General features: G+C 34.9%; 2 pseudogenes; one reads left to right on the top strand and one right to left on the bottom strand.

The window, feature by feature from the left end:
* The first annotated feature begins 25,737 nt into the window (after window positions 1–25,737).
* LOC134473661 (ZZ-type zinc finger-containing protein 3-like) lies at window positions 25,738–113,203 on the top strand (annotated as a pseudogene).
* LOC134473658 (rab GDP dissociation inhibitor beta-like) lies at window positions 50,743–67,371 on the bottom strand (annotated as a pseudogene).
* Window positions 113,204–144,179: the final 30,976 nt, after the last annotated feature.

Genomic DNA, 144,179 nt, shown 5'->3' with positions numbered 1-144,179 from the left:
CTGATGTGCTAAAATCTATAAAATCATAGACTTCAAAAGTCTTTATACTTATTAAATCAAGTTCTGAAACATTTATTTATAAATGTCCATAATATAATGTCCCCAAATTTTAGTTGTTGTTTTAAAAAGTAAAAACAGAGTAATTATTGATGCCATTTGTTGTTATTCCAAAGAGTTGATTACTTTTACTGTTCCACTTTCATAAAATTTATGAGCATATGATTACAAAAGTCAAGTTGGGAAAATTCTGTATTCCATGACATTATTAGGCAGAAAAAGTAGTCAAGTTTTAGTTCAGTAAAGGAACATTTAAGTGCATAGCGATTTGACAGTATAGTATTATAAAGAGATTTTTGTCATTAAATACTGAAACCTGTTCTAAGACATCATGAACAGTAACTTGGTCATCAGTAAGAGGAAATAAAGGAGAAATTTCAACTGCATTGCTGAGATTGCCGTTTATGAAAAGCAAATTTCACAAACTACCCTACCTGGGTCCATTCAATAGGCTACAATATACCTTTTGGATGCAAAGCTAGCATTGTATTTTTGTCAAGATTTGCTATTAACAATAGTTAAATCTTAGGAATAATTACTTTCTTTTCTCAGATTAAAGAGCATAGGATCTAAATAAGAATTAAACTATGATGTGGCAATGAGAATAAAGTAAAATGATTTTAACTGTGGGTTCGATTGGGGTAGATTATCATGAATTTAAAATTCAAATCATAAAACTAAATTTGCCAAGAAGCAGTATTTCACACAAGCAAGCAATTTATGCATTTGTATAAAGTGCAATATTCGAAATTATTATTGGACAGAAAAGACCCAAGAGAAGTAAAAATGAGGTTTTGCATCAAATAGCCTCAGATTCTTCCATGATGATAAATCCTGAAGAAAAACCTACAGAGGTTTTTGAAAACAACAATGTAACACAATTAAATATCTAGCTAGGTGGTAGTTCAGTTATGAAAAATATCAGATATATTAATATTTATAAACATACAGAAGTATATCACAAACTTACTTTTTCTAAAGATCTTAATGAAAAATATTAAGTCTAAGTGAGGCACGAATAAAATGATTAGCTCACAGAAAGGAATGTCAGAGAAACTTTAAAAGGCAATAGTCTTAACAACTATTGAATATTAAAATACAAATGTGAAAATAATTTATAAAGTCAAAATATATAACATTAAAATAAAATTGCTTATCTAGGTCTAAATTCCAACTTGCAAGAGTGACATAAGAAAATTGGTGTAAGAAAAAAAGAAGAAAAACAGTTAAACTTTTGGTCTGTGCCTTATTTTACAAACGAAATATGAAATAATCACTTTCTCCCTTCCTATTTCTTACATAATTTATTTTTAGATCAAGTTCAGTAACTAGTAATAATAACTAAGACACTGTGTTTGTGGCTTCACAGTATGTGTTAAAAGTCCATAAAATATACTTCTCATTAATTAAAAGAGTAAAATAGAAAACTTTAAGTAGCAGATACTCAAATAATACATATGGCAATGATTCCAAGTGGCTGAAATTTCCCATTAAAATTCAGATTGTCTTTATGGACTGAAAATACAATTCCACTTCATGCCTTTTTACAAGTGATAAAGTAAAAGCTATATGAACAAAAATGACATGTTCAAATGCATGTAAATTTTATATCGTATAGAAACTATGGCTTTTCAAGCTCCTGCTGTATATATGTGTATATACAGTCTGTGCATTCCAACCACAATGAAAAAACCCATAAGTATTTATTCATGAAAGACCAAAATATTGAGCCTGCACTTAAATCTGTTGTTCTATTCTACCTAATAAATAACAACTAAAATTTTAGTTATAAATGATCAGATTTTCCCTAAGGTTATTACAGAATAAAACATTTTACTGGCACTTTATAACATTTAAATAAAATAAAAAGTTCATTGAAAAATTAAAAATACAACACTTTTAATATAATTTTGGAAATAAGATTGAGAATTTTCCTAAGGGGTAGATTAAAAGTGAAAGATAAAGAACAATAATAAATCTGTAATGTACTATATCAAACTAACTGAAACTTTGAGAAACAGAAAAAAAATGATAGGAAGGAAAATTATGAAAAATTTCCAAAAATATTTGAAAATTCATTCTGATATTTCTCCCAACATGTCATGATATTGCAACTTCATCTCAAGAAAGCAAAATGAGAGAAATAAAATTAATTACTTTTCTTGCAAGAGAGAAAATTACCACACAGAAATCAGGGAAGCAAGTCCCATGCAGCAGGAGGGGCCAAGACCTCTGGACAAGTCGCTGGCATCAAACCAGCAGGAAAACATACATGCAATATCTGTCAAATATTGAAAGGCTAAACATAGACTGGTATTAGTGTGAAAAGTTTTCTAGAGGTAGTCATTGGAGAAACTCAGACTTTTTAATAGGATTTATGCCAGAAATGCCAGAAGTCTAACAAGAACCATGATCCTGTTAACTCTCTAGCAGTGGGAAGGTGATTACAAAACTAAGCAATATCTTTGCATTGGATCCATCCATCTTGCCCTTAGGTTTTTATTCAACTACCTTAAAAAATTTACATACAAAAAACTGCATTTGGACATTAGTAGTTTTACTAATAATCATGAAAAAACTTGAAACAGGCAAGATATTCTTAACTGGATTAACAGTCTCTGCTATACCCATGGAACGCTATACCCTGCAGGATAAAACGACAGTGCTATCCACTTTGCAAACACATAGCTGAGTTACACATGCATAATGTTCAAATTCAGGAAGCAAGTTCAAAATTACTGTATATGGAATGATACAATTATATGACATTTTAAAAAGATAAAAAATATAGACATTAGATGAGAATGGCACATTATAGTGGCAAGCCATAAGGACTAAAGACAACATGCCGCAATAATATACGTGCACCCATGTTTATAACAAAACAATTTGTAGTAGCTAAGTGTTAAAACAAACCAAATGCCCATAAATCTGAGTAATGAATAAAAACATGTATTTTTATGGAGTACTACTCAGTCATAAAGAATAAGCTTGATATTTTTGTAGGTAAATAGATATAACGAGACTGTACTTATAAGTGAAATAAGTCAGATTCATATGTGTAAATATCCTACTATTCCCCTGGTATGAGAAACTGAACATATAAATAAGTTCAAAAAATGTACAGTAGATATTGTGAAATGGGAAGAAAGTGTTCAAAAGGAAAAAGAAGCTAGGATGGAGAAAGGAAAAAGGACAGAAGGAGAAGAGGGGAAAATGCAAACCAGTTACACTATGAGTGTCTCTTAGTTAATTGAAAATCAAGGTTTGTGCTGATATTAATAAGAGAAATGTGAATGCCCACATTTTGATTTCTGAATAAATAACTTTAAAGATAACAACATGCAATGTATTAAATATTGTTGTTATGGATTAAGAACTGGTGGTCAGCTTAAGCCAGTTGGATTACATAAGCATGACACTGAGCAAAGATGCTCCACCTGAGGAAAGTTGCCAGTATAAATAGGTGGAGAAGGAGAAGGAGGGTATTAAGGCATTGAGGCATTAATGCATTGTTGCATTGAGGCATTGTGGGTTCTCCTACAAGTTGCTGTTTGAGCTGTTGGTTCTCCTGGAGAAGCTTTGGTACTCACATTGAGCATTGTTTACTGGCTCTGGAGGGGAAGACATGTGCTGCTTGGTCTCCAGGATGAACTTGTCACGCTGGCTTCCTGGCGTGTACCCCATTGTGCTTGTCATTGGAAGAGCTCAGGGCCTCTGTGTCGCTGAAGATGGCTGTGGTGCCTTTCAGAACAGCCTGTGGTCTTTTTTGTGAGTGTAACTTCTTGGCTCCAGCATAGAACCCTCATCCCATCAGCATAGCTCCTTCACCCTGCTTGCATAGACTTCCTACTTTTCCCAGCTGTCCTTTGGGCCTTTCTGGCATGGATCCATATAAGAGACTGGTGTGAGTCCTTCTTGTGGGCTCTGGACCTCCAGTTGGACTCATGGGAGGCATTTTCATGAACTCTGGATTTTCATCTGGGCCCATACAGGGCATTGCTGTGGGATTCAGACTCTTGACTAAATATTCTATGACTTTGGTGTTGCAGATAGTTTTCCTGCATTTTCTTGTGTTAACTCCTGATGATCATTATAAAAAAAAAATTATAAAATCTATGTCCTCATTCTGATTGTTCTCTGCACAACCCCTGACTACAACAATGTTATTCTCCTATTATTTTGTATTGAGATTTTGTTTTTCTTTTTTTCCATAAAATAAAAAAGTTGGGGAGGCACAGTGGGTCCTGCAGTTCTGACTATGCCACGCCTAGCCACCCACACATATAATATCCAACATCCCAGAAATCCAACATAAAAACAGAATATTAAAAGCTGTTAGAAAATAGACAGATCAACTATAAAGGAAAACCTATCAGAAACACAGCAGACTTCTCAACACAAACAATGTAATCAAGAAGAACATGGAGTGAAGTATTTCAGATCTAAAAGGAAAATGACTTCCAACCCAGACTAATGTACCCTGAAAAACTGTCCTTCAAAATAGATGGAGAAATAAGATATTTCCATGAAAAGAACAGCTGAAGAATTTCATGATGACCAAACCAATCCTGCAAAGAATACTGAAAGACATTCTAGATAGACATAGGAAAAAACCAGGAAGCAAGGCAGACAATTAAACAGAGTGGAAAGCTAAAGAAGCAACATCAGAAAGATGATATGTCAAAAATAAACCAATATATATCAGTTATAATCATTAATGTAAATTGCCTCAATTCACCAATTAAAAAAAAAAAAAACAGACCAGCAGAATGGATCAAGAAACAACACTCAACTGTATGCTCTCTACAAGAAACCCATCTAACCCAAAGTTAGAAATATACTGAAAGTCAAAGGATGGAAAACAATACTTCATGCAACAGGAATCCCCCCCCCCAAAAAAAACAGGGATAGCGATTCTATTTGTAGGCTATGTGAACTTCAACCTAAGAATGATCCAAAGAGATAAAGAAGGTCACTACATACTAAATAGGGGAAAACTTCAAGAGGAAGAACAATCATATATATATATATATATATATATATATATATATATACCTACAATCATACGTACATATACATACAATCATATATATATATACCAAATTATGGAGCTATACAAAACATGTATTGACAGATATAAAAAATCAAATAAACAATAACAATTATAACAGGAGACCTCAGAATGCCATTGACACAAAGGGGCAGATCAACCAGACAGAAAATCAGCAAAGAAACAACAGAACTGAATCACATCTGTGAATAAATGGACTTGATAGATGTATACAGAGCATTCCACCCAACAATATCAGACTATACATTATTCTCAGCAGTACATGGGACATTCTCTAAAATAGATCATAAAATAGCCCACAGAACATACTTAAGTAAGTGCAAAAGAATTGAAATTATCCCAAGCATGTTACTGGATTATAGCACCATGAAACTAGAAATTAATGATAAAAGAAACTGCAAAAACCCCACAAATACATGGAAATTGAATATACACTCCTAGCATCAGTGGGTCACAGAGGAAATTACAGAAGAAATTAAACAATATCTACAAGCAAACCAAAATGCAAATACAACTTATTGGAATCTGTGGGATGCAATGAAAGCAGTCCTCAAAGGAAAATTTATTGCAGTGAATTCCCACATCAGCAAACCAGAATGAACACAAATAAACAACCTGATGTTATACCTCAAGCATCTAGAAAAAGAAGACCAAATCAAGCCCAAAGCCAAAAGAAGGGAGGAAATTATAAAGATCTCAATGCAATAGAGACTAAGTAAACTATACAAAGAATCAGTGAATCCAACAGTTGGTTCTTTGAAAGAATAAACAAAATTGATAAGCCCCTAGTCAACCTTATTTTTAAAAAGGAAAGAAAAACTCAAATTCATGCAATAAGGAATGAAAAGGGTGAAACCACTACAGACTCTGTGAAATACAGAAGATTATCAACACCTATTTCAAAAAGTTCTACTCCTGTAGGTTTGATAACACAGAATAAATGGATAGATTCCTAAAAAATATGAAATATCAAAGCTGGGTAAAGAAGAGGTAAAACTGCTGCATAACACAATTTCTGTTAATAAAATTAAAATTTAATTAAATCCTTACCAACAAAGAAGATTCCAGGCCCAGACAGATTCACTGTGGAATTCTACAAGAAATTCAAAGAAGACTTAATGCCAACACTCCTCAAACTCTTCAATGAAATTGAAAGGGAAGCAATTCCTCTTAACTCATTCCTGGAAGAAAATATTTCTCTAATACCAAAACCTGAGCAAGACCCAACTAAAAGAGGGAACTACAGGCCAATTTCCTTAATGAACACAGATGCAAAAATTATCAATAAAAAAATTGGCAAACAGAATGCAGCAAATAAGTAAGAAGATTATGCCAAGTGGGATTCATCCCAGGAATGCAAGGATGGTTCAATATATGTAAATCAATGAATGTAATCCAACATATTACTAGAGCCAAAAATAAGAATCACATGATCATTTCTATAGATGCAGAAAAAGCTTCTGATAAGGTCCAACACTTATTCATGATAAGAACCTTACAGAAAATTGGAATGGATGGTCTTTACTGAAATCTGATAAAGGCCATCTATGACAACCCAACATCCAGAATCATATTAAATGGTCAAAAACTGAAAGCATTTACCCTGAAATCAGACACAAGACAAGGATGCCCATTATCACCAATCCTGTTCAATATAGTGCTGAAAATACTAACCAGAGTAATTAGACAAGAGAGAAAATAAAAGGGGTAAGGATAGGAAAAGAAGTTAAATTATTATTTGCAGATGGCATGATATTATACATAGAATATCCCCTAAACTCCATTGAAAGATACCTAAATATAATAAATAAACTTAGTAATGTAGCTGGATACAAATTCAACACTCAAAAATCAATAGCATTCCTATGCATTAACAATAAAAACACTTATAGAGAAATAAAAGAAGCTGTATCCTTCACAATAGCACCTAAAAAATGAAATAGTTAGGAATCAATCTAATGAAAGAAGTAAAAGATCTGTTCAGGGAAAATTATAATACCCTGAAAAAGAAATTGAAGAGGACCTCAGAAAATGGAAAGACATCCCTTGTTCATAAATAGGAAGAACAAACATTGTGAAAATGGCCATTCTTCCAAATTTGTTATATGGATTTAATGTAATCCCAATCAAAATACCACTAGCATACCTCATAGATCTAGAAAAACCACTCCTAAAATTCATCTGGAATCAGAAGAGACCTTGAATAGCAAATGCAAATCTAAGTAACAAAGGTAAGGCAGGAGGCATCACAATCCTTGACTTGAAATTATACTAGAAAGCTACTGTAATAAAATCAACATGGTACTGGAATAAAAACAGACGAGATCAGTGGGATAGACTAGAAGACACAACCACAGCTACAAACACACTCAACCACCTTATCTTTGATTAAGGGCCAAACATGTCCACTAGAAGAACGATAGTCTCTTTAATAAATGGTGCAGGAAGAAATTAAGGTGACTTGCCCACCATCCAAGGTCCTGCTGAAACTGACCAACACCATGACTTGCCAGGGTACCATGACTTGCTAAGGTCCTGCCACAACTGGCAAGGTCCCACCGCAATTGACCAAGGTCCCGCTGGACTGGCCAAGGTCGTGCCGTGACTTGCCAGGGTCCCACCACTACTGCCCAGGGTCCCGCCATGACTTGGCGAGCCATCCGAGGTCCCACTGCTTCGACTCATTGGAGGCGCAGTCACATTGAGTTTGGGGGTCAGCAAGCCAAATGGAGAGCTGAGTGAGCAGGGTGCCTACATCAACCTGTGGTGAGTAACAGGAGTCCATTCATAAGGGGGCTCCAGCGGATGACATTCTGGGACCAGGCAGGTACCGGCAAGTACAAGGGGCAGCAGTGACTTTAGTCAATTGTTCCCTTCCCGAACTGGATTGGTGGAGTGAGCTATGCCTGGGATACATGACTTGGCTGAGACCCAATAGGTTATCCGAGATCAAGTCCCTGCAGCAGTGGTGAACACTAACTACATTGGCCCAGTAGGGCCTCAGAGGTTTGGCTGGTCCAGAGGGGAGGCGGCATAAAATAATACAGTAGTGCTGGCCACAGTAGCTTAACTGATCTGGAGGGGAGGGGTTGACATACACTGTGCGTGTCTGCAACACACTAGCACACTGCAGTGTGAAGGGTCATCTAGCCAGTGCACTTCAGAAGAATTGTAGCCAACAAAGAAAGAAACTGGGGCCTTGTGGAAGAAGCAAAAAAGATGGGAAGAGGAAGCAACAACAAAAAGTCCCCAGGTCCCAACCCTGAGCACATTGAACCAGGACAGGTAAATGCAAAGGAAAATGAGAACAGCAAACATGCAATATCAGACACAGCGCCAGTGGACATAGAGAGATATATTTGGGACCCCATAGGCAAGTTCAAAAGTGAAATATTTAGCCAAATAAAGCAAGATATAAGAAGATTAATAAAAGGGATAGTAAGCACCCCTCAAACAGACACAGATGGAAGAAGGGAGGAATTCAAACAAAGGAAAGAACCATTGGATGGAGAATATAAACAAATTATAGAATTCATGAAGCAGATTCAAAGAGATCACCAGGAAAAAAACTCTATGGAAAGATGGCAAATCAGCTTGAAAGAAACTAAGAATAGTTTATCCAAACTGGAGGACAATTTTGCAGTGTGGGAGTATGAAAGGGAAACCTTTTTAAAAATAACAAGGAAACAAGCAGTAACAATACAAAGGCTAGAAGACAACAAGAGGATCTACAACTTGAGAATAAAGAATGTAAATAAAGAAGCAGGGGTACAAACAAAGGAATTACAAAGGCTATTCACAGAAATAATTAAGGAAAGCTTCCCAAACATAGGAAAAGGAAATGATATTCTGATATATAAGGCATACAGAACTTCAGCCACCTACAACCAAAACAGAGCTACACTGAGGCATATAATAATCAAGATCCCAGAAATTCAATATAAGAACAGAATATTAAAAGCTGTTAGAGACAAGAAGCAGATAACCTATAGAGGAAGGTGCATCAGAATAACGGCAGACTTCTCGACATAAATCATCAAGTCAAGAAGAGCCTGGAGCAAAATATTTCAAGCCCTGAAAGAAAATAACCACCATCCCCGATTGATATACCCTGATAAACTGTCTCTAGAAATCAATGGAGAAACAAGAGGCTTCCAAGACAAAGAGGAACTTGGGAAATTTGCAACCACAAATTCAAATCTATAGAGAATAACCCAGGGCATTCTAGAGAGAGAGAAAAATACTAGGATTCTAGGAACAGTGGCAGAGAGGCTTCAGTGAATGGAGCAGAAAACAGAATGAAGAAGATAAGCAGACAACTGATGACAAAAAGAGCATAACAGAAATTAGGTGGAGAAGATTTTATTCAAAACTGATATGATTGATAGTATCAAGTCTGATAGTATAGGCAACTACACTGAGGATGACAAGACTCAGCAATACACATGCTGGTTTGATAACTGCCAGTTTTTGAAGTTCTATATTACATACAAAGTTCTGTTTTTATTAATGTTATGCACTATGTCTGATGATATAGCCAATTCTATTGGAGATAACAAGGGACAACACAGAAACTATGGTAGAACAATTTGTACAATGGTCTCATATATTTATTTCATTTCATGTGTTTATAGTAATATGTTTTGTTTTGCCATGCTTTTTTTTATTCTCCCTCTAATATAGAAAGGATAGAAATACATGTCAAGACTCATGCATGTGTAGAATCTATAAACAGTTTATGAGAACTTATCATATGACACATAATGAAATGAACAGATACTTTGAAAAGAAAGAGACACTAAAATACCCAGTGCTGATCCTGAAGTGTCATAATGTGAAACCCAGCAATAGTATTATTCTTTGTTCAGAGTGATATTAGTCTGCTTGGGTTTATTCAATCTCAACATAATTGAATAGACGGATAACTGCATGTATGTTTAAGTGTATAGGATTGAAAACCATATTTCTTTTTGTTGCATAGTTGAACAGAACCGGTTGCAATCTCACTGTTTGAATCCCCACTTTATAAGCTCCACTTTAGTAACTTGAATAACTATTTGTAAGAAGACAATCTGTAATCATCAACTAGTGATTTCTTAGTGTTTATTTTTTTCTGTGAAATTATGTATTATTTCTACCCATTTTCTGTTTTGTTTAGTATTTCTTTAAATTAAATTAAATTTTAAAAAAAGACACTGCAGTACCCAGTGCTGATTATGGAGTGTCATGATGTGAAATCCAGCAATACTATTATTCTTTGTTCAGAATGATTTTAACCTGCTTTAATTTGTTTAATCTAAACATAAATGAAGATACAGATAATTGCATATATGTTTAAGGGTATAGGATTGACAATCATGTTACTAAGTTTTTGTTGGACAGTTGAACAGAACTGTTTGCAGTCTCGCTGTCTGAATTCCCACTTTATATGTTCCATTTTTGTATCTTGAACGACAATTTGTAAAACGGTAATATGTAAACACCAACTAGTGATTTCTTACTGTTAATTTTTTTCTCTGAAGATATGTATTATTTCTACCTATTTTCTGTTTTGTTTAGTCTTTCTTTAAATAAAATTTTAAAAAAATAAATGGTGCAGGAAAAACTGGCTCTCCATAATGTGAAAACTAAAACTAGATCCATGCCTATCACCACCTACTAAAGTCTAAATGGATCAAAGACCTAAATATTAAAACAGAAACACAGAGTCTGTTGGAAGACAAAGTAGGTAAAACTATTCAAGATATGGTAGTAGGTAGAAAATTCATGAACAGGAATCAAATTTTATGGGAACTTTCCAAATCAATAACTGGGATCACGTCTTATTAAAGACTTTTTGCATGTCAAAAGAAACCTCCAGCATAGCGAAAAGAAAACCCACAAACTAGGAAAAAATCTTAGTGAACTTTCCCCTAGACAGAGGACTTCTGTCTAGAACATATTAAAAATCAGACCCCAAAATTCAAAGACCCAATCCAAAAATGGGCATTTTGAATGAATACGCAATTCTCAGATGAAGAAATACAAATGGCAAATAAATACATGAAAAAATGTTCACCATCATTAGTCATTAGAGAAATGCAAATTAAAACCACACTGAGATTCCATCTCATTCCAGAAAGAATCGCCAGGATCAAGAAAACTATCAATAAAAAAACGCTAGAGAGGCTGCAGGGGAAAAAGGAACACTTCTGCACTGTTGGTGGGAGTGTAGACTGGTGCAACCACTGTGGAGGTCATTCCGGAGATTCCTCAAAAACCTGGGATTAGAAGATACATTTGACCCAGCTATTCCACTTCTAGATATATTCCCAGAAGAACTGAGAACATCATATCTCAGTGATATATGTGCACTCATGCTTATAGCAGTATAATTTGTAATAACCAGATCTTTGAAATAATCTAAATGCCCATCAACTGAGGAGTGGGTAAAAAAGATATGGTATTTTTATACAATGGAGTACTACTCAGCTATAAAGAATGATCATATTGACATATTTACAAATAAAAGGACATAACTTGAAACCATATTCATAAGTGAAATAAATCAAACTCACATGTATAAATACCATATAGTGTCCCTATAAGATTAAGACTATGCAAAATTTTATGGTAATCATGGGTTCCCATTATATTGCTTTAGTCTTATAATGCTTTCATTCATTGGTTGGATTGGTTTAATTCTGTTTGTTTGATTTTATTATCTGTGATGGTATAAACAGCTAGCTAGTTTGAAGAAAACAGGACATTATGGCAGCCATTGCTGATTTAATATCATCTTGCTTTGAAGTCCTACTATGCTTTTATTCTTCTGTTTCCATTGGTTCTACCATGTTGTGTCTTATTGGATTTTATTTTGTGTAATGGCATAGACAATTTTTTTTAAGGAAAATAAGATATTATAGTAGCCATTGTTCATTTCCTGTTATTTGGTTTTGAATTTCCTATAATACTTTCATTCTCTTGAATGGTTTTATACTATTTTTTAGGTTTGATATTATTGGGTGTGAAGGTATCTTCAACTATGTCAAAGAAAACAGACATTACAATAGCTACTGTTGATATCTGGTTGTCTTGTTGTGAAGTGCTGTGTTGCTTACATTGTTCTGATTTGCTTTGTTCTCTTCTGTTTTATTCTCTTTAAAGTAAAAAAAAATAAATAAAAATAAAATAAAAGGTACAAAAAGCAAAAGAAATATACTCAAGGGAAAAAAATACTGACATTAAATGGATCAGTGGGCACCATGGGCTCAAGGTGGAGTATAGCCCACATGAAAGACAGAGGTTATATATATATATATATTTTTTTTTTTTTAAAGAGAAAGTAGTACAAAACAATGATAGAAAATTTCAAGACAAGCTTGCAGGAGAGTAACAATGATTAATACCCTGTGTACTATTGTCTTCAAAGTAGTTGCTCCCATTACAAGACAAAGCCATGAAAAAACAATCGAACAATACAGGCACAACGCATTCAGAATAATTTTTTTAACTTAGCTTTGTGCCTGTATTGTTCGATCATATATGACACTTTACAGGTTCAAAATCCAAAGACATTAGAGTTCAAAGACTAAAAGTTAATATGTGAATTTTAAAAAGAAATAATACAGGGATTCAGAAATCTTGAAATATTATATAATGTGTGACAAACATAAGAAAGTGTGTTTTGTGTGTGTGTGTGTGTATTTCAGAAATTATATAAAATTTATGAAACTGTCTCAGTGAAAGAGAGAAAGGTTCTGATCTGACTGACGTGAATATATTTCTCAAGGACAAAGGTAACAAACAAAAAAATCCTGGTAAACAAGTAATGTACACTGATCATTTTTTCCCTACAGAAATAAGCGTGAACAGTTTAGGAGCCACTGTGTGTACTACGCACCCTCGGTTAATCAGTTATGTGAATTCAGAGCCAACTTTCTCATTGATGGAGTTGTTACAGTAAATATGATGAGGCAAGGCTACACCGATCCACTTTTTAATGGATGAGAGTTCAAGACATCTGTATGAAGCTCTGCTACTACATATCTAATCTATGTACTGATGGTGACATAGAGAAATAGTCATGTAAAATGCTTCACACAGAGAGAGACTTGCTTCTTGTCAGCTAAGAAGGCCTACAGTGATATTCCGGCACCATGGGAACACTTAGGGTTGAGATCTTCACTTGTCATACTATTAAAAAACAAAAGAAAGAAAGAAAAAGAGGTCCTTGAAGGAGTGGTTGGTCCTAAAACTGAGGCATGAGATACACGAGCAGAGCTTGAAACAACTCATAAGCCTAAAATATAAGGAAGTCTTCAAAAACCTTGACAATCATGAGGCTGGAGCAAAGGGTTCAAAATCCAAATAAAAGACCTTCTAACTGCTAAAAGGTACACTTTGAGTTATGTATTAAATGAGGCATTGCTGGACTAAAACCTTCACTGCAAAATATACATGAGCCCATACTAATACAAATAAAATTCAATTAACGAAGTGGGGAGAGTAGACAAGCTGCCCCTGAAGAAGTTATATAGACACCGTGCTTCTCACAGAGGCGGAACCTCACTCCCACATTTTGTGTGTGGTCTGTTCATACTGATTCTCTTGCAAATGTTTGAAAGAGTGGAAGGGCAAAAAGAGTAACACTCTAGTCAGGCGACAAGAGCCGGCACCAACAGTGTCACAGTGACCCATCATGTTGATAGTGTGTACACTCGAGATAGTGAAATACCTCTGTTTTCTTCTTAAAAAAAAAAAAAGAATCACAGCAACACTGGCCTTGCAGTAATGAAAACAACAGACGCATCCAACTGAAAGGGATTCATCACCCTTGAGTAGTTCTGCTCAAAATTGTCAAGCTCATCAAAAGTAAGAAAAATCTAAGAAACAGTTGCAGCAAGAGAAGTGGAAGGAAGTATAACAAGCAAATAAAAGCTATGAATCCCAGGACAGAAACAGAGTACCAGGTGAGACTAGGGAAAGTTAGACAGTATGGCAGGTACATAGGTAAAATAATGTGTTGGGCTGGTCATAAGACATGGCATAACATGATAACAGAATGACTGACGGTGCAGTGCATGTGAATTCTCTATGGTAATTTTGCAACATTTTTACTAAATTTAAAATTATAAAAGTGAAAAGTTTTCTTAAAATGGAAATATACCAAAAACCTAACCTGTGATAAAGTATGAGCTTAAAGGTTTACATTTGTTTTCCAACATGATTACTAAAATATCAAAATAAACTTGTATTCAAGTGCATTTTGCTGAGATCTCAAGCCAGTAGAGTTAAACAAAGAACAATAAAATTGCTAGGGAAATAAACATAACATAGACACAGATTCTCACACATGCAACAGCAATCAGTGTGATCAGACAGATCTCCAGTATAAGAATACAGATCAGAATTCTACCATTTTATTTAGAGTAATAGTGTGGTATAGAGTAGTATTTTGAAAAATCATTAAAATTTGAATGTAAATTGATTTCCCACCAAGTGTTTTATATCTTACACCTGAGGTTATGATGCCAATATCAATAGATGGATTATTACTCACTTGCATAAAGTCCCCAATAAATTAACACATTCAATTTATTAACAATCAATTAGGTGAAGATTTACAAGAGTAGTTAAAATAATTGCACAACATCAGATTCTGAAGCCAAAAACTTTCAGGACAGCCATCAACCTAACTGCATTTCTGAAACTATTTCATTAAAATACTAATGTTTTTGCCCAATTTTTAAATCTAGTTACAAAATAAAACAATGGTTTCAGTGATTTTGTGAACTATAAATGTTGACTTAATAGAACCAGATTGTTTTAAAGTGGTGATTGTGTGCTGTTATTTGTAATTAACATTGATATCTTCAAAAATAAGGATATATGAATTTACTAAATCATGACAAATTATTTTAAGAAGGGTATGCAAGTGGTTTATGCAAGTATTTTTCAATTGGTTCATTAGGACCATTACAATAAAAGTAGTCATAAATTAAAATGCCATATGTAAATTTGTACCGATTATCAAACTAAAATGAGAACAGCTGTTTGCTACTATGAACCCTTTTAGAAAGATAATTTGAGTATTTTTAAAGCTAATGTTGCACTGACTAAAGATGTGGTTCCTTCTTGGTAACCTCCTCTGGAAGCAAGGCTTCTTCTCCATCCAACCTTGAAGTAATCACATCAATAATCATGAGGACATCCTCCATCTTCTTCTCAAATAAAAATTTATATAGCATTTTTATTTTTCTTTCATTTTCTTCTCTGCAACAGCTGTGCCTTATCTTCAGAATATCCCACAGGACTGATTTCAGGATGATAATAGCTAACATCATGCTGGGTTGTACTGCTTTTACCCAACTAATTACTACACAGGCTGGAATGCCTGTTCTGTCTGAAGCATTACATATGAAAAATAAAAACTAATTTGGAGTCACCGTTTTACATTCTCAACCTACAGAAAAACAGTAGGGACTGAAGCCATAAATTAGCATAAATAGAGAATTTTAAAAGCAGAGTCCTCTGAAACTGTTATCCATTCAAATATGTGGTTCTGTGGAGAAATTTTGAGGAAGGAAAGGAAACTTTTGTGACTAGGCAAAAGGGAAACCTGATCTTAACTCATAAAAATATTTGAGTGAAGAATAGAGATGATGATAATAATATAGTGCCTAAATGATTTTATAATTATATTTCCTAAAGCTCAGTGTGGAATTCTCAAAGTTATTGCATATTTATTTGGTAATATTTTTGAGATCTTTAAATTTAATACAAATGTGATAAATCATATTTTTCCTTGAAACACTTTTCATTATGAAATACTCCTTCAACTTAGTATCATCATTTCATTAAAAAAATACTGGTAAAAGTCCTTCTGTGTTTTGAAGCACAACACAGTACACATTCATACTATTTTGGAGGTATTGCTAGAAGAATGTTTATTACTTCTGACTCTTTCACTTCATTATATTTATTGCAATTAATAATTTCATATTCAAGCTCACCTTCAAATTATATTTCTCTTGAGAGGAAATTTTACTTGGAGTGGTACAGAAATGTTTCTCATTCTCATTACTGAAATACTTTATTTTGTAACAACAGTAATTATGTTTTCATTATTTTGATAAATTGGATGAAGAAGAGGGTGCATTGTCCTAAACAGCCCATGTAAATCATGATTTTTTTAATTAAAAGCAAGGTATGAAGTAACATTTTCAGATTTACCAGTGGAACTTAGGAAGTGGGTCTTAATACATCATTTAAGCAACAATTTGCACAATAATGTGTGAAGGCTCCTGTTGTTAGATTTCTGCTCACATTAGTTAATTAAAATCTGTAAACATGAATTAATGAAGACATACTCTTGCCTGCAACACTTCAAAGTAGTTTTCAGTCTGACTCTGACATTGCCCCTTTGCAGGAGGGTATGTAGGTGAGAATGAGATGCGTAGGGAATCTATCCCTATAAAAATAAAATTTCTTTGTCAAATAATAAATAGAACTCAGGCTTACAGATAAGACTCTTGCTTCTCATCAGAATTCAGAATGAATTGCAATTTACTCTTGACCTCATAATTCTTTTTGTTAGCTAACCTTATCTCCTCAGTAAAAGCCTTCTAGAAAGTTGTGCAAACTTCAACATATTTTCACAAAATCAGGCAGGGGAAAGTGAGGGAGATATGTTTATTCCTGCATAGGCCTGAAAAAAATAAAAAAGGAAGAATTAATGCTAACGCTCAGAGTACAGAGCTGTAAAGATCCTAGTATTTAAAAAATCTTGAATTGGTGGAATCACTGGGACCTGGTGGTGGAATCATTGCTTCACTGTGAACCTTTATCATCTGTTCATGTGGGGTATTTGATGTGCGCATGAGTGGAATACCCATGACTCCTCTTTTCCTCTTGAAGGTTTGGTCAATACACATTGGAGTCTAGTCTTGGCCATTATTACTGAGTATTACTACTTAATAATACTTACTAAGTATTAATAAGCTTGAATTTTTAAAATTTATAATTTCATTGTTACCTCCCAACAAATGCAAACATAGAAGGGGTATAGTCCCCATTTTACATTTAATCAATTTCCTATTTCAAGCCATAAGTAACTCACAGCTAATAAAACATACTTAGACATTAATGTCTTCAAGGAAACCTGATGGTCTATTTCCAGTCATTGCCATTGACTGAAAAATACCCTACAGTTCATATTTGTTTAATTCTCACTGCACTTTTAATCAAGTGTGAAAATGGGTGAATTTTTAGTATCTCCACAATGCCTAGAAATGTAACATTTAATATATGCAATTCAGAATAGCTCTGTATGTACCCTTTAATTAACTGTGAAAATAATTTTAGTTCAAGGATTAAGTTTTGAATGAATGTCAAAATAAATGATCTATTAAAATAAGTGTCACAACTTTTCCAAAATATTAGGTTTCCTGCAGAATTTATTATGTTTTGTAAATAAGTAAAAAGAAATTTGACTCTTCAAATTTCTTATCAATGGCTCCATTTGATAATTTGCTGAATAAATAGTAATTATTCTTATTTTTTATCTAAAATAAATTGTTACCGAGATTGATAATTTTCAAAACATTCAAACATTGTACTTCTAAAAGTAAGTTAAGTTTCTACACTATTCTATAAAACACTCTAAGAAGTTGGTATTACCAATTTAACCATGTAAGCTGGAACTGGGATGCTTGCATTAGGATCATAACATGATGACTACTGGAAAATGAATAGAGGTCCATTCACTTATTCATTCATTTGATATTTATTTAGCACGGTCTATATAAGAGAATATCCACAAATGTCAGTCAGCTTTCGGTTACTATATCAAAACACAGGAGCTAGTCAAGTTAAAACAAACATTGTAATTGCTAGATGTTCCATGCCCTCAGGCAAGGCAGCACGTGCTAGCAGGAATGCTCAGCTGCAGCAGCTTATTATTTCATTCTGGCTGAAAAGTAAAGAAAGTCTTTCAACCCACTGACAGGAAGACTTCCAGCTGGGTTCCTCTTGCTAAAGGTTCAACAGCCTCCCAATGGCACCAAGCGGGGCAACAGGACCTCAACACATGGACCTTTGGAGGACACTTACTCAAATCATAATGAGAGCAAGAGAAAGTGAGAATGCACAGAAAACTTCAAATTCCAAGCCTTGAATCTGGAATCTAATGAGTGACTATAAGCTAATCCAATAAAATATGGCAATAAATTTACAGTACTTAAGTGTAACAGTAACTAAAGTGAAGACAATTATCATTAACCCAAAAGAATAAAAATGACCCAGTCAAAAAATGAGCAGGTGAAATAGATACTTCACAGAAGGAGGAGTATAAATGGCCAATAAATACAAGATGAAATGTTCTACATTAGATAAATGCATTAGATAGATAAATGCAAATTAGAACATTAGATAAATGCAAATTAGATAAATGCAAATTAAAACAATCCTGGCATTTTATCTTATCCCAGAAATGTGTCCTTCATGGAGAAAACAAATCATAACAAATGCTGGAGCGACGGCAGGAAAAAAGGAACTCTTCTACATTGTTGGTGGGAATGTAAACTAGTACAATCAGTAGAGGAATCAATATGGAGGATTCTACAAAATAAGAAACTAGAAATTGTATTTGAGCCAGTGTTTCACTCCTAGGTACCTTCCCTAAAGGGTCAACGATATCACATCACAGTGATACACCCATACCTATGTTCATAGTGTGTGTGTGTGGGGGGGGTGTTGTATCTTGGCATAACTGAAGCCATCTTGAGCCCTGCATTTAACTAGTGCCCTGCATTTGATCCAGGAAAATGGAAAATTACTCAGGGTATAAGTGTCACGAGAAAATCAGAATGAGCTGTATCCATAGGAGAAAAATTAACCTGCTCAACAAAAAAAGTAGGATATAGGTGTCAACCAAAAATTAATGTAATATTCTAGCTAAATTGTTTCCAGCAGGATGTCTTTTTGGGATTAAAAGCTCTATAATTTTGTAGGTCGGTGCCACTTGTTTGGACTCTGAAATGTGTCCATGAGAGTGGTCCTTGAGCTCAGCTAATTAAATTCCAAAAATATCAATTTGGCTGCTTGGATTCCTATACTGTGTACGAACCCACTTCAAGACAGTGTTTGATTCTCAGCCTGTGTGCTGGTAGGCTCATGAGAGGTGCTGATTTTCTCTCCCAGGAAACCAGGAAGCTTGCATGGCTTACAAGAAAGGCTGGCTAGTTGATTTCTTTGTAGGTTCTCCTAGTCCCAGCATCTCCAAATTTAGTCCTACCAATTGGTAGAATCTACCAATTCCTGTGGAATTCACAGGGAAGTGTGTCTCTTCTCATTCCAGCCCATAAAATTTGAGGATTTCTACATTGAAATACCTGGCATCTGGTTCTTCCTTAGGGCTATTAAACTGACAGTAGCCCAAATTCCCCTTAAATAAGATATCTTGAGAGACCAGGAGCTGATTAGCCCAAGGTGGCACATTACTATTGTATCATGCATTTAGCATTTTTTTAATTTGAAGGCTGCAATTTTAAAAACATAAAATTTCTAAAACATGTTAGGCTTACTGAATCAACAAACCAGTACATAACATATATTTGCATTCCCATTAAATGAAAAATAATCTTAGTTTTAAAAATTACTAGAGTATAAGAGGAGCATAACTGCAAAGCAAAATATAATTTGATAAAAATGATTTTTAAATTTTCAGTCAGAATTTTTAAGGGGAATTGAATAAATGCAAAAAAAATCCACATTTTTATATGCAAAGCCACATTGATGCAATTTTTCCAGATTAATGCCTATAATAAAATTGCTCTTATGTTAGACATTTTAAAAGACTTTTAAATTTTGTATTCTTGTTTATTTCTTTTTGGCCAGGTCGCAGGAATCAAATTCAGGACCTCACACTTGCCAGGTAGGCACTGCACCACTGAGCTACATCCCTGACCTCTGACAGTTTTTTTTTAAAAAAAAGTTTCTTTAGAAAAGAATAGCAAAGTGTATTTGTGCAGAATAATTGAATGCTATGTATTTTATAATAGTTAGTTATTAAAAAAACAAAATAAACTCATTGGGAAATTCTTTTTTTCCTTTTCTTTTCTTTCTTTATTTCTTTCTTTCTTTCTTTCTTTCTTTCTTTCTTTCTTTCTTTCTTTCTTTCTTTCTTTTATTCTTTCTTTCTACATTTCTGTGCTACATTTCCAATCCTTATTCTTCATATTTCATTGTCAGATAGAGTCTTGATAAGTTGCTTCAGGTTGGCTCCAATTTGTGATCCTCCTGCCTCACCCTTCCAGAACACTGAAAATACCAGCATGCACCTGAATCACAGGCGCCTGTATTTTTCTTGATTAATTTGGAATTTTATCATTTTATTTTATTTTATCCTGTTTTATTGATACGAGGGATCAAACTTATGACCTCGTGCTTGCCAGGCAGGTGCTTGTGCCACTGAGCTATATCCCTGGTCCCAAATTTGGAATTTTAAAACACTGGAAAATGAATAATGATAAAAAATTATAACATTGGAAGAATAACCCCAGGAATTGGGAGGCTGAGGCAGGAAAAAAAAAAAAGAAAAAAAATTTTACATAGAAGTTCTAGATTTTAAACTACAGTAGCCCAGTTGGCTAAATTTTGGAAAGATAATTAAATATACACCTATGCAATAAACCCTAAAATATTAAATTATACTTAGCAAGACGTTTGTTTTTTGATAAATCTGGCAACCTTAAGGAAACAATGAATTCAAAATTACAAAATATAAATAATAAGAATAAAATATTAATGTAAAAAACAATGAAATAGCTGGGCATTGTGGCACATTCTTGTAACCCCAGCATTTGTTACAGTACAGAGGACTGCCATAAATTTGAGGCCAGCCTGGACTGCAGAGTGAGATCATATCACAAAACAACAACAGCAACAAAACAAGGAGATGCAGCATAAAAGTTCTAGGCCTTAAACTGCACAATCATTTTACAAGTAATATCTTTGAGTGGAATATGCTACATTTACTAATCAGGATAAGTTCATATGTTAAATACTCCTTCATGTTATTCTTCAAATAATTAAGAAAGGTAACCACAGATTAAATAATACAGTAATTCACTAAGAATATGACTGGCTAATGAATAGAATCAATCTTTAATTCCATTTATAAGTCTAGAAATGCAAATTTATATTTCAATTTTAAATGGTGTTACTGAGGTATAATTTACATACATTAAACTTCAATGTAAAACCACAACATTGCAATCTAATTGCACACTTAGCATGTTCTGACATAGAGTCATGCAACTACCATCAAAATCACAATACTAAATGACTCAATCATCCCCACATTGTCGCCTGCTGCTTTGCAATAATTTCCTCCACTAGACTTGATTTGTAGACATAAATAATCTGCTCTCAATGTAGAATTTCCTTTTTAGAATGCTAGAAAAAAGGAATTGTAAAATATCATATAAATAAAACCATAATTTATGTACAATTGTGGTTTGGTTTTGCTCACCTTGTAAAGTTCTTTTAAATTGATATATTCTGGCATTCAAACTATTAGGTAATGTTTTTCACACTAAGTAGTAACCCCTTGTGTGTGCAATAGATGTAAATTGTTCTTTTCATGAGGGAAGAATGATCAGTGTTAGCAAATATAAATTTCTGAAAAAAAATCTCTCAACCAGTCTTAATTTTTATAGATATAGAAAATAAGTAGTATAGTTACTAGTGACTCAGTAAATACATTTTGTAAGTTTCATTTTAAACACTTTTAACTGCAAAATTAGAAATCGATACATGTAATTATTTCATATTAAATTTTAAGCCATTTTATAATCTATTATAATAATCTATGCTACTTCAATATTTTGTTCTATCTCCAGATTTAGCATTTGAAAAAATCTTCAAATTATTTGATCAGCCATTGAAGAGCTTTCATTATTTTTAATTCTCCATCTGTATGAATTAGTATTTATTTCATACATCTAAGTACCTACAGAAAAATAAAGGTTGTTGAGGTCTGATGCAGTTAGAAAATCTTTTTCAAATTCAGGCTTATTCTTACGGCCTTAGCTTCAGAACTCATATTTGTGCAACCTCCAAATTATACATTAAATCTATAAAATGTATTTATTTCAAAAATACTCTAGACATTGATTTTTGGCATAATGTTTTCCTAACAGTGGGTACAACACCATTATGCTGTTTTAAAATGTGACAATGGATTCATTAACACTGAGTATCCAGTGTTCCTGCTGAGCAGAATTCCTGCCTTTACAGTGAAAGAAAATTTGACATTCTCATGAAAGGAGGCTGAATATATGAAATTGTATTTCTTTCTCAGTGGCCTGCATGTCTACTCAGCTGAAATCTGGTGGTCCCAGTAGCCAAGAATCCACCTCCCACTGCCTCCCCCAACTCTGAGGATTTCTGCTATTGTCACTCCACAGATCTACGTGTGCTGGGTAGCAGGTTTGCACGGACGTCTCAGATCTCAGTTCAGATCCCGGCTATCTGACATCAGATCCCAAAAAAAGAACCTCTTTCACATTTGCAGTAAACAAAGGGGAAGAGGTAATTACTGGGATAAATCCCCACAGTGTAGACTCAGCATCACCTCACAGTAGCACATCCTTCTGTGAAATTACGGACATCTGCTCTCTAGCTCATCTTTGGCCTATGCTCATTTTCCAAAAAAAACTCTTCAGCTGAAGTGTGATGCATGGCTTTTATAAACCATCTGGGAAAAGTAGTGATTCAGATGGGATCTACCTGACATAATTGTTTTTACTTGGAAACACTTAAGGGGTGATTCATCTGCAAATTTTTAATCCTAAATTTTCAGTATTTGAGCAAGGCAAAAACACAAGTGTCTTCTTGTACTAAAATTGTCAAATGCATATAATAGAAGTAGTGATTCTGCTCTTATAAACCCGGGAAAACCTCCCATTTTGTAGCACGTTTGTGACTTCCTGGGGTTTGATGGTGGGACATTTATTATTATGAGATATAAATTTAAGTATATTTATCTCTTGTTATAAGATACATAGCTAAACTCCAGGAAGTTATTTTTATTTTATACCATACGAGATAATTTCAGTAATGGTTGAGTTATACAGGAAAATTTAAAAATCTTTGTGGTTGTGTATTGGTAGTATACAGTGATTGCACTGATCATGGTGAGTAGATATGATATAATAATATCTGAATAATCTAGGCCTGTGAGTATCAGGTTTCAACAACAACAACAACAACAACAACAAAAACACCTGAGGAAAATAGGGTAACAGTGCTTTAAAAAGTGCAGATATTCAGGGCCCCCCTAGACTAATTAAATTAGGGTGTCTAAGCCTAACTTGAGAATATCAACATTTTTAAAAAATTCTGCAGATGATCCTAGTACACTGCCAGTGTTGAGCTTCTGAAATACGAAGAAAAACGTCAAACCCTTTTACAAGTTGCTTTCTGAAATATAACATAAAATGCACAGAAAAAATGGTGATATATGTGAGCATATGAAAATTGTCGTTTCATATAATATAATATAATATAATATTCTGTAAAACTATTCAGCATCCTCCATTGTAGAAAAAAACTTTTAAAATATGATGACAGAGGGTCAAAAACCTTCCTTTCTCATAACTTCTTCAAAGGAAATTAGGGAAAACAATAGCTAAGTTTTGGGTGAGTGATGCACTTATGCTGGTGTTTGCCCTAGAGATCTGTGTGCTACAGGCCTCGGCCCAGAGTGGTGGTGGAGAGCTGATCAAATCTAGAACACCTGAAGCCAAGTGGAAGGTGGTTAGGGCAAGAGAGCAGAGAGGATTAAACTTGCCTGCTGCTGTGAGTAGTTCTCGAGGGAGCAGACCACATGCTTGCCTACAAGCCCTCCATGCTTGGTCCCTTCTGGCATGGTGGTTGCTTATCAACATCCATTTTAAGCCGTGACACAGCTCGATGGCCCTGGCGAAGCTGCTTGTCCCAAGCCTTTTGAATTCTCCAACCTCCAATATTGTGAGTCCTATTTCTCCTAAGGGAGGAACAGCTCCAAGAAACCACCTCGCAGATACTGGCAGTGATTCTCACTCTGAGCTTACTGAAATCTAGGCCTCTCTGCTGTGGCCAAATGTCGGAACTGTTGATGACAAAATACCTGCAGGACCTGTGCTGTGCTTCTGCAGCTTAGAGCAAGTATGAGTGCTGAGATGAGGACACTGTCTTGTATGAAGCGTCAGAGGTGAAGGCTTCAGGCAGTAGTCACCAGAAGGTGGGGCTAAACCTCTGGGCTACTGCATGCCAAGAAGATAGGTGCAACAGGTATCTAGGCCTCTTAGGAAAGAAAGTGGGTATCCTGAAGCTGAGTTTAGAGGAAAGTGAGAGCTATGCATCCCTGGGGAAGCCTGGCTCTGTTCATGAGGTAGTCCAGTCAGGAACAAAGAAAGAAGGGCTTTCTGCTTGGGAATCAGCATGCTGACTAGGATTGTGAGCTCACTTCCAGCCCATGAACTTACACGCACTTGTGAACACAGAAGCCACACATCGGTGAAAGCCACCAGTAGTGGAAAGAACTTGATGGAAACAGAAAAAAATGTGACCTGTGGGAACCTTTCCCATAGCTGGAAGAATCCACTTTTTTAGGGGAAGCCATTTTTTCCTTCCCTGCCCCAATTCCCAGAAAAGCCTAACTCAAAGGCTGGAGGCCAACTCAGCAAGGGTAGGTCACTGTCTCTTACGTTTTCCAATTCTGAATTACCTGACTTTATCTCTATGAAAATAATGGGAGTGAATACATATAAGAAAGCTGGAGAAGACTGTTAAATTACATATATTAGAACCTCAGAATAAACTGAACACTGAGATGTATTTTAATAAGTGTTGGAAATTTAAGGAAAATGTATTTAGCAGAGAGGAGATAACACAATGTTTGCAAAGATGGAAGTAATAAATCTAAAACTGCATAATGCTAATGAATTGTGACTCTCACATAAAGAGCCACCTAAAGGTAGGATAATCATATTACCACACTTATGAAAAACATGGAGCAAGCTAAATACCGAAGTGTTAATAATGACTAACATGACTGAGAACAGGATTGAAGAAGTTAGCAGGGAAGCTCTTATATTTTCAGATTGTAAGACTACTGTGCTATTTTAAGCTTTTTATAACAATGCACATTAATTTTAAAACTGGAGATTAATGGAAAAATGACTTTACAAATTCAATTGTGTAATGTATAAAAAATAGTACATGCCTATAGAAGACATGGAATAAAGTCTGTCTCATTTATCAAAACCAACTGATTTTTTGCATTTACATATTCATTAGTGTAGCAAACAAAAGGGAAAATTCTGAAACTGGTGCACTCCTACTGAATAGATTTTGTTTCTATTGTTTACCAAAGGTAAGTTTTTCTCATAATCGCCTGGCCATGAATGGCTACTTCTCCATCATAGGTGGTAATGAGAGACAAAAATAGCATGGATGATTAAAAACTATAAATAATCCTCCAAAGAATTTTAGATAGTAGCTTCAGTCTTTTCTTACACCCAAGTTCCTGGCAATATTATTAGCAACTGCAGACACTAAGTGTCATGCTTTATGTCTGTGTCCCCCAGGCCTCATGAGTTTGCATTGTGCATTTGTGATTGGTTCATTGTCTAGTGCTTGGATTGATGGTATCAGTGCTCCACCCACATAGGGGTGGAACCTAGATGTGATGTAATGGCAGGAAGAAGGTGTGTCTTGCTCTTTGCTGGTTCCTGCTTGCTGTTTGCAGCTGCCATGAACTGCGGCCCAGCCATGCCCGCCTGCCTTGGAGCCAACTGAGAGTGGACTGAAACCTCCAAAAACTGTAAGAAATAAACCTTTCCTTTCCCAGCTTGAGCTTCAGGTATTTTGTCTCAGCGACCAGTAAAGTGTCATCCTCCACCCACACTCTGATGAGCCTATTGAAACGATGTTACATGATTAAAACAAATTCATTGATAGGAAGAAGGAGAGAGACCAGGGCTCAGAATCCACTGCCATGTGCTCAGGCTCCTGTATCCCAAAGTTAAATATTAAGTGTTAATTATCCTGAGTTTAAGTGACGCTATTTCTCAAACGTGATGGTATGCAGATGTCAATACTCATGTTTTATTACCCAGGCGCAGCTCCCTACACCACATCTCAGAGCTCTGATGTCAGTTATGGCGTCAGACTACTTGGGAGCATTTTAATGCAGGCAAACTTGATAAATGGACAGAAGTGTTATTATTGTCTATTTCTGCCATCCATTCAGTTGTATCAATTCCAACCCATATAAAACTCAGCCAAGAGCTGTTCAAATGGCTTTCTGAGTAAGTGATATGTTCAGAAATAAAAACAGTGGCCTGATAATTGTTTTCTTTCCTACTGGCGCAGCCGCCCTCTCCTTCTGTGTGTTATTCTATTAACTGGTCTTAACTGTAATGATTTATTCATCTCACCTCACTGGTCTGTCTCCATAACCTCTCACAGCTTACTGTTATGGCCTGTCCTTCTTTCCCCAATCCCTTTCTTCAGGTGTTTGAATATTTGACAGGTCCATTTCTTCTTTCCTCTTAGAAATATAGGTAAGCTCTCCTTTCAATTCTCTTGTGAACATATAAACAGGCCACTTGCCTTCTGTTTGCTGTGCTTTCTTTTAAAATTCCCAGCCAGCTAATATTTATTCAACTCCCAAGTAAACAAAGGCTTTCATTGCAAATCCATTCCAGTGATAACTCTGTCATCAGATTAACTCAAAAGTCTTACCCTGATGTATAATAGAGCTAGAATTTACAGTAAAGATTTTATCTTATTTCTTTGGTTGTTTTCAAAAAATCTCAACTCTAACCTGAACTTTGTTATTACTATTTTTTTGGTTCAAGGGCCCAATATATCACTTTAAAATTCATGAAAAAAGGAATTTATACTTTAAAGAATTTACCACTTCAAAAATTATCATTTTTTGTTTTTTTTATCGGTACTGGAGATCAAACTCACAACCGCGCACTTGCAAGGCAGGTGCCTATGCCACTGAGCTAAATCCCCAGCCCCCAAATTTCAATATTTACAAAATACATTCACCAGTTTTATCAATTACAAAATAAAGCATTATGATAAAATGCAGTTTCCAGAAAGATTCATCATATAATTGTTGCATTATTTCTTTTTTTTTTTTTACTTTGATCTTTTATGATTGCCTGAAGTATGAAATGCAAAAAATAACTCTGCCACAGTGTATTGGTCTGAATAAAGTTTGGCAAAACCAATGCTCTGAAACAGGAAAGGTTTACACCAGTGGATGTAAAAAACCTAGCACACTATTTTATGTTTAAACAGCATTCTGTGGGAAAGGTTATCTTCCCACCAGAAAAAAGTGTTACAGGCCTTCAACTTCTAAGGTAATGAATGTGTGTTTACCTCATTAGAAAATATGCTCTTAATTTACAGGTTAGAAGTGCTCGGTGTAGGATATCAAAGAATATTTCGATCTTAATTCAAAGCATGTTAACAACTTTCTTACACATTGGTGTGCATGCACTTGCCACACACACAACCCATAACTTTTTGAGAAACTCTTTGCCTCTACACATGTGAGATCCTTTATAGATTCCTGCCTGGAGAGTTCTCAGAGGCTGGATGCCACTCTTTCTCATTTCCTCTGTAGTGTTTATGTGGAACATTGATTGACAATTATTCTTCTTCTTTGCCTAGATGGAATTTCAGTATTAACATACCATGAGCATCCTATTGGCTCACAAAATCTCCTTTATATCTGATATCTGATAACTTCAGATATCAACGAGTAACTTCCTCAGACATACAAAGATATAACTCATGTTAACTGAGTAGAAAAAAGAAATGACTTGTAGAAGAAAATCTAAATATTAATTCAGAAATTTCAGATCCTTCGTAGGCAGTTAGAGTAGCCTAAGATTCAAAGATTTTATTTTTTTTTCAATTTTTTTTTTTTAATTTAAGAGGAAAAAGAGAAAAACACAAAACAAACCAAAGCGGCATAAGGGTACACGCAATACAGAACTACAAAACAAAACAAAACAAAACAAAAAAACATAACAGTAAGAAATTACCTGCTAGTAGATTACACACTATCTTCTTGAAAATAGTTCCTCAAATCGCAGTATCAAAGAACACAAGGTGGACATTCAAACAGGGAGACTGCAAACAGCTGTGTTCAATGTTCCAAAAACATTGATAAAGTCAGCTATTTAACACCCCCAAACACACTTGCTGTTATATCCGTTAGAGCTCTTTTTCTTTTTTTTTTTTTTCCCTCTCTTTTTTACAACAAAATTTACACATCTTGGATTTTATTACTCCATCGCCAGATCTTGGAAACAACCCAAGTGCCCATCAACTGAGGAATGGATAAAAAAGTTGTGGTATTTCTATACAGTGGAGTATTATTCAGCTATAAAGAAGGATCACATTGAGATTCAAAGATTTTAAAAAGTGCAGGTTATCACGGTGACAGGCACAAAGATGTAATCTACTTAAATACTGAGATATCTTGTGTTTAACACTTCAAAGGTTAAAAATAAAAAATTCTTAGGAAAAGTAATAGAGCCTTTAGTATCTAAAAGAGAACAAATATTCTTATAATACTCACAAGGTCTAGGCAAACTCAATGATTATGATGGTAATAAATTTAATGAACCTTATACTAAAGTTTAGAAAAATAAAAAAGCAAATAGCATATCCTTATGGTCATTCTATGAAAAAAATGCACATTAGTTGATTGAAGATGAAATGAAGTTTCCACTAAAACTGAATTTTAGTAATCAAAAACTCAGAGAAGTAGTACCAGAAGATTTCTTACCAAAGAATGATAGAAATCAACCCAATTGAGATCTGATATCTATTATCCCACATAAAAATGAAGCAAGTCAACTGTCTTCCCCATCTGTACTGAAGTTGAATATATCAGACCTTGATTATTTCACTATATATATATATATATATATATATATATATATATATTTTTTTTTACTTAAAGAATGCATTTTGGCTTTTTTAATGCTATAGTTTAACTATATAAAAATTAGAGTTGTCTTCTCCATATTTTATATGTTTAATATAAAAATCCCAATTTGAAGATTTTTTTCAAAGAATGTGCTAAACGCTTTTTAGTTTGAGGAAAAGAAGGAATTCCCTTTTAAAAAAGATAACAGCAATGTTTTTTATTAGAAAAATGACTCTCAAGGGAATTTGAACCTCTGTGATTTTACAAATCCTGTTTATGTCACCTGACAGTTGCTGTTACCTCCCAAAACAGAACTCCTCTAAAAGTAATGAAAAACTTGGGATATCAAAATGTTAGAACATTAGGTTTAAAAGATCATAATTAAGTTATGACATCAGTGCCCTCCTTTTGGGCTTAAAGTTCTCAGTATCCAAGAAATGTCAAAAAAAAACTATATTCTGTTCTTTAAAATCTCCTGTATTCATTAACTCAACAAATATTGAGTGCCTTTGAAGATTCGGCAGATAGATAAGTAAAACACAATCCCTAGCCTACAAGCAAAGACAGTTAAACATTTTCTTTCACCTAAACATTTTCTTCCAAATGAGACTACAATTAAGTGATTTTAAAAATATTATAGTATAATTGTATGCTATAGCTTATAGTCAGTTATGCTTAACTAATTATTTTCTTCTCACTATAATGTTTTGAATTAAAGAACTCAAATACATGTTATTATAGTTCAATATTTAACCTAAGGAACCCTGCTTATTCCAATCAAGATCGTAATGCCAAGAATAATATACCACTGTTTACATTAGTTAGGCTCACTCAGTATCTGCGTGCTGACCTCAAACATATTGCACATGAATTAGAATCAACTCTCTGCCTAGATTTATTTTTCAAAAAAAGGTTATTTCTGGAGTTTGTCACATAATCATGAGAAATATCTCTTCTAAAGCAATAGTGAATAGCCTTACTAATTAATCCCCTGAGCTTCAAACAGGGTCCTAACCAAACGATAAGCCCCAGGCCTCTTCTTTTTTAGAACGTTTATTTTGAAACACTCGCAACTGTAAATTCTTTGTGTGCATTTTTGAAATATATGTAAGCCTTTTTCCACCTCTGGCTGGTTTTACAAGGTAGGCGACGTCCTTCGCAACAATCTGTAAAACACCTATTTCAAATGTGAGCACAGGAGTTTCACTTAAATGAACAGTAAAGTCTTAAAAGACAGAGGGAAAGATCTGCAGACTCGATAACACAAAGTTTTCCATGGATCCTGCACCCCATCCCCTATAAGTTCCCCCAATTCTTTTCTGCTACCCCATACCAACTCGAGGCCCCCCTGAATTTTTAAAAAGAGAATTGAGTTCATTTTCTCTCCCACAATGCAACAATACTGAATAAACCCTACCTGTCTGTTTAACTAACCTGGACAATATTTTCTTAGATGTAAAGTTTCATCCCAAGTTTTAGACTAAAAATTATGTCAAAATGTCAAAGAGAGCCCAATGTGAGGGCATCTCTGAAGCTCATGATGAGGTTTATCTCCTCAAACAATATAGGAAGAACTTTCTAATGAAAGAAAAAGATTTCAGTAAAAGCACAAATGTATAAATAAGTAAGCCTGGTCCAGAGAAGATTAAAGACAAAAGGCCTTTCAGGGTAAAGATGTAAAAGATAAAATGAGGTTTCAGATCTCTTACTGTGAATGTTTTGTTCTGAGAGCCTTTTTTATGCCCTGAGTATAAACAGCAGCATCTCTGACCTCTGTCCCCCAGAAGTCAGCAGGCCTCCTCCACTGTAACAACCGTAAATGTCTACATCACTGCCTAATGCCCCCTTAAGAGGACATCGAAGTGGTGAGAACCAGTGGGATAGAATAAAATAAAACCTTGCAATGCACAGTTACAGGTTTTTTATATAGTTCTGATGTCTATACTGAACTTTTGTCCTGAAAACAATTTATTTTTATAAATAATATACCTAATCACATCACACATAATGCTGAAGTAAAACAATAACTTTATTGAAATATATCAACTCATTGTCAGAGTCATGAGAAATGCAGGGGGAGGACATCAGTTGTGCAGTTTGCCCCTGAGTGTGGCCCTGGATGCAGGTAACCCGGTCAACAAAATGAGTTTGCTGGATCAGAATGAGTCTGACTATGCAACTGGGCCTACAGAATCAGAAATATCCACACTTGAGACCTTACCTGAGAATATATGTGTGTATATTTATAGAAGAAGTTACTTTACAGTTGTTGAGTATTTTCAAACTTTTTTTCTTGGATATTTGCAATCACTCTGAGTCACTTTTTTACTTTTGAGGCATTCAAGCTCAGGTCTTATCAAGTAAAAATTAGTGCCATTCTCCTAAGATGTTGTCAGTAAAATTACACCGTGTGCCTGGCATATAGAATTTGCTAATTGTGATTTGTCTATCACTTTTGTTTACCAGGATGCCTTAGAAAAATCTCAATACCAAAATTTTTTACTCTATTTTTTTTTTCTTGTCTAAAAACATTACTTCAGAACTGAATTACTCTTGATCAGATTCAGAGAAATTAATGCATACATAAAACGATCCCTTATTGATTTAATAAAATGATGTAAATTTCAGGAGGATAACATCAACATTATAACTGAAATGTAGAATAGAAAACCTTCAACACTGTATTCAAAATTTTGCTAAAATTATTTTTAAGGGAACTTTTCTTCGTTAAGTGAAATTTATAATGTTTCATCCTAAATAATAGACTAATTTTTTGCTGTAAATTAATGTTGATGTACTGCTGGCTGTACTGCTGACTGAGAAACAGAATTGCTAATTATTACATAAAAGGGGAAGGCAAATGCAAATAGTGGGGAAATGCTTGATCTCAGCCAGCAGAACTAAAAATAATCCAACAACAAATAATAACACATCAGCAGCTCTTTGCTGTGAAGGTTTTTGGCTTCTACTGCAAATGCATTTTGAAATGCTTCCTATGTAGTTTAGGGCTGATAAATTTCCCGGACCAATATGGTCTTTTACCATTAGAAAAACAATAAGATTTTTGCTTTTGCTTTTGCAGTGTTTTGAAATAAAAACCGTAGATCCTTCTGGTTCTACATATGGTTTATTATATTTTTTTAAACAGTACAGTTAGAGGTACATGAAAGCATCTGGTAGAGAATGGTAAGAAAGACAGCAGTATGTTATTTTTCAAGGCAAATGAAAACTCCTGTCACTTATACTGGCCCTTTAAATCTTACTGAAGAAACTGCTGGTCCATTACCTTAAAATGGAAGAAAAGTCTCCTTGAAGCAAGGTCATCTAGACAGAACAGATTTTCTGAGTGTGTTCTGAACTGGTCAAGCTTAAATCTAGTTCATTAGGATGGTCATAAAGAGATAGTTTTATATCTTTGATTATTAGAGATATCATGGAAAAAGATAAAGTGAAGAGCCCACTTAATATCAAGTTATGTTCCTCTATAATTTATGAAATAAAAATTTCAGATGCCAAAATGAAACTCTTTTCAACTTCTAGATAAGCAAATAAAAACTAAGTAAAACTTCTCACTGTCAAAGTGAAAAGCACTTTAAAGTCATACTAAATGATATTAAGAATGATAGTAAGAATCTCAGATTGGTAGTTTTTACTTACCATCCCACAGTAATCCATCCAAACACTTGAACTGGGGACACTATTTCAATTAAGTTCTAAGAAAAACAATCTGAAATGTAAGCAAGATTTTTACATATGAGGATCAGAACACTGGGCCACAAAATAGTAAAATATATTTTGGTCTATCTTTTTACTTTAAAGTTATGCATTCAAAATATTGTAGTAACATATGAACATGTATCTTAGTTACTTTTGTCTCAAGGCTGGGACAAAACATCTGAGATGCTAAGTTAAGGAGGGAAAGATTTACTTAGCTCACAGTTTGTAGAGGTTTCAGTCCATTGTCTGCTGGCTCCCAGGCAGGGTGGTATAGCAAAGGATCAACAGTTCATGGCAGCAGAAGACAGCAAAAACAAGAGCCGAAGTGGAGAGGCAAGTCGCTTTGCCTCCCTTATATGATATCCCCGCCCTGGGGTGGGTGTATCACCCACATTCCAATCCCAATAGACAATGAGCCAGTCACAAACTCTAACCACCTCCAGAAAGCTCCTTTTTTCTTTTAAGTTGTAAGAATTGAGTATTGCCTGCAGCAATGAAAATGCTGACTAATTCAGAAAATTTGTATCATGAAAGTGAAAAACTATACCCACCTGCTTTTTTTGTGTTTTTTTTTTTTAATCTTTTTCTTTTTTATCGGTACCAGGGATCAAACTCATGACTGCCTGCTTGCAAGGCAGGTGCTTATGCCGCTGAGATAAATCCCAGCCCCTATACCCACCTGCTTGAATGTATACCAATTTATGTTTGCCAATTTAGTTCATCCCTGAGCATTTTGGGGTTTCATGGGTAGTCATAATTTTATGTCTAACACTTAAGTACTGTTTTTACTTCTGCAAATGTAAGTGCTGAGAATATTATTTCAGAAATAAGTAATTGAAAATAGAAGCCATGTTATTATACATGTTATTGCCATTTAGTCATTGTCAAAAACCTCTGAACTGTACTCATGTGACCACAGTGATTTTAAACCCTCAGTTCTTTTAAGGATGAATCTATTAATACTATCTACAATTGCTTAGTCTGTATATGTGTTAATAAACTTCTAGTGACTCTGTTTGAAGATCATTTTGTCAAATACTATCTAGAAAAATATTTCAATGTATCTAACTCAAAAGTACATAATTACTATCTTATAAATAACACTTTACAAGTTCTTCAATGAGAAGAATTCTGCAGTGAGCTTCATTTCCTGCAATGAAGGAACTAAAAGCAGTGACAAAAAAAATTAAGATATGTGAAGAGCAGGTGTATAGTGTGATAGGATTATTTCCAAAAGATGAAAAGTATTTCCAAAAGATGAGAAGTATAAAACAAAAAGAGGCCTTTATTCTGAGAACATGGAGAGAGATGACCGGCACCCCCCACCGCTGGAGTCCAGGCAATCTCTCTGGCAGACATGTGGCATCGGGGTATGTATGTAGCCTTGGTTTGGGGTGGAAACTAAGGGGGTGTCAGGGATGCAGGGATAGCCCATTGGTCCTAGGTTTGGCGCCATAGGTAAATTTCCAGGGGTGCTAAGATGGCATCACAGGTAAATTCCTAGGGATGGGGGAGATAGGGGCTTCCTGCTTCTGGTTGAGGCTTTCCTGGCTACAGAGTCTTGTCTGGGCCAAAACCTTTCCTATCCTGTCTTATAATTATTATTATGAAAAAGGGCAAAGATTTCTCTCTTTAATTGCTTCATGCTGGCAGAGGGCACTGTACTTGAGCTTAGGGGAGTTGACAGGGATAAAGGTTGATGCCCAGGTAGAAGCTGGTGCCAGCTGTTTTAGCCAGGACAACTTCACTGGTGAATGCATGTATGTTAGACTGGAAAAACAAAGAGACAAGATGTTATGAGGAGACATGGCACTGTCATATTTAAGGACCCAGGTGAGGTAGAAGGAAAGGTGCCTTTGATTTAGACATGTCATTATATCAGGATGACGTTGAGGTAGGAACATTTCCACAGTGAGGTAGAATTCTGAAAATTAAATGTGGGGTTAGGAGGCGTGAAGTTATGAGAGGTGATTATTCCCCCATCTGAAAGCATAAAACTTAAGAGGGTAGGTGTGTAAAACTTGTCTCTGGTCTAGGAGTTGAACTGGAAAAAATAGGGGGAACAGGGAAGACAGCAGCTGTACTAGTATAGGGAAGGTAAGGGCTTAGGCTTTCAGGGATGTCATGTTTAACCAAACAGCTGAGGGTAGAAAGAACTGCGACTGTTATATAGAACATTATGAAGATTATCTTACGCATGATATGGGAGTCTTTAGGAAAGACTGTCAAGAGTCCTGCTGTAAAAATGATCATTAATAGAATATAAGGAATTAGGAACCAAAGTGGATAACAAAACATGACTTAGCCTGTTAACTTTGGCTGTGAGGCCTTTGTGAGACAGAGACAGGTGGACGACAGAAGATGAGATGACCACTCAGAATGATCAGATTTAGGGCTGAAAGGGCATCTCTTAGCCTGAGTGATGTGAAACCAGGATGGCAGTCTAGCAACTTTGATTTAGTCATGGGTCGCTGTAACCTGGTTGTGTCAGCAGTTTACCTGGTTGTGGGAAAAGCTTTTATGTATCCTGAAAAAGTATAAACAAAGTGAGAAGACAAAATGTATCTGTCAGTCTTGATTAGGGTTACCTGAGAAATTGGTGAATAAGAAAGGAAGGAGGTGTTCTTGTATCACTGAGGAGAGGTTTACTAGCAATAACAGGTGGAAGCTGCCAAGGTCTCAGTGTGTCTGAGTAAGGCTGCATAAACACAGGGGAGTGAAAGCATTTTAAGATTTAGGACTGGGACCTGCATGAAATAGTCCCTGTTTATAAATGGCATAGGTTGACCATCAATACCCCATCTTAGAGACTGAGGACTTAATATAGCAGCCTGAAAACTCAGGAAGAACTCTGTATATATGGCCTCTATGTCCAAAAATATAGAGAATGTCTTACCTGAGAGTTTTAGTGGAACTTGGACTCTGAGATGTACACCCACAAAGGGGGCTGCTGGCCCTGAGCCCCTCAGTCTTTGGCAGCAATTTTTTTTCAGTGATGAATCTGGCAGTGTTGACATTTCCTGTGAGGGCTAGAAGTTAGGATGGCTTACCCACTCTCTGGTGGCTAGAACAGTCCAGCAGCCCTGGAGTAAGGTCTCAAAGAATGCCATGATGGGGCATTTTCTTGCCCAATGTCTTCTGCTACATTTGAGCATGGTCCATGGGGGGCCAGGCAGCTCCACCTTGTGTAGGTTTACCTGCCTCAGAACTCCAAGTGTCAAAAGTGTTAAAAATGTGAAAAACCATATTAAGATCTCTCTAAGGTTTGAAGGTCAAGTTTTGCCTTTTTGTTTGGGATTTGGACTACAGTAAAAGGTATCTGTAGAATTAAGTAAGTATGCAGGAGTTTAATATTGGCATTTCAGATCAGAGAGCAGGCTTTATCTAGATGGCATATCACTTTTTTTTTATAATGGGTGACTCGTGGAATTAACAAAAAAAGGCTTTAGTCTGCCCAGAAAGGCTTTAGTCTGCCCAAAAAAGGCTTTAGTCTGCCTTTTGTCTTTTGGAGTAAAATCTTAATGGGAACATTTTGCAGTAAAGGTTTACCAATCTTATGAATAAATCTATCAAAACTGATTTAATACTGCCAAATTTTGAACACATTTAGTTTTTAAAGTTGTTATTTGCAGTAGTATGAACCAAGACAAATAAAGTTTATATCTTCTCGAGCTTTTTACAACTTTTTATCTTTCTCTCAAGCCTTTTACAACTTACTATATACCCTCAAGTCTTACATCCTCTCAAGCCTTCTACAACTTTCTGTATAGCCTCAAGTAAAATTTACATCCTTGTCTTGGAACAGAGCTAGTGGTTTCCAGCAAAAAGGAATTTATAACCTTAGTTGTTAAACAGGAGATTGGTGAAGGCTTTGATTGATAAACAAGGCTGGTAAAATTTTCAGGTGGCCAATAACCTTGATTAAATGGTTTGAGAATTGTAATTTAAAAAATAGCATCTTTTGAGTGGAGCCGAACTAAAAAAAGCATGCCTGAGCAGAGCCGCTGATCTGCTGTTTTGTGGTGTGCTGGCAGAGCACACCCAGCGTGGGGGTGGGGTGAGCATTGGGACATAGCACGCAGGGATGGGCTGGGATTGCCCCCAGAAAGTCCCCGCCCCAGGTGGCAGTGACAAAGGTGCACAGGGGAGTGAGAGTCTGGGACAGTGCATGGGGGAAGGGCTGGGAGGTGGCCCAATGCAGCACACGAAGTTGGAAATGCTCTTGGGGCATGAGGATTAGAAAGCTGACTTAGGAACACAACACAGTTGGGTTTTGATTAGCCTCCTGGACCTGTTGTAAAAGTTTGTGGTAGTTAGTGTGCTTGTGAGCAATATTGTTAAGGCCCACAATCAGACATTTAATCACCTTATGTAATTTTGTTGAACCTTGTCCTTTCTGATAGTTCCAGTTAGGATCTTGTTCTGGCACAGCTACAGGTCCAGGGTCATTATGAGCAGTGTTTGCCTTATGCCTGCGGTAGGCTTCTTCTCAAGCTGCTTGCCACAGCTGATTCCGTTCTTGTGAGCTGAGAGTGGTATTTAGAATGAAACATCCTTAAAATGTAAATCATAACAATTAGTAATAAATTCAAATTGCCTGATATAATTCTGTGGGTCAACAGAGAAGCTACCTAATTTATGGGCAATCTGGGATAGATCAGAAAGGAAAAAAGGCACATGTATATTAATAAGTCCCTCGGGGCCAGCTTGCTCCTGAAGTGGCAGCAGAGCTTGAGGAGAAGAATTAGGAGTAGAGGGCCACTGAGCAGCCATCCATCCAGGTAGACTTGTGTGAGGAATTATCTGAAAAGCGGCCACAGAGTGGCTGCTGCTCACCCTGGGGTGAGGAAATATAGGCAGATGGCATCTCACTGTTGCTGTTGGCAACTGTCATGTGGACCTCAACAGGGCAGCTATTGCTGTTCACAAGAGGAGCCACAAGGGGGCGCCCATTGACTGAGAGACCTGTCCAAACATGGCAGTGCCCATTGGCCATGTGACCCTTCTGAATATGGCAGCACCCTGTCATGTGGCAGAGGGTTGCAACATGGCAACTGTTCCCGGCACAAGCTGGAATAATCACGTGGCCTGCTGGAAGGACATAGCAACTGAGACCTAGTATGGTGGGCAGGAGGTGAGAATGCTATAGGAGATAGAGAATTCTCAGGAGAATGAGAAGTTGGAGACTGCGAGGAAGCACTAACAAGGATTAGGGAGAGTTATGGGTCCCAGGAGACGGAGGGGAAGATGATCGCACAGCGGGAGATAACTGCGAGGAACCATTTTGGGGGTAGGGAGGCAGCAGCCAGGAAAACACCAGAGGAACATCATCAAGAGAATCCTGAGGGCAGGACGGAAAAGTTTGCGGCACGGTAGTTAGCTAAAAGTATCTCAGTGGGAGCACAAGACTTAATGAGAGACGGGCGTGTTCTCAGAATAAGAAGGGCTTGAATATAAGGGAGTTCTAATAACTTGTCGCTGGCCTGACAGAAATCATACAAATTCCTGAGAATGCAGGGGTCAAATGTTCCTTCCTTGGGCCAACGTTTGCCATTACGTGTGTAGGTTGGCCAGACCTCCTGGCGGTAAAAAAGTCAGTTGTTTAGTTTTTATGGTACTTTTAACTTTTAGAGTACATAAATTGGAAATTAGGCATTGTAAAGGCATCTTTTGGGAGTTAGAAAATAGGTTTCCCATGACTGAGTCAAGCAAGAAATAAGCCATGGTCCAGAGAACAAGCTGTCACTCGTTTGTGGCACCACACGGCAGCTAAGGTTCCAAAAACCTGTATATTCCAGTCATACTGAGAGATTTGTGAGTGGAGCCCACGTAGGGTCAGTAACACTTTTGCCCATGAAAGCACGAGTATTTAAGGGAAGTGAGGGACTTTCAGTGTTGGCGGTCCTAAAATCTCTGCTTTGGGCTATCTGAACCCAAAGAACGTGAGAGATTTTAGAGTGTGGACACAGGTTCGCCCAGAAAGAACCCTGCGCTGGGCTGTCCTAAGGACATGAGAATGCCACAGACCCATGCAAAGAGGGAGAATGGTCAACTGGGGCTGCCCAATGCCAAGAGTTCCCTGGAGAGTGCTCACCTGAAATTAATCTGGCCAATGGTGAGTGCAAGCGGCTGGTGACAAGGACGTCTTGGGAGAGGAAAAAGCGTGGAATTAATCCAGGATGTTATCCGGTTTGTGAATCGGATGGGGACTCAACTGGGTGTATCCCAGGAGTCAATCACCTGCTGATCAAGTCACAGCACCAAATGATAGGATTATTTCCAAAAGATGAAAAACATTTCCAAAATTTGAGAAGTATAAAACAAAAAGAGGCCTTTATTCTGAGAACATGGAGAGAGATGACTGGCACCCCCACCGCTGGAATCCAGCTATCTCTCTGGCAGACACGTGGCGTGGGGAGTATATAAGTAGCCTCGGTTTGGGGTGGAACCTAAGGGGGCATCAGGGAAGCACAGGTAGCCCATTGGTCCTAGGTTTGGCACCATAGGCAAATTCCCAGGGGTGGGAAGATGGCATCACAGGTAAATTCCTAGGGGAAAGGGAGATAGGGGCTTCCTGCTTCTGGTTGAGGCTTTCCTGGTTACAGAGTCCTGCTTGGGCCAAAACCCTTTCATAGTGTCAGTTACTCTATTTCAGTATTTTTTTAAAGATTAAAGCTAACAGGAATTACATATAGAATCTCCACAGATTTTTAATTAAAAAGAATGATGTTAAACATTGGACATCTTATGTCTGTTGACAACTATCATTCAATATTAGAACTTTTTTGTATTCTTTTTTATTTAAAGAGAAAAAAGCAAAACAGAAAACAGGAAAGCAATACTATGAAATTCCAAAAAAATAAACACTTAGAAATCACTAGTTGACAAATTACATACTGTCATCTTAGAAATAGTTGTTCAAGTTACAAAATTAAAGCACGCACAGTGGACATTTAAGCAGTGAGAGTGCAAATAATTCTGCTGAATGATCCAACAAAATCTTAGTAATATGGATATCAGTACTACACACTAAAACACACATGCAGTTATACTCTTTAGAGCACTTTCTTTTCCTTTCCTTTTGACAATAGCAATTACAAAATTTGGGTTTTATTACTCCTACAGTTCTTATTACTTTTTACACTAGAGACACAATGTGATATTTATAAATGATTATTTATTTCACTCATGAGAATAGTCTCAAGTTGCCTCAATTCCAATATGAAGGCCTCAAGATCAAGCTTTTTTTATAGCTGAGTAATATTCCATTGTATAAAAACACCACATCTTTTTCATCCACTCTACAGTTGATGGGCATTTTTGTTGTTTCCAAGATTTAGCTATTGCAAATTGAACTTACATGAACACGGGTGCACATATATCAATGTGACATGACCTTTTCAGATTTTCTATGAAAATATACAGGCAGGGAATAGCTGGGTGGAATGGAACTTCCAATCCTAGTCTTCTAAGAAATCTCCATAATGATTTTTGTAGTAGGTGCACCAGTCTACATTCCCACCAACAGTGGAGCAGTGTTCCTTTTTCCCCACAGCCTCATCAACATTTGTTATCAGTTGTTTTCTTGATGGCAGCTATTCTTTCCAGAGTGAGACAAAATCTATATGCTGTTAACTTACATTTTTCAAGTGATCAGTGATGGTGAACATTTTTTCATATACTTACTTGCCATTTGTATATCTTCATCTGAGAAATGTGTGTTCATCTCAGATGCCCATTTTTGGAGAAGGTCTTTGAATGTGATGTTTTTCAATTCTTTATATGTTCTGAATATAAGTCCTTTGTCTGAGGGGCTGCTGGCTAAAGTTCTTTCCCATTCTGTGGGTTTTCTTTTCACTCTGTTGGTGATTTTTTTGAAGTGCAAAGACTTTTCAGTAATATGAGATCCCATTGTTGATGCTTTGAAGTGTTTCCCATGCAGTTTGCATTTTGTTCATGAATTCTCTGCCTTCCCCCACATATCCAAGACTTCTACCTATCTTGTCTTCCAGTAGATTTAGTGTTTCTGTTTTAATATTCAGATGTTTGATCCATTTAGACTTTAGTTTTATGCATGGTGATAGGCATGGATCTAGATTCAGTCTTAGGCATGTGCAGAGCCAATTTTTCCAGCACCATTTATTAAAGAGGCTATCCTTCTTCCAGTGAATATGTTTAGCCACTCTGTCAAGTATCAGGTGATGAGTGTCTTTATAGTTGTGTTTGCATCTTCTAATCTGTTCCATTGATCCTCAAGTCTGTTTATTTGCTAGTACCATGCTGATTTTATCATTGTGGCTTTGTTGTATAGTTTCAGGTCAGGAATTGAGATGTCTCCTACCTTTGTTGCCCAGAATTGCCTTTGCTATTAGGAGTGTTTTCTCTAGATATGTAAGGTACGTTAATGGTGTTTTGATTAGGATTGTGTTAAATCTTTGTAACAGTTTTGGGAGTATGGCCATTTTTTACCATGTTGGTTCTTCCTAGCCAAGAGCAAGGAATATCCTTCCATTGTCTAATATCCTCTTCAATCTCATTTTTTTAGCTTACCATAATTTTCAGCATATAGGTCTTTTACATTCTTGGATAGGTTGATTCTTAAGTATTTCATTTTTTAAAATGCTATTGTGAAGGGCGATATTTCCATAATTTCTCTCTTGGTGAGTTTTTTTTGTTTGTGTACAGGAATGCTATTGATTTTTGAGTATTGACTTTGCAGCCAGCTACACTGCTGAATTTATTACCTCTAGTACTCTTTTAATGAAGTTTTTCGGGTCTTCTATATACAGTATTATGTCGTCTGCAAATAGTGATAATTTAACTTCTTCCTTTCCTATCTTTATTTCATTTATTTCTCTTTCTTGTCTATTGCCCTAGCTATTGTTTCCAGAACTATATCAATAGTGGACATCCTTGTCTTGTTCCTGATTTTAAAGTGAAAGCTTTCAGTTTTTGTCTGTTTTGTATAATGTTGGCTGTTGATTTGTCATAGATGGCCTTTATAAGATTGAGGTAGACACCATGTATTCTGAGTTTCTGAAGGGTTTTAATCATGGACATGTGTTGGACTGTATCAAAAGCTTTTTCTGCATCTATTGAGACGACCATGTGGTTTTTGTTTTTGGCTCTGTTGATGTGGCGTATTACATTTATCGATTTGTGTATGTTAAATCATCCCTGCATTCCTGGAATGAATCCCACTTGGTCATGATGTATAATCTTCTTGATGATTTGCTGCATTCTATTTGCCAGTATTTTATTGAGAATCTTTTCATCAATGTTTATCAGTGAGATTGGCCTATGGTTCTCCTTTTTTGGTTGAATCTTTCTCTGGTTTTGGTATGAGAGTGATACTCTGTCCAGGAATGATTTAGGGAGGATTGCTTCCTTTTCAATTTCATTAAAGATTTTAAGGACTATTGGCATCAAATCTTTTCTAAATTTCTTATAGAATTCAGCAGTGAAACCATCAGGACCTGGGCTTCTTTTTTGTTGGTAAGTTTTAATTACATTTTCAAGTTCAATAGCTGATATTAGGTTATTTAAAAGTGCTATATCTTCTTGGTTGAGATTTGGTAGTTCATATGTTTCTAGAAATTTGTCCATTTTCTCTGCTTTCCAATCTATATGAGTAGAGATTTTCAAAGTAAGTATTCATGATCTTTTGAATTTCCATGGGATCTGTAGTAAATTCCCCCCTTTCAGTCCTTATTCCATGAATTTGGGTTTTTTCTTCCTTTTTCTTTATGGGGTTACCTAGAGATTTGTCAATGTTTCTTGTTCTCTCAAGAATTTTTGATTCATTAATTCTTTGTATTTTTTTTTTTTTTTAGTTTCAACTGCACTGATTTCTGCTCTAATCTTTACAATATCCTCTCTTCTATGAGCTTTGGGTTTAACTTGCTCTTTTTTATCTAGAAGCTTGAGATGAAGCACTAGGTTGTTTTTTGTGCTCATTCTATTTTTTAATATGACAATTTATTGCTATATATTTCCCTCTTAAGATTGCTTTCATTGCATCACAGGTTACAGTATGTTGTTTCAAGATTTTCATTGAATGGTAGGTATTACTTGTTTTCTTCTTTAATTTCATCTGTAGCCCACTGGTTGTTCAAAAGGTTATTACTTAGTTTCATGTATTTATGCAAGTTTTACAATTTTTGGCCATTAATTTCCAATTTCAGTGCTCTATGGCCAGACAGTACATATGGCATAATTTCAATAACTTTGTAGTTATTTAAGAGTGTTTTGGGACTGGGGATTTAGCTCAGCGGCATAAGGGCCTGCCTTGTAAGCAGGCAATCATGAGTTCAATCCCCGGTACTGATAAAAAGGAAAAAGACAAAAAAAAAAAAAAAAAAAAAAAAGAATGTTTTATGGGATAATATATGGTATATTTTGGAGAATGTCCCATGCACAGCAGAGAAGAATGTGTATTCTGATGTGGTTGGGTGGAACACTCTATAAACACCTACTACGTCCAATTGTTCACAGGTATGATTTAGTTCTATTATTTCTTTGCTGACTTTTTGTCTAGTTGATCTATCTCTTTGTGACAATGGGCTGTTAAAGCCTCCATTATAATTGTGTTCTTGTGTACTGGGTTTTTCATCTCCATTAGTATCTGTCTTACACAGTTGGGTGCTCCTGTATTTGGTGCATATATATTTATAATTGTTAGTTCTTCCTCTTGAATTTTTCCAGTAACAAATGTGTAATGACCAACTTTATCTCTTTTAATCATTTTGGGTTTGAGGCTCATGTTGTCTGCAAATAGAACAGTTACCCCTGATTTTTTCTGGGTTCCTGTTCTATGAAATGCTGTTTTCCATCCTTTGACTTTTAATCTAGGAGTTTTCTTTTGGGTCACATGTGTTTCTTGTATTCAGCACATTGTGGGATCATGTTTCTTGATCCATTCTGTCAATGTATTTCTTTTGAGAGGTGAATTGAGGCCATTTACATACATGGATATCACTGATATACACTGGCTTGACTTTGCCATGTTATGTTCCAGTTGTTTGCTTTCTGCTCCTCCCTGCCCCCTGTTTAATTGCTTGTCCTACCTTGTGGTTTCTTTCTGTTGTTGTTCTGGATATTGTGGTCATTTTTATCTCTATCTAGTATGTCTTTCAATGTTCTTTCTAGGGTTGGCTTGGTGGAGTGAATTTCTTCAGTTGTTCTTTGTCATGAAAGTATTTTGTTTCTCCATTAAATCTGAATGAAGGTTTTTCTGGGCATGTCAGTCTGGGTTGAAAGTTGTTTTCTTTTAGGGCTTGAAATAGCTCACTCCAAGGTCATCTTGACTTGAGGATTTGTGCTGAAAATTCTGCTGTAATTCTAATGGGCTTTCCTTGATAGGTGAGTTGTGTCTTCTCTTTAACAGCTTTTGGTATTCTGTTTTTTAAAGTAATATTTAGAATTTCTTTATTTATTGGTACTGGAGATCAAATGCATGACCTCATGCTTACCAGGTAGGTTTTTATGCCACTGAGCTAAATTCCCAGCCCTAGTATTTTGCTTTTATGCTGCATGTCTGAGACTTTAATTATTTTATGTCTGGGTGTATATTTATGTTGGTTGTGATTGTTTGGTGTTCTGTATGCCTCAATTATCTGCATATCAGATTTTTCCCCATGTTTGGGAATTTTTCTTCTATTGCTTCTGTGAATATTTAAATTATGTCAGTTTCATTGACTCCTGCATGTTCACTGATGCCTATTAACCTTATATTGTTTCTCTTGGCATCATCTTGAAGCTACTGGATTGTCACTTCATGCATCTTTGTTATTTTTGAAAATTCTTTCCTTTAATGATCACTAATGTGATCCTGTCCTCAGTGTTCAAAATCCTGTCTTCAGCTTCATTTAAATGGTTTTGCCTGCTTTGAATAGAATTTTTTTGTTGCTTGGATGTCTCTGAGTTTGTTTCATGAATTCTGCATGCTTTCTATATTGTTCATTCAAGGGTTCAATCCATTTCCCACACTCCTGTACTTTTTTCTGTTTCTTCTTTAGCTGCACTCAGCAACTCCTTTAATAAGATTGTTATAACTATCTTGACATGGGAGAGTACTTCTAAATTGATTTCCTCTATGGCCTCATGAAGGTTTTTTTTTTTTTTTTCACTCACTATCTTCTCAGAGATTTCTGGTGTGTTACTTTTGATTTCCTTTTTCAATGTCTCCTGTACTTGCTCCTGGTGGACCAGATATTTGAGATGTATTTTGCTTTTTGTTTTGCATTTCTATCTTTTGAGTTAATATTTGTTCCTTCGTTCACTGTTGGTAGTGTGTATCTTGGGGTCCTAATGTGAGGTGAATGAATTTCCAGTTGCTGGGTCCCACAATGAAGAGATGGGCCAGTCACCTGATTTTATATGTGGGGCCTGTTGGGTGAGTTCTATATTTTTCCTGGGCTGTCAAGCCTCATAGTATTGATGTAGATCAACTTATAGTTCCTGCTGTTACTTTAATCTTCAGGTTATTCCAGGTCACCAAATCTCCCTGTCCATAGTATTCGTGTAGGCTGAGGCCCTACTGTGTTCCCATTGTGTGCTTGTGTGTCTCATAAGCCCTTTTGATTTTCTTCAAGTTTGGGGAGTCCTTATTGGTACACTTCTCACATTGTCTGATTTTTTTTGTGTGCAAGAAGGAGTCACACACATTCTTGTCAGACTCACCAAGGTCTTACACTTAGTTGGAGGGAGCTTTACTACTGCATATTTATCCACCGTACACCTCTATTTTAGGGGCATATGCACCACACTGACTGGAGCCTGCCACGATCTTCCATTTGGTTGAGGCAGTCACTAAATCTCCCCTCAAGCTAGAACAGTTAATCCACTGTAGCCCAAGGTTCTGGGAGAAAAGGTGGGAGCTCTGGCTGGAGTTCCTGGGTTCCAGAAGGTATTCTGAGGAGAAGGCAGAGTCACAGGAGAAGCTCATGTCTAGGCTGTCCCTGGGTGAGCCTTTGGCTGGAGTTCCTGGGTACTGCGAACTTTTGATTACTGCAATGTTTAATTAAGTAATGTCTAATAAAAATATACTATGTTTTTTTTTTCTTATCTCACAGGTCATTTTTAACTATTATGATATCTTGCCTTTGTAACACTATTTAGTACTTACTTTTTAAATTTAGAAACTTTGTGTCCAGTTTTGCATCTCTTCTAAGAGGAAATTTTATAAAGTGATACATAAAAGTAATTAATACAAAATATTTTTAACTTAAAATATCATAAATATGGGCAAGGTGAAATGTGATCCAATACTTCTAATTTTAAAAGAATAAAATTATATATTAAACTAAGTAACCTAAATTGGTACCCATTTTAAAGTTCTCTTCTTGTATCCTACAAAAAATAATTTAAATACTTTCTAAAGAACATAAAATTCCATATTTCCAAGTAGTTACTTACTTTATATAAGATAAAGCTTTGAAATTAAAAAAATTATTCACCTCAGTTTTGAAGAATTCTGTTTTCTTTTCTAATAAAAAGCAAGTGCTTTTATGTTCAGAATCATTCATTGAAAGGGATTGGCTTCTGCTCTCTTCAGATTAATCTTACTATAGTTATTTACTTGAGCAGCCATCAAATACACAGCATTAGCATAAAACCATAACTTTGCTTTTCACTTTTGCCAATATTGAGATTACTCTGCCATCTGATTCATAGTCAAGTTCAGGGGCATCTGTCATGTTAAATATACCTTAGAGTCTAAAAATTACTCATCAAGTTTTTATTTACTCATCTTTCATGTATATTCAGAAGCACAGACACATGGTCAAGACAAGCATTGCTTAATCTTAAAGACACATGGAGATTTACATAAAATTTGTGTAAGATTTGCAATTATTTATAAATTGCCTGTAGAAGTAAAACACAATCCTGTAAAAAAGAAAAACATAGCAACAGATACAAATGAAAACATGAGTGCCTTTGCCGATAACAAGTTGATATGCTACTAAATTAGAGAGTAAACTTTAGTTAATAGTGAGAATAGAATATAAGCATATAATGAAGAGAAGAGGAAAGTCACTTAGGAGGAGTCTTCTGAAATCTAAGAATCTTTTAAGCTTCTATAAAGTCTTGGGGTTAGTTTTTATATCTCTTCTCAATAATAACAAATTATGGAGGTCTTTGCTCTTTTTCAATGACAAATATATTAAATAAGTAGTTATAATGTCATTAATTTTTGTAAAATGTTATCCACCTTGAACAGTGATATTTTAAGTAACCAAGAAGATATATTGTATAGTCAACAGATCTATGAATTTTAAATTTTGCTGTTTTTCCATGCTGATAAAGCATATGAGAGTAGATAAAAAGATAATTCAACTGATAATTGAATAACAAGTATTTCACACCCACCAGACATCCATCTGAATCCTGCAAGCACAGTGAAGTACAAAATAGCTACGATTTACCCCACTTGCTATTCATACTCCTTTGAACAAGGAGCTAATAAATGTATAGGCAAATAAGTAAAACTTCGAGTAGTGATAAAAGTCTTAAATAACAACAAAGAAATAGTAGAAAGGAGAACAAAAGATGTGCCACTTTAAGTGGGGCACTCAAGAAAGGACTCCCTGAGAAGATGGCATGTGGACATTCTAGGAGACACACAAAGCAACTCATGCAGTGACTTTGGAGAACTCCAGAAAAGAAAGCGGTGGAGGGCTTTTGAGGTAAGGCTTCTCTGAGGTGTTGCAAAGAGGTGAGCGTAATCAAAGGGCTCAGGAGATAAAAGCTGCACAATAAAAGAAGCCTAAAGCAAGGTATAACATAATGCAGAAAGACACCTCATGCAAACATTTTAGACTTCTAAAGAGATCCTAGGCAGAACTTTTATACAGTATATCAGGTACTCCCCTAATAAGTAATTGATAAAATGTAGTGTAATATCTAGGTTAAATAATTTTTGCTTAAATTCCTATTCATTTATTCTATGGAATTTCTGTAGATTTTATGGACAAAAACCTAACTACATGACTTTTGGAGATATAAGGTGAAGAAATACAATAATCAAGATAATCAATTGTGTCTGTTTAGATGAAACAGAGGACTTAAGGGATGCCTAACCAAATTATTTGACAATCACTAGCGCTATTTTAAAAACCATTAATTAGTTGTTTAAACTGACAACAAAACAGAAAACTGCACACAGTAAAAGGCTAAAAGGAGAGGCAAAAACAACTCCCAAGGGAGAGCATGAGGCTGACTTTCAAAATATTTCCACTAAATTTAAAGAGAAAAATCAAATGGAATTAGTTATATGTAAATGTAACTTGTCACCAGAAAAAAAAAAAAATGCCAACATATTGTGCCAACTAAACTGTTGCTTTACACAGTGTCGTTTTGAGTAATGGTATAAAATAGATGCATTTTTAAAACAATGAAAATACAAATTTGATATACAGTTAATGGAGTTAAAGGTATTGAATATAATTGCAGAATGTGAGTGATACATAGCCAATCTGTTGGCTCCAAACTACCATCACTGAAATGATTTCCACTCAATAAAAATATCAAGAAAAATTAGAAGGCAATATTTACATTGCCTCTAGAATACTAAATGTAAATTGTGTTTTTATAAAAAGCCAAACTGTTCAGGAAAAATGAAATTCTATTTTGTGTTATAAAAATTAGAAAGTAAACAGATCAGCACCCCAACATCTATTACAGGAGTCAACAGGAAAATGTACTTTTCAGGATTTATGTCTTAATAATGAGCTTTAAAGCTGTCTGCAGTATTTAGAGGAATCAGATTTTTTTTTCTATGACTGAATTTCAGCAGTTATCTCACATCACATAATACTGTTAAGCCAATAAAAGATTTTTAAATGTTTTAGCCAAAAGGTATTCTGGGCTGCAATTTTCACCTATAATTTATTCATGATTTTTATGAAAACATTGCCTTAACAAAAAGATTAAGTAAAGTCAATCGATTAGTCACTTATAACTTACTCACTAATTCTTTAAAGATTAGAACATTCCTTTTAGTAACTAAGAAACAAAGTCAAATTAATGCCCAAATGTAGTAACCTATTTCTCTCTGATACCTTGTGGAATTTTTGCACACATTTTCACTTCTATTTACTACTTTTATCCATTTGATTTGATTTATTAAGCATCTTCATATTTCAAAGGATGAATATAAACAACAAGTAACATTACTGCACATTGTGTAACACAGAGACTGTGCGCCAACACTGTCCTAAAAGCATAGTTCAGGCTCTTCCTTCAACAGAAGAGAGAACAGATGTTGAAATGAAAAGAGACAAGACATAAACCCAGTGTCCTGAACCATGGAGACAAGTTTCTAATTGCTACTCAAAGATTCCAGTCAAGAAGAAGGGTAAAAACTGGGTGACGAGGCTGGTGAGCCCCTCAGAGGCAATGCTGAATAGTCATATATAATTTATTGAGTAATAAGATAATAGGCTAAGTGATGAATTAGCTAAGCCCTAAACTCATTATAATACAATAACATTAAATCAATGAATTATAAAACTAAAAGTGAGAGCTATGGAAAGCTACATGCATTTTATTTGGGTCACAGATATAAGGGATCTTATTTCTATGCAAATAATGCAAATTAGGCTTACATTTTTCACTTCTTCTGTGTTTTATCAGGTTAAAAATAAACATTCAAAACCTGAGTTATTAGACAGTGATCAGCAATTATCAGTCCTCCTTCTACAGGTGCATCCAGAATTGAGGGTTTGTGCATTTTCTGCTTTTGAATATTCTCTAAAAATATTCTATAGAAAATATGAAAGAACATCTTCATAAAATTAATGTTATTAAAGAAACCAGACTAGAGATAATTACATGTTTAATGTTTAACTTAGTTTCAATTGCAGTACTTCTTATCACACAGCTGGGTGTTATTAGAAAAGAGCTCTGGTACACATAAGAGGTTCATCCCTTTAATCCCTAACCATAACATTTATTCGAAGGTAAAAGACCAAAGACATACTTGGAATATTATAATAATTATAGTGGGAGTTGGGAGTTGAACCAGGGGCTTTTGCAATAAGCTACCTACTCAGCCCATTTTATGGTTTTTGAGAGTGAACCTCACTAAGTTTCCAGGCTGCACTCAAACTTGTGATCTGCCTATTTCAGCTTCCTGGAGTTTCTTTTTGCTCCCTGGAGTTTTAATTGCACTATGATTTTGATTTCCTAAGTTATAGCATGGAAATCAATCATTTAAAATAATCCATTTGTTTCATGTAAAATAAAATATTTTAATGAATATTATCCTTTTTTCAGTGATTGATATCATTTTGGGTCACAAGCACATCAATAAAACAGTCTATTAAAGAAGATGGCCAATTGCAAATGTAAATATAAGGTAGAATTTTTAGAAAATGAGAACATAATTAGACTAACATTATTACATGTCACAAGTTGTATTCCATCTATGCAATGGGCCACTCAAATGCATAGGTAATTTCAGTGAATCAATTAAAACCAATTGCTATATCAATATGTTATACAGAGTGCAAGTAGGTTAAAACATTGCCAGTAAAGTATCTAAACAGCATTCAGATGTATATTAAAATTATATAACTAATAAGAGTTGGGATCCAAAGATAGTTGTTGAATGAATAAACTTGGTAAGTGAATATACACATACACACATAACTTGCTCTTTGTTACTAGACAATATAACTCTCACATTATGTATTAGGGTCACATCATATATAGGGTCACTACCAAAAGGCTTTAAAAGCAGCCTTTAAAATCTCAATAAATTTATTTTTCTTTAAGACTCCAATCAAATTTAAATAATCTGGAATCTACTTTTTCAAAACACTGATTGTACCAAATTCTCTAATTCCTCTTCACCAAGCAAACATTTGGTAGTTACATTTACAAAATACCCAACACTTCAAGATAAAAGAAGAAACGTTTATTGTAGTTCACAGTTTGTAGAGGTTTCTGTTTAGAATACGCTGGTTCTAAGACAGGGTGGTTTGGCAAAGGGGCATCACAGAAGAGAAACAGTTCATGATAGGTAGAAGGCAGCAAGTGACCAAGCAATGGTAAGCCAAGGCACAGCCCTCTTCCTGTTCCTAATATTTTATCCAGGCTCCTTGCCTTTAGGGTAAATAGCACTTATACTCCGGGAGGGTGTGGGAAGGAAGCCCTGTAATTGGCTGCCACCTTATATTTACAGACAGCAGCCACCTTAAAGTCTCCATTTGGTAGTTAAGCTTCTCTCCTTGCCTAGCCTGTTTGGCCCATTCAGGATTATGCTAATCAGCCCACCTTATGAGCCCGCACACGGGAGATTTGAATTAACCTATAACTCTCAGTCTTGCCACTGTTGTTAAATTACCTGTTGATGTCTCAGAACCCGACTCCCTCCTCCCCAATACCCTATATATTCATTACTCTTTTTTGAATAAATGAGACTTGATCAGAATCCTGTCTTGTCTCCATTCTCGGTGTCTCTTGTCATCCCCATTCCTCCTGTAGCATCTGCGTTGCTCACCTGAGGGCTGGAACACAAGGGCCTTTCCATTACACACTTCAAGAACTATGCCAAATCAATCTGTGGGCTAATTCATTTATCACACATACTTGAGTCCAGCACCATACATTCTAGATTCAGCCATCTCTGAAAAGCTCCACCTACACTGCATGAGGCTTTAAGGGACAGCTAGATACATGCCATACCATCAAGATAATCTGTCTTCTTTGTAAAAAGCTGGAAGCTAATTTAGTCATTTTTAATGAGACATTTTAACACTCTCCATTGTCTCCATGTGAGTACACCTACCCTGGAAATTGAATGATAAACTTAAAAGGGATTGGTGAGTCTGAATGAGAACTGAAAGAATAAAATTTGAATGTAGTTGGTGACATTCTGATGAGTCCCGTCGGTAGCCAGTATCCTCATCCTTGAGGGACAGACAACAGAGAAGCTTCCTGGATACTATGGACAGCGTTTGAAATTACAGAGGTGCTTTCTTTTGTTCGTTATTCATCCTAATCACCACCCCTTGTCTGATTAACACAATTTTCATGAAATATCTAATTAATAAAGCAAACCTGGTTGCTGCATCACTCACAAGAGATTAATTCTGATCCATCATCTCCTATAGGCACAACTTGAATTTAAATTATATTTCCTTAGACTATAAAATAAATCTTGAGGAAACTCCTTTCTTATCCTTCGCAGATGACTGCATTTGTCAAACAATAAGTATGCTTCCACTAGGTGCTCAGTGACATTATTGATATCTTTGCATGTCTGAAGGTTTCTGCTTCTACTTATAAGGCCTTATGCATTATGGGAGGGAACAGGATACATATTTTTATTAATGTATTTCTTGTTTATATTAAAAGTTCTATCCTTCTGAATATTTTAAGCTTACTTCTAGAAACCACAATTCTCCTGTTTGAGTTCTAATAACTGAGAAAAGGAAATACTCTGAATAGCTACCAACAAAGAGGTAAAATGTAGAAATGTTGATCATTCTCTAACAAGATGGTCATTATAAGCACTTTTTTCTCCCATGGTATAAATACTGCCAGGGCAGCAGAAATCACATGAGAGTGGAGGTTATATTATCAGTGCAGGGTCCTTCTGCTTCTGGCAATAATTAATTGAATAACATTGGACACTTTAATCTCATCTGTAAATAAGGTTAAACAATCACGAAAAGTCCTTTATGTCTTTATGCTTTATGGATAAAGCCACAGATCCCACCAGTAATTATGGCTAATTAAAACAGTGATTCTTGTGTAGGGAGAACATAAGCCAGAAGACAAAAATACACTAGATTTTTTCACACCAGAAGGGAAAGTATGTCTTTTATAATTGAAGATTAGAATACATTTCCAACTTTTTTTGAATGTTAGGAATTTCTAGAACATTCTGAGGTCACAGAATACATGAAAACAGCTGAGGACTAAAAAAAAATACAAGCATGTATCAGGAATAAATCTGAGACAGAAATTAGTTATAAGATTGGTTTCTTCAATTTCTATCCAAAATTACAGTACTTCTGCTTAAAATTGCTGAATGTAGAAATTATTTTTTTTGTATGGGATCATGACTTCTCATTACTCATGAGTTTAAATATGTTGTAATAAGAAGTAATCTATATGTAATGATTCAAAATCAAATTTATCTTGGGTTAAGATTCAACTGTACAGATTGAATTATTTTTTTCTTGAATTGTTTCCATTCCGAATGATACACATATACAATTTCCTGGGAAGTGAGTGGACATTTAATTTTCTCTCTGGTCACAAAGGACAACATTCTCTCATGACACTTAAGATTGGTTTCCAGCAAGGAAGAATCTTAGCTGTGGTACTGTGAAATTCAAGTACTAGAGTCAATATTTTTCCAATTTTGCTAGGGTAAAAGGCTAATCATTAACCTTGTTCTGACCTTCATTTATTTCCTAACATAGAAAAATTAGCAAAGACAAAAGAAAACATGATATCTTCTAAATTACAGTACATATGTGTGTGTGCATTAAATACACATATATAATATAGATATACTCTTTATATAAATAAAGTCATCCTTTAGAAATAGGTAACTGAGAAAGGAGGTGATTCTTTTCCTTCCCATTCTGTGTTCCTATTCCTCCTGTAGATTTCTATTAATGTTGTATATATACAGTTAGAATTGGGTTAGAGGAACAATGACTGTATACCTGTGTACTGATCGCACTGGAAATAATTAGAAATACTAATTTCTAATTAAAATGAATACTCATCTAAATTAATAACAAAAACTTACAAAAAGGTATTTTATACTTTTGACTTGTATATCTAAAAATACTGTTTTTCTTGCCAAATTAACTCATTGAAACCACCCAATTTTTGTTACATTTGAATCATTCCCTCACTGAAGCTTAAAACCTCAGTTTTATGTTGAATTAATCTTTTCTTTTCTTTCCTTCTGCACAGTTGAAAAACATGAATAATATAAATTACACATACTCACACCTTTCAGAATCCACAGGCAATGTTCAATTTTTTGCACTGTCTTTCTCACTTGGACATTCACAACAGCTTCCTGATATAGTGTAATTTAATAAACACTGGTATTTGTCTCCATTGGTTTGTAGGGAAAACATGAAAACTAAACAAAAATTTGACTGATGAAAAACCAGAACTAAAGAAGGATAAATAATTAATTAGGGAGCTCTATATGCTAAGTATTATCTTTTATAATTCTAAGTAAAACTTGTATGAAAATTTAGCATAGTTTATGTATATCTGGGTAAATCTTCTCTATTGTGGAAATAAAACAAAACCTTTGATGCTGTCAAATAAGTTTGTTTTAGGATTCAGTGTCATAGAAAATTTATACTATCACTCTATACATAGATTTCTTGAGGTCTGAATGTATTACATTCACTCTGTCCCTAGGCTCTTGCAGTCCTCTGTTAGTATTTCAGACTTCATTCCAAATATTATGTATTTCAATGGTGTTACAAACGTGGAAGATGAAAATATTTTACTTAGCAGTGTGGCAGGGTAAATTAATGATTAATGCATAAACACATGCAATGACTACAAGGAACCATATTAAGCATATGTTTCAGTTTTCACAACATAAGGAAAATTTCAAAAACTTAGCCACTTAAAAAATGACAAATTAATCCCTACATACAGGTTGAGCTGATCTAGTCTTGGCTGGGCTTGGTGGCACTATAGCAGACTTGAGAACTTCCAGGCCCATCTCCAAACTACTGGTTGGAATGAAATCTGCTCTGTGTTTCCCCTCAGAAACTTTTTACCAGTGGCATCCCGAGACATGTTCTTCCCATGGAAATGGCACAAGTGCAACAGCACCAGCCAAATCATGCAGGCAAATTTAAAATCCTTGTTCAAATATGTTCCTGTTCTACTGGCCAGAGAGAATCACAGGACCAAGCACATGGAGTGAGAGACAGTGCAGTGCATACCTGTCACACAATAACCCAGAAATCACTGTACCACAAAAGAAGACGAGGTTCTCAGTGAGCTGACTGCTTGAGGTTAGATTTTATTCTACAGCCAGGTGCTAACCTTGAAGACACTCACCTCTCCTTCTCCTGAACGACTTCTTCTGCCTTGGTCTCTGCCTTACCTGATGAGTAAGAATCATAATAACTGAGGGCCTATCCCAAGGCACTAATCAAGGCCTATTTATTTGGCACAGGGGAGGAGGGATGTATATGAAATGACATCTGGGATGCTTCTTTTGTCTCCACCTCACCCAGTCCATGATGATGCTTCTGAGGCTCTGCTACTTTCTGTTCCCATTATAAACTGAGCCAGGAAGAGCTCATTCATATTCAATAGATCCTCACGTTCTGCATTCACTGACCAGTCCCGGCTTTCTGTAGCCTAAAGATTTATGTCAGACACTGCCAAATTCAAATGTTCAAACCCTAATTCAAAAGATGAGAGCAGTAGGAAGAGGGACTATGCAAGGTTCTTCAAATATGCTCATAGTCTACTAGAGAAACCAAGTCACATAACCAAGACTATGCAGTACAAGGCTGTATAAAAAAATTAAAGAATGAGAAAAGGGGCCTCCTTCTAAAAGAGGACTGAGAAAGACCTCTTCCTCCTTACATCATCTGGAGTCAGACCCAGAGGATGATATCAGTGAACCAGGTCATCCCCACCAGACATCCCAAATCTGTCAGTGTCTCATCTTTGCACATTCCAGTCTATAGAACCGTGAGAAAATTTACTCATAGGAGTTTGTTATAGCAGCCAGTCTCATTAATATCAAATCTCATTCTTCCCTTAACACATATAAACTTCAAGTAGATGAGAGGCATGATTAATTTCTGGATTATAATGCTAAAAACAACAATTATGATACAGTATAGACAACAGAGACTCAAGGCAAAGGATGAGATAGAAAAGAAACAAGAAAATCATAGCTAATGATTGTAATTTTAGGAAGACTGCAACTTTGGATCTCACTCAAAGAGATCTTTATCACCGTTCCCTTCGCTGAATCCAGGCTCTTTCCCTTTTAGAATCAAAACACCCAAAATTTTTCAAGAATACTAAAAGCTTAAAAATCATTTTGAGAAAGGAAGAGCAGGAACTTTATGCTAAAATAATGAAATAGAATGAAAGATGTCAAAGAATGCTTAAATTATCCATCTTTAAAAACAGACAACTCGTATCTGTATCTCTAATATGGGCCAGTGGCCTTTTGGGGAGGAATCATGTTTCTGTGAGATTTTCATTCCAAGAGAAGCACAAATGATCCTCTTTCCAGAAAATAAGTGACCCTCAATTCCACTCTATTTCTTTAGTGTGTACACTTTAGTTTCTGCCTAATAAAACCCTTCCCATGCCACTTACTGATGCGTGGGAGAGGGGAAAGGGAGGTACAAAGACTGAAGATGTCTCATGTACATGTACGACCACCCCAACAAATGCAACCACCATGGGTGACAGACATGAACTAATAACCTCAACTAATGTATGATATGCCATTTCATAAGCTAAGATTAATAATATCAACAAGAATGAATGATGTGAAAAAGAATCCAAGGAGGAGGGAGAAAATAGGAGAGAATGGAAGGGAACTTTAAAAAACAAAGAACATAACCTATGGTATGTACATATAACCATCCCCCAAGATGACTATAAAATGCACAAAATGCAAAAATGTACTAAAGAAATAAAAAACTAAAAATCAAAAGAAAAACACAATCCAAATGGGGAAGAGACAGAGGGAAGGAGGAGTGGGGGAAAGGGAGAGGAAAAAACAGAATAAAAATATGTTAAGTACATGCATCTACTCCTTAACATGGATGTTACCATTATATTCCACAAATATGTACTAATAAAATAATTTAAAATAAGAAAATAAAGCAATAAATGCAGTGAATAAATAAAAAGGAACATATTCTAAAACTGTTGCTAATAGAATTTAAGAAGTGGCTTGGTAAAGGAAATATGACAGCTACCAAATTTTTAACTGCCACAGGTAGGTAAAAACTTAGTTATCTCCTTTATTTGGTAGCAATAAAACATTTTGAAAATATCCATTAATCCATTAATAGTTTCTGAACAAAAAGATGGAATATTATTTTGTTTTGATTCATTTGTTTTGTCTTGTTTTGAGACAAGGTCTTGCTAAATGATCCAGACCAGTCTTGGACTTGCTGTGTAGACTAATCAAGTGTCAGTCTTCCTGCCTCAGCTTCCTGGAATTAGGGGCATGCATCACAATTAGCTTGGTGTCTTTTTCATTTTTATCATATTACTCACTGATTGACAGATATCTCCCTTGTACAGCATTGCTGTTTTACCAACAGTTTATTTTATTAGACACTTAAGCACTGTAATGACAAAAAATTTTGACCATCAAAATTACAGTATCTTTTCTCGCATCACTAGCCGAGATCCCTGTGTATACTGCAGATGTTCACGAATGGGACCATTGAAACCAACAGTTTGTATTACTTTCCAGCTGGTGGAATCCGTCCCCCTGCTAAACTCTTTTTCTTAGTTTTAAATTAGCTACAAGCCATGTAAAATTTTTCATGTAAAGAAAGGAGTAACTGAGTTTTTTCTTATCACCTAGGGTCAGCGAGCATGCTTCTTTCTCCTCTCTTTGTTTACGATGATCTGGATAATGTATTTTTCTGAAGATTTAGCTTAACATTCTATCTTAGGAATCTCTGGTTTTCTTTCAAAACCTGTCTCCTTTTCTACTTTGTGCTATCTTGTTAATATAAGTGACATCTTTGATTCCTGAAAACTGTTTAAAATATTTTAACCCCAGATTTTATTGCCTTGCCCATTTTATTGATTAATATTCCAGTCTCTCTAATGAGTCAGAGGGTGACATTTTCAAATTGTTTCCCATTCCTCTTTAGACGACTGTATCTGTGGTACTTGTTTACTAACTTGTTTACTAGCAAATGCTACAGATCTCCCAGGCTGTTGATAGGAAAGCACATTTTCCACAATTTTAGATGAGCCCTTGTTTTTGTTTCATTTTTCTCTCTAAATTACAATGGGCTTGGCTGTTTTTGAGAAAGCTCTATGTCATTAATCTTCTCATCTCTGTATTCATTCATTGCATATTGCATAGCTGCCACTTAGACAGATTGGCACACAAAGGTACTGAGTGAAAGACTTTACACAATAGTAGTTCACATCTTAATGGGACACCACCTTGTGAATATACAGTAGCAAGACTGTGTGCTGCGACAATAAAGATACAGGCAGAAGCAGAACAGAGGGTCAACAAATGCTTTCCGATAAGCAAGTACTTGCCTGTGAAAAAACAGGAGTTTTTCAGCCAAAGGAGGAAAGATCATTGCAGGCCAGTTAATTCGCATCTACTGAGCAGTGGGATTTATTTTCTTTTTCACACAGCAAATTAGAAACTCTTAGAATATTCTAAAGATCTTATTTTCTTCTTTCTTATTTTTTTCACACTATTTTCTTGGTTGCCTATATTTAAAGAAACGATCAGGAGTTTTACAAATTTTGTCAAATTCATTTGATTGATATCATTGCACCTAAATCAGAGTATCATAATAATGCCTGTCATAACCAAATATTTTCATGAAAAGATGTGTAATTTTGTTTGAAGAAAAGGATCATGCACACTGTGGTCCTGTGTTTTGGCCTGTGTAATGAATAGAAAGAAAAAAATGTAGAAAATATATCATGCTTTCTGAAACAAATTTTTCCAAGTAACTTCTTCTCTTGAAAGTCTATGTTGAGACATGCATTTCTTCCATTTTTAATGTATTCATTTCTTTACGGATGAATTATGTCTGGGAAGGAGCCTCTACTGCACTGACTTGTTCGTGTACTATAATAAAAGAGATGCCACTCTATTAGAACCAAAAAGCCTGCCTTTGAATGCGAATGACAAAACAAAAGGAACAAGAAAGCAACATCAGCAAAACATAGAGGAGTAGCAAAAAAGCATTGCCAATCATTTCATAACCTTAAGTAAATGTATTTATTGAAAATAAATGAAAATCCATACTTCATAACGGCAGAAAAGAACAGTGCTCAGATTTCGTTCCACATTGGAATGAACGCCTTCCCGACAGGGTAACAAATGAAAATTGGATCAGAGGACACATTTTCAATGAAAAAGATACACTGCCAGATGGTTTCTTGGCAAAGGAAAAGGGAAGAGTTGATTAAACTGTCATGTGATGACTTCAAATTCAGCAAAGCACAGCTTAGCCACTTCGCATAGAGAAGGATAAAGGAGGACAATCAGGTACTGGGCATGATGTGGACATTATTAAGTTTAAGATTCCTTTGCAGTTCCACTGGTTTTCTTCCACTGCTTTCAACAAGGAAAAAAGCATGAAATTAATCTCCACTAAGAACATTTTCTCCTGAACAAAACTTGTGTTTCCTTAGAACTAAATCTTTTAAATCTTGATAAAAACACAGGAGTCATAAAGCACACTTCACTTTTCAAGACAAATATAAGGCTCATATTCATTTTCAGACACTTCTAATTCAGGGTAAATTAAGGATTTGCACCCCTTATGGTGCCAAAGAACAGAGGAGTGGAATAAAAACCTGCCAAAGTGCAATCCTGTCCCTGAATGGACACATAACCAATGTCTGTCTTTCCACGCTCTCCTTTGTCTGGTAGGACAATACTGGTTTACTCCTCAGATCTGTGCTGGTTTTGTAATTAGCTTCCAATCTTCTTGACTGGAAAAAGCAATGATATAAGTTCATACCTTTGGGTTTAGTTCTGGGGGTGGTATAAAACTCGAATGGAACACGGCATCAGTTTTGGAGCTAGTATAGAAGTTGGAAGAGGGTTCCTCTGTTTCTGATTCCACCAGATATTTAAAGAGCAAACCAGCTCATCAGGAAGACCCAGTGAAAACACTAACAGCACAGATAACTCAGAGGCAGAAAAAAGTGACAGGAAAAAGCAAATATAGTCACATGGTATCGTTTTTAGGTGAGGCTCCTACCTTGCTGAAAATATCCATGACTATCATTTCCAATTACCTAAGCCATTAATAATTGTTTAGTTATTGAAATTCTGTCACTTTAAAAAACTATTGTGGCTACTGGACTACTCAACATCTATGCTTGGGAGATGAACTATGTATAACTCTAAGACATAGAGCATTTATGTTGAGCTAATTGAAAATCATTCTAGAATAATTTCTCTAAAAGAGCAACATTCACCTTGCATGTGGACTCTGGAGAGTCTACAATAAGTGAAATAAGAATCTATGTTATCTACAGTGTGGTTCTCGTAGATTTTTCATGTAACTGAATAATGATTTCTTTGCCTATAAGATATTATAGGCAACCTAATCAATAGCATTTATACCACTGTACCTATTACAGTCATGTATAGATGCTTTCTCATGTCTTTATTGCTGCATAGACTTTTGCAGTATTTTTTTAGATTTTTCTTGTCTGATTTTATGTAGCTGATATTAAAAAAATAAAAGTTCAAAGAGATAGTATCCACATACTTAAATCCCTTTCATATTCTTTTAGAGAAGATTCCATAAAATATTAAGGAATATTTTCAGTGATTATAATTAATGAACATTATCATTATAATACATTGCTGTACTTAATACCTTCTGTATTACTTGACATATTTTATGCTGATTATTTCATTTGTCATGTAAACCTTCTTTCAAGGAGCTCGTCTTCGGTAAGTCAAAAAACAAAGAGAAGACATGGCCAAAAATCATCAACAAAACATGTACTGTCACTGTTGCTTATGTCTGACTCAGATATAGAAACAATAAAATCTATGAAGAATTTGGTAATTGTGATGAGAATCAAATTAGAATTATAAATTTTCAACTAAGAAGTAAATTTATATTTCTCTATTTTTGATCCTCATTTTAATGATAGTCTAACAACTCTCCTTTTTTATAAATTAATTAAATTTATTGTTATATTTTAGAAGCACATGATGATCGCAGTTGTCACAGGGCATTGGTGCCTGCACGATAGGTCTCTCTTCCCCTCCATATTTACAAAATCTTTGTTTCCAGTTTTCACTTCTTATTTTGTCTTTTCTTCTTCTTTTCTTTCCTTTCTTTCCTCTCTCCTCTCCCTAATTCCCCTTCTGATTTGTATATTTTCTCCCTATTTCTCGATATCTATTACACATTTTGGTTCTTAATTACACTTTCAGTTTCTCAAACTAGAAAAAGAATGTGACACTTACATTGATGTGTCTGATTTATTTCACTGTAGAGTATGGTCTCAAGGTGAATCAGTTTACATAGAAATAGCTCATACTTATTCTTTTGTTTATTTTTTTTCCAGAGTTTGGCTTTATTTTGCAGTACAGATATAATGTGAAGCCATTTTTTTTTCGAGCAAAAAGCAAAACAGAAAAAAAGGGTAGAAATAATACAGAATTTCAAAACTTGGTACAAAATTCCCTTTGATACATTACATATTATTATCTCAGGAGTAGTTGCTCGAGACACAAAATCAAAGCATAAAAATTGGGCAGTCAATGACCGTACAAACCATTCTGTTTGATGAGCTAACAAAAACTTAGTAGTATGGATATCTGTCTAGTACACTTAAACATACATACAGTTACATCCTTTAGAGCACTTTCTTTCCTTTTCATTATCATAATATCTATTATACATTTTGGATCTTATTACTCTTTCAGTTTTTTATTATTATCTTTTATATTAGAGAGACAATACGATATTTACAAATGTGAGTCAGATTTATTTCACTCAAGATGATAGTCTCAAGTTTCCTCAATTTACCTCTCAAAGTCTCAAGATCATCCTTTTTATGGCTGAGTAATATTTCATTTGAGACAGGCATCACTGAAGTAGAAGCTCTGTTTAATCTATACTGCCTTGCAGTTTGGCCCGTTGAAGAAGCTGCACCTGAGATACAAAACACAATTCTACATTTTACCTGCTTTACAGATAAGCCCCTTTCCCCTTCTCTCAGTTTTCCTAAGTTAAAATACCACATACTGGCTTCCTCTAACCATTCCCTGTAGTCTGGAGTTTGGCTAGAAGTCTATGTGTGCCTAAACCAAATTTATGGCTATACTATTTGGGCCTTGCCCATAATTATCTGATGTGACACAAAATACATACAGGAAAAACTTAAAGATGCTGTTCCAAAGCAAAAATATGTAATTTAGAATCCCCTTAATGTCAAGATGGCACACATTGTATGGATTCACCTCTTGAGCAGCAGAAGCACAAAACTGCGAAGTCTAAAATGCTTAAGAGATGCAAATACTGTATCAAGTCCTCTGTACTGGCAAAACAACCTTTTTAAAACTGTTTCTTCACTAGAGAAAAGCTGGCTTAGTTAAATTGAACAGAATGGTAACCAGTCAATCTGAATAGCCACTCCATGAAAAGCCAGTACACAGGTTAGAAAGATGAAGGGGGTGTTATTCACTGGTACCGCGCTCTTCAATCTCCACTGTGCTTTAAAAAGTAGGACTTAAAATACTGATTTCATATAATGTGCATTATTTGCCAAATTTTAAATTTGTCCTAATTAGATGTTAGCATTTACTGCTGTGAGTCTCCCATAGATGTCATTTTTCGTGCGCTTCATTTCCTCAAACTCAGATCCTGTCATCCTTTTACAGATGTCTTTATGTCATCACAGGCTGTCTCAAAGGGAGCTGTAGCTACATATTCCCGGGAAACAAAGATCTGGCTGTCTGTCCCCAAATCGTTTGGTATAAGGATGTCGCTGATGCTAACAAATTTCTGTTCAGTTGGTTCCAGCAGCTCCAAAGCTGCTCTGAGTTCTTCCTCGGGTTCCTTGGTTTCCACAGTTACACTAACAATGGCACAGTTCTTCCTTTGGGCTGCCACACTATGTGCGGAGAAGGGCATGCAAACACAGATGCCTGATTTTTGATTGACTTGGTTCTGTAGAACAGTTATCTGACAGGAATTGGTATCACTGGTGTTCTTGATGGGGTGACCGAGGATGCATGTAACTAATCACCCGGCCCTCTTTGTTTTACATAACTTGGGTCACAGATGAGCTTCTTATGAGCAATCTCTCCGTCAGATTTTAATCAACCACTTTTCCTTTCTGCACAACTATTTCTTCAATTGGTTTATTCAACATGTAGGTACCATTATAAATAGTACTTAGCCTGGCAAATCCTTGTGGCAGTTCTTCAAGGTCATAGAGTGGATAAAGGTATGGGCATTTGCCACATCTTGCCAAAGACTCATTACAAAGTTTAATTCTATCAATGGTTTCACAACATGGATAATTTAAGTAGTCATCAGTTCAGTACAGCACAAGAGAATGACCAGTGAAATCTCTAACACCTTGGCCCAAGTCAAATTTCTTATAGAGATCTTGAATTGTGGTCTTCTTAGGATCACTGCTGTCAAAAGTTCTAGGGTCTTTTCCATCACAGTTGGCAACAGACACTAGGAACTTTCTGAAGTGACATTTTTCAAACAGTCTCATTAAGCTAGATGTCAGGGCTTCTGCTTCAGGAGAAGGAACCTTGTAGATTTTTCCTCTCTTGTAGACAAAGCTCCCTTCAAATCCATGTATCCATGTGCCAAATAACTTCTGTACACAGGAGCATCTTGACCAGCTGACCATCAGCCCTCAGGAGCTTGGGAATTAAGTCAACATTCCAGTCTCTTCATCTCCCCATTGATGCTGGAGGTACGCTTGGTAATTTAAAGCTTTTGCATAAATCTTCCAGTGGTGTGATAGACGCACTTTCCCCTCCACAATATGGATTTTGATCCATGTGAAGAACTTTCTTTCCATTCACTGACATTATACCTGACAGGATACACTCTGTCAGGCTGGTGCCCAGCATGATCATGCCGTATTCCTCGTTCATGACTGGGCAGGGCGAGGACTAAGGTCTGCAAGAGGAGAAAGTACCAGGGCTCTGCAGCCACCGAAGGAAGCAGGAAGATGCTCAGGCCATTCTCAGAACCCAGAGAAAAGGAAGACCAAGGGTGAGAAAAAATGGAGCTCATGAGGAGGCGAGACTTGCCACCACCTCAGACAGGAAGAGAAGAGCAGATTTTATTATAGCTGAGCAGTACTCCATTGTATAAAAGAACTGCATCCTCTTTATCTATTCATTGGTTGATAGGCTTTTGGGTTATATAACAGTTTGTTCTATTATAAACATGAATGTACATTTATCGTTGTGCTATGATATTTTTACTTCTGGGAAAATACCCAGAAGGGTTGAATGGAACCCCTAATTCTAGTTTTGTTTTGTTGTGTTTTTTTTTTTTTTTTTTTTTTTTTTTTTTTTTTTTGTCTTCTTCCTTTTTACCGGTACCAGAGATCAAACTCACGACTGCCTGCTTGCAAGGCAGGCACTTATGCCGCTGAGCTAAATCCCCAGCCCCTTAATTCTAGTTTTTGAGGACTCTCCACACTGATTTCCATAGTGGTTGTACCAGTCTACAAAGCCACCAACAGGGGAGAAGGGTTCCTTTTTCCTCATAGCCCCACTAACATTTGTTACTAGTTAATTTCTTGATGATAGTTATTCTTTGCTGGATGACGGAATTTTAGTGTTGTTTTAATTTGCATTTCTTGAATGATTAATTATGCTGAACATTTTTTCATTTAGTTGTTTTCCATTTGTATTTTTTCATTTGAGAAGTGTGTATTCATATGAAATGCCCACTTTTGGATTAGGATTTGGAATTTGGAGGGCCTTTTTTTTTTTTTTTTTTTTTTTTTTTTTAAATTTAATTCTTTGTGTGTTCTAGACAGAAGTCCTTTGCCTGAGGAGCAGTTGGCTAAAACTTTTTATCACTCTGTGGGTTTCTGTTTTCTTTTTCTTTTGCTTCTTTTTTTGCTCTGTCGGTGATATCTTTTGATGTGCAAAAACATTTTCATAAGATGAGGCCCTTGTTGTTGATTCATTAAAGAACTTTCCATGCATTTTGGTTTTGGTTCATAAACTCTCCTCCTGAAGATATCTATGTACTTTTTTCTTTCAGTAGATTTAGTGTTTCTGTTTTAATATTTAGATCCTTGATCTATTTTGACTTTAGTTCAGTGCATGGTGATAGATATGGGTCTAGTTTTAGTCTTTGGCATGTGAAAAACCAGGTATTACAGCACCATTTATTAAAGAGGTTGTCTTTTGTCCAGTAAATATGTTTTTCCCCTTTATCAAAGATAAGTTGACTGTATTTGTACTTCTGTCTACATCTTCTAATCTGTTTCATTAATACTCAGGTCTGGTTTTTTTTTTCACAGTACCATGTTGACCTTATCACAGTAGCTGTATAGTATAATTTCATGTCAGAGATTAGATGCCTCTTGCTTGGCCTTTGGTGCTCAGGATTGCCTTTGGTATTTGAGGTCTATTCTGTTTCCCAATGAATTTTAGGAATGTTTTCTCTAGATCTGTGAGGCATTAATGATATTTGATTTGGATTGCATTAAATTTGTATAACACTTTTGGGAATATGGTCCCTTTTACAATGTTTCCTCTTCCTCACCATGATCAAGGGATTTTCTATTTTCTCATATTCTCTTCAGTTTCTTTTTTCAAAGTATATATTTTATTTCCTTTGATAGATGTATTTCTAAGTATTCATTCTTTGGATGCTATTGTGAAGAGTGTGATTCCCCTAATTTCTCTCTCAGTGAGTTTGTTGTTTGTGTACAAGAATACTGTTGATTTTTGAACATTGACTTTGTGTTCAGCTACAATACTGATTTTGGTTAAAATAGACCATATACTAGTCTGTGGAACATGCTTAAGTAAATGCAAAGAAATTTAAATTGTCCCGTGCAATTTATTAATTGTACATATTGCAATAAAATCAGAAATTAATGGCAAAAGAAACTTCAAAAGCTCATAAACACATATAAATTAAATAACACCCTCTTGAATGACCAATGGGTCACAGAAAAAATTAAAGAAGAAATTAAACAATGTACACAATCAAATGAAAATGTAAACACAACTTTCTGGAATCTGTGGGATACAATGAAAGCAGTCCTAAGAGGGAAATTCATAGTGGAGAATTCTCACATTAGGAAAACCAAATGAGCAAAATAAATCACCTAATTCTGTATCTTAAGCTTATATAAAAAGAAAAATCCAGTCTCCTTAGTGAACATAGTTGCAAAACTTCTTAATAAAATACTAGCAAACAAAATACAGCAAATTATCAAGAAGATTATATACCATGACAAAGTGGGATTCATCCCGTGAATGCAGGGATGATTCACTATATACAAGTCATTAAATGTAATAGATCATATCAACAGAGCCAGAGACAAAAATCACATGATCATCCCCACAGATGAAGCAAAAGCTTTTGATAAATTTCAGCATTCATTTATGATAAAAAGACCACTCAGAAAATGAGTAGATGGTCTTTACCTCAATCTGATAAAAAAAAAAAAAAAAAAAAAAAAAAACTATGACAAACCGACTGCCAACATCATAGTAAAAGGACAAAAAATGAAAATATTCACTCAAAATCAGGAATGAGGTAAGAATATCCACTACTATCACTCTTGTCCAATATAGTTCTAAAAGAATTATCCAAAGCAATTAGACAAGAGAGAGAAATAAAGCAAACAATGATAGGAAAGGAAGAAGTTAAACTATCATATTTGCAGATAACATGAAACTCTACAAAGGCAACCCCAAAAAATCCACCAGAAAACTTGTAGAATTAATAACCTGTATCTGATCTTAAAAACTATAAGATAATATAAAGATCATCTCTTTATAATAATGAAAGAAAAATTCATTAAAATGGTACAGTGCAGTCATTATAAATCTGTATACTCCTAATATTGGAACATTTTATTTTATATAAGTCTCACATATAAAGGGAGAAATAGGCTCCAATCAAATAATACAAAAGTATTTCATGCTGCTGTCAATAGATCATTCAGATAAAGTAATTCACTAAGAAATAGAATCAGTTGGTACTGTGGGTCAAATGAATCTACTAGACATTTATAGGTAATAGTGAAAGACTACACAATCCTTTCATTAGCACGTATAGTGCTCTCTGCAATAGACTATACTGGATCATAGAACAAGTCTTAATACATTTACAAACATTGACATCATAATCCTGTATCTTCTCCAACCAAAATGATATAAAACTTGAGTTTAACAACAAAGAAAAGTTTAGGATTATATAAACGAATGAGACTGAAAAGCATGATTTTGAATTTATAGTAGGTCATAGAGGAAGTCAGAAAGAATTTTTTAAAGACTGTTGGGGCAAGTAAATATCAAAATACAACACAAAAAGTTAATGGATGCATCAAAAGAAGTACTAAGAAGGAAACTGATAGCAGTGAGTGCTTACATCGAGAAACGCAGAGAAGAGAGACAGAGACAGACACAGAGAGACAGACTGAGATACAGAGAAAGAGACAGAGGAAAAAAGAAGAAGAAGGATTTAAAATAATAATCTAATGATACATGTCTTAGAAAAGAACCAAAAATCTGAAAATGAATGCAAGAAAAAATAATAGATATCAGTGTGCAAATAAATGAAATAGAAACTAAATTAATAATAAAAAAATGCCAATAAATTCTTGGCTAGTTGGTGCAAGGAGAGATAGATGTGAGGGAAGAATATTGTGGCAAACAGGATACCAGACTTCCACGATAGTGTAAAGAATCAAAGGTGTGCTCTGGAAATGCAGATAAAGGTTTGTTTGGCTGGTCTGACTCAGATGGTTGGGTCTTGTAACTTCTGAGTGCTGATGATGGTGTCACAAAGATCTTTATTAAATTTGTGGCAGGAAAATGAGCCCCCAAACAAAGGCAATTATTCAAAAATGACAAATTTATAGTCCTAACCATTTGGCTCACCTCATTCAGATAGAAAATCTAACTCCACAATTTGCATATCAGAGTGTGGCCCTGGCTGGAGGTGTAGTGGGGAGTGAGCTCCACATGGGCAGAAACTGTTGGCTCCTGGCAAACAGAGAATCATGCTGTAAAATACACCAATTTCTTCTTCATCGTGAACATGAAGAAACACAAGTAGTTTAAAAAAAAAAAAAAAAAAGAGATGTTGCACAGAAATACAAAGGGCCATTGGGATTCTTTCGAAAAACTATATGCTAACAAATTGGAAAATACATTTAAAATGAACAAATTTTTGGACACATATAGCTTGCCAAAACTGAACCAAAATGATAGCAAAAACTTAGACAAATAATATGGATGAAATTTAATTAGTAATAAAATGATCTTCCAAAAAAGAAGAGCTCCAGATCAGGAGACTTCACTGAAGAATTTTACCAAATTTACAAGAGCAAATGTCAATTCCTCGCAAACTATTCCATAGAATTAAAAAGTAGCAAACTACTCCTAACACTGTACGAGGCCAGCATAAACCTGTTATGAAAATATGACACAACAAATAAAGACAATTTACACCAATATTGCTGATGAACATAAATCCAAAATTCCTCAAAAAGTACCAGCAAATTATGTTAACATCACATCAAATAGATAACACTCCAAAGTCAAATTGACTTCATTCTAGACACTCAAAGATAGTTCAGCAAAAGCTTATCAATAAATGTGATATATCATACTGATAGGATGAAAGAAAAATTGTACAAACATTTCCATAGATGAAAAAACTTAATAAAATTATTATCACTTCATGGTGAAAGTCCTGAACAAATAGTAAAAAGAACACACATCAGCATAGTAAATTGCATACGCAATAAATCCCTACCAATATACTGAATGAGGAAAAACCAAAAGCATTTCCTCTAAAATCAGATGCTTTCTTTTTAATGTAGTAGAGTGCTAGTAGTTTTAGCCAAAGCAATGTGGTAAGAAAAAGAATGAATGTTTGCAGACTGGAAGAGATGAAGTAAAATATCCTCATTTGAAAAGTGATCGCATTCTACACACAGAAAAGCGTAAAGATGTCATGAAGGATTTGAGAACTGATAAACTTCTAGTGAAGCAACATGCACAGATCAGAATCTTTTTTGTAAAGCTTAGTCATGAACTTTCTGAAAATGAAATCATGAAAGCAGCCCCATTTAAAATATACAAATACAAAAATAAAACACCTAAGAATAACCTTAATCAAGGAGTTGAAAGATTTCTATAATGAAAGTTACAAAGCTGAGAGAAAATGAGGATTAGACTAGAAAATGTGAAGTCATCTGAAGTTCATGGATTGAAAGAAATAACTTTGTTAAAATGTACACTACTGAATGTGTCCTGCAGATTCAAAGCAATTACCATTAAAATAACGCATTCATCACAAAACTAGAAAATACAATCCCAAAATTCATATGGAAGTAAAGACTCTGAATGGCCAAAGCAATTTTGAAAAAAAAAAAAAAAAAAAAAAAAAACAATGCCAGAAGCATGAATAATATCTGATTTCAAGACATACTTAAAAACCATGGCAACCAAAATAGCACGGCATTGACAAAAACAGATACAGACCAAAGACAAAATTATAGACACCAGAAATAAACACATTCATCTACCACAAACGTGTGTCCACAAAGATAACAATCAAACACATACTATGGAAAAGGACAGTCCTTTTAACAATGCTTCTGGAAAACTCATTATCTACATGCAGATTAAAATTGATCACTGTTCTCTCATCTGGCACAAAAATCAACTCAAAATAGATCAAAAATGTAAATGTTGCACCTGAAATCCTGACACTAATAAAGAAAAGCACAGGATTTCATAGCATTTGTACCAGATGTAATCTTCCTGGTTGAGCCAAAAAAGCAAAAATTGATAAGTAAGATTTCATCAAACTAGCCATCTTCTTCACAATATAGTAAATAAGAATGAAGAGAAAATCTGAAGGGTGATATAAAATATCTTCCAGTTATGTATCTATTAAGAACAACTTAATAAATATAGTTTGCAAATGGAAAGGGGACCAAGAGATGGAGAGAGGGGGAGGAGGGGGAAAGGAAATCAAAAGAATTAATACTTGTGATTTATGTACACAAACTCCCCACAGGGAGTGTAATCATCACTACCGCAAATACTTACTAGTAAGTTAAAAATTTAAAAAAATAAAAGAAGGAATAATCTAATTTTAAAATGGGCAAATTTTCTAGATATGTAATTCTCAAAAGAAGAAATACAAATGATCAATAGATAAAGGACGGAATACTTGACATTATTAGCTGCCATAAAGGGTAATTCAGTTATATCTAAAATGTACCAGTAAAGTTAACTTTAAAAAAGAAAAAAAAATCTATGCAATGCAAAACTAAAAGAAAGAGCATAAAGATTATGAAATGCTAGTAAAGATATGATAATTCTTACACACTCATCTTGGGAATTACCATATGATACAGCTATCCTGCCCCTGGATAGACATTCCAAGTAAACAAAATCAGCAGATTAAAGATGTACCTAATGGCCGTATTTTTCTTGGTCCTAGTCAAAATAACTGAAGTACAAAATCAGTCTAGCTGCCCAACAACAGATGCAAGAATGAAGAAACAGTGGTACATGTATACAATTGACTATAATTCCATCATGAGTAGGATGAAATCCTATCACTTATTTTTAAAAAATGAATAAAATGGAAGGTCTTAAGTGATGCAAGTGAACAGCAAAACAAGTTCTGTGTGCTCTCTCTATTTGTGAAAATTTTTTAAAAAGGATGAGCTTCAAATTATGCCAATAAGTCAAACACAAAGAATGGCAAGTGTCAGCTGTTTTGCTCTCTTGTATATAGTACAGAAACAAAACAAAGTGACCTGAAATAAAAAATAGATGAACTGTTAGGGGAAGGAAACCAGAAGGATGGAGGGAGAAAAGAGAGCAAAGAAGAGCAGTAACAGGGTGGGCAGATAACATGGAAACATTACAGTGAAGCCCATTAATTTGTACATCTAATATGTTTATAATATAAGCATAGCAAATTAAAATAGAAAACTGTGTATAGTGAAATGCCATATGTGTTGTTTAATGCATAAATTGAATACGTAAAAAAAAAAAATCCTATGCTTGTTTAAAAAATATGACCCTGATAGTAGAATGATGCTAGTTAGGAACTGAGGATGCTGTATGAGAAGGACTGAAGTAGGATTTGGAAGAAATGTGGATCAGTAAGATCACTGTACACTGTAGGCATCTATAGAAATATTACACTGAACCGTACTAATGTCTGTAATTGGTACATATTAATAACTTTAAAGAAGTTGTTTAGCCTATGCGTAGTAATGGTGTGATTCAAGTAAGATTTCACAATGGAAGTGCTTTGGAAACTTTAAACTATCACATACTTAAAAAGTGTAGTATTTGAATTCTCTTTATGTAACTATGCCATTAATTAGTTAATGAAGTTTTATAGAACATCTACTAACTCAAGATCTTGTGTTAAGTAATGAAAGTTTGAATGAGACATGACCTCTCCTTCTATGAAATTTATACTCTCTTATAAGACAGAAAGATGTCCTGTAGCCTATTCCAAAATCAATGTGTTAGTTACAAAGTGGAATAGCTTCCCAAGAGACAAGTTATATGACAGCAGTGTCCCCGAGCTTCTCTGGGAGCAGCATTTAGCATGACTGCAGAAAGATGAGTAATACTGAACTAAGAGAAGATACTGTTTAGGCATAAAGCACTAAACACCCAAACTTTGTAAAAAGAATCACAAAGCTTTTTCATACAACTGTAGACTACATTGAGTACTTCATAAACTGTGTTTCCTTTACAATTGTTAGTGCAAGGGCTAAAATGGTTTACTTTTAGGATAAAGTAACTGGAGTTCTTCTACCATCAGAATCAAAATAGTTCCTAAACCTTAATTCACCTAGTCAGTTTATTGACTGTGCACAATGATGGGAACATCAACCTACTTTCCTAGGTTTCTTTTAAGGGCTGAGCCACTTTGCTGTAATGATAACCCACTGCGTTGAAAGAGACTTTGAAGCATCTTTTTTTTTTTTTATTTTTTTTGGTCATAATTCTGAGTTTGAAGTTCAAAGTTCTTAGAACCTTATTTTAGGAGCAATAACAGGAAATATGAGAAAGTTGAAAGCAAAAGTTGTGTCGGGAGTAATTTACACCAAAGAAGAAGTAGCAAAAGAGGAGGATTAAGTAGGGGAATCTCTAGACCAAGATGCTATATTTGGCCTGTGAACATGAAGAGAGAAGGGAAGAGAATTTCATAGTCAGAACAGGTCAGAGAAATCACTCATTCCAGTGGGAAGAGATGGTACCACAACTGCCCCTGACCTGAGCAGAAATGGTCAGCCCTTACAACAATGCTTTCTTTAGCTGGTACCCGGGTCAGGAAAAAAGTATATGAAGCAGAGATGGATCAGAATCCAGCTTCCACTGGAAGTCATCAGCTAAGCAGCCTCACTGCTGCAAATTCTCTCTTAAAAAGCTATCTAAATGGCACTTCCCCAGAATCCACTAGAATCTGTTTTTCAGTGTTTCTTCATTTTCATCTAATCAGATTTACAGATTTCAGTACACTTTGCATAGCACCAAATTTTGTCTTTATATTTATAACTATTTTTCCCTCAGTATATAATTTGACTTTTTCATACATGATTTTTTACCAGCATTTGGCTTTTGTTTAGAGATTCTGTGTTTCTGATATTGTTTAAAAATGTTTACTTGCTCCTGAATTATATACTTTCCAGCCACTATTATTTTTCATAAATTATTGAGATTTCACTCTCTGATTTAAAATGTATTATTTTACTGTGTAATTTATTTTTTGTGAAACTGCTTCATTTTCTTCCAAATCATATCACTATTATTTATTAAATAAATTACCCTTTCTCATGCATTTCAAGTAACACATTATCACATTTTTTCATATTTAATCAAATCTGTTCATGATGTTTATTTAAAGAATTGCAAACTATTTATGTTCCAAAGATCATTGTGTTTTCAGTACAGCAATTTTACAGTAATACACTTACTGTTCATAGACATTTTTTAAAATGTATGTTATTGTGACAAAATGAACAAGTTTGAAAATTCTTCTCTATTACCCCTCAAAACAAAACAAATAAAACCACAATTGGGAAAAACTAGCAAATATGGCTCTGGAAGCAACTAATAGAGAGACAAAAATTCTTTTTTCATGAAAGATATTTTTTTCTCATTAAAAGCTGCCCCAAATCAAGTGTGGTCTGTGTAAGACAGAACTCTTTTCACCCTGGGAGGGTTCTCAGCATGAGTGCTCATCTGGGTTAGCATGAGGCTCGCCGTAGAAAGCAGGACCCTCAGGGCAGCCAGAGTTACCAGGACTTGCAAGAAGGGAATAAAGCACAAGCAACTTTTCTTGTCATTAAATGTAACAAACTCAATAGAAAATGAATCAGGAGAGTCTTGAATGTTGAGCCTTGGATTGAAAAGTTCCATTTGTCAGGTGGACTTACATGCATTTTACAAGGAATATTTTCATTGTTTGATTGATTTTTTTATGCTTGTATCTTATAATCAGAAGGACTACTTTGAAGATAATAACATGTAATTAACCATAGTTAATCTCTTATTATTTTGTTTTAAAATTCTGTATCAACATTTGCATTTTTTCATCTTAGAATAAAAAATTAGGAAAAATATGAAAGGGTGGTAGACCATAGTTGCATGCAAAGAGATTGCTGAGGATCTAATAGAAAAACAATGTGAAAAAAGGTCTGAAAACTATCTTATCTCTTACTGGAAATCCTACATGCTCACACTGCTTGAGTACCACCTCTGATTTATCACGGGCTGACAATGAAGCCAGTAAACACAGGAGCTGCCCTTATGACATGAGCATAGAAAGCAAAACTAAGAGTAACATAGAAAACATGAGAATAAAAGACAATAAATCAAAGCAAAGATATCAGAATAGAGAAAATTAGCTAGCTAGAGTAGATAAAATCTTTTTTCTAATATGTTCAGTTTTCTACAAAAAAAAACCCTATTGATATGCAATTTAACAGAAAACATGATCTACATTCAAGGAAAAGGTAGTCAATAGTAACTGATACTAAGTGGGTAAAGATGTTGACTATAACAGAAATTTCAAATATAAATATTTAAAGAATTACGGGACCGAGGATTTAACTCAGTGGCTAAAGCATTTGTCTGGTAAACTCAAGGTTGTGAGTGCAGCACCTGGTACCAAAAACAAAAACAACAACAAAAACAAAAAGAATTAAAAGAAGCCATGTTTAAAGAGCCAGAATACTGTGTGTGGGCAGTGATCAACAAATAAAGAAACTCATAATGTTATAGAAATTACTTGAAGGGAATCAAATGAGGATTTCAAAGTTGAAGAATATGAAAATAGATCAGGACAGTGGTATATCTGAGATGGCAAAAGAAAACAGAAAACTTGAAGGGGAATGTTCAATTTATTCACCTGAAAATAGAGAAAAAAATACTGATTCATAAATAAATATGACCTAAATAAACATGGAGTGGCATTGATCATACCAGCATATACAGTAAAAGTTACAGAATAGGACTGAAAAATAATGACTTTAAGGTTTTCAAATTTGATAATAAATATTTACACCTAAGAAGTTCAAAAAATTTCACATGGGACAAAGAAATTTCTATCTCTCTCTATTCATCAAGACACGTCATAACTAAACAGTGTATGAAAAGATTAGAAATAATCTTGAAAACAATAAGAGGAAAATGATAAATTATATACAAGAAGCAAAAATGAGATAAATATTTTTCTCATGAAAATAAAGGAATACAGATAGCAGTGAGATACTTTTATCTATAATACCGAAAACAAAAACAACAGTCAACTCAGAATGTTTACCTACTAAAACAATCCATCAAAAATAAAAAAAGAAAGATTCAGGGGTAAGAAAATAGTAAGTGACAATATTGATGGCAGGTATGCCTTATAAGGTATTAATGGAAATCTTTCATGATTAATGGACCCAAAATTAGATAGTAACCGAGATTTGCAGAAAAAGCAGAACTGTGCTACAAATGGAAAACCTGCAAACATATGCACAAATGCTGCCTTCCTTCTCTTAAGAAAAATATTGTAAAAACCAGTAATCATAATACTGATTTTTAAACTTATCGACTGCATAAATGAAGTTTATGTGAAAATAATAATGCAAAACTAAAATAAAATACACTAGAGAAAAGCTGCTATTTCCAGAGTTGCCTCAGTATTTACCTGAAGTTGATTCTGATGATTCATTCTATAATCTCTACACTGACCACTAAAGAGGTCACTGCTGTGGTTTCACCTCCTTCCCCAAAAGTTTGTATTTTGTCACTGTGATCTCCACATTCATACATGGATTGTGCTTGGAGGTGAAACCTTTGGAAGATACACAGGCCAAAAGGAAGTCAGAAGGGTCGGACTCTGTGGTGGGATTTTTGACTTTATAAGAGGAAGGGAGACTGGGTTTGCACACTCCCGTTTTCTCCATATGATAGCATGAACACTGCTACCAGTTGCAGCTCTTCAAGTTTGATAAGTTTTGTTAGAAAGTATGTAGTTTCAGGTGTTTTGTTGAAGAAATACAGAGGAGGCTAAAAGAGAAAATTGGAACAGGAAGTGGGGTTGCTGCTCGAACAAAGCAGTGTTAAAACTGTGTGTTGGATAAGCATTGGATGAATTTGGAGACTAAACTTTGCCTAGATTACTGTAAATGGAACTGGGATGATGTCAGTGTGGATTCTGAAGGAAGTCTGGGATGTTTTAGACGTGACTTAAATGGTATACTGAACAGTGGTGGGAATTTAGCCAGTGAAGGCCATGCTGAGGAGGTCAGAGGGAAGTGCAGAGCACCGCAAGGAGAGCCAAAGTGAGGGCCGTCTTTGGCATGAGCTGCAAATGACTTGGTGAGACTCTCTATGTCCTTGAACTTGCATAATAGAGAAAACAAGACAATGAATGAGGCTATCTGGTAGAAGAAACAGCTAAGCAGTGAAGCACTCATACTGCTGTGGCTAATTTTCACTTTTTAAAGGAAAAAGAGAAAGGAAAGAAATGATTTAAAGACAGAATTTACACTTAAAAAGAAAAGAGTGTGGAAATATTTGGCATTGAGGTCTTGGCCATGGAATGTATAACCTTTTGCTACGGAGATTAACAAGGGCAGAAGAAAATCAAGCCAATGGGGAATCCTGAAAAGGTAGTTTAGAGGCCTCCATGCTGGCTCCTGCTAAAGGATCTTATTGAGGAACAAAAATGAAATTATTTAGTTATCATAATACAAGGAAGCAAAAAAGAAGTAGGAACAAAAGTATGTGAAAGAGAAAAACCAACAACAAAATGGTAGAGATGATTCAATCCTTACGTAGTTAACAGTTACATGAAATAGGGGTAAGACTAAAATTCTACTCAAAAGATAAAAGATTCCTAAAAGATAAAAGGTTAAACTCTTAGACAGCTGGGGGTGCCAGTGCATGACTATAATCTCAGCACTCTTAGGCTGAAAGACAAGCATGAGCTGACTGTCAGCCTGAAATACACAGGTGACCTTGTGTTCAAACTTTTTTTAAAAAGTTAAAAACGTTTCATACAGAATACCTTACCATTGATTTTTGACCCTTTCAAATATCTGATCAATTCTTACTTCTCATTATACCCCAAATAATATCTGATCATTTGGGCTTCTTTTAACAAGCTCAGTGTTAAGTTTGTCTAGAATCCCCACTTCATTATGATGTTTGATCTCAGCGATTGTCCACTCACTGTCATCCACTTTCTTGGATATGAATCCTCACTTGTCTGTGTTACACCCAGAATTGAGCTCATTTATGTCCTATGGTCTCATTTACCCTACTGTAAGAGTTCTTAAATAACATTTGCCTTTACTGTTCAGCTCTAGTGATGTTTGACACGTATTTAGCTCTCCTTGTCTTAGGACATGAAGCACCTAAATCAGGAATGGAAAGAAGACATCCCTATACTAACTTTTCCCAGAGAAATTAGAGAATTAGAAAGTGGATACTTTGAATTTCAAAGACAACATCAAATGGAAGACAGAACTTACCAGAATTGATACAAGACCCCCAGTGACACAGTGGGGCCCTGGTGGGGTGCACACCATGGACAGATGGGTCTGGCAGCCTGGAAAAGTCTGAAGTAGTAGTAACAACAAGACAAGAGTGGGTTCACATCAATATTTCCAGGCTAGTCAGCCTGGAAAGAATCCCAGACTCACTCAACTTGCCCTGAAGGAGGAATTCAGGTGACTGGCCCTCCCCTACACTACGGGACTCGGCAACTAGATTAACATCAGTCACACAGTAGGACCCTGACTAAGAGGCACAGGGTGGAAAGACAAGGCTACCAGGATTGAAAAGACTGAAAAATGAGCCAAGAGATGAAAATGACAAAATGAAAAAGCAAAATGCAATCTCACACCTCCAGCCCATCTGGTACAAGTAAGGGCGACATCGACATAGAAGACATGGGAAGAGACACAGCTGAAATTTCTGCAGAGATGGCAGAAACAAATCAAGAACAGAAAGCTCAGTAAAGACAACACATCCAATGGAGATCTTTTTGTTATTCTATAAGAAAACATTGCCCTTATGTCACAGACAGCAAAAGATATGAACACTAAATTTATACTCATTGTGCATCAAAATTACAAGAACCAAATCCTTAAGATAGGTAACCACGTGCAGAAATGAAAACACAAAAGAAGAAAAGAATAGGCCACATCCAAAAGGGTTTTATGGTAGAAATTTGAAATTGATTTAGTATCCAAATCCAAATAACATAATATAGTAAAAGACTAAGAAACTAAAAGAGACATAATCATCTCAGTAACACAAAAATATTATCTAATGAATTCAACACCACCAATGTCAAAACTAAACCTTATAATGTATAAAAAAAATGAAAGGAAACTTGTTCAATTCAACAAAAGTAACTTATGACACCCAACTCCCCAATGCATATTTAATTGTGAAGAGCAAAATGCTTTGCTGGTAAGACTGAGAAGGTATTCAACAGTGACCAAATGTTTTATCAAGCACAGTAAAGCAACAAAAAAGACAGAATGTATGGAGAAAGGAGGAAAAGTATGAGAAAAAGCCAAGAAGAAAATATTGATAAAAATTAAAATAGATTAATAAAGGAAGTAAAACTTGCTTTGCTCACATGAAAAAGTATTCTGCATTTTTTAAATCCTAAAGAAGCAACCAAAAATAACTATCATTAATCACACTTAGTAATGTCACACGATAGATCAATATATAAAAAATATTTTACTATACTAACAAAAACCTAAATTTAAAGTTTTTAATGTATACTGACATTTCAAAATGAACTACACAATTCAGTAAAAAAGGATAGGATAATATTAGCTTAAAAAGCAAATATACAATTCAGAATTAGAATAGATAGCTGCAAAATACTTTGATCAATTAATTATTAACAAGGGTATCTCATGGCCTGGGGTATAGCTCAGAGGCACAGTGCCTGCCTAGCAAGTGCAAAGTTCTGAGTTCGACTCCTGGTACTAAAATAATTGGCCCTGCAATGGGAGAATAATGCTTTCTTCAATTAATTGTGTTGCAGTAATTTTACATTCTATGTTTAAAAAAGAAAGAACTTCATACAATAGACAAAGACTTCATGCAATAAACAAAATAACTTAAAGTGAATTGTGAACCTAAATGTATGTGTGTTTATAAAACATTAAAAAAATAAGAGAAATGCTTTTGACCTTGAGTATGATAAATTATTCTTATATTTGACACCTAAAGCATGTTCAATGATTAAGCAATAAAGTAATCATTAGAATTTCATCAAAAAGTTCATTTAAAAGTTTTGTTCTTTATTTTCAAGAGACAGAGGTACAAAGTAAAAAAACAGATTATAGACTGAAAGCAACTACTTGAAAATTATAAATTATACAAAAGACACTAAAATGTATGAAGTTTTTTTTCAAAATAGATAGTAGGCAACCAAATAAAAAAGAAAATGGTTTAAAAGGATAAACTATTTGAATAGACCTTTTATCAAGGAACATTTGCGAGACTAGTAAGCATATGAAAAAGTGCCTACCATCAATGGTCATCAAAACTGCAAATTAAACCAACAAGAACAAACATCATTTCACACTCACAAAAATGGCTATCAAAAACTTGGAAAAAATCCCACATGTTGGTGAAGGAGAAAACACAACAGCTTCATATATCATTGGGCGGAATGTAAAATTTACAGCCACTTTGAAAAGAATTTGGCAATTTCTTAAAAACATTTACCATACTAAACAAAAATCTTTGTTTCTATGTATCAACTCAAGAAAAAAGAAAACACATTATTTATGGTAGTCACTCCTTTATATATTAACCACTATTAACATTCAAAGTTTTGGACAGAGGTTTTGTTTTGCTTTGTTTTGTTTAGTCCCTGTTGTTGTAAACATCAACCACTTATAAAACTATAGTTAAAAATGCCTTTTTGTTGTTATTATTGACAATGTCAGACGTATTTAGTGATTTAAGTGATTTCCTGAATTTAGGAGAAAGGCATGTTAATCAGAAAATATTATAAATAGGTTAATTAGCTTACATTTGAGCTCTTTAGAACAAGGAATTTTTTAGAAATAATTACTATGTTGCAGATAAATTTTCTCCAGTTGATACTAGACTTTATTTTCTCCAGTTGAGACTACACTTCGAACCAGTTTTGGAAGTATCTTTACCTTATTTGGGTTTTCATTGTGTACTGACTTACCTTTTTCTTTCTGATTGGGAAGTTAATTTTATTCAAATATTTGTCTTCTGTGCTAGCCTGTGATTTCTTGGAAGACAGTGACCATATGTTTATGCATTTATGATGCTCTAAAGCCTAGTAAATAAATAATTTGGTAAAAAATTGGTACTCAACAAATATTTTTTCAATGAAATTGAAGCTCGCAAAAGACATTTTTCCTCTCTTCGTAAAAAGAAAGTTGGTAATATGCAGACATATTTTTGAACTGTCTTATTTTTTAGGATTGTGACAGTTGTTGCATATGTCCTAGAAAGTTTTTTTTAGAGAGATGGAGGAAATAGCTAACAGTACTTATTTTATATAAAGTAATGAATTTCACCATAGAATGAGAAAATAGACCGGTTTTCTTATATTCTCAGGGCTTGCTTCTGGCATAGGAGCACATATTTTAAAAAGATACAATTAGTGGTTTTCATAAGGAAGATACCACGGCCTTCATTTTACTCTCCCCTATGTGCTTGGTGACAGTGTCTATCCTCCATGGATTTGTCTAACAATTCTGACTAGACAGCTCTATATTAGAACAGGGTCGGAATATAATTGTGCTCTTGTTAAAACATGCTGTAATGTCAGGCATGCTGAATTTTAATTCCCATGGTGGGTCCTGATCGTCAAGAAATTTTCCAACTGCAGGAAGACTTTGAAATAGCATGTGACACTTTTACATCTGGTTATAATTTCATGCTTTTCCACCTTTGATCAATGTGTCACCTTGAATGAAGACAAGGGGACAATAAATACTAGTGCTAAGTCCACAGTGCCATAGATTCATTTGAATCTAATTTAACACTCAAAAGAAATAATCATACTGTCCCCCCAAATTCCTGCTGAAGTAACTCAACTAAGTTAAAAAGGTAATAATATCTCTTAAAATTTTTAAGATTATTTATACTTTAAGTCTATTGCATACAACCTCCAGGTATGGGAATGGGAGAAGAGAATCAAAATAACAGAAAAATGCAAATTGTTTACATACTGGAATGCTAACATGGGGCATAAGGAAATATAGACTGATAAATTCTACATGGTTAAGTTTCTTCCAAGGTACAACTGGAATCTGAGGCCACTACCTAAGAATCAAGCAATAAATAGCATACAGAAGTGGCTCTTTTTCATTGGGAAATTAGCACAGATTAGTTTAGGTGGATGAAATTCTTAGGAGAGCCAAGACATTTTAAGAAATTGTACTACTAGTGATAGGAAAGGAAGTTCTTTGTTCTAAAACCTGCCGGGTTTTATTGTAATGTCACAATATTTATAATGGCACAGAAAAACTCAGAATTTTCAAAGAAAGTAGAAAGCAGCCTTACATATGGACAATGTAGCAAATTTATTTTATGGATAATGAAATTAAGACTTAGAAATATAGTGACTTGATCTCTGTCTCCAAACTAATTAGTGAGAGTAAAATTCTGATCTCAGATTTCTTTTTGAAAGATGGCTGTTTTATTCCATCTTGGAATACTGTGATGAAACACCCAAAACTTAACAATTTATAAATAATAGAACTTCGTTGTCACAGTGCTGGAGCTGGGAAACCCCAGTCGTCAAGGCACATCTGATGGGCACCTTCTTGTTACGTCTCTCCAGGACTGAAGGCAGAAGGAAAGAAAGGATGCTCACTGAGTTCTCACCTGGAAAGAAAGCAGAAGAAAAAGAACCCATCCCACGAGCCTGTTGTAAAGCAGTATCAGTCCATCCCTGAGGCAGAACAGCGTGGCCTAAATGGATTAATTTCCAACATGATTTTATAGGGATGAAAGCATCTGAACTATAGAAACACATTAGTAATTGATCTTCTAAATATAATGTTCTGCCTCCTGAAATCTCCTATTTTTCAGTGTCATCTTCTTTTTAGAAGTGCAGTTTATCATATATAAGATTGCATTCGTCACAGGGAAGTTTTACCTGTGCATAATTGTATCTTAATTCTTCTTTTGTTTTCTATTCCACTCTCCTCTCTTTGACTTCCTCCTCTACCCATTCGCTAGAGCTTGGTTTCCATTTTTCTGTCTGTTCTTTCCTTTTAATGCTTTCCCTTCCTTCTCTTGCCTTTCCTCTTCCTCCTTCCTTTGTGTCCATTCCAATAAAATTTATGCACAGGTTACCACTCTCTGCCAGTTAATCTGCTCAAAGAAACAAGTCTGAATAAGTTTTTCTGTAATTATTACTTTCATAGTTAATACAAGTAAGACTAATGAAACGGTTGTCTATGTAACACTCCTCAATAATTTGCTACAACAGTACAGAAGTAGGTATGATTAGTTGGATTTATTGGATAAGAAAAATCTAAACTGACACAATGGAAGATAAATTCAGAGAAGTATACTCTCCCAAACTATTTTTTTTTAATCTATAGTATTTATGGTACTGAGAAATCACCCTTGTTGGGCATTTGCATATTGTTCATTCTAATTTCTCATTAAACTACTTCATGTATCTCAGTATACTTGAAAAGTTCACATGACTGCATTGCCTAGTATTAAAGCAGGAATCCATTTATGCTTGCTTTGTATTGTAGACATTTAGGTCACAAGATGCATTTCGTTTTGAAATAGACCCTTTTTTGAGTTAATGCTTGTTCATCCATCAGTTACATCGAGATTTCATTGAAAGCACCTTAAAATAAGATACAAGTAAAAGAGATTATACCACGTTATTTCTCTGACAGAAGAGAATCCTAGAATCAGGTGTAGCCAAAATCACATTTTCTCATATGGAAGGATGTGAAACCAGCAGCGATACTAATAGTATCCAAGAAAGCAGTCCCGTGATTACCAAAGCTAATCAGGATTTCTGAGACTCAAAAAATTTTGAGACTATAATAGGATTACACCCTCTGCTACTCAAGGCATCACTATTTGCATATCACATTCACAGGGTTTAGAAACTGGGTTGGCTCTAATAAGCCCAGATTAGTGCCAGGCACAGCCAAAACTTTCTTGAATTTTCCTTACAGAAAAGGAAAATATTCCTCCTTCAAAGTAGTTGCTTCAGATCCTCGTGGGATTTCATCTGCTCTCTAATCAGGCCCAGAGGGGTAATATTGTAGATGCACTTCAGTGCTAATTGCAGGAAATTTAAAATGCAAGAGTAGTAGATTACCATTCCTATTTTTTAAAAATTCAGTAACAGCAAAAACCAGTTTAAAAACAAATTTAGATAAAGTCTTTGGGTTTTTTCTCTTAATAAATATGAAAAAGTTGTTATGACATTCCCTAAGACACATTTCATTGAGTTAAGAATATATGTCTTACAAAATAGTTAACCAATTGCCAAACAGCAGTCTGGCAGTCAACACAGTGAAGTCATTTCTTCATAGATTATTACTTAAATTTCAGTAAAGGAGACAATATTTTATTAATAAGTGTCTCAATACTTTCACTAGTGTTATAGTTTTAGATTTTTAAAATGAGTGTTGACTAATAAACACAGAACTACTAGATTTATTTGCAAGAGGTTAACTACTTTGACATGCCAAAGTATATCAAGTTGGCTGATTGTGTCACTGAAATTCTTCAGTAATATGTGCATGTCACCCACACAAAATAGTCATTTTGCTATATCTGAAGCTCTTAAATTTGAAAATCACACTTGAATAAAACTGAGAGTCAATTTCAAATAAATGAACATATTATAGACTTACTGTTTCCATTAAGATAACCAATAACAGCATCTGGCTATTTATAACTATATTTACATTGCATTGAGTAGCATTAAATATGTAGTTCCTTATGTTATTATTTCAAGGGTACAATCATTGCACACCGCTGATGGCTGTAACATTGGATGAAGTAGATGGTGTATAATAACAGGACGTTTTACTGAACACACAAATCTAGACAATTTTCTTCCCTGAAATGAAGCCTTTTGAGGACTACACTATGGGATAAATAATAATTCTGGTCAGATCCTTCATAAGTACAATATTCAAAAAATTATTAATATTATCACAGCTGATAGTTTCTGTGGGCTAGTAAAATGTAAACAGATTTTTTTTTTGTTCAGTCAAGAATAAATCAATCAGAAGTCTCCATGAAGCAAACCAGCATATGAAAATAAGCACACAATTTGTAGTCAAATAAAAAGAAAATTAATGCATTGACATTCTTTATAATCAATGCATTATAATTAAATTTATAATCAATTGACATTCTTTATAATCAATAAGATTAGCCAAATTTTGTAACTGGCACTCTGCATTCATAACTAAGTTAAGTGTTAATTTAGCAAGCAACCTAGTGTTATCTCTTTATAAATACATATTTATTGCCTACATTTATGGATCTATCCAATAGAAATTAAGATCTTATAGTAGAAGGAAGTTTATTAGGAATATTTACTTGTGGAATAAACTTGACAACAGCATGAATGTACATTACAAAGAAATAGCTGAATAAGTTATGCCAACATTTAGAAATTATAAAATTTGTCGTAATGTGTTAAACTTCTAGTTTTTTTCTTAGAGATCATGTAAAATATGTAACCCTGACATACTTCCAAGTATAAAGTAAACAGAAGAATAATTTTAGAAAAACAAGAATATGTATCAGTAAAAGGAAATGAAGAAAATCAAAAATAATTACCCAACACAAAACTAAAGTTAACCCTTTTAATATTTGTATAATGTATATGTTCAAGAATAAGCAGAAAGTTATCTAAAAGATTTTAATGTCTTTTGTCTTTCAAAACAAAGACAGTTTAGAATTTTATTAATTTCGTCTATGTAATTCCTTGTATTTTTCTCTTCTTCCAAACAGCATATATCATTTGGTAATTTAAAAATAGTTAATTAAACATAACTCATTGTGCACCTCCTATAAATAAACCTCACTATGACTGGAGCTTCTAGCAATAAATATTAAAGATTAGACTTAGATAGGCTTCATATTTTATAAGCTTTCATACGTAGCCGATCCTTGCAATAACCTCGTTAGGGCATTTGGCCGGAAAATGTTCTTTGTTTTCCCAAGCACATGCATTAGTACGTGGTGAGGCTAAGGTAGCACCTAGGTGTTCTGAATCTCTTTCATATTTTTTCAGTAGTATCATGAAATGAAAAATGAAAGACCCAATTTTCATTCCCAAAGAACGAATTTTATAGATGAAATTATGACCTAAAAAAAGTTGCTATTCTAAATCTTCCCATCTTATCTATTATTAGACTTTTCAACACTGTCTTCTTATTCCAAACTAAAATTGTTTAAAAGTTTTTCTACATCAAGCTAGTTTGTAATTAGGATTTTAAAAACCATGTGTATAAAGAATTACAGTCCCTGTTTCTGTCAAACATGGATGTTATGCATCAAAGAATATTTAAATGTTGGAAGTTACTTGTAATTAAGGTACAGCGTTCCTTACCGCGTTCATTTGGATCACTCCCCAGCACCCTTTGAACACATATTTCAGTTTACATTCTGTCTCATTGATCACAAGGCACATCAATGTGATCCCGTGAAAGGCAGGGATAGTCTTAGACATCAGCATTAGTAAAACACAGGCTCTTTCAAATAGCATAAAAGAGGCAACAGTAAGGATTGGTGGACCAGAGAGGCCAAGGTGTGGAAAGGACGTGAGTGGTGGACTGCGGGTCCCGTGAAAGGTGACTGGAGTAGGTGTCGTTGCCCTACATACAGGGTAGCAGAAACTTATAGACATTATTCTGCGGAAGCCAGCAGGAGCCTGAGGAAGATGTATGTAATATTTATCCAGAAAGAATAAAATTAAATTTTAAAATAGTGTTAAAGAAGCCAGGTGTGGTGGCTCACGTGTATAATCTCAGTAGTCAAGTGGCTGAGGCAAGAGGGTCCCTGCAAATTAAAGCTAAGCTGGACTACAAAGTGAGTTTAAGGCCAACCTAAATTGCATAATGAGACCTTGTCTCAAAAAGACAAAAAAAAAAAAAAAAAGATATAATACTAAATAACAACAAGAGAGGTACCTTACTTCATTCAGGTTGCTGTAACACAAGTCCATAAACTGGGTAACTGAAAGATCTTTATTGCTCACAGCACTAGAGTCTGGAAAGTCCTAGACCAAGCTGCCAAGAGATCTGATAGCTGACCAGTGCATAATGCTGCTTCTGCGCTGCAACCTCACATGGCAGGAAGAACTTCAATAGGGACACTGGTCCTGTTCCTCAGTATGTCCATCTCACAAGGTAAGCAACTTCTAAAGCTATCTTCAAATATTCGCACATTGAGGATCAAGTTTAGATATTAAACTTTCAGAGTAAACCGAACCATTCAGTCTACTGTGAAAGGCATGTGCAATTTCTCATTCAGAATTAATCAGCCCAGTTTCCAGAAAGCTTTGGCTATAGTTTATATCCAATTCTATGGAATTATCAGTGGTGAGTTTTTAGACCTACTTTTTGGTAGCCATCTTTGAAAACAAATAACCCTGAGCGTAGCCCACTCAGAGGTGTGAAGAGGACCACAGAACAATGACCAGTAGGTCCCTGGAGAGCCCCCCTCTCTGAGCATCTCCCAGCTGGTTTTCAATTCTGATTTCCATGGTTTCATCTCCACAGAAACCAGGTGCTACTAATGAGCTCAGTCCCTTAGCAGGATGAATTCATGCTTGCAAGATTTCTCAAAAACTGAATGGTACAAATTCAGAGCCAAACAGTCCTGAATCTGAATTGATAGAAAAGGGTAATAAAATGTAGAATGGGAAGGAAAATAAAAATAGAATAATTGATTAGCAATCTACCAGATAATTGCTATATTTAACATCTTAGGTATTTTCCAGAGATTGATGTCATTCAACCCTGGCTGTCTAAGCGTTAATATAAGGGATTTGGTTATTTTTGTTCACAATTTATTTTCATAAGTAAATATACCAGTGATAAGACATTCTTTAGAAAACCATACCTGTTGGAATGGAATGTATGATATCTCTTGAAAAGTAAGAAAGACGAAATGGTGACTTCATGAATAAGAGGAAGAAAAAAAGCAATTGAAGTTCTCAGAAAGCACATTAGATTTTAAATCCCAAGTATCAGAAAATGAGTAAAGTTTTCACAGCTTTATAGACAAATCACAATGAGCTCTTTACTAGGAGGAGAATACATTTGTAAATGAGGTTTATCTCTCATTCCCTGTAGCCTAATATCATACCCGGTGAGTCCAGGCACTGAATATCTGCGCATTCAGATTAGAACTCTGTAGTCACCAGGAGATAAGAGACAAACTCCAGCAATTTTCTCTTAACAGAAAGTGACAGTTGTCATTTAGAAAACAAGAGTAAAAGGTCATTTTCAGTATCTTCTGGGCTGAATTCACTGACACATTTTTCACTCTGAAAGCTAAAAAAGAAGTTGAAATGTTTTACTAAACTTTGCTAATAGCATTGGTAGCTACATAGTTATAGATATATTGGTTAATACATACATGTGACAACACCACTGGGAAATTACTGATCTCAAGTGTAACAACAACTTTGATTTTAACATAAAAGTGAAGCCATTTACAATCCACTTTTAATATTCAATGCAATTCTCCAACAACTTATTAGTGCCTCCCTATATACATATGAGTTCATTTCCCCCATTCCATCATCTGTTGAATGCTGGCTATAGTTTTTCTCCACTGGATGTAATCTGTGTATTCCACTTAGATATTTCAGGTCAGATTTTTGAGTTCCACATTGAGCTGGGCCTCTCTGGACTAAGGCTGCAATCCTAAAATCCTCCCAACAAGTAGAGTCCTTGTAACACAAAGTGCCGGATGTCCTAGGAATATATTTTCTGCTTGTTGAATTCCTGAGACTGAGTCAGAACTCATTTCTCTGGCCAGAAAAAAGCCTTGGTATTCTCAATTCTTGAAAAAGCCTCTTTTAGCAAAAGAAGTCTTATTAAACTCTTTCTATTGTCCTGGTTATCATAGCTAAAATATCTATTTTATCACTAAGCACCTTACTTGGTGATTTCTGGCAGCCTATCTTGCTTCCTAATGACAAGGGCTTCCATGTGTCTTATGCACTTGACTTTTAGTAACATGTATGCTAAAAATATTTGTTGAGTGTATTGAAGCTGAATAAGTGTGTTTTAGAATAGCAGAGAATATTGCAGTGCAAACAGTGTGTGAGGGAGAATGGGACAGAATGAAGCTTTTTGAGGCTCGAGGAATGTGTGGCAAACTCAGGAAAGGAAGTGATGATGTCCCTGGTGTGTTCAGACCAGCTAGACAGAAGCTCAGGTTTGCAGTAGGGAACATAAGGAGACAGAATTGAAGAATTAACGGGAGTCCGATTATCGAAGTTAATTTACATAATTCTGATTACATTGTTCTAAAATTAAGAGTAGGAGTAACACGAGGGTCAGTAGAAATGTACCTTCCAATTTGGGTGAAATGACTATCAAATACATTACACTGCTCGTGAAGCATAATGGAAAATGACCTTTTGTACACAACAGTCACCTTACATTAAATCTTATAGCTAAAGTTGAAGTCTAAACTCAAGATTCATAAAAGGTCCAGAAGCTCATACAAATTTCCAATATGCTGCAGCAGTAAAAACAAAACTTCTGGGAAGAAAAATAGAAAAAGAGGACAAAAGTTCATCATTAAAGTCTTCCTAATAGCTTCCAAGGTTTACAAAATACTTATGAAAAAAGAACTCATCTTGAGGTAGAGATAGGACCCCTCCACAGATATTAAAGTGAATTGTGGGAATGTTATGGAAGCTACAACAGATCTTTTCCAAGATCTGGAGACAAGGCCTCAAGGAGAGAACCAACAAGGAGAACGCCATCAGTTAGAGCTGATGTTTATCATGGGACTCCCATCTGTGAAGTCCTCAACTTGGGAGACAACCTTGCAAGGAGCTGGCTTCAAGGAAAGTTAGGTACTACTACTGACTGAGTCGTCCAAATTCAAATGACAGAAATAAACTGAGCACATGGTATGAAAAGTAAATGTCATATAACACACAATACAAAATGGGCAGTTGCTCTCTGCCTACCATATTTTATGAAACACATACTGTTAAATTCCATTTCTTTAAAAAACAACAATCTACATCTCCCCCCACATTACAACATCTCTATATTCGGGCTGACTGAAATCTTCAAATGACTCTCAACCGCACTGAAGGTGTGATACATGTGCCAATTCCACATTAGTGAACTTCGTTGTTAGCCACAAGAGTGGAAGACATAAATGAAAAATTAATCAAAAGTCTAATTAAAAACACCTTAGTCTGCAACTTGAAGAAAGAATGCCAGACCTTCTTATCGTTTGAAAATCTTGGCTTTATATTTTCTTTAATTGTACTTATTTGTTGCACCCAAACTGGGTCATTGGCCAGAAAACTAAACCCCTTAACTCAAGAACTAAGCATCCTTTCAGGAATACTTCTACTACAATTGAGGTACAATATAATCAGATTCACATTTCATTTACAATGATATTTAGAAGACCTGGGCCAGGGATATAGCTAAGCAGCACAGTGCTCAAGCAGCAAACGTAAGGTCGTGAGTTTGATTCCCAGTACCAAGAAGAAAAACGAGGAGGAGGAGGAGGAGGAGGAGGAGGAGGAGGAGGAGGAGGAGGAGGAGGAGGAGGAGAAGGAGGAGGAGAAGGAGGAGGAGAAGGAAAAAGTTGAAGGAGGAGGGGGAGGAGGAGGAGGGAGAGGAAAAGGCAATCTCATCTCAGAAGGTTTATATGTTTTAGAAATGCCTCCATCCATTTGTTTTGCTTATATGTTCCTTTAATGTATGCAAATAGCTATATGAGCATTTATAAGAGTTTTTGTTTTCTTTTATTTTGTTTTGTTCTGTTTTTGGTACCAAAGATCTAACTCATGACTTCATGCTTGCCAGGCAGACACATGTGCTGCTGAGATAAACTTCCAGCCTCTATTAAAGTTTAAAAGACCTTTTCTTAAGGAACATTACCCAAAATGCTAGTATACTGGAAAATATTATCATAAGGCAATTTCTATAATTTCCCCTTCCTCTAACTGTATGCTAACAGTTACGCATTTAAAAGTCAATGGCTTCTGAGCTCTGGTGAAATATAGCATATTTTAGGAATTGTGTGAAAAGATTTACAAGTATTAGTTTTCTATGTCCCCATAGATTGTCTGCACTATGCTAACATGCACACTTTTCAGATGTGTAAAATAAAACTTATATTAAAGCCATTGTCATCATGCTTCATCTAGTACTTGGTCGAGCTGTATTGGAGCATATTTCCTGACCCTAAGACTCTTGCTCATAATTATGACGACAGTATATCTCAAAGTTCAGTATACAGGATCATCACAAGGCAAGCTTGATAAATTTAAATTGCTGTTCTATTTCCTAAGACCTTCCGCCTCACAGAAAACATTTAGTAGCAGGGAGCCTGAAATCCTCATTAGAAGCCAATTCTTCTACATTAGCTTATTGTGAAACTGTTATAAAAATAGAACATAGATGATTATTTAGGGTACAAAATCATCCACTGAAAACAGTAAAGAAAAGTAGGATCTAAATCTCCAACTTGTCTTGGTGAGATGGGACCCAGAGCCAAGAGCTCAGCAATAAAGGGACAAGTAAAAATGGAAGGGCACTAGCTGTGAAGGGTTAGACAAATCCAGCACTAGACAGCCAAGCAAACAGCTCTTCCGCTGGATGTAGCTAGAGAGTATCAATCATTTAACCAAGTAATTATGCATCTGACTCACAGAGATTTTGAACAAATCTAAGAATGTTTAGAAATGTTAGACATAGCTCACCAATTTAGGGGAGATACTAGGGAGATGTTAGTAATTTTTGGTTTATATTTAATTATGCATATAGTTCTATATACATATATATTTCTATGTATCTTTAAGTTTAAAAGAGCCCTTTCAAGTATCATAAAATATCGAAGTTCATAAAGGAGGAGTTGATGACATCTGTCTTCTTTCAAAAAAAAAAAAGATCTCATATTATACTTTATTGGTATAATTTAGTTAAACAAAATAATGCTTAATGCATCTTACCCTCAGTTAAGATGGTTCCTGTGCATATTCATCAATACTCACTAAAGTTAGATTTTTTAAATTTATGAGAATATTAACAATTACACACTGAAAAATAATACTGAAGGAATTGTGGTATGAACCTGTAGGGAGCGGCACGACCGCCCCATTGCTGCCTCCCTGCCTCTCTCCTATGGGCATATGATGCACTTGCCTACATTAACCATAATACTCTCCTGCTTATGTCATATACCGGGACATGACGATGACCCTGTTGTATTCATCCCCATAGCCTCTTCCTGTCCCACCACCCCGCCCTTGGTCTGTAAAAGATGTGATCACTTCCTGAATAAATGAGACTTGATTGGACTCCTCATCTTGTCTCAATCTCTCCTTGTCTCCCCCCTGGTTCTATTTCATCCCGTTCCCCCTCCAGGTACACCCCACGGATTGATCTGCGGGCCGGATCATGAACCTAACCAGATAGGAGGAAAAAGCTCCTTTACTTGTCTCTCTGATAATACAGACAATGAAAAGAATCATACTGCATGAAAATGAATTCGATGAACTCTGGAAGAGCTTAGGAAAATTCCTCAGCTAAAATCTGAAACTGTAGACAGGGTGTGTCCAGTGTATGCCATGGCCACAAACACCTCTGGGAGTCACTCCAGAAAAAGGCAGTCACACAACGTTGTATTCTTGTATGATATTTGGCCTGGATAAGAAGCTACCCCAATGATTTCTTGCTTTCACATAAAATGCAAAATGCAAAATTAATTGACAAAGAAGCTCAGTAAATATTGGCTTCTACTCTATTCCCAACAAGTGGCTATGTATCTAAACTAGCAACATAAAGGTATATGGAAATGAAACATTTCCATTTTGTTTTATTGAAACTGAACTATCTGGACATATTAAAACAGGGACATAAGTGAGCAGATGAAATTATTTCAGTCTTGTACTAAATAAGAAAAATCTATTTAAAAGTTAATAATTTCAAAAGCCTCTCTAACCACATGAAAATATGCTTCATTTAAATAGAAATGGAATTTTTGGTAAACTCTAAAATTATCTTTTTATGAAATAAAATTAAATAGGAAAGACATTTCAGAATATCTGTTATTCTTGGTCAGATTTACAAAGGAACTTCTTTTTAGCTGACAAGAGTGCTGATTAAATACTATTTAAAATAAAGAAAAAAATAGAATTTGAATGACATGTTAAAACAAAAATGGAAACAGAAACTAACAGCTTTGAAATTGAAAAAAAGGCATTCTGTGAAATGGCCACCAGGCTTCAGATTTTCCCATAATGAGGAAAGGAGAAAAACAGGAAAAAACTTCTAAGATGAGCTTTTGCTCATGAATATAACTGTGACTGGAGGCAAAGGATTTTAAAAATTCTCCTCAAAGATCTGAAGAAATGGAAGGACAGTGAGAGTCCTTTTGGCCAAAATCTATTGAAGGCTGAAACCTGGAAAAGAAACCTGAAGCCAGTTTTTCCCAGAGAATTTGGCCAAAGCTGGTGAACTAAATCCTGGACTTTTGTTTTCCCTTTATGGATCAACAGGTCCTGAAAACCATACCCACCTCAGTACAGAGTCCCATATTACATGCTCTTCGTTAATCCAGAAGCCCAAATACCTAAGACCGCAGTATAAGAGAGTAACTCTGCTAGAAGAGAAGTCAACCAAGATATTTGGCAGAGACTCAAGAAGCATGAAAAGTATTGTATATTCCAGAAATGATGCATCCTATGCAAGGATCTTCTGCTGAAGATAGCAGAAATGGTGAACAAAATATTCGAAAAGCATCTCATTTAAGTTTCCTAGGCTTCTGAGGGCAAAAGTCTTTTGAACGAGAAGAAACTGAAGTCAAAGACATAAACATGGTGTTGGGTGCTCTTTTTCCATCCTTGTTTACTGATTTAAAAATCGTTATTGAGAGTTTAAAAACCTGAACAGAACTTGCACAATCTTATGGGATCATGGCTGGAGCAACAAAAAATAGAAATAATACTTTCCAATGAGAAAGAGCTCTGTAAATAACTCAGGCTTGGGAATCTAAAAGGCTACAATGTATAATTTGAATTGAACTGAAAATAAGCCAGAGAGTAAAGATCCAACTGTGATAATTTCAAATACTAATTGTTTTAATTTGATTTATGATTTGCTTTGTGTATGAAAAAAGGAATTCCTATCTGGAAAAAGTTAATACTATCGAGTTCAAATAATCTCTAAAAATTTCCTATGCAATTTCTAACATTGTCAAAAAACCACCCTGTATATAAAACTAAACTTCAATCAAAGTAGAAATAACAAAAGAGAAAATAAAAGAAGACTCATAGGAGAATCATAAACAGATACATGGCACAAAACTATGATTAATACACTCAGGATTCAAAGACATAGGAAGGGGAATTTTGGCAAAGAAATGGAAAATAGACATAAAACCCATCGATGGATTGTAAATATGTGAAACTATCTCACTGGAGAGGTGGGAGGAAGATGCCAGTCTGCATCACTGTGGAAACGAGAAGAGTTTAAAAGATCAAAGGCAAAGATATTAAGCACTGACCACTACCCTTAGGTTGCTTGTGCTAGGAGACTGCATTGTGCTCCACGTAAATGCTGTCCTCTGAGTGGTTTCCAAGAGCATGCAGGGTACCGAGCATAAAATGCCACATAAGGTGTATTTAATGAGAAAATGTATTGACACATTGTCCTTTATCTCTCCAAAATGTTTCCCTTTAGCTAAAACACACTTTTCCCATCATTCTTGCCATTTTCTGAAGCAGCAACTCCTTTTAACATGAGTATTATTACAGGATATGATCAAAAATGTAGTGCACATGGTGCTACCCATCAGAAAGACAGGCTTCTAAACACAGACGGTCTGTCCTTACCTTACCCATCTTAGTCACGCCACCTGGCACCTGGCAATTTCTGCGTCTTCTCTAACATCGATATGACATCAGCACAGCCACAACAGCTCAATGAAAGGCACTTACAGAAGAGGACGATTAGAGCTAGTACTACTTCAAAGAGGCAAGAATGACAAGACACGTGTTTGAAGCGAGATGGAATATTCAGAGGCTGGTGATGGCAATGTGTCTTTATTGTAAGAAATCCCTTTTTAAAATTTAGACATTCATTATAGGTGTGTATTTATACTGCCCTTCATACATTTGTTCTGATACTGAACTGTTGAGTGAACAGATGGCAGTAGTGATCCAGGTTTCTCATTGGCAAAGTGGGCAGTTACATGTTGGCACGTGTGGTACTGGATAAAATTTGAAGCATTATGAAGCCATAGTTTAGCTCAACAAAGTTACCATAGCTTAATACAGATCTCTATGTACAGAAATAGTAATAAATATATGGACAATGAGAACCTCTAATACCCAGATCCGGAATTCTAATTACTCCCCCCAATAAAAGAAACATATTTCTTGGATAAACAGCTGCTCCTATGGGTAGCATAGGAAATACACAAGATGAACTTGGAGCATCTTCTCCTACCAGTGTGGATGGATATGGTTTCTCTTCCAAAGAACAACACAACACATTAGGGGTATAGAAAAGAGACACAGGAGCTAACTGAATGATCTACCATAGCCAAAAAATGAACCATAAAGGAAATCAAGTAGGTCAAGTAAATCACAAGGCAACATACAAAATAATATCTGAGTCCCCATCCTGATATAAGTGGATGAATAAATACTTTTGGGAGAAGAGACAAATTTTCCACATAGAAAATTCTAACATGTCGAATCTGTGCATTCAAAGTGGCAGGGTCACTTCCTACCCCTTGTAGGTGGGCTATGCATAGACACTGACTTCCAAAGAGCACAGAATCATCCACTTGTATTGTAATTCAACACTGTATTGGAAATTGTAAAAAATAAGGCATGAAAAAATAAACATTATTTATAGAAGATATTACTGGACATGTATCATGTCTAAAGGAAAAGTGGATAATCTATTAAAAGTATAGTGATAAGGATACTATAGGCAAACCAGCAAAAATAAATTTTTCTCATAATTATTTTAACCAACTAAGTTTTGACAAAGTTTCAAATAGCAAACATGCAGAAGTGGGAAAAAACTGAGATTTACAAGAAGTCAGGAAGTAAAAGAAAAACATTCATGGTTTAATCTTAAGATCGAAAGTAGATGTATTGGCCAATTTTGTTTTACTTTTTTTTAATTTTCACTTTTTGTTCCTGGTTTATTTTCTTTCAACTCTTAAATGTTACACTTACAAATAAAGTCAGAGATAAAGTACCAGTTTTGATTCTAGTAAGGAAAATGCACTACATATAAGTAAATAACATGTATAAATAACTTCTTCAAATAAATTAAAAAAGAACAAACAAAAATATATTTATGAGAAAATTATCAGGAGAGAAAATCCAAATTGATTTCACTTAATGACTATAATGAGCTAATTGTTATACTAACATTGAAAAACTAAAAGAAAAAAATAAATAGGAATTTAAAATGGCACTGCAAAGCAATGAGTCCTCTGATATGCTGCTTACAGAGATAAATTTGACTATGTTTATAGAGAGTAAAATACCTCAGAATAGTTGGAAATTTCTCTTCTTAAATATGTGGCCTATCAAGATTCTTCTCATAGAGGGGTATAAGAAATCATGTATGTTTAGAGTATCACTATGTGCAGACACAAATACAATTCTTGAATTAAATTTCATTTTTTAAAAAACAAGATATATTCATAAAATTAGTATTTGATAGAAATATTAGGAAGTACTTGAGTTCCCTCTATTTACCATAATAAATCACAGAACATTAAAATAAAATATCAGATGAGTATGCAAACTATCATACCATTCACAAAAATTAATATATCAAAAATATGTATTTTATAGGATATTATAGTGGTTGAAACATTTGTCCAAAAATTCCCTGAGAATCCTTACTCCAAAAAAATGTAAATTTCCTCCATAGAATGTGGAAAGACTTGCTATTTGTTTCCAATGAAAAGAATGTAGCAAGAGTGGCAGATTTCTGTGTCCAGCTGGGCTCAGAGGGCATCAGGCCCCCTGCCTGCTCCCACAGTTACGCAGTCTGAGGAAGCAGAATGGGGTGTCCGGAGAATGTTCCAGCTGCCCCTGGGCTTCCAGGAGGGAGGGATCCCAAAGACCTTGAAATCTGCCACCATCTACCAGCCACAGCTGACCTGCCACCTAAGTGAGTCAAAGGAGAAATTCGGAGCACAATAAGAAACATCTCAGTGTTAGGAAATGTACCCAAATTGTAATTCCTTGCTCTAGGTAATTAAAAATTAACAAGCTAGAGTTCAAAAGAAATTTATCAATAGTTATGAATGTTGGTATATATAATTCAAATGCTTCTTATTTCAAAACAATTACCTTTGGAGAAGATACAAGAACATTTTCCACATTTAGACTCCTAACAGAATTAAATAAGGGCTAAGTATGCAAAAGTTGATATATAAACAATATTTCTATATATGTATCATTTTTACCACATAGAAAATATAAAGGCAAACATAGCAGAGCATACACAAACTCACAAATACATTTTAGAACTGACATAATAACAAAAAACGGTCATGAATAACTCAAAAAGAAAAACTATAAAGCTCTGCTAAAAGACATAAAAGACGACCTCAATGAACTGATAGAGAACATATTCTCATAAGACAGAATTCACTATTGTAAAAATGTCATTTCTCCTTCTATTACTCTATAAATCCCTGCTGGACTTTTATGAAACTTGTCAGATAGTCTCAACATGTATCTGGAAGTGGAAAGTGTACAGTAATAGCCGACAGGTTTTGAAGAGAACACTGAGTAAAAGCTTCTCAGACAGCTGCAAAGCACACAGCTGACAGCATTCCACTGGCGGGAGCGTTCTCAAAGCTTCATGTGGATTTCATCGTCCTGCACTTTGCACAGAAATGAAGTTTTAAGTCACCGGCTTGTACACTATGCCTTAAGGACTCTGCTGTCTTACCCACAAATTCAGTCCAATACGCTGATCACATTAAAAGTTTATGAACTGCAGATATGTACAAAACACACAAAAAAGAGAAGCCAGAGATGAGTTTAGAAGATGAGAGAGGAGACTAGCTGATGAATACAGGATTTAGAGCATTGTGTATATCTACCGTGGCCCACAGGGAACGTGAACACTGTGTACTGATCCACATATAATAATAAGAAATTAAGAAAAAGACAAAATTCTTTAAAAATCCCTATCTATTAATTGGTGAAGTATAAGCATCGCTAGTGTTGTTATTATTTTTCTCTCTCCATGATTACCTCTCCACTAGGAATCTGCTGTCCTCATTTTCCTGATCTCTTTGCTAGCTACCTACCCGTAAACAGCTTAGCCCGACCTAAGCTCAGTTAGCTGGACCGAAGTTCAGTTAGCTTGCTAAACCTTTAATCCTATCAACTGCAAGTAACTCTACATCCCTACCAACATTCTCGGAGTCTTAGTTTTATACAAACTTTCCAGGAAAAATATATTTGGAAGATGGCTATAATTACAATTTTATAATTGCAATTATAAAATGTAAAGCTTCTCTATTATTTTAAGTATCATGAATGAAGATAAAGAGAGCATAGCTAGAGTAAGAATTTACAATATGTAGCAGATTATCAACATCCTTAAGGGTAAAAATATCCCATAAAGTAATCAGAATAATTCAGCTACCAATGGGAAGTGTTTGAAGCACGAAGAAATAATGTAGAAGGATTATAAACTGACGGCACTAAAAGTCATTTAAAATCTGTCATTAATTTTATAAGAGGCAATCTGCCTAACATGAATTGTAAAGGTAAGATACAATTATAACTAATTACACTAAACAAAATAAAGTAACTGATCATGAATAAGATAAAGATAATAAATCTGGTGTTTTCACATACTACTGTAATTATACAAATTGATACATATATTTAGTATAACGGATGGGACCCATTAAAATTTAATATAATTTCTGTCTTCTAAACTAGCACTTTTTAGAATTTCTAAGCAAAGTCATGGGTTTAAAGACATTCACTCCTGCACTGCTTGAAAACATGGATCACTGTGAACCATTCCAAAGTTTATGAATGAAAGAATCACTAAACACATCACATGGTCTGAGCACCTTGGAATACTACAATGTTTTGTGCAAATTCAGAGATTATTTAATGTCACTCCCCAGCTTGAGCATACATATTTCAAGACGAAGAACATCCACTTAAAATAAATGCAATGCAATTTAATGCCCTTGACACACATACACAAAACTCTTCATTGTAATTAAATTTAATGCTTTCCAATAAAAATCTCTCTTTGGTAAAATCTTACTTAATGCTGGACTCTAGGATAACTTAAAGAGGACGAAGATATATTTCCTCTGTCAAGGAATTTATGGTTAAATAAATGTAAGCAGAAAAATCCAGGCTTCACCTAGAAACTGTCTGGTTAAGAATCTTCCTATGGCAAGAAACAAACGTTTATGATAAATGTTACATTTTTCTCTCCAAGAAGATAAGGCAGTTTTTACTTATTGTCTCACTCATCATTTTTAATGCTTGTGTTTACACACTTATCTGGAAATCTGGGACAGTCACTTCAGTTTTATGTGAGCTTCTTATTATGTACATAAAGAGAATAAATGACAACCTGAGAGTCTTTTTATCATGAAAAATCAACAATCTTTTAAAATTTTCATAAAACCGCATATTTTCAGTAAAATTCTTTCTGAATAATTGGGAAACTAATGATTATTTTTCTGGCAAGTTTATCTTGCTATTCATCTGTGAACATAGCAATACTATGCTTCATTAAAGTACTCTAAGTCAGGGCTATCATTTAGATTTATCTGAGGCAAAATATGAACCAAGTCAGATCTGCACCCAATTTGGGTTCATGGTGTTTGATTCCTTACCTACAAAATATGGGTAACATGTTTTTGCTCTCTCAAAGGGAGTTTTTATGAAGTTAAATAATTTAACACATAGATAACCATGTGGCTATAAGGATGTATACACACACACAGACACACACACACACACACACACACACACACACACACACACATACACACCTTAACAAGGAGGTTAGCACACACTGTGAGCCCCATACAATGACATCTCATTTTACAAACGATTTGTTTTACGATTTTGGGAAGATGACTCTTTGTGTTTGTGTGGGGAAGATGACTGTGGTCATGTTTGTCGCCTGGTATGGAATCGGGAATGGAAGTAAACTTTTGTGGAATGTTTTTGAGAACAGAATTAATTGCAAACAGGAATATTTGTAAGCCAAGGTCGCATTGTACATGGAATTATTCTTATTCTAAGTGAAATTCACGTAAAACTTTGTGAAATCTGAGAATAGTTTGACATGAACTATTCCCATAACTCTTCCTTATAAAACATAAGATACTCCACAGTAATGAATATATTCATGGTGTGTGAAGAGTGAAATATTAAAATTACCAAGAAATTGGCAGTTAAGATATAAATAACATAAAAACACAAAGATGCTATCCGTGCAATTAGAGGTAGAAATATCTGAACCAAATAAAAATCATATCTGTGAAACTATCCAAGAGCAATGGATGTGAGTCTAGATAAATTGATTTTTACAGGCAGGACCAATTCATAGCTGCACAACAACTCTCTCGTGTATTTCCTTGGGATAAAAACCATATTGGGCTTTGGGCTAGTGATGAGAAGGTGTTCCAGAAGGGAGGAGAGAGCTTGCATTGGAGTTGGAATGGCTATTTAAACATAGTAATATTCTGTTTATCATCAGAGTCCCTTCATACAGGCCAAATTTGGCTCAGGAAAAAAAATAGAATATGTGTAATGTTGTGTATTCTCATGCTATGTGGAACTACATAACCTACTGAGCTCACAGGTAAGTGATTTCCTGAGATCTTTAGGTTCAGGCACAGAGATCACACGAGACACAGATGTTGCTGTGAGTTAAGAAATGAGCTCCTTCTTATGACAGCAGAGGCCAGCATCCCAGCAATGTGGCTCTGGATGAAGTTTGAATGACCACCTCTTTACCTTTGCTGTCAGATGTGAGAAAGGGTTTGTGTCCTCTGAGAGAAGCAGTAGTGTACTTGTAACTCTGCTGTTCTTCTCCGCAGGAGGTCCAGTGTTGAATGAAGCAACATGGAAGATGGTGAGAATAAGGCAGAACACTGAAATCCATGAGCAAGAAAGCAGTGAGTTCTCTAGGTCTTGTTTCTCTCTACCTAAACATGATCTGGAGCTAAAAAGATAATAACTCAGAAACACCGATAGGTTACAAAGAGGGATACCAAACAGAAGAAAGAAAAGCCCAACACGAGTCAGTCTTCTAAAGAAACAACTAGAAAAATGATAGCTAGCAAGTCATGGAAATGTTAGATAATAACTATAGAGCCACATTGAAATGCTTGTCACTGTGTTACATGATCCAACCCTCCATTCCCATCCAGTGGTAACCATGCTTTCTGCTGGGATGGTGTGAAAGGAGGTCTGAAAATATCAGGGTTTCTCCACCACCTAGCAGAAGTAGGTCACCCTCTCCGGAATGTTAGTCTGCAGAGTTGATGCTGAGGGCCCTAAGGAGGCCACCTAGCCTCTCCCAGCCCTGTAGGTGTCAGTGGGGAACTGAGATTTCAGAACACCCAGCAGTGAAGAGGAGGCCCTTGCCTCCACTTGCAATTCTACTCATGGGGAGAACAGGGACTTTTATCATTCCTGGGCTACAAGCAGGCAGCACTCTCCTGCTAGAGTGGCCAACAGATTGAAAAGAGTTCCACACCATGAGGCTATAACCTCTAAAACATACAAATTTGCATTTAAAGAAGAAATCACTCAATATCCCCAAATTAGGAATTTCTTAAACTGAATTTTAAAAGAAAATCAACAATAGATCAACAGATCCCAACATTGGAATGACACATATTAGGAACTGAACTTCAGATAGCATAAAAGTACTCCAAGAAGAATTTTAAATACATTTGAAACAAAAAGTGGGTAATGGCTCCCACCTATAACTGCAGTACTAGAGAGGCCAAGACAGGAGGATGGCTGGAGACTGGTCTATACAGCAAGAGCCTGGTCTCACCCCTCTCACCAGACAGGGGCTCTTTAAGTTTCCAGGCTGGGCTCAAACTTGCCATCCTCCTGCTTCAGCCTCCTGAGCAGTTGTCAAGTTGTGCTAGTACAACCTACAACCGTATAACACCTGAAGTCTCAGTGTTACATGGACATGAACAATGGTGACAGTTAAATGGACACTTGAGAGTCAAATACTAGACGAAACACTTCCAACAAGGTCTTAAGGAACACATCTGCAGATACCATGTGTCTTAACTGGCAGAACTCAGCTAAAGGAACTTAAGAGTTTCTAATATTCTCTGTGGCTGAAACTGAGAGTCTGAAACCCTGATGCTTAAGCTCTACTTTAGACATAGCTCCAAATCCTTCAGGATATAAGGAAAAGAGATAATATTTCCACAATGACAGGCCTTTGGTTATACAGGTTTCCCAATGAGTGAATCATGATGACTGTAGGAACTTGCCATAGTTACCCTGCTTCCTGATCCACTCATGGTACAGGATCAACAGTGGGGTTAAACAGCTTGGATGAATCCTTTTGTGGTAGAACTTTAAGGAATCATAGCATCCCTCACTCCGAAGAACTCTCTTCTCATCCTCAAGCGTGATCAAGATCCCCAAAGAAGAAACCAGATTCTGTGCAAATTCAGAAGGAAAATAATAATGGAGAAACCACCAATTTAAAGCAGCAGAGGATGCGAGAATCATAGACAAGCCCTAAGACAAAAGGACTTGCTTCTAGATGAAAGGATAATCTAGAAAGGCAGGCTGCAGAAAACTGAGAGAGAAAGCAAACAGGAACTGCAGCACCAGTTTTAAAAAGAATTAAACACTGTCTTGGATCTGAAGCACCACAGGGTTCAGAGGACGATTCGCCTGTCAAACCAGACAAGGAGTCAGCAGAACAGAGGACAGAAGTGGACAGTGATGCAGATTTTTCTAGGGACTCAAAGCACTCGTCGATGTCCTCCACCAGATGACTGTGAGAAAAGGGAAGTTAAGAAGGTGAATGTCAGTGAGGAAAGGCCACCTCATTCTGTGGTAGTTGAAGAAATCACAGGCTATCTGATTCAACGTCAACAGTGCTGATGACAGTGATTCTGCTGGTATAAACTGTGACGACTGTCAGCCTGGTGGGAATGCTAAGCAGAGTAGTTCTGGTTCCTATGCATTGCTGGAGAAATCAGTAGCTGAAAATGGGAATTCAGAAACCCAGACTCCAGTGTTCCATGATAATAGGAGAGATAGCAGTTACACAGACCATAATGTGCCTTGCACAGATTCAGAAGCACAGATCAATGTGGAGGGCCACAAAATAATAACTGCCTGCCTATCTCTGGGGTGTGTTAATCAGCTGACCAGCTTCAGGCCCCATTTCTGGAATTCAGTCATCTTTAAGCGATTCTGAGGAGGACATGGATGTGGTGGGAATTAGCACTGCCCCATAAGGGCAGTGTAATGACAATACCAGTAGTGTCTCTGTCGTAGCTCTTGAGAGTATGCCAGTCTCCAGAGAACTAGAACCACTGTCTGTTCTAGGCTGTGTCTCAGCTCACGTACGTCTCTGTCACAACCTCAAGAACATGGCGCTACCTGAAGAGTCTGCACTCATATGTGGAATTTTAAAAAAGAATAAAGAAATATCAGATAAATAAATTTAACAGTGATTACAAGAGAAGGATGGAAGAAGTTGATGAACAGGTCCACTGTACAGCTAGATAGGAGCAATGAGCTCTGAGATAGCATGGTGACTATCGTTATCAACAATGCACTGCTTATTTGACATTAATACGAAGAAATCATTTTTAATGCCTTCACCAAAAAGAAATAAATATTTATGGGTGATGAATAAACTAATTAACTTGACTCAATTAATATACAACTTACACATGAATCAAAATGTTCACATTCTATCTTATAAATATATATCATGGATCAAGTTTTAAAATTAAAATCAAAAATTCCCAGAGCCTTATTTCAGTGGGTGGAAGGGCACAGTTACAATTTTAGCCATTTCTTGATTTCCTGAGTATGGTGTGGTGGGAAGAGGGCAAAGTGACACCATTGGAGAAAACTTTGTGAAGATCTGAGTTCAGAGCCCCACATTCACTGAAACACTGAAACTGAATCATAAGATTAAGAACTTTGCTCTTCCATAATATTGTACAATACAATAATAGGATCCCTGTAGTGTGGATGACTTTCGGAACCACTATCTTGAGCCAGAAAAGCCAGACACAAAATAATATATACTACAAGATTCAATTAATATGAATTTGACAAACTGGTCAAAGAGAAATCCAAACAGTGTTTGTGTTTGGTTGCATAGGTTATTCTCCAGAACAATTGGGCTGCAGATAATTTAAGGGGTTATTAGAATACTTTATATATGACTATATAAATTGCTGTGTTGATTATATATGTATGTTTGTATTTCAATTGAATTCTTTATTTTAATTTCAATTACTCATTCCAATATATAATTACAGGCAAATTACAGAGAGAAGAGAGACGAATTTTTGAAAAATTTTTTTTAAAAAACTTTCAATGTTGATAATTACTGTACTAATTTTAGGCACTATTCTTTGATGTTTCATTATTTCAGATAATTTCATAAGAAAATGTACAAAGTGTACAAGGTTATTATTCCCATTTTAATGGTGAACAGAGAGCTAATTTTCAGGAGTTAGCATTCAAATCTTGGCAACATGTTTCCAAAGTCTAACCTTACATTTGCACAAATCATCATTGTCATCTTTTACTGAGAGGATCTTAGCAATTACTTATCCTGTACAAGTTACTTTCTTGAAATGTGTACAAAAGCTTCAAAAAACAATATTCATTATCTAAATTCCTAATCTCTTCCTGATTATTTTCATCTTCACTCAAAGATTAATTGTTGCATTTCCATTAAAAATTCAAAGTGGTATTTTTAACTTTGGTCTAAATAATTGCTATTTTTCTTCTCAATGGCATCTCCTTTCCAACATGCTTTTACTACCTCCTTGCTCTTGACTGAAAAACTTGATTGCATTCTAGAATTTTCTATTTTCATGAAACTCCATATCATACAAGCTGTTCTATCAGCCAGAAATATGACTCTAGTCAACATACAGAGTAGTGTTGAGTTCCTCATATTATAAACTGATTTTGCTATGGAAACATTAGTGAACAAGATAGACATGGCATCTATTCTAGTGGTCCTGATGTTTGTGGGGACTACACATTATAAATATGGGAAGAAATAAAGTCAAATAGTGGCTGATAAGGAGTTAGAGGAAAATTACAGGAAAACAATCTAAAAGAATAAATTAGAAAACAGTGTGGAGTCAGATAATGTCTCTTTGAATGGCAAGAATAAGCAGACATATAAAAATCAACAACCAAAGATTTCTGAATTTTTGGAATCATTGTTGCAAAATTCCTAAGGTATGACCAAGTTGGGCACCTTGGAGAAAAAGAAAAGAAAACAATATTGCTGAATCAAGGGAGAAAATAAAAGATGTGTTAATGCTAAGAGGACAGGCAAAGGCTGTCATTACACAGAACTATGAAAGTCTAGGAGAGGAACTGCCTTTTACTCTGAGTGCAAAGCCACTATAAATTATTGGATCTTCACTGGTTCTAAGGAGAGGGGGGAATGTTCTTAAATAGAACCAATAGTTAATATCTGTTGAAACATGTATTCTCTTGCATTCTCCACCTGTCTTTTGCATCACACTCTGCCTTCCTTTGCATGCTCCAGAATAGCAGGTTGTCTTTGAGTTCCTTGGACTGCATGATTCAACAAAGCACAAACCACTTACCCTGCTGCGTCTTTAACCTGGGATAATAGTTGGATAGAAAATGAATGAATCTGTTTCAGATATTGCCCAGATTGACTCATGGGAGATGCAGTGGCACACACCTGCTGTCATAAGAATCACATGAGTCCAGAGATCAGAACCAGCTTAGGCAACACAGTGAGAGCTCATTGCTTAAAACAAAATAATATGGAGAAAACAGAAATAATATAAACTTTCCTCCCAAACTCACTTCTCTTCTCTGCTTTGATGACATACTGCCCACACCACCGAAGCTTCTAGGTTAAGAATTCTGCTGGTGGGAGCTGCTGAGGGCAGCTATGTCACCAAGTTACCCTCTTCATGTCACCAGTCACTGCTTACTGCATCATCCACTTCTCTAAAAGACACCACAGCCTGAGAAAGAAGGGGTCCCCTGGTGGTGCATTTTGCTGTGACAAAGAAAATAAGTCAAATCCGATCTGAGCACAAAATCCGCACACTGCAGAGGAAACAGTTCTGTATGCAGTGGAGGTTTGTAGATGGCTTTAAATTGACAGGACACAAGCTATGAAGAAAAGTAAAATTAGCACCTCAATGAAGCAGAGATACATTATACAAAGATCTAGTATGAAAGAGGTCCTAAACAAAACTGATCTAAGTAACTAAATTCAGTATCTGAAAAATAAACATTTAAGAAAATAAAGACAAGCTAGATGGTCAGTCATCAACCTCTTGATCAACAAAGCTTTACCGTTTAGAGCTGTAAAACTGGGGGATAGAAAAATGAAAAAACAATAAGGAAGAACCACAGAGCCTATAAAATATCCTTTAGCATGAAAGACTGGCATCATTTTCTTCAGTTCCAAAAAAGTAAAGCTATAAAAATATTTGCAACCGGACACAATAGGATATGGAAGACTATATATTTCTGGTTTTCAGAAATATCAGAAACATTGTTTGAAACAAACTAGTAAATGTTAACTGAAAAGAGAACTTGACAGTTTTGTATCTTATGTGACAAAAATTTTGAAAAATGTAAAGAGAAAACATTTGTGTAAGTGTTAGAGTACATCAAACACAATAAGTTTGGGGACTTTATTTAAAATATCCTTAAAATATTGTGCTTATGAAAACAATGATATTGAAAGCAGACAATCATAGGAATACTTTATATCATGGATGAACTACATTCATTTTTGGCAATCTGGAGGACTAAACCCGAGACCTGGCTGGTGTGCGGCCTGTGCTCTCCCCTGAGCTGGTGCACCGCCAGGCGCTTCCACTATATCCGTTAAGCAGAAATTATAATAATGAAAGCAGAAAATACAATGATAATCAAAAATATTCCTAAAGTGTTTTTTAAATAACCTGCTGATAAGAATTCACTGTATTCCAGGTTGAAATAATACACAAACAAAGTTAAACATTTGAAATTGAAGGAGAAACAAAAATCATAAATATTCCTTCATAAAATATGTGATCACTTCTACAAAAATTAATGCATCATTTATCATTAAAGTCAGACAAGCTACTATTAACATATAAAGGCAGAATAGACTTTTGCAAATATAAAATCATAACACAAAAGAAAAAATTACCTATGTAAGCCTCCATAGATAGATATTGTTTGAAAATTCTGACACAGAGAAGGTTATATTTATAAGATGATATAAACAGTGATCCTATTTCTTTTTATCATCTTTGGCTGTTCCAGATATTTACAATTAAGTTTAGAACATTTATTAATATTAGTTAAGCACTTATTAATATTAATTCAAAAATATTTTTGATCAACAATATGCCAGGAACTTCCATAAAATGTAATCAAAATGTCAGGGATTTAGCTCAGTGGCATAAGCGCCTGCCTCACAGTCATGAGTTCGAGCCCCAGTACCAAAAAATAACGTAATAAAACTGATAATAGTAATAAAAAGAGTGAATGATACATTAATAAAATTGAAAAATAGAAATACTTGATTTTTAAAGATGATGTCACAAAAATTAATAATCATGATATGAGTGGATATTTTTAGCCACTATCACACAGCAAGATATTGGAAAGCAAGAGAAAATTGTGTAGTATTCTTCATTGTACATTGAGGGAGTCATAAGTCATGTAGCTGATCCCCAAAATGACAACTTCAAGAATAAAACTATTCACATGAATTTTTAAAAATCTGCTTTACAAACTCTGAGGAATTTTAAACAAATTTAAAGGCAAATATATCCCTACATAATTAACATCATGATTAATGGAAGTAATTTTTAATTACATACACTAATATATAAAAAGACATTAAATATCTACATATATAAAATAAAGTTCCTCTTAAAAGGGAGTATCTTTCTGATTTGGATAAAATCTATAAATTGCAAACATATGCTACATATATAAAATGCCTGTAGCACATAAACATAATACCAAAATATGATATATGAACACAGTTTTGAAATAGAATTTATATTTTCAGTGATATGTACAAGAATGGATATAGGTAAATAATACTCCCTCATATCTGTACCAGTTGGTAATATAGTTTTTGAGACAGTTTCACTATGCAGATCAGGCTGGTCTTGAACTCACTTTGTAACCCACGCTGCCTCAATCCTCCTGCCTCAGCCTTCCAAGTGCTTGGATTACAAGTTTGCACCACTATGTCTGGAAAGGTAGTTGATTTTTATTTTATAATTTGCAGTTTTTTCATTGTTTTTGCTTTCCATTAAAGACATATATTCTTTAAGATGAGAAAAATAAAGGTGAAGATTTTATTTTCAAAAAATAGCTCACCTGGATACCTTAGCAGCCAGAGGATTGTCAACTGCTCTTCTTCCATGTCCAAAAGACCTCGCCAGCCAAGAGGAATCTCAGTCACACTTCCTCCACACCTGGAAGACCTCACCAGCTGAGGGGAACCTTGGCTGCCCTTCCCTCACACCTGAAAGATCTCAGCAGCCCATTGACTGTCAGCAACCCCTTCTACCACCTATAGTACCTTGGTGGGCTGATGGGAACCTCAGCAAATCCCTGCCCCCACATAGAGGATCTCAGCAGGCCTGTAATAGTGCAATGAGCTTCTCCCTCAAGTAGAGGACCTCAGTGGGTCAACAGGAGATTCAATGAACACCCCTGTCAGCGAGAGGACATTGGTAAGCCAGAAAAAGTGTGGGTGACTCTTCCTTCCATATATAGACCCCTGGGTCATTTGATGAGAGCATCGATGAGGCCTCCCCTCACCTGGAGGAACTTGAAAGGGCCTACAAGACCCAAAGTGACAGTATAGGGTACCAGCTGGGACACATATTACAGACAGGTGGATCTGGCAGCTGAGAACAGCTTGAAGCAGCAGTCACAATAGGAGCCAAGGATTGGCTTACATCAATACTCTTAGTTTAGTCAGTCTAGGAAGAATATAGGACTCACACAACTGCTTAGCAGGAGGAATTCAGGTGACTGGCCCCTCCCATGCATTGTAGGACTCAGCAATTGGGCAAATGTCACTAGGACCCTGAGACACACACAATGGACAGAGGAGACTAGCAAAATTGAAAAGACCAAAATATTAATCCAAGAAGTGAAAATGATAAAATGCAAAAGAAAAATGCAATCTCAAATGGCCAGTCCATCAGGAACAAGTACAGGAGACACTGAAAAAGAGGAAAATGAAGTCATGTGCCTGAAATTTCTGAAAAGATAGCAAGTGAAATAAACAGATCCATGACTCTATAGAGGAAACCAGACTATAAATAATCTTTCATATAAAGAAATAAAGGACAAAGTTAATAAAGAACTTGCGCAGCGAAGCTAGAGAAGACATAGATTTTTAAAAGTACAGGAACATGGAGAAATTATGGAAACTTTGGATAAATAATTTAGGAAACAAACAGAATGCAAGAAACAAATTGAAAGACAAATTCATAAAATTAAAAATTCCATTGAAAGCTAGCAAAACCACTGGAATGAAACTGAAAATGGACATTCAGACCTTGAAGACAAGATCACAGCTAGAGATCACAAATGGAAAAAACTTTCAAACATAGCAAGAGATCAAGAAATAATTCAACAGCTTCAAAATGAGGCAAAGAAAAGTAATATAAGGATGATAGGTGCCAACAAAATTGCAGGAATCAACATGATAAAACCAATGGAGACAGAAGAACAACAGTTTGGTGGGACTTCAAAACAAGATGATATTAAATCAGCATTAGCTATTATGATGTCTTGTTTTCTTCAAAATAGCTGTTCATATCATCACAGGCAATAATATCAATATTCAAAATCCCAGAAATTCAGCATAAAGACAGAATACTAAAAGCTGTTAAAGAAAAGATACAACTCACCTCCCAAGGAAAGCCCATTATAATCATGGGAAATTTATCTACACAAACCCTCAAATTAAGACAAGCTTGGAGGGAATTATTTCAAGCCATGAAAGAAAACAACTTTCAAACCAGAATGATATATCCTGCATAACTTTCTTTGAAAATTAATGGAGAAATAAGAACTTCCATGCCAAAGAACAACTGAAGAAATTCATGGCCATAAAACCAATCCAAGAAAGAGTACAGAAAGACATACTAGATAGAGATAAAAATGACCATAAATCCCAGAAACAACAACAGAAAAACACCAATAGGCAGAGCAAGAAACCAAATGAGGGGGGAGAACCAGGAACCAACAACAGGAAAATAACATGACAAAGTCAAGTTAGTACGTATCAGTTATAACTATCAATGTAAATGGCCTCAGTTCATTATTTAAAGGAAATATATTGGCAGAAAGGATCAAGAAACAGGATCCAACAGTATGCTGTATACAAGAAACATATATGACTTGAAACTAATAAAAGTCAGTCATAAAAGGAAAGTCAAAGGATGGAAAATAATATGACATGTGGCAGAAACCCAGAGAAAGCAGGGGTAGCTGTTTTGTTTGCAGACAATGTGAATTTCAAGCCAAAAAATTATCAAAAGAGATAAAGAAAGTCACTACATACTTGTTAGGGGAAAAATTCAAGAGGAAGAGATAACAATCATAAATAAATATGTGCCAAATACAGGAGCAACCAACTATATATGACAAATACTAAGAGACATGAAAAACAATTATGCAGTAACACAATTGTAACGAGGGACCTTAATACACCATTGTCACAAAGAGATAGATCAATTATACAAAAAGTCATCAAAGAAATAACAGAACAGACTCAAATCTGTGAAAAAAATGGGCATATGAGTTTCTTAAAGAATGTTCCATCCAAAAACATCAGAATGCACATTCGTCTCAATTGCACATGGGACATTCCCTAACTAGGCCATATATAAGGACATACAATATATTTAGGTAAATGCAAAGGGATTGAAATTATCCCACGCATATTGTCTGACCATAGTGCAATGAAACTGGAAATCAATGGCAGAAGAAACTGCAAAACTACATAAACACATGGAAATTGTACAATATCCTCCTGAACAACCTATGGGTTACAGAAAAAATCAAAGAATATCTATAATTCAGTGAAAATGCAAATACTACATACTGGAATTTGTGGCACACAATAAAAACAACATTATGAGGGAAATATATAGCACTGAATTGTCACATCAGGAAAACAGAACAAGCACAAATAAATAACCTAGTACTGTACCTCAAGCTTCGAGAAAAAGAAGTAAGTCAAGCCCAAAGCTCATAGACAGGTGAACATTATAAAGATCAGAGCAGAAATTAGCGCAATTGAGACTAAGAAAGCAATACAAAGAATTAATGTATCTAAGAGTTGGCCCATTGAAACAATCAAAATCGATATACCCCTACCCAATTTTTTCAAGAAAATGAAAAAAAAATCAAATTCAGGCATTGAAGAATGAAAAGCATGAAACCACTACAGATCCTGTGGAAATTCAGAAGATTATGACCACGTACTTTGAAAATCTTTACTCATATAGGCTGGAAAACACAGAGGAAATGGACAGATTCCTAGAAACATATGAATTACCAAAGCTGAATCAAGAAGATATGAAAATATTGAATAACCCACTATCAGTAAATGAAATTGAAAATGTAATTAAAACTTACCAACAAAGAAAAGCCCAGATCCTTGTGGATTCACAGATGAATGGTACAAAAATTTTAGAGAAGAAAAAATGCCAAACTCTTGAATGAAATTTAAAGAGAAGAAATTCTCCCTAAGTCATTCCTGGAAGCAAGTATTACTCTGATACCAAAACCTGAGAAAGATCCAAGCAAAAAGAACTATAGGCCAAACATCAATTCAAAAATTCTCAATAAAATACTAGCAAATAGAATGCAGCAAGTCATCAAGAAGATTATACATCATGACCAAGTGCGATGCATCCCAGGAATGCAGGAATGGTTCAACATACATAAATCAATAAATGTAATACACCAAATCAACAGAGCCAAAGACAAAAATTACATGATAATCTGAATAGATGCAGAAAAAAGCTTTTGATAAAATCTAAAAATTGTTCATGATATAATCCTGGAGAAAAAATCAAACTGTCTCCCTCAATCTTATAAAAGCCATCTATGATAAACCAAAAACCAATGTAATACTAATGGAGAAAACCTGAATGCTTTCACTCTAAAATCAGGAACAGTACAAATATGTCCATTATCACCACTCTTATTCAATATAGTTATGTAAATTTTATTCAGAGAAATTGGACAAGAGAGACAAATAAATTGAATAAGGACAGGAAAGGAATACGTTAAATTATCACTACTTGAAGATGATATGATACTCTACATACAAGAACTCCATTAAAAGACTCCTAGAGTTAATAAGCAAACTCAGTAATGTAGTTGACTATAAAGTCTGTGCTCAAGCTTCAGTATCATCCCTACACAATCAACAAATTCATTGAGGGCCAAATTATATAAATAACACCTTTCAGAATAGCATCCAAAAAACCCCAAAATATTTAAGAATGTACCTAACAAAGAATATAAAAAACCTGCACATTGAAAACTATAGTATTCTAAAAGAGATTGAAGAGGCTGTCAGAGAATAGAAAGATATTCCTTGCTCTTCGATGGGAAGAACCAACATAGTAAAACTGACCATATTCCCAAAGGGTTATATACAGATTTAATGCAATGCCAATTAAAATACCATTAACATACCTCACAGACCTAAAGAAAACATTCTTAAAATTCATTTGGAAACAGAAAAGACCAAGAATAGCAAAGGCAATCCTAGGCAACAAAGGCATGGATGGAAACATCACAATCCTTGATTTGAAATTTTACCACACAGCTACTGTGATAGAATCACCATGGAATTGGCAATAAAACAGACATGAGGATCAATGGAACAGTTTAGAAGATTCAGGAACAAATACAAAGATACTCAGCCACTTTAACTTTGACAAAGTGGCTAAACATGTTCTCTGGAAGAAAGGTAGCCCCTCTAATAGATGGTGCCAGAAAAATTGGCTCTCCACATGCTGAAGATGAAAACTAGAACCATGTCTATCACCATACAGTAAATTAAAGTCTAAGTAGATCAAAGATCTATATACTTGAAATAGAAACACTAAGTCTACTAAAGGACAGAGTAAGTAGAAATCTTGAAGCCACAGAGGTGGGCAAAAAGTTTATGAACAAAATGCAAACTACATGAGAAGTACCACAAAGAGTCAACAACTGGGATCTCATCTTACTAAAATGTTTTAGCACTTCAAAAAAAATCACCAACAGAGTGAAAATGAAATTCATAGAATAGGAAAGAATTTTAGCCACCTGTCCCTCAGACAAAGGACTTATATCCAGAACATATAAAGAACTGAAAAATATCACACACCCCCAATTCAAACACCCAATCCAAAAATGGGCATGTAAGATGAACATGCACTTCTAAGGTGAAAAAATACAAATGGCAAATAAATACATAAAGAAATGTTTAACATCACTATCATTTGAGAAATGCAAATTAAAATAACAGTAAGATTCTGTCTCACTCCAGAAGGAATGGCTGCCATCAAGAAATCAACTGATAACAAATGTTGGTAAGGCTGTCAGGGAGAAGGAATTCTTCTCCAATGCTGGTGGACTGTAGACTGACACAACTGCTGTGGAAATCAGTGTGGAGATTCCTCAAAACACTGGGAGTGGAAGTTCCATTCAATCCATGTATTCTCCTTCTGGCTATTTTCCCAGAAAAATTCAATACATTGTAATAGTTAAATTTTAGGAACAACCCAAATGCCCATCAACTACAGAATGGATAAAAAAGATGTGGTATTTTTATACAATGGAGTATTTATCAATTATAAAGAAGGATGATCTTCAGGCTTTTATATGTAGATGGAGGCAACTTGAGATCATACTCATAAATGAAGTAAATCAAACTCATATGTGTAAATATCAGATTGTCTCCCTAATGTAAGAAACAGAACTGATAAGTTCCAAAATGTACAATATATATTGTGATAATAAAATGGAAAGAAAGTGATCAAAAAGAAAGAACAACTGTGTAAAGGGAAAGGAGAAAATGAAGGAGGCAAAAAATTATAGTATGTAGGTATAGTGTGTGTGTGTGTGTGTGTGTGTGTGTGTGTGTGTAAACAAGATAGGTAACTACACTGCTGATCTGTTAGTTCATCAGGAAGAACAATTTGTGCTTTCATTGTTTGATTGTTTCATCATTTTTTTCATGCCTGAATCTTGTAACCTGAACAACTACTTCTAAGATAACAATATACAATTTACTAATTAATATTAATTTCCTATTTTTTAAATTCTGAATCATTTCTATCCATTTTCCTGTTTAGCTTTTTAAATAAAAAATCTAAAAAAAAAAAAAAAATAAAACACATAGCTCTCTGGATTGTTTACTATTTTGTATGCAATAGGCCTTTTTTTCTTAGTAAATTCATTACTCTGGCCAGTACATTATTTTAACAAAGATGGATAAGTCTGAGAATTAATGAATAAACAGGAAATATTCTTACCTACCAGGACCTGGATTTGAGTGTGTCTCTAGAAATGTGGGATAGTAAGTGCACTGAAACTTGTTTGTTTGTCATCATTTGCAGGACTATTTATTCTTACCTGATCTGTTTGTCCCAAAAGCTATTGTGATATATCATTCTGCCTTCCAATCAAGTGACAGCTTTGAAGTGTTTATTTCATTTGAAAAGGGTGCATATATCACAAATGTTAATACATGACAGAAAACATTATCATTGTCCCAGATGGGATAGAATTTAAATTTTAAATTTGTTATTGTGAGCATATTTTACAAAACTCCTTACAGAGGCATCAGCTCCCTGTTATCTTCCAATACCTCAGTCCACAGAGGACTCTTCCTCAGCAGAGACAAAATATTCCCTTTTCTCAAGTCATTTTTAATCATTCATAGTTTCTCACACCCAAACTGATTGGCTTAAAAATCTCATATATTTTTCTTATGCTAAGTTCCACCTTAGGCTTACTGTTACTAGAGATTTAGTTTTGCTTTTCTTCTCCTCTCTGCATCAATTCTTTCTGGCCCCTCTTGACTCTGTTTATTCCTGAGATCTTTTAATTCTTCATCTTTTTTTTTTAAATGCAGAGAGATTAAATTCAGACCCAGCTTTTCTTCACAGATGTGCCTTTCTTGGTTCCTGCCAAGCTCAGCAAAGCAAATGGGCGTTTAATAAACAGGACTGTTCTGAATTAAAAGGCATCTTATGAAGCAGTTAGTTTACAATCTTTACCTCTCCTCAAATACATGAATTTCATATATATATATATATATATATATATATATATATATATATATATCACTCCTTAAAGATGGTTCATGAGAAAATATTTCTCAATATACTTCCACTAATATGATCCTGTAGTGCCAAAAGTGTAGTCCTCATACCCACATCAAGATCATTAATGACCTCCTTAGAAATGCAGATTCTTGAGTTTTATTCCATACTGATAGAATCAGAAATACTAAGAGTTTCTGAGTTTCTCTGGAGATTCTGATTCATGCAAAATTGTAGAACTACTGAGTGAGTACAGTCTGCAGCAATGGAGACAGAAGTAATGAACATAACTTTGATACATTTATATAGCATCAGGTCATATTAAGAGGTTTGATCTACATCAAAAGACAAAACCCTAACACAGCATAATCCTTAATTTGGAATAACAAAAGATTAGTTTCCATATTTTAAAATCTCTCAGGCTTCCATACCTAAAGATCACAGTCCTAAGAATGAAATCTGCAAAAATAATTTTTAAAAATTATTTGAAAAATATCAATTCACACTTTTAAGAATTTGTTTTAGAAACATGAAAACATGGTAGAACACTTCATAAGTGACTTTATTCAAGAAATGAGGAAATAAGATATGTCCTTATGTAACCATAACCACTAAGATATATTAATGACATTCATACTAGTATAGCATTTCTAAACAGCTGAATTGTATTTTTAAAAACTAAGTAAAAAAGACAAATACATAAATGCATATATCACCAAGATTGGTAATTGTGTGCCCCAGCTCAATGACCATCTGATGTACCTTGATGTGAAACCTAACTCTTTGGAAGAGATCCATCTAAAACCAAGACATGTACTGAACACACATGCAATCCACTGTTCATTCAGACTTCTGAACCAAAATTTGTGATGTTTCAGGGAGTATAGTAAACCTCTGTTCCCACTTTTGAGAAAAACCAATCTATTTTCTGCATTTGTTGTCTCCTAGACCTAGGCCAATAGAATAATATCCACTCACATTGAGGGAAAATCTCTAAGCCCACTTACTGACCTAATACCAGCCACTTGAAGGAGAGGTTTCTTTGTGGTCACAATTTTCAGGCGTTTCAGGCCATAGTTGGCTAATTCCAGGACAGCATAGTATTGTAAAGAGCCTAGAAGAAGAAAGCTCCTCACCTTATGGTGACCAGGAAGCAGAGAGAGAGGGGAAGAGCTGGTAAGAAGAACACAGCTTTCCAGGTTATGAGCCCAGTGACTCTTCTGTTCCAACCAGGTCCCGTCACTGAATAGCAGCACATCAACTCTGAGTACAGCAGTGGATTGACCAATGGTGAGTATAATGTCTCCTCAACTCAGTTACCTTACAAAGTCCCAACGGTGAATAAAAGACTTTGGGGAAATATTTCAGATCTAATCATAACAGAAGGCTGTCAGAAGAAGGGCTGTGAGCACATTAGGACAGGAAAGAGAGCAAGTCAAAAAGAATGTGATTTTGGTTAGAAACTCGTCAAAAACTAGCACTCTATGAAGAACACTGGACACAGACTGAACTGGAGTAAGCTGCTCCTTGAAGGAGCTCTACGCTTGACTGGACTCATTTCAGTCATGCACTGACGGAACACGGTCCTGGGCAGTGGGAATTCTGGAGCAGGGGTGTATAATTTTCCTGGTAGGTTTGTTCCTATTTAGCAATAAAAGAGGCATCTTAGAGCCTTCAGCAGCCAGTAGGCTTGCTAGTGAAGGGAATTTATATACGAAAAGGCATTGATTTCAGTCTTAGAAATTAAAATATAAATTTTAGATGCAGGGGGTATAAACATTGTAAATAAAGGCAGTACTAAGTCTGAGGGTAAATACTTTATGTAACAAGCAGGCTTTTCAGTTTGAGATATTCCATTTTTTATTTTAATGTAATACAAGTAGATTTTAACAAAGAAAATACAAAAAAAAAAACCGATCTTAACACTATGAAAAAAAGAAAAGATAATTTCATGACAAAATAATTAGTGAATAACAATGGTTAAACGATCATGTATCATGATCTCAAAAGAATGGCCAAAATGTTCTGTAAGATGAGTACATTGAAAAAGTTGAGTATTATAGGTTAGTCTGAGCACTAGTTATTCTGAGCACCTCTCAATGATCTAAGTTGCCTTAAGTATGTTATCCTGGAATATCTAAAATATCTAATATTGAGTGTTAGTAGACTTTGTTAAGTATTAGAGAAAGTTTTAAATTTCTATTTAAATTGAAAAAAGTTTTGAATTTGAATAATTTTCAATGTTAAGTTAAAAATAAATCATAGAAATGATAAAATTAGTAATTTATATTTCCACAAGGTTACTAGAGTCTCTTTTCTTTATCTATAAACACTCATTGCCTCTGTTTAAAAAAAAAGGAATGATCTGAATAGAATTATCTAATTTGTTGTCTTCTTTCAAGCAGTATATAATTTTCTTCCTATTAGTTTTGTTATGATGATCTATATTGGCAACCTGCTTACCTTTTCTCCATTATTGTGAATGCTTGGGAGTGAAAATCTTTCTCAACACAATTTCATACTAAATATTTTGATAATCCCTCAGTTGCTTTTTTTTTTTTTTTTTTTAAATTTGGTCAGAATTCTAAGTATTTGTTTAAAAGAAACTGAGTCTTCTTGATGTTTACTATGTACTGAGCATGGACTGCTGCTAGAGATACATTTTTTCCTCCCCCAAAAGAAATAAAAATTATTCTTTTTAACGTTAGCCAGCGAAGAATTCTCAACAAAGATGTATGAATTTATGCATATTTACAATCTTCTGGGGATGATCTCTTATACCTGTTTTGAATTAAAGTGCAGCAAATGCTCTGTCTAATGCAGAGAGGCAATATGGGAGATCTATCAGAAAGGCAATATGGGAGATGAACCCTAACATCACACAAGGCTGCCAGTTCACTTCGTATGAAAAAGGTGGGTCTTTAATCAGTCACTGAAAACTATGCTGCTACTTATTTTGTGTGAAACACTGCACCATACATTTAAGGGGAAATAAAACAGACAACTTAACTACTCAAAGTTTCTTCATTGTCAGTGGTGACATCTTGCATTTCGGGAACCAGAAAGAGTGAAAACATTCCTTTTCTATGATTGACTGGGAAGAAGTAACAGTGATAGGCAGTGAAACTGATGAGACTTAGAATAAAGGATTAAAAAAAAAAAAAAAAAACCTACAGGAAGGAAACAGAAGGGATTTATTTTTTTTTTAATCTTATAATCTACCTGGGGATTATAAATAGAATGATTCTTCCTACAGTAAAAAAATCATCAATCCATCATACAACAAAAAGAGGAAAGTATCCTTAAAATAAACTTCATAAGATAAATCACCACACATCGCAAACCTTAAAATTAACTTAGGAGTTTTCAGTGTTAAACACTGCACAGGGAAGACCGTTAGAAACCTTCTAAAAAGATTTCTCAAGATAGGCTCTCATCATCATGTCTGTCCTGAGGCCTCTGAAACTTAAGCCTAGAGGCTTTGCAAACACTAATGCACCTCCCAATGAGGAGAAGTGACTGATTTGAATAAAGATCAGGGTTGGTCAGCTGTTGCTCTCACACCTTCCTGGCAATTCATTTGCCATTGTGCAGACCTATACATAGAGCTTAACATTCAAAGCACTTGAAATTGAAATGTCTGAAATTTCAAAAGCCTTAAATAAAGTTAAGTTAGCCTGGCCTCATTGTCCTGGTCAGGAAGGCTTTTCATAGAATGAAAGCCTTCATTTTAGCAGTGCATTCTGTGTAAATAAAAGAATCCTCACATAAGACATCTGCTTTAATTAAAGCTACAAAATGGAAAGCATCATTGGAAAAATAAAGCTATCTCTTTTCTCAGCTTTCTAGTCAGAAGTACTTTGCTGAATTTAAAATCAGGAATGTTGAAATGCTAAGAGCAGTTTCCTGGCAGATTTCTCCAGCTCTTTGAAACATAGAGGGTCATTTACTTTGGAATGTATTCACACTTTAAGTCTGCCCTCTAAGGAGCTAGAGTGTCTTCCTAAGAATTATTCCAGAAATAAAAAAGTTACCATTTATTAGCTGTATTAAGTTTTAGGTAGCTAAGCAATGAAAACTCTGTCCTCACCTGTGAATTTCCAATCGACCCTTCGAGTGGGGTAGTAGCAGGTGAAGAGCAAGGAGTGGACTTGGGTGTTCCACCAAAGAGCTAAGAGAGAAGACAGAAAGAATGGCGCCCAAACAGCAACCTCAGAGAACTCAGGTACCACGTGAAGCAAGAAAACGTCAGTATTCAAATCGAGGAGTACAAATCCTTTTAAGCTGGAAAAACGCAGAGAAAGCCAAGATCTCTCAACAAGGGGCAGTGTGGTGGGAGCTACTCCAAATGTGTTTGGGTTCACTACCCCCTTTCCTGCTGAGACTTGCATTATCTTCTAAAGGTCAGGTTGAATCAGTTAGGAAGTCAGTATAAACAAGTACAAAGTAAAATTAAAGTCCATGAATGTGGATAATCTAGTAAAATATTAAACTACTACTATTTAATTAGTCTACCAAGGAAAGTTTTAAAACTTGTTTTGTTTGGTTTTGTTCCTGGTGTGGAAATAGATTTCAAAGCATTTTGTTGTTGCTTAAAATTTTTGTTTGCCAAACTCTCTGTATTATACATTAGCCTCTTACTGCTAGTTAAGAGATGCATATTTTTAAAAATAAGTCTTTTTGTATGTGTGTGTCATAAAACATTGCTACTTTCCATGATCTTCATTATCATACAGAAATATCTGCTACCCCAGAACCACCTGCTAGGATATGATAACTATTTTGCCATCTAATGGAAACAACTTCAGATGACAGACAGATACAGCAGACCAGAGAGCACAGTGGTAAAAAATTCAACTCTATTTACAGTAATACAGTGGTGAAATTTTTGCAGAAGTAAAAATAAGCACACTGTGGTAACTGTTTTGACTTCTAAATGAATAACAGCATCTGTGAATTTCTTCATCCAGCGGGTCTGACATGATTTTGTTGGTGCAATAGATCCCTATACCTGATTGTTCTAAATATTATATATTTGTCATATTGGGATCCTTTAAATATTTATTAATACAAGATGAGGTTGTATTTACTCCAGGAGGACAATTATCACGACTCCCCAAACAGATGTTTTATTCTAGGCATTGATACGCTGATGTTAGATACTCTATCAATCTTTTCATGGTGTTTACTGAGTAAATAAAATGGAAATGTCATTTACCATAATTATAAAAATATAATTTAAGGCAAATATTATGGATATTTGAAAACCATGTGAAATGTAATATAATGCATCAAAATATATAGACATAAAAGTTCCTTGCCTTTAACTGCTAAAAACTTTGCCCAGTATGATATGATGATAAAACCCCAACTATATGTTGGAAATATTTTGAATAAAAATATCAAGCTCAGAAAAAGTCTGGTATCATTTAATCTCAGTCACACAAAGCTTTATAACAGGCTTCAGTTTCTCTTATATTCTCTTCTGATCTTCAGGATTTAGAAACTATTTTTTTAAATTAAACTAATTTTTTTTTACAAACAATGAGATATGAAATACATTTTTTCTAAAAATAAATGGGATTTCTTGCTACTAGAAAATATTCTGGCTCCAAATGAAATGCATTAAAACTTTCATTATTTCCCTGAACTTTAAGTTATATAACCGTCAGAAAACTTAGTATATAGGGAATTTTATATTAGTCTCCATCAAAAATGGCAAATGATCGGAGAGCAAAAAGTTCAATATCCACCATCTATCCACTTCTGTAAATATCGCAGAAGTGATTTGTATTCACAATGGAATGTGTGCCTCTACCTTCTGATCTTTGAATTATGCTTCTTAAAATATATTGAATCAATCTTGAAGAATTATATGACAGCATAGATCCTTGAAAGTATGTCTGATTTATCCTGTTGGCTTCAGCTGGGAATGCATAAAAGTCATGCTAGACAGGTGAGTCTTATTATTCAATAACTACACAGTAGCAGAATCCACAAGTTCTATTTTAAATGAGTACACTTTTGAATTCAATGACCTTTGCTATCAAAGCAGCCCTCAATATAGGTGACTGAGTTTATGCTGCTGTATCTTAAATTAATATCCTCCGTGGAAATTGAGAACATGACACTGCCCATTTATGATTTTATCTAAGTGAGTTCCTTACAATGACATCTAATCACAAGAACTCTTACTAAAAATCCCTCTCTTGTCAAAATTAATGCTCAAATATCAGACTTATATTATATGCTATTGTCTCAGATTTCTTTTTTATGCAAAAAATCTGTTCACTTATCCACACTGATCCTACGCTGTATTATAGGATTATTGTATTTAAACTCAAGCCAAGAGTTTTAGTGTCCTCATTTAGCTTTGGCATTCCAAGGAACAAATTATGAGTTCTTTACCTGGATTTCAGTATATTGATTTCCTTTAGCATTTTGGATTCAATTTTCTTTGTAGCAAAAGAACAGTAGAATCATTATCTCAGGAGATTTACTCTTGGCCACATGTTGATTAGTATTAAAGACAAATGCTATGGACAATAATCCACCTACAAAGTATGCAGAGGTGAGTGAAAGGCTGGAATGCTTTTCTAAAGGCTGTATTCAACTTTTCTAAAGTCATGAAGAAAGAAAGTGCCAATGCCTCTTGAATATTTCTCATTGTCATTGAATGTTGATCTGCTTGACAAACGTAAGACTTATATGTTAGGAGGGACAATCATGTTTAAGGACATGATTCCACTGAACTAAATCAACATCAGAATTTAGGACTGTAGCTTCTAGGTACATTCAATCATATCTCTCTCTCTCGTTATTTATGTTCATATCACTTTCTTTATGATTTCATTTTGGAGAAGAACAGTTTACCTGCCCTAACTAAATCAAGGATTTGAACTGGCCTTGTTTGTTGGCACTGAAATTCATATGATGGTCTCTTTCAATACACAAACACATTCATATAGTGTACAATAGTGTATTTTATGTTGTTGTTGCTTTATTGTCTTCCCTTGTATTCCCTATGGTATAATTGCATCTACCCCAAACACTGAAGGGCTTAGGAGGAAAACATTCAAAGTAAAGTGCAGAATCAGATCAATTTGTGTAACAGAAATGCATTCAATCAATCAATTCATCCAGTAGGAACATCTTCTATAGGGTGCCATATGTAGTACATTTTGGTACTTCAAGTTTACAGTTTAATATATTCTATTAAAAGAAATATATATGTTGAAACAATTTTACCTAAATTGCATACATATACTTGGACATTTGAATGAATCTTTTGGTAAAATATAAAATGTTTTATTTTGTTTCTGACTCCTATTAATCAATATTATTCTTACATAATCCATTCATACTGTATGTGTAGCAAAGATTAGATTATTTTCATTGAGAAGATAGTTATGAGAAGATAATCATTTATTGATATGATTCTTGTTGTCCCTCTGTGCTATTTCTGGTCTTTAAAAATTACATATAATGCTCCTGCAACAAGGTTTTGGCCTGCCTTGCTTAATGCTATCATTCATATGTGTTGGAAAAAAAAGTGAAATTTCAAGACCGCAGAGAATATTTATTTTCAATGTTAATAGATTATACCAAATGTCTTGTAGAAACATGAAAATATGTGGTTACCTTCCATTTCAAGTAAATGAATGTGGTTAAAAGTCACCTTAGAATGGGTAAAAGCTAGTAGTTAGACATGCTCAGAATCCTCCCCTGAAAAGTAGACATTAACTAAAGAGGTCTCAATAATAGAAACAAAGACATTCATTACAATCTACCTGCATGCCTCACATAAACAAATAAAAAGCCATCAAAGAAGTAAACCATCAAAATACCTCCCAAAATTCCCAAATCCCCTAAAGAAGATCAACAGATCATTAAAGAGGAAGAAATCAAAAGCCACACAAATTAATTATTCAAAATGATACCAATGAAGATAAACAATCAGATAAATAAGGTACTTAAATAGCTCACAGAAGATATAAGTAATAAGATACTGGGCCAAAAAAAGTCAGTGAGTTCACAGAAGACACTAATAAAAATAAAGAAGAGCTAAACAAAAACATGCAAGACTAGCAAACATACTAAAGTGCTCCAAATAGAATTTTAAGAAACAAAAACTTTATTGAAAATATGGGCAACAAAAGTAATCAGTGTGAAAATAGGGTCACAAAACTATAAGACACAACAATTGTTTGTGACAAATTAACAAGAGATACCTTAAAAACAAGAGGAAAACATGAAAAATGGAGCTAAATGGCTCATGGATGAGGTAAAGAAAACTAATTAACATTAACTGGAATTAGTGAAAATTAGAAGACACCACAAATGGCACAAAAAATGGTTTAAGGAAATAATAGCTCCAAAATTTCCAATAATAACATTCAGAGAAGTAAACTATATAGACTCCAAATGGCCATGATCAGAAAGGAAATATTCCACAATAGATCATAGTTAAAGTTCCAAAGTCCAACACATGAATAGAATCTTAAAAGGAATTAAAGAAAAGCAATAAATTACTCATGAATAAAACATACAGATTTACAGCAGACTTTTCAACAGAAACTTTAGGGAACAAAAGAGCTGGGAGTAAAGTATTTCAAGACCTAAAATAAAGCAATTTCTACCCTTGACTGAAATATCCTGAAAAATTATCCTTCAAAGTTGGTGGAGAAATCAGATCCTTTCACGATAAGGATCTGATTCATGACTACCTAAAAATTCATGACTACCAAACTAACATTCAAATAGTTTTCAAGGATATCCTAGAAAGAGATAATGAAGCTAACAACAATGAAAGGTCTAAAACAGGGCTGAGGATTTAGCTCAGTGACATAAGTGCCTGCCTGGCAAGCACCAAGTTGCGAGTTCATCTCCAGTTAAAAAAAAGTATTTAAAAAAGGTTTAAAACAATGAATACATTAAGCCAAATGTGTTGGCATACAGTAATCCCAGCACTGAGGAGATTGAGGCAGAAAGATTGCCATGAATTCAAGGCCAGTCTGAACAATGCAGCCAGATCTGGTCTCAGAAAGCAAAACAAACAAACAAACAAAAAAGAACACAAATACCTCAGTCAAGGTGATCATTAAGTTAAGTAGAAGGAAAAGATAGGGAATCAACAACAGGAAAATAAACTAATGATTGTAATAAATCAATACTTATCACTAATAATGTGAATATCTGAATTCCCAAATTGAGAGACAGACTGGCAGAATGGATCAAGAAACAAAATCAAATGATATGCCATATACAGAAACATGTTCAACCCGAAAAGAAACTCATAGGTTACAAATCAAAGGAGTGTAAGCAATAGTTCATGAAACTGGAAAAAAAATAAAGCAAGTATATCTATTCCATTAGCTAGCCTACATTCAAACAAAGTATGCTTCAACACAAAATTGATCAAAAAAGGCAAAATAATTCATTACATATGAATTAAGAGAACAATTATTAACATATATGCATCACACAATAGTGTACCCAATTTAACCAAACGAGTACTATTGATATAAAAATCAGATAAAATAAACACAATTATAGTGGGAGGTCAATATTCCACTATAATAAGAATAGACAGGTTAACTAAGGGAAAATAAGTAAGGATGTATCAGAATTGAATAAAATTTTCAAACAAATGAATATAATAGTTTTAAGATAATCAACATGTTTTACAGCAGCATGTGGAGCTTTCTCCAAAACAGACCACATACTAGTCAATAAAACAAGCCTAAGTAAACATAAAAGAATTGAAATTGTACCATGCATATTATTTGGTCAAAGTACAATAAAGTTACACATCAACAACATGAGAACACATAGAAATTATGCAAAAACATGAAAACTAAACAATATATTATAAACTAAAATATGGATTACAAAAGAAACCAGAAACAAATACGAAAGTTTTTAGAACTAAACAGTAATGCCAGTAAAACACAACAGAACTTAAGGAATACAATGAAAGCAACACTAAGAAGTTTATACCTGTAAATATGCACATCAGAAAAAGAGCAACCTTAATAATCTAACTATGCATGTTAAAGTTCTAGAAAAACAAGAACAGTCCAAACTCAAAACTAGCACAAGGGAGAAAATTTTATCAGAATACAAATCAATGAAATTGAGATCAGAAAAAAATAATAAGTCAAACAGTTTGTTTTTCAAAAGAATAAACAAAATGAATAAATCCTTAATCTAACCCAACAATGTAGAAAATTTCAAAATCAATGTAATTAGAAATAAGAAAAGTGAAATTACAGTGGATGCTGCCAAAATCTAGACAATTGTTACCAACTATTTCATAAACCTGAATGCCAGCATATTGGGGAATAGCAAGAAATGGATAGGTTCTGCTATCATAAAAGTTACTGAAAATAAACTAAAACAATTTAAAAATGCTTACTAATGCAATTAGCAGGCCATTAAATTGAACTAAAAATAAATCATCTACCAACTAAAAAACAAAACAAAGCAAACCATGTCAGGATCATTTCTCTGCTAAACTTTACAAAACCTTCAGGGAAGTACTAATACTTATATCCCTCAGTTTTTTTTGTTTTGTTTTGTTTTGTTTTGTTTTGTTTTAATAAAGTTGAAAAGGAAAGAGCACCCTCAAAGTTATTTCTGTAAGTGCCATTACCCTGACTCCAACCAGAAAAGAGAAAAATAGGACAATCTCTACAATAAATAAAGATGTAAAACTCTTCAAAAATCTACTGGTAAACACAATACAGTGAATCATCCAAAAGATTATATAGTATAACCTAGTAGATTTCATTCCAGGAATTCAAGGAATGTTTAGCGTATGCAAATCAATACATGAACTACATCTCATAAACAGAAGCAAAGACAAAAAAATCACATGACTGTCTCACAAATGCCTAAAAGTCTTTTAAAAATTCAACATATTTTCACGACTCAAAAATCAAAGAGAATACACACAGAAAGTGTTTATTTCAATATGGTAAAAGTCACTTCTGACCAACCTCCTTCCAGTGTTACATTAAATTTTGAAAAGTTGAAAGCATTTTTTCTAAAATTAGGAACAAAATAAAGACATATGCTATAACAATTCCTGTTCATCATAATTCTAGAAACATTAACCGTAGTAATTAGGCAAGAAAAAAAAGGCATATGTATAACAAAGGAAGAATTCAAGATATATTTACAGATGAAATGATCCTCTATAAGGAAGACTAAAAAAAAACACATCAACATACTCTTAAAATTAATAATCAAATTTAATAATGTAGCAAGATACAAAGCAACAAAGAAAAATCATTAATGTTCTTGTACATTAATAATGAACCCACTGAAAAAGAATTTAGAAAAAACAGCATTCATGATAACACTAAGGAAAAACACTTAAAACTTAACATAACTAAGGAAGTGTAAGACCACTCAGTGAAAACTATAGTATTCTGAAAAAGGAAATTGAAGAGGAAATCAGAAAAGTGAAAGATATCCCCTGTTCCTGGAGAGATCGAACTCACTTAGTAAAAAATGCTCATGCTTCCAAAATAGTTTTCCAGTAGCATTTTTCACAGAATCAGAGAAAAATTCTAAAATTAATATAGAATCAGCAGAGAGACTAAATACCAAAGGCAATCCTGGTAAAAATAGCAAAGAGGAGGTATCATAATCCCAGAGCTGAAATAATGTTATAAAATATCGTGATAAAAATTTTATGATAGCATAGTACTTACACAAAAACAGACATGAAGTTCATAGAACAGAAAAGAGCATGGAAAAATAATCTTATGCACATTTAACTATTTGGTCTTTGACAATGATGCCAAAACCATACACTGGAAATAAGATAGCCTCTTTGATAAATGATGTTGGGAAAACTGGCTATCCACATGCAGAAGATTGAATCCAGACTGATGTTTCTCACCATGTACTACACAAAATCCAAATGGATAAAAAATACCTGAATCATAAAAATAAGTACTTAACCTGCTAGAAGAAAAAGCATTTACAGCTCTCGAAGTCATAGGCTTCGTCATATGAACAGAATTTTCATTGCATAGAAACAGTTCCAAGAAGCAACAAATAGGATCATCTGAAATGAAAATGTTTTCACACAGCAAAAGAAACCACCTACAAAGAATTTGTAGAATCAGAAAAATTTTCTCCAGCCATCCTTCAGACCAAATACTCATATCTAGAATATATAAAGAACTGAAAAATGTTAGAGCTTCTGAAATTAGAGATCCAATCAAAAAATGTGCAAGAGAAAGGAATATGCATTCCACAGAACAATAAGCACAAATAATTAATAAATACATAAGAAATGCTAAATATAGGTGACCATTAGAGAAACACAAAGTAATACAGAATTGAGATATCATCTTACCCCAGAAAGAACATCCATTATTAAAAAATCAAAAATAACAAGGGCTGGAGAGGCTGCGGGGGAAAAGGAACCCTCTGCACTCTTAGGAGAACATAAACTAGTAAAACCACTGTGGAAATCAGTAGAGATTCCTCAAAAAGCTGAAACTTGAAATTCCTTTTGATCCAGTTATTTATCCAAAACATTTAAAGACAAATTACACTTTTGCATTCATATCTATGCTTATAGCAGCATAATTAAATCATAATGTTAAGTGAAATAAATCAGACATGTAAGCGTCAGTGTTGCAAGATTTTTCAGATAGAGAAATCCAGTTGTAAATAAAGAGCAAAATGAAAGATATGGGAAGTAGGGAGGTAGATCTTCCTCAAATGGGAAGGGATTCAGGAGAGAATGAGAAGGGGGGAATGGAAAGCAAAGGGAACAAGAAAGGAATGAAGATGTGTCACGTCAATGAACCTGCTCCATGCAAGGCATGTAAACATTATCTACTGCAAACTAAGGTATTAACAATTTAAACCCTACCAAAATAAATAAAACATCTTTTATCAATACATAAACATGCATATATAGTTATTTTGTAGTCTTATCTAATCTTCTAGTTCTGTGCTTTATTTCTTTAAATATTTGAAAATGATGACTGTGTAGTTTAGGTCTGCAATTTCTCCCAGTGGACTCTGTGGCAGTGAATCTGCAAGGAAAACAATTTAATGCAGGACATATAATTTATGGAATTATTTTTTAATAGTCACCCAAAGACTCAAACACAAAAAGTTCGGGAAATCTGTCCACACACTGAAGACCCAAAGAACCCAGCCGAGGTCCTGGATCTCGGGGGCCATGTCCTGCATGAGACCAACTGAAGTCTTAGAACCCACGATAATGTTTCATGAAAGTCTGTTTCACGGATCTAGGCTCAGAAGGCCCAAAGGTCAGTGGTGAAAGCCAGAAAGTCTGTGCCAGAGGGATAAAGGATCTGTGTTGACAGGCTGAGGGATCTGCACTGGAGTCAGAAACAATGCTCAAGGTAAAGACCAGAACTCTCCAAAAGTGAACCGCGGACATTCCCAGTGACAACAAGGTCCCCAGTTCCTCAACTGATGAGAATGTCCAGGTTCATGTCAGGAATAATGCTTGACAAGCTCCTCCAGGAGAACCAATGGCAACAGGAGAACCAACACCACCACTTCTTCCTCTCCAGTTCCCTTCTATGCTGGCAGCAGTCCCAGATGGGCCATCTGCTCACAGCCCCACACTGACTCAGTTTAGCTGGTTCTTACAAGCTGACCACCCACTCAATCCATCACGGACTTCCTGTGCATCCTTTTGTGCTCTGTCTTCTCTAGCCTTGTCATTACTTTAAAATTTTTCTTTCTATATTTATTGTTAATTTTACATAATCAATAAGTCAAAGCCTTGGGTAATATTGGATGCCAACAAAAAGGACTAACACTTGTAATTGGCAAGAGAGGAGTGGCACAAGGAGGGCAAACTGCCTTGATCTCATTTGTAGCCTGAGAAACCCAAAGCTAAATTACCTTTAAAAGCCAGACAGTCTGCATCACATGTGCCCTTACCCAGTGCGCACAAAGATACACCGGGATCCTTTCTCCGTAATGTTCCCTGAAATACATTTTCCCCCTTTAAGTCTTACAAATTACCAAAACTCTACTTATGTAGTATTCTCTGTCTTCAAATCTGGCTACAGAAATCAGAACTCACCCATAGGAGACTCCTCACTCTGGTCCATGCCCCTTTTGTTCTCCAATCCCCACCTCAGGATTCCTTAGTAACTTGAAGGCTGTACAGTGCCTTCAAATTGCAGTTTAATAATTTTCCCCAAGTTTGAGAATAGGGCTCATTTCTTAGATTTCCTTGCCCTAAGATTAATTCCTGCCAGGAAGCTAAAATTAAAGGAGATAAATGACACTGTTACATTGACACCTATGTGTGAAACAATAAATGCAAACCCACAAAAGTGCTCCATAACATCATACCTTTAACAGATAATTGTTATGGCATCAAATATTCATCCCTGGATTTTTTCAATGTCTTTTTATATCTCAGAATTAACCTTTGCAGATTTTACCAACTTTAGAAGAGTTCACAGAAAAATTTTTCTCGTCTACTTCTCTTTAAAGGATTTGTCTGATCCATTGATCCTCTCTGATTTATCTGAAGATATGCAGACAGACACATAAAGGAGACTTTTAAATATACTCCTGCAATTCAGTCCACACCCATCAAGTTGAATAATTTAATTATACCACACAGTACTGAAGTCTGTGAGACACAAATGTTAAATTATATTCAACACTTCTTGTTCACTCAGTGGTGTATTCAACAATTTTCTGGATTCACTGGTATAGTTTCCTAATAAATACTGCAACAGGAAGCAAGCTTGTTGAATATTTGTTTTGCGTCAACATTAAGAAATAATGAAAGACATTTTTCCTTTTTTAATTTGAGAATAATGTAAAAGCACCAAAACCACATAAGTATGTAAACATACACACAGACGTTCTTTATTCCCTAGTGTTACCTTAGTATCTTTTACTGATATTCTATAAAAGTTAGTACAATTTTACTGTTCCCCATTTTTCAGAGACATTTTCATGTAGCTTTTATCTTGTATACATGTGCCTGTCCCATAAGTAACTTCTTCAAAACAACATATATATATGTATATATATATAACATTTATATATTTATATAATATTTATGTTATTTATATAACATTTATGTTATATATAACATTTATATATTTATATAATATTTATGTTATTTATATAACATTTATGATATATATATATATATATATAACATTTAGCAAGACAATTGGAGAGACTCTATAAATACATAAACTTGTGACAGTTCTTTAAAGCCTATTTCTGAATTTTCCTCCAGATTAAACACTAAAATGATGTTTAAAAATATATGCTTCAGAATCAATGACTCAAATTTTCTGAAAATTTAAAGCTCACATAACAGTTTAAAAAGCTTTCTACCTTATCTCTTTAATCATTTAAGATCTACTCTGGAGAAACGTACTGTGCAATTTTATGTAGTATAAAGTTAACATTTATGGTAAAACTCAGTGAAACTATATTAAAGGTAACTCAACCTTCAGAATCAGAGTTACCTTACCTCCATCATGTATAATGTGGATGATGGTCTTCTGTCTCCCTATAAAACGTGTGCTACGTTTTTATTAACCATAAAAATACATTAAAAACTCATACTTGTAGCAGTAATGACACCTTTTAAATAGTTCTAAAAAGTTTAAAAGTACAAAACCTCTCAAAAGACTTATATAATATGCAAAATAAATTATTATGCCACTTCATTTAGTGAATATTAAGTGGGCTCCTTGAGCTACTTGTGCCATCAGTTTATTTCACTCAGCTGAATAGTCTAATAATATTTTCATTAAATATTTATATGAACAATCAAACCCTGCAAATGAAGAGCATATCCCTTGACATTCAAGATGGTTTCCAGGCTGATCTCAGCAGTTCGTGATGGAGGTAGAGCTCGTTTGCAGAGCCTGGGAATGATATTTTCCATTAGCTTTGAGTGTCTTATGTCCGACCTTAGAATAAAAGGTATTCATCATGTCTTCTAATCCTTATATTTTATTCCTTCACTGAAGAAGGACTGATGATAGAAAATTAAGTGCTTTTAAAAGTTGGGGTCATGTTATGCTAATTCAGGCAAGGAAATTGATTAACACAGCTCATTTTGTAAAGCGATAGAAAATATACTCTGGTCATATATGTTTAATATCATCTTATTCAAATGAGTTAATTTATGTTTTGATAAAATAAAATTGAATCAAATTTTGACTTCAGCTTCATGTGTGATTTTTGACTCATAAATTCATGATGGCATGGTGATTATAATTCAATTATATTTAATTTGAAATCTGACAAGTACACGTGTGCTATACTTGCACTGGCATAGATGGCTCAAATTTAATGTCAAAATAATCCTATCTGTTAGTTAGATATTAATTCTAGAAAAGTATACAAACAAAAAAGAATACCAAACTTCTTTGTTGGTAATTTTTAGTTCTTAAATTAACTAAATGAGGAAACTAATGATTCTTGGCTTGTTATACAACCCGATCAAAAGCCACAATCTTGGAGGTAGCAAACAATAGTCATGCTACTTTATTTAAATCAATTTAAATATGATTTCTTTCTCTGCCTCGGGGTTTTAAAATTAATCTTGATCATTATTAACTCTGAGCAGCTCACAGATCAGAATCATATGAAAGTCTCAGCTTCAGAATGAACATGTCCCAGCAGGCTGGCTTCAGCTGGTTCTCCCACTATGCAGTTACATTAAACATCAGGGACTTTGATGAAGACAGAAACATTCGTGCCCCGAGCCAAGCCTTTCCGTCACAGTAACTAGCTAATCTTCCAGTCTTTCTAGTTATTGCTAGGACATGACTCTTTGCCTCTTGTTTTGGAAAGACAGACTTGAGACTGTCCATTTGTGGTTAAAAACTATTTTCTGTTATCATGCTTCCAATTCTCTACCCAATTCTCACTAGTTGATCATCTTTTATATGTTTACTAGCCACAGCATGATGTCCTCAGGAAGTTATGTTTTTTAAAAATAGCTTAAGTGATTTGCCTGATTTGTCATTCACACCTGAACATTTTGAGGGGGGAAATCCCAAGAATGCAAAAGATAGACAGAGGCTCCCTTAAGTTAACACAAACCCTGATTTACACGCAAGGGATTTATGGGGCTGGCTTCCAAAGAAAACCTGGTAGAGAAGTGGAAATACATAACTGTGAGAAAATACAGGCCAAGTGAGAATGCCCCACCCAGTAAAGTCTCAGAATATGGTTACTAAATAAGATACCAGACATCCAGTTAAATTTGATTACCAACTAAAAATATTGTGAACATGTGTCAAACATGGCATGGGACACATTCGTACTAAGAAAAGAATTCCTTTATGGGTGTTCTGCATTTATAGTTGCTAAATCTGTCAACCCTACTGCCTGCTTAAAAGATCACTGGAGAGACTGTGAGTCGCACAGCTGGGGAAACAAGAGCGCTGATATATTTAAACTTCTGTACCCATCAGTTTATTTCACATCAGTTAAGTGCAACTCTAGAGAGTATAAATGCCCAGGTGCTCCCAGATCTCTGTGTACTCAGAAAAAGTAGGTCAAAGACATTTGAGGGTAGTGCCTCCACCAAGAGACCCAAGGGCTAGTGGTTGGGGAAGGGGTCACACTGGAATGTGCTGTGCACAAAGCTGAAAAAAATCTGAGGAGCTGCAGGCAGGAGACTGAATGTAGCACTTGCTACGTTCATGTCCCAGGAAAACCCAGACTCCTAGTTTTCCTAACAAAAGCTGGCAGCCTATGTTTTGGTGTTGTAAGAGCTCTGAGACAAAGAAGAAAAGCTTTGTTGAGATTGGAGAATTATAAGCTTCCTCCAAACAATGAAAAAGAAAAAAAATGCCTTCCCACAGACTCACAATTTATGTTCCAGTAAGTTAGTTGTCTTGACACATAAATTAATTGCCACCTACAGTATTCTTCTTTTTCCAGTGAATTTGAGCCCTGCAGGCTGTATCTCACCAGGAATCATACACCCAAGTCTAGCTGTAAGGTTACTTTCATTTTTCCTGAAAGTAACATACACAATGCACACCTGCCAAGCATCGTCGCCAGGATGTCAGCCTAATGACTTTGACATTTATCTGTTTCGTGTACCATTATGTCACATATGTGTACATGTGTACATGCATGTGTACATGCAAGCACTAACGGATCTATCAAAGTACTTGGTGCCAAACTTTTAGTGGAGTTGAGATTGTCAGTTATACTGTATTGTATAATGACATTGTTTCTATCTTGAGTAATTAACACATTTAGAGAAAAAGGCCTTTTTAGGACCCAGAAGCAAATTGTCATTATGTTGTTTCCTCACTTTCAGGAATCTGAAAAGCAGAGCTAACTTTTAGAATTATTTAACCACAGAAGTCCTTAGGGTAAGAGGAAAGTTCCAATATTAATTAGCTTCCTAATGATCCAAGATGCCTATATATTAAGTTCCGGATGTAGAAGTGTCAGATGAATTGAAAAAGAAACAAAACTTCACTCCAAGATATTTCTCAGATTTTTTATTTCTGTGACTCTTACTTGGGTGAGCCATTGCCTTCTGATGAAAGTTTCCGTTAATCTTCAGGTGACACGTAAGTAGTGTGCATGCTTGTTCCATTGAACGGGGTGTTAGAGTATCATAAACACATTTGTCTGGAAATAAAGCAAGTAGCTTCTTTTCTTAAGCTTTTAGTGTCTTTCAAGTTAATATATCCCACAGGACATAAATTCATTTGCATAGCTGGAGAATCAGCAAAAGTAATATGAAATAAATCTCATGTGCAGAGAGAACATGGCCCACGTTGCTTCTAAAGCTGGAAAATCCTGGCTCCTCCACACTCATCTGATCACATCCATGTTCCTTAGCTTTGCCTGCCAGGCCCATGCTGATGAGGCCCGTGCCCCGCTCCTTCCTTTTCTTAAGTATACACTGCTACAGTACGCCAAACCTAGGGCTCTGGCTCCCTGCATCTCTCATCAGACAGCTCCATCTCACTACTAATCCAGTCGCAGTAAGGCTTCCCACTTCCCTTAGCTAATAGGTGCTTAGCCTCCAATGCTGTGTTCAGTGAAAACCTCTGGGAAGCTGTCTCTGTTTTGTCCCAGGTTTAGGTATATTTCTCCTGTTTTCCCTCGAACTCCAAAAATGACGTATTAATTTACAACTTTGTGCATCCGTTTAATTTACCTCTTTGTATGTTCCCTTCCCTGAACGATGTTTGGAGTAAGGATGAGACATTAATGTATTTTCATTCTGAAATTTACAAGAGTATCCAGAACTCACAGGAGGATTTAAATAAAAGTTGGTTGAATGAATGAATAAATAAATAAATGAATTAAAAGTGCCTGACTATCCACTGAAGCTGAGAATCAAAAATTATCCATCGAAGATAGAAAAATACACAGGCTTCATTTTAATAGAGCTCTATTTCGTTCTATGTGGATCCTCAAATAGGGCTCTGAAGGAGATAATTATTAGCTAATCCATTGATTAATGTATCATGCCATACAGTGAATACATGTAATTCACTGTAGAGGCTTTTCTAAATCTACCATTAACAAAGGAAACAATACAAATACAGCTTTTTCCATTTTAAATCACTGCTATGCATATTCATATCTCCATGTATATATGTAATGAAAAAGATAGATAAATGACTGTAGTAATTTTATTATGAGAATAAAATAGTCATAGATGAGGGGTATTTGAACACATCATCTTTGGGCTTAAGATCTAAACAAAAACAAGGATTAACTTCATGTCTACAACTTGAGTTAATAAAAAGATAATTAAGTAGTTCTAAGAAAATCAATCAACAATATCATTCAAAATGCCACAGAAAATGCAAACACGTTGATCTTAAAATTTTTAATTTCCACTCAAAGAAAATGTCAATCAGTGTGGTTAGAAAAAAATCAAGAAGTTGCCTAAGACCAACTAACTTAGAACTCGTTCCCAATTCTCAAGAATTGCACATGCCATCAAAGCATTCATACATTTTCCTTTCTTACCATTTAATTAGAATATGGTAACTGTCATCTTACACATCAGTTAAGTTCTTTGAGGCACATTAGATGATGCCCTGACATTTACATAATGCTTTTCATCTTCAACATAATTTATAAACATGAATTAAATAATCTACCAAAGTGGTTATTTGAAAATTTTATCTCCCTTGAAAGTGATTAGAACAAAACTGCCACTTAGTGGCACTGTACTTAATTTTGCAAACATTGCACTTCACAACTAAACTAATCCATGTGCTGTGCAATAAACAAGACAAGCACTAAGGTACCAAAATGGTAATTGTGTGGGACAGTGAACCAGCGCATACTTTTATCTTTAATATTCTAGTTCTTGTACTTCTAGTGGACAATAATTTTTGTATGTGTCTTTTAGAAAAAGTCTTTCATCACTGATAATTCCATTTAAATACAATATTATGGATAAATTGAAAGGGATATATATCGTAATTCTGGTTACACTAAACAGAATCATATTCAGGTAACATAAGTCAAGGGAATTACTATGCAGATTACTCTGAGAAAGAGTAAGAAACGAAAAGTATCCGTGACATCACATTTAAAATCCCCCAAAGAGTAATTCTTTTGTGCCTTGGTGTCTTCCCACACTAAGACTGATTCAAAGTCACTGGGTTATAGACTAATTAAATGCTGACCAGAACAGCAGAGTCACATGGAACAAATGTCTCTTTGTATGAAGAGATATTCTTCAGCTTCTAACTCAGCAAAATATTAAATAATTATTACATTTTAAATTTTTTAGCAAATTTCCAAAAGAAACAAAGTAAAAAGCAGGTACATGAGGTTTAACTATAGAAAGACAATGTAAGCCAAGTAACTGAGAGGTGGCAGGGTATTTTCAGTACAAAATTATCATTCTCAACTGGATATAATGGCACATGCTGTAAGCCCAGAACTCTGGGGGCCTGAAGCAGAAAGATCACAAGTTCCAACCCAGCCCAGGTAATTTAACAACTTAGGGAGACTCTGTCTCACACTAAAACCTAAGAAGGCCTGGAAGGGTAGCTCAGTCCAAAGGCCTTGGGTTCAATCTTCAATTGCAGAAAAAAAAAAAGCATCATAATTTGAGAACTTACTATGTATGACAAGCACCACATACATAACTCATTTAACCATCAAGTGGGTAGACATGGCTAACCCTATGCCACCAATGAGGTCTAGGAATTAAGGAATTTTTCAAAGTTCACAGCAAGAAAAAGTGAGGTTCACCATGTTTTGGCCAATACGAAATCTAGTTCTTCCCTCAGGGACACCGAACTGTTTCTTGCAGTGATGCTGCAGCATCAAGCAGTGGTGATAGGTTGCATCTCAGGTTATTCTTAGGCGCATGCTGCAAGCTCTCATTCTCGCTAGCTTGTAGTACATTACTACTGAGTGTGCTTCACTCTACTTGGGAAAACATATACAAAAGTATTCATGTTCCTGGTATGAAAGAAAGAAATTTTTTAACAGGGCTCAGACTAACCAGAGGAGGGAACAAAACTGAGGTGTACTCAATGAAGACAGAATCCCGGGGCATGGAGTCTTTTTCTGGCCTCTGACTGGGGTTTTGAAGGGTAGGAGGCTGCCACTGTAACTGGAGTATGCCAGTTACATAATCAGACAGCTTTTCCTTAATAGCCAGAAGAAAGATCAATAGTGCAAATCCTGGGCAAATCCAACACACATTGACAAGGATGCACATAGCATTTTCTTAGTTTTGGCAAGAATTTTGCCTTAGTAATTGTCTCTGGGAAAATGATTTGTAGAGATGATTCTTCTCCAAGAGGGGTTTAGATCTTGGATCTAGGTTACAATACCTAGAACATAAACTAATCTTTTCACTAGAATTCCTCAAACAGTTGTAAAATAATTTATAAAACAAAGCTCTTGGTTTTGCCTACTAAGGAAAAAAACTATGAAGTTTTCTTACTGCAATCAAACTTTTTATTCCACAGTAACCAATGGTGATAATAGTGGTGAAATTTTAAATATAAATAGTAACAAAAGAAAATTCATTTCCGAAGCACATTCTGTTCTTCATTTAGTAATATAGATTTTGCAGAATGTCTTTGAATCTGTAAATTGAGCTTTGTGGGCCAAAACACACACACACATAAAACTGTGATTCTACTGTGTAATTATGAGTTTTAATACTTCCAAAGAAACCCTTTATCCCCAAAGTAAACTTGCTTGGTAAATTTATTAAAAGCCAAATAGTATAATAATTTGTGTATATATGCAGTCAATATGTTATATGTACACACACACACACACACACACACACACACATATACCTATCACATCATACCTCTATTTTTCAAAATTTTATGTATTTGTATTTCTCTTAAGCCTGAGAGAATATCCATGAAATTTAAATGACTTCAGGAAGCATTTGCTCTTACATAGTGAATAAGGATTCCTGCTTTCCCAGAGGCTGCAACAAATCTAGTTCGTTTTAAAAAACTCTGCCTGCTTGGCCTATGGAATTGTGTTCAGAATGTATTTTGCCTTATGAGTAATGTAGCTTCATCTGCTCTTTGCATCTGTACAAGACACTTCTATGATGCTGAAAAGTGTTCCTCACTGGAGACCTTCAAGCTCTCCTCCCTGTACACCCCTGGTGAATGCTGCGGATTAGCATACGCTGTCCTTTGTACTTTCTCCCCTCTATTCCCTTCTCTGCCTCGGTCTCCTTTCATAATCTCTTCTATCTCCTTGACTTTTTCTTGTGACCTGAATTTTCTTATTTCCAATAATGTCAGGACTGCCAGTATTATTTTTAACATCAGCTTAATGTAGTGAATATTAAAGACATACAGAGTACATATAATCCATTTTCTGGTCTCTGTGCTTTATCACACAGCAACAGCAAAGCAGAAATAAAACAAAGTAAACTTACAAATATTAGCCACAAATTAGATTTATTATAGTCTCATACCTCATTGTTTGCACACTGAAATAACACCCATCAAGGAGTTGCACAGATAAATATATACTCAGATAAATAATCTGAAAGCATACAAACACTTTTCTGACGGTAATTACACTGGGTAATCAGATCAAGAGTAACTCTGCTTATTATGTATCTAGTTTCAAGTATCCAGAAATAAAAATGAATTACTTCTAATATTTAAGTTTATAGTTCATGACTCTAGGTACTCCAAGTATCATACATAGGAAATATAATTTAAATGTTGCCTTTTCTTAGTCTTTTTAGCATAAAAACATATTACTTTTAATCTCATTCATTGTAAACTATGTTCAATATAGTTTTAAAAATCTCAAAAATTGAAGTAGCTTGGGGAAAGCTGGAGTGATCTCAGTTTCAAATATAAATTTAGACTGTCCTTGGACCTAAGTTTCCCACATGAGCTGATGTGATGCAAATTTTGAGGCAGAGAAGAAATTAGAGCGGGAAGCTGAAGGTCTGAACCTGAAGGGACAGGATCCAGGGCAGTGCGTGTGAGTGTCTCAGGGGCACACATCCCTTTAGCCCACATCCGCAGGGCTGGTAGCAGGAAGGATGCAGGTTGATAGCTGTTCAAGAAGACAATGTAACAGTTGTCTGCTACTCTGATTTCTTTCTCTGGCTTAATGGAGCTAGTTAGGTGGTGGACAGCTGTAAACTGGAAGCAGGGGGTGCCTAACATCTTGAACATAGCCATGCAATTATAGAAGACATAAGAATGGAAATAATGTTCCACTGATAGGACTATGACATGGCATGTTCTCCCCAGATTTCTGAGTTCTCCAGTGGGGCTGAGTCCAGATGGTTTTCCTCTCCAATGCAATAAAATAGATAAGTTCTCCCTTAAATAGTACCTTAAACATTTTTATAGCATCTGAGCTTCAGAAATTGAAATTTTCAATTTAAGATCATAAAATAATTTTAAAAAATCATTCATTTGCAAGAAGCAAGTTATCTGCAAACATGGTCTCCTTTGCACAAGATATATGGCACTTAGATAACTGAGGTAGTCAGACAGCTCCTCAGCTGTCAGGAGGTCTAGGGCTGAGTCTCCTACCTTAGTTGCTTTATTGAGCTACCAGATGGCCAGCTCAGATATTTCCTTCCTCATGAAGGAAAGGAAAGGCCAGCCGCAGCCTTGAGGCCTTCTGGACCCTCACAAGACAACCGTAGCACAGTCTTCTCCTGATCTCATAGTCACAGAGATTCTCTTAGCGTTTGCTTTCATTCTTTTCTTCTCTTTCATTCCAGAAATAGTAGAAATTCTCATCTCAGGGGTAGAAAATTGATGCTGTTCACAAAACATCCAATCATTCTCCATAAAGGATCAGTGGAACTATGAATCTGCCTGCATCTCAAAATATTATCCTCACATACTTATTCAAATGATGTCAAATTTCTTTTGCTGCAGCTATCTTTGACCACTGGAGATAAAGATGTCACAGAGACTGGAGAAGTTGACGTCTCCGTAGAAAAATGCTTTTTGAAAAAGTAACTTGAATTTTTTAAACACTGTGTTATTCTCATAGTATAATTCATGCAATATAGTAAATACTCCACATGAAACTTGCTTTGCTTTATCGTAATTGTAAGACTGAGTTTATAGTCATTTCACATAAGATCTGCCACCAGAGAAATAAAACCCAACTTCAAACTCTACTCTGGCTGATGTACATTCCAGTATACTCTTGTCTACAAAATCTCCTCATACTTAACTTTAACTTCCTCACTCTTTTATATAATCATTAATTTAAACTATATTTAGTTAGGTCGCAGATACCATGCTAAAGAAGAGTAATAAATACTGAGATAATTGCAAATCTGCCCACATGGAACTAAAGCTAATGATGGACATAGTTGTTAACCAAGTAATTACCCAAATGTAAAACTGTTATTTTCATTTATAGTGGAAAGGAAAATGACAGGAGGATATATTTGTCTGGGAAGTCGGAGCAGGATGTGCTTTTTGACCTGAGACCTGAAACATAGGCCAACCTCCTCCTTCTGGTATCCATTTGTTCTAGGAAGCAAGTCTGCACAAGGTCCCTGGGGGGAGTCCTTAATGACCGGGACAGTGGACTGCTAGGAGACTGGAACACCGAGGATGAGGATAGGAAGTTAGATGCTGGGAGGCCATTCGGACTCCAGGTCCTAACACGGACTTCAGCTTGACATTCGTATTCATTTCAGTGCTACGGAGAACTGAAAACAGAGGAGTCACCTGGGCATGATGGAGACCGGACTGGGACTGGGGAGGAAATAAATGGAAGTGTGTTGGCCTGGGGGAGAGCTTTTCTCTCTCTGATGACATGAAATTGCAAGAGCAGCATAATGATGGCACGGAGATATTGGAGTAGAGGAATACTTAGCCAAGTCCACATCACTGCTAATAGACTGCAATACGAGAGAGAAAGAGAGAGAGAGAGAGAGAGAGAGAGAGAGAGAGAGAGAGAGAGAGAGAGTCGCTAAGGATGACTAACAGACCTGACATGCTGTGGTTTGCTAGGATTAGGCTTGGAACAGATATTTTTAAAGAAGAGAGTGATGTGGGATGTGCCTTTGCATTTGTTGTCTCTTTCATGTTTCTAAAAGAATTACTATGTTGATAGATGTTCAAGATTTTATATATTTATAATTACTCTTGTTAGAAAAAATATAGAGCTTATTATTAGTTAATTTCCTCTTCTTGACCCATATTATTTTACTAGAATAATCAAATATATTCAACAAAATCATACAATATTAACAATTTTAAAGATATTAGGAAATTAGTGGTGTTTTGGAAGGGAAAAAGTAGAATCAGGGCTATAAATTTTCATAAACTCTTAATACTAATACTTCAATACTGTCAAGGTTTTGTGTTTTGTTCGGTGTTGCTTTTATGAATTTTCAAGAACAGTAATATACTGGAGTGACAACAGGAGAAATTTGCCCATTATTTCTGACAACAAAATGATTTCAGAGTGAGGAATATATGCTCATACCCAAATCTCTGGCAATGTATTGTATGGAATGAATTTTTATAAGTATTTTATTCTGACTCAGACCATATCCTCTTTATCAGGATTTACATGCAAATTAAGTCATCTATGCATCAGTGTCATAGCCTGTCCTGAGTAAAGCAGAATTGCAAGATTATAATTCTAAAAATAACCTATTTCAAAACAAACAGTACAACTTTTGCTAAGGAAAGGTGAACATAAATGATTCCTTCAAAATATCTTAATAAAAAATAATTGTACTTTTCAATAAATATATATTCTCTACATAAAATCCACATTAATACTTACCTGTAAATTTCACCAAATGTACATCTTTGCCTTATGATCTCACATATGACAGTTAAATGATAACTTGACCATTTTCAATGAGCATATCTAATCTGTAGGTTATGGTGAAAATGAAATCAGCAATTTTGCTACCTCAAAAAATACACTACAATAACTGAATGTTTTCTGTGTTCAAAAGAAGATAGTTTGTTTCCAAAAAGAGTTTTTACATCTTTTATAACAGAAGATCAACAATCTTTGACAGCCATATTTACATAATCAGGATACATTAACTCTTGAATAATAGCAACGTAAGAGACAAATTACTAGGTGCCTTGAATAGAATAAATTCATTTAAATAGTTCTGTCCTTTGCATAATCTGTGATGTTATTCCCATGTTGTTCTGCTGTAGTGGACCTACTTTGAGACTGTAATTTAAGCCCAAAGCTAGAGTTGTTTTCTGATAAGTTAAAGTTAAAAAATGCCTCTTCCCAAGAATCAGAATTCTTGGGCATCACTCTAAGATTTTTGTGTGAATGTAACTGCCATTAGGAAGGTTTAGAACATTTAGATTTTCATTTCAAATGTTAAGCCAAAAGGGACAGTTTTATTTTTAGATATTCATCTTTTGTTTAGGACAGGAAATGTGTTAGATACCAAGGAACGGTTTAGTCACGGTTGTTAATTTAGAATTCTGTGGAACACTTGCAAGTGATGCAGGTTTTGCAATGTTAGAAATCTAGAATGAAAAAAAAAAAAAGAAATCTAGAATGGTAGAATATCTATGAATTTTGTGAATCTAAAAAGAATTCAAGCTTTCACAGATATGTAGGGGAACAGGGAGAATTTGTTGGCAATAGCTGGAAAGAGAAAGTGGGCAGCTCTCATTTAATGGGTAGACATTAAGTTTAACAAGATTAAGAATTATGGAGAATGATAGCAGTGATAGTTTATACCACTTAATTGTATATTTGAAAATAACTGATTTGGTAAATTTACATACATGTTGACCAAAACAAAAAAAAAAAATGGAAAAAAGAAGACAGGCACATTCCTCAATTTCAAACACAAATGAAATTGTGTTCATAGCTTCAGGTTGTTAAATGCTTATTTGATAAATCAGATAAGCCATAAATAATACATTTTTAACAGATTACTAGGAACATACATGGCAATATTAATATTTATTGTCAGATTTCATTTCATCATGATCTAAATACCTTTAAATAAGGAAATGTAAAGTACTTGATAATTAGTAAAGAACCGTCTTAGATTCATGGCAAAATGGCACTGTTTACAACCCTGGGCTGGAAACTGATGAGCCTCAGGAAGCAGACGCCTGTCATGTTGCCTTTTTTATACTTTTAAAGGTGCAGAGTATACTCAAAATGTGGGAGGTGGAACGTTCACTGGTAATTTAGGTTCTTGTGTCTAATAATATCATTCTTCATTTACTTGTTAATAGTCATGAATTCATTTTATAGGCTTAAATTTTGTTAGGTCTTAATTTTGATTTTATTTTATTGTATTAAAGACTTTTATTGTATAAAAAGTACATAAAGTTGCTTAATTCTCAGTTACACTGTACGGATTAAAGGAGAGAGCAGAATATATTAGTATAATGCCCAACAATATAAATATCAAAAGGGGGCTGGTTTCTCTCAAGGGTGGAGTTAAAAACAATACAGGCTATCTAAAATTCAACAATTAAAATACTCCATGTAGTAACCTAAAGCACACACATGAAACTGTGCTTTAAGAATATTCAAAAGAAGAGTTATATTAATATATGGAAAAAATCATGGAATATCTAATCCAACAAACTAAAGGAAAACAAACAATAATGTTAAAAATTAATAAAAGCAATGACTATTAAATTAAGAAATATAATATCATTATATGTCCTTATTGGTGAATCTAATCTATATGGAAAGCTTAAAAAATGAACCATATAATTAACTATCTAGCTAAAAAAGAGGGAAAAGATAAGACAACCTTATAAAAAGATGATAGTTTTATAGAACATGAATTTATAATTACTTTGCTCATCTACAAGAAAACTATTTTAAAAATATAGAATAAATAATCCATTACACTTAAAACTGTACAAAAACCTGAAGCTCACAGATTAACAGCAAAAAGAAGTAGAAAAAGCTCTCAAAAATCAACCTTCTACATCTCATTCCCAGAAATGCAAAAACACATATGCAATGAAGTCTTAAACATAAGCAAAATCTTCAGGAAATTATATCAATTATTTAAGTAATTTAAAAACTGTGATATTTTATATGTTCTAAAGCATCTTAAATATGAAAATAATTAAAAAACAATAGTATAAAGCAATTTCACATACTGGACATAAAATGCAAGTTAAATATTTGCAAAGAGGATATAGGACCATAACAAGATGATTTAAGTATAATTTAAGTCGTAACAAAACTAGAGCTCTAATTTGCCATGATAACATAGTTTTCAAAAAGTTTATGATTATTTTCCCACTAGTAGAAAGATATTTGATAAAATTGAAAAATGATAGCTTAACTTAAAAAGTAAGTACTAAAATTAAACCAGGGATATGTATTTGACAACAGAATATAAATATAAGCATGGAGAGGTATGTACATATAGAACTTGTGTTATCATAAATATTGATCTTCATATGTTAAATTCTAGATTTGTACAAGCATATTCACTATTACCATCACTCCTCTTCAGCACTGCTTTCAAAATAGGACCCTATAGGATTAGCCCAAAAGAAAGATGAGGTAAGAGACAGAAAAACTATCATTATTCATCAAAAACATTGTTGTGTGACTGGAAAACTGAAATGAATCACTGAAAACCTGTCTTTTTATAAAAGGAGAAACCTTTAGAAGTAGAACTTTACATTGCTGTCCACTGCCAAGGAAGGAAAAGGGGAACAGAGGAAGAGAAAGTGAGGGAAGAAAAGAAATAGTCTAAGAAGGCTCAATTTACAATGGCAAAGAGAATTAAGAAAGAAATATACTGAAGAGATAATAGACATGATTTATATGAAATAAACTTTAAAACTATCTACTGAGACAAAACTTGAATCCTTCATAAGCAATATCATCTGCTTTGATGTTATTTTAGTACAGGTTGAAATATATGGGTCTAGATTTAATATCCTGCATGTGGATAACGACTTTCCCCAGCACCATTTGTTAAAGACCACGTCTTTCTCCAGGGTACAATTGTTGGCCCCTTTGTCAAGCAGCTTGACTGTGAGGATCACACAGTTGAAAGTACCTAGAGTTATTTCTTCAGCCTCTATCCTGTGCCATTGATTTGCGTGCCTGTTTTGTATCAGTATCATGATGTGTTCATTACTGTAGCTTTGCAATATAAATTGAAATATAGGATTATGATGTCTCCAGCTTTGCTTTTGTGGGCTAGGATTACTTTTGCTATTCGCTCTCTCTTCTAGTTCCATGTGAATTTTAGGATTTATTTTGGGAGTTCTGTGAAGACTGTTATATGTATTTTGATTACGATTGCATTAAATATATATAACAGTATTGGTAATAGGGCCTTTTGTCAAAAACAGTTTTGGCTCTCCACAAATACAGGAAGTTTTTCCATTTTTTCATATCCTCTTTTTTATATGAGTTCTTTTGTTTCCTTAGGTTAATTCCTACATTATTGTTAGCTTACAGGAATGCTACGTATTATTGTTTGTTGGTTATATATTCTGCTATATTGATAA

Source organism: Cavia porcellus, unplaced genomic scaffold, assembly GCF_034190915.1.
Source record: "Cavia porcellus strain 051 isolate PalLab524CR breed Dunkin Hartley unplaced genomic scaffold, mCavPor4.1 scaffold_2, whole genome shotgun sequence".
NCBI lineage: Eukaryota > Metazoa > Chordata > Mammalia > Rodentia > Caviidae > Cavia > Cavia porcellus.
This window is presented reverse-complemented; position numbering and strand designations above follow the sequence as displayed.